General features: G+C 40.1%; 3 protein-coding genes and 1 pseudogene across 5 annotated transcripts; all 4 read right to left on the minus strand.

The window, feature by feature from the left end:
* Nucleotides 1–29,483: 29,483 nt before the first annotated feature.
* Nucleotides 29,484–46,504, minus strand: LOC144249053 (phytanoyl-CoA dioxygenase, peroxisomal-like). Of its 3 annotated transcripts, XM_077802738.1 has the most exons (10): nt 46,430–46,504; nt 43,474–43,532; nt 41,207–41,317; nt 39,548–39,716; nt 36,740–36,821; nt 35,954–35,959; nt 35,080–35,261; nt 32,341–32,490; nt 31,468–31,602; nt 29,484–29,537 (listed from the first exon to the last, which is right to left on the minus strand). In XM_077802738.1, exons 1-10 carry the CDS (start codon nt 46,502–46,504, stop codon nt 29,484–29,486), a joined length of 1,023 nt encoding a protein of 340 aa, XP_077658864.1. The 3 variants fall into 3 exon arrangements, with proteins under 3 accessions (XP_077658864.1, XP_077658863.1, XP_077658865.1); XM_077802737.1 differs by lacking the exon at nt 35,954–35,959; XM_077802739.1 differs by lacking the exons at nt 35,080–35,261; nt 35,954–35,959; nt 36,740–36,821.
* A 7,063-nt stretch (nt 46,505–53,567) lies between these two features.
* Nucleotides 53,568–66,027, minus strand: LOC144256994 (phytanoyl-CoA dioxygenase, peroxisomal-like; annotated as a pseudogene).
* An 8,608-nt stretch (nt 66,028–74,635) lies between these two features.
* LOC113197765 (phytanoyl-CoA dioxygenase, peroxisomal) lies at nt 74,636–90,863 on the minus strand. The gene is made up of 9 exons (XM_026410276.2): nt 90,725–90,863; nt 88,332–88,390; nt 86,784–86,894; nt 84,866–85,034; nt 83,000–83,081; nt 81,469–81,650; nt 78,810–78,959; nt 77,010–77,144; nt 74,636–74,952 (listed from the first exon to the last, which is right to left on the minus strand). The coding sequence occupies exons 1-9, from the start codon at nt 90,842–90,844 to the stop codon at nt 74,899–74,901; spliced, it is 1,062 nt and encodes a 353-aa protein (XP_026266061.1). The 5' UTR covers nt 90,845–90,863; the 3' UTR covers nt 74,636–74,898.
* Nucleotides 90,864–94,003: 3,140 nt separating this feature from the next.
* Nucleotides 94,004–103,759, minus strand: LOC113197754 (phytanoyl-CoA dioxygenase, peroxisomal-like; the record flags this gene model as incomplete). The annotated part of the gene is made up of 4 exons (XM_026410250.2): nt 94,004–94,166; nt 97,148–97,370; nt 101,761–101,942; nt 103,678–103,759. Coding segments are annotated over 3 exons (474 nt in total), but the record flags the coding sequence as incomplete, so codon positions are not given.
* Between the last annotated feature and the right edge of the window lie 9,814 nt (nt 103,760–113,573).

Consider the following 113,573-nt stretch of genomic DNA (forward strand, 5'->3'; position numbering starts at 1 on the left):
ACATACTTACTTTTTTTTTTTGTGTGTGTGTGTGTGTGTGTGTGTGTGTGCTGGGGATTGATCCCAGGGCCTTGTGCATGCGAGGCAAGCACTCTACCAACTGGGCTATATACCCAGCCCCCATGCTAGTATTTTCAAAACTCAGATTATATATTTTCTGGTATTTTTCCTTTTTTCTGAAGTTTAGAAAAAAATATAGAAAAATTAAAGACAAGATCTTCAAAAGCATCCACAATTCTAATTAATTAGAACAAATCCTACAAACAAAGCATTTGTATAATGAATTCAAACAGGCAATACATATTTTATATCAGATCTAAATTACCACTAGAAAAGCATTTATATACATAGTAGAGTTATCACTTAAAATGATATCTACTTACTGGAATTCCTGAGGATGGAAACTGGCAGGGGCAATAGGCCCTGAAGTATGAGTAGCTACCTAGCGTGTGAATTAAGGCAAATAAAGTAAAATTGGGGAGTCAACCTTGTCTAGAAACAACAGCCTGCTCTGGAGTGGTTCTCTCAGGAAAGGAGTTCCCTAAACAGACACCAGATGCTTGGGTTTCCCACATCACCCTGACAAGTACACACTGCTGCTTTAAGTCCTTTCATTTATATCCCACAGTATAGTCTAATTTTAAATATGTGTAAGAACTAAAAATTCTTTTTGTAAAGTCTCTTTTCCAAACTGTAACTAGAGATTATTGACACACTATCTCATTATTCAATTATTTTCTCATTGTTTCTTTAGTTAAGAGTTCCTTTCAGAGTGTCACTTCTCATGAACAGGTTATCATTTCTTAAGTGACACCTCAATCAAATGTGATGTCAGTGTCATAATCCAGGAAGAATGCGAGCCAAGAGTAGAATTATGAGCTCCTGTCTGCTCTCTCAGAGGCAAAGGGGTTAACACCCTGCCTCAGTAAATGACTCTCAGCAAATTGTCATTGCCAAGACACTCAGATCTCAGACTCTAGACCAATGGTCTTGTTGCCTCTCCTGAATTCCTGTAGCATGTTTTCTTTGTCATTTGGTTCTTGGGGAAATTTTTATAATATGGAAATGTTTATAAGCTAAGGTTAGGTGAAAACAATGCATGCACAAATATTCCTGGGTTTTAATACTATGCATAGGAAAGGAAAACACCAGCAAGTTTAAGATTTATCAATGGTGGAATAATGACTTACATGGATTTAATTTCCCATCTTTACTTGACTTCATGTTAAAAAAGAAAACTTGACATTTTACACTTCAAAAATGATTAGTCCTTATTCCAAAACTACCATTCTAAGAAACAATGAAAGCTGGAGAAAAACTGTCACGAATCTTTAAGAAGTCTAAGACTAAAGGAAATATTCACTATAAATCTTGGCCAGTGTTGTCCAAGATCAAAGCCACCAGGCACTTCTGGCTATTTAAGCTGAAATTAATTGAATGCCAAAACACAGTCCCTCACCTGCACTCATCCTAATTTGACCTATTTCAACAGCTCAATAGCCACATGTGGCTGGGGCTACTATATTATACAATCCAGGTATGAAATATTTCATCACAGAAAGCCAAACTCAAAGGTGCTGATATGGAAAAACCCATCAAAAAACTAATCTCTAAGCTCAGAAATAGCAGGGTCAGAAAATCCAATTAAAAATTATTAAGGGGGCTGGGATTTAGCTTATTGGTAGTACACTTGCTAACATGCACCACACCTTGGATTCCATCCCCAGAATGACAGAGATGAAAAACAAAGTAATGAGAGGCTGAACCAAGAAATCCCAATTATACACCTAAATATATCCAGTCCCAGTGTATCACAGCTCTCATCATTTAGTGCCAGGTTTCTGTTGTCATGACTCAGTCACATGTGAGGTTGGTCTCCCACAATTTAGTTCAGGGCGACACTTGTAGATTCTGATTCTGCAGTCTGAGCTGAATTGAGCCTTAGAATTTGCATTCCCCACCACTTCTGGAATGAAAATCAGGGCCCTGCAGTATGAGGCAAGCCCTCTACCACTGAATTAAACCCACTGAGATACACCTGCATAGCGAAGTCCTCTTCTAACAAGTTCTTCTGACAAATTCCCAGGAGACCCAGATGCCACTGGTCTATGGACCACACTATGACAAACACTGGTATAGTTAACTAGTTCAAATTTTTAATCTCTTCTATTCTCTGTTTCTCAATGTAAAATGAGCTGATATCCTTTCCTGGGGTCTCTTTACCACTTTAGAGTCCTATGGACAAAGTTTAAACTGGCATTGTTCTTCCATGTTGCTGCTTGGAAACCCACTGGGAAGAGGAACACTGAAAGTCCAAGACACAGCTATTACACTCAGCCTTAGGAGAGATGTCAGGATGTTAACAAAAAGAAGAAGAGAGGCTACTGGCCTAAAGAAAAACTCCAGGCAGTTCCTACAGAGCTTCCCAAAGCACTCTCTGAATGAGAAGGCTTAAAATGAGCAGGCAAAAGCAGTTCAAGAAACAGATTTGAATTGTGGATCCTATTCACACTCACACATTTCTGGGTTGTTCCTCCTCTACAAGCCTGGCACACACACCTTGGCTGGCATTCACTTCTGAAGACTCAAGGACAACCCAGGCACTGGATTCTAAATCCTTTTCCAGACACCAGTGCAGACGCTGCCAGGGTCCCCAGGTCCCCAGAGGCTGCCACAGAGCACAGAGCTCCACTAGCAAGGAGAGCAACCAGAAGCACAGGCTGAGAGAGGATTTCACCTCCAGATGGTGGTCCAGAGCAGCATCAGTGTGTCCAGCTCCCACCCCCTCAGAGGACTTGTGTCCTCTCTACAGGGGATTCTAGTGACCTTTCCTCTAAGCCCCATCCAGTCAGCTCTATGCCTCTGTTTAGCCGATTGTTGCTGTTTCATAGAGGAGGAAACAGGCTCAGAGCAGTTAATTGGCTAAGTGGCAGAGACAGAATGCAACATCCTTTCACTTCTCCATGGAAACATTCCCATCCAGAGCAACCACATGGAGGATCATCTGCCCTTTGGGGAGGTAAGGTGATTGTCCCAAGCTTTCTTTACAAGGCATTCCCCTTAGAGAAACAAAACATTGCCTGCTTTGTGCCATCTGTGGCACTTATGGCCATGGAAGGCAGATTTATAATGGATTGTCTCCCACTCATACACCCTGGTCAGTCCTAGGCCTATCCAAACCTCCAGGATTAAATCTAACTGTGCCCCAAACAGATTCCATCACCAAGTCATTGTGAAGTCAAGGTCACCTTTCCATTGTCTGTGGAAGTCAGGGATTAAGATGTTATTTTGGTCAAATATATCAAACCCACACCATCTCACCCAGCAAGAAGGCTAATGCTGGGCATGACACTCCCCTGTAATCCAGGCTCCCTGGGAGGCTGAGGCAGGGGCATTACAAGTTCCAGGCTAACCTGGGCAATTTAATAAGAACTTGTCCCAAAATTTAGAAGAATTGAAGGTGGGGAGGGTCTGCAAATGTCCCTCATAGTTAGAGATTTTATCTAGGAAGGGCTACAACTTTGGTTGAGGCCCCATGTGGTGGGGGATGGGTAAAAGGCTACTATAAACAAAGAAAGAGTCACCAGTGGCTGCAAAGATATGGAGACTCTGGAAGCCTGCTTCACCAATAGGTGGGAATTTGAAATGTTGCAGACACTAGATAAAACAGGATGGGGATCCTCACAAATTAAAAATAGAGATCCCCTATGAAAAGGATGCCTTGACCCATGCCTGTAATCCCAGTAGCTCATGAGATATAAGCCAGACTCAGCAACTTAGTGAGGCTCTCAGCAACTCAGTGAGACCCTCTCTCTAAATGAAATACAGAGAAAGGACCAGTGATTAAGTGTCCCTGAGTTCAATTCTGCCACCCTACTGCCCCTGGCGGGGGGAGGGAGAAGAACTTCCATTATATCCAGTAATTTGGCCTCTGAAATTAACAGCCAAAAGATACTACAAGAATGGAAAGCAGGTTCTCAAAGAGATATGTGTACATCCATGTTCACAGCAGCACTGTTCACCATCACTGAAAGGAGAAAAGCAACCCACAATGGAGAAGTCACTGAGCAGAGGGCCATATAGACATACCATGGAATATTATTCAGTTTTAAAAAGGATGGACGTTCTGACACACGCCACAGTATGAAAGAACCTAGGACATGGTGCTAAGTGAAATAACCTGTCAGAAAAAGACAAATACTTTCTATCTGAGTGTCCCTAAAGTAACCAAATTCATACAGTCAGGAGGTAGAATGTGGTGACCTGACTAGGGGAAATGGGAAAGGAGAATTAGCATTGACGGGGGATGAGTGTCAGTTTAGTAAGTTCAAAAGAGTTCTGTCAATGGATGGTGACCATGGCTGCACAGCAGTGTGAATATACTTAATGTCACTGCTCTACTCACTTAAAAATTGCCATGATGTCCAGGCATGGGAGCACATGCTTTTACACCCAGTGACTGGAGAGACAGAGGCAGAGGCAGGAGGACAGCAAGTTCGAGGTCAGCCTGGGCACTTTAGTGAGACCATGTCTCAAAACAAAGAATGCAAAAGGAGGAGGATGTTCGTAAGTGGTAAGTATTAGTTCAATCTACCATGACGAAAAACACACAAACAAAACTGTAAGATGGGTAATTTTATTGCATAGATATTTTTATCTCAATTTTATATATTATAAGGAATATAAGAGTAAAGAGGGGGAGCTCCAAGAACAATTATGTAAGCAAAGGTCTCTGGCTTTCCTCAACTCTGAGTCCCAAAATTCTTAGAAGAAACTTATTGTTTCACTTTGTGCTTTGATCATAAACTTTCAGATGACTGGTGAAATTAACCCCTTGTCAAACAGATCCCCTTCCACTGAGTAGCCAGCCTTCTCATCCTGTCCCATCTCTTCATGTTCCAGCAGAGGTTTGCTCCCACCCTTCACAAGGAGGATGCACACAGATGAAAAGCAGCCCTAGTCATCAAGCTGACATTCCCCTCCCACTACAGACTGGGTGCCTGAAAATTGCTATGTGAACTAATGGAGAGAAGGGACACAGATGAGATGAGAAATGCATGTTCCTGACAGAAGAGTTGGCTTTTACTCACACATGCACATGGAGACTCAAAATTGTGCCATTTTCCTTGGTGAAGTTTCGTTTTTCTTTCTTTTTTTAAGTTGTCTATGGATCTTTATTTTATTTATTTATATGTGGTGCTGAGACTCAGACTGAGTGCTTCACACATGCTAGGCAAGCGCTCTGCCACTGAGTCACAACCCCAACCTAAAGTGTGGTTTTTCTAATCAGGAACAGCGGGTCACAGGGGTGTACACCTTAATCACAGAAACTTGGGAGGCCCAAGCAGGGGAAGCAAATCCAGGTTGGAAGTAGTTTGAAACAGGTTCTAGATGAAAGCAGAGCTCTCTGCATGCTGTCTGCCCTGGCTTTCCTTATTTACATTTAGTTCATATCATTCTAGCACCAGTTTCCCTAGGCCCTCTTAATGATTCTCTTGCCTTTGCTCCTTTCCAGCTGGGGCTAAGATTAAATGGGTGCCCCCCCTCAATAAACTAACACCTATGGAAACACATGGGTATGCTGAGGAGAATGACAAGAAAGGAACTGGCTGATTCTTTCTTAATGAAACCACAAAATAAGGACCAGGGCTCCTTGCTGCTTTCAACTGGAATAGAAATGCAGTGGTATGTTGAAATAAATCCCAGTTCAGGCTCACTCCTCATTTAGGCTAAAGTATCTTAAAATGTTTCTGTTCCTCAAAATAGCGTAGGTTTCATTCATAAATGCTGAAGGTTTTCAGTTGCCCTGCTTAAAAAGAAATATAAGTGAAGATGTCCTTTGTACATTCCTTAGAAACAAAGAAAAAGATTGGAGAAGATATTTTGTTTTTGAAGGAGGGTAGCCAGAAGGAGGGCCCATTCTTATTTTGATCAGGGGATGTCCTTTGTAAGCCCTTCACCAAATGTGAATGCACTATGCCTGCATGGTACTAGATTGGAAATCACTAATGACAAGATATCAGGAAATAGAGGATAGCCTAGGAGAGGGATGCTCATCTCAGTGCACACTCAATTTCAAAGAATTCGTTTCTGCCAAGATAAAGAGCCAATTCAATGAAAGGAACTGACTGAACATACTGAAATCATATGCCAGGTTTATTAGTTGTAAACCCAAATCAGTTTTCCAAAAAAGAGTAATATTTCATTTTTACTGTTTTTACATCCTTTAAAATACTGCAAAATTAACTTCATATGATGAGGTGCCCAAAATTTCTGGATTTTGAAAACAATAGGAAAAATTATGTCATTCCAGTCAAAAAATTTTTTTCCTAGGATTCCTTGTTTCTTCTGATTTCCTTTAAAATAGTTATAATTAAGGGCTGTTTCAAAGATTAATTCTTTCTCTTTTCACAAGCTGAGCTTGAAAAATACAAATATCCTAAAAACAATACCAAACAGAATGAGTGTATGAAACACATATTGGCCTTTTCCCAACAAAGACAAGAGAATTCTAGCCTCTACAAATGGTTAAATGGGGGGGAAATGCTATGATAATTATATCTATTAGTAAATAAAACAAGTTTTGGAATCCAAATAATTCTCTTGCCAAGATTTGAAAAACAGAGCTAACTGCATGGAGCCAATGGATTCCCAACTATCAGCCTCTCTGATCACACTTGGGGGGTGGGTGATGCAAAGTCACAACACTTCACTGTCCTTCTCTCTGTTTATCTTTACTTGTTTGAACCACTTTGAGGGTGCAACTCTGATAAGACCATAGTAGTGAAAGTGGTGCCCTTTGAAACTGGTTTACTTGGGTTTTATCTCTTTTTTTTTTTCCTCCTGGTAGAGATGGAACCCAGAGGCACTCTCCACTAGTCTACATCCTAGCCCTTTTTATTTTGTACTTTTGGTTTCTTGCTAAGTTGCTGAGGCTGGCCTCACTTGCAATCCTCCTGCCTCAACCAAGCTATGATTACAGATATGTCAAAACACACCCTGCACCATTATTAATAAAACAATTTAGATTACCTTATGTGTTGTTTCTTTTTGAGCAAACAGCAGGGTATGGTGGAAAGAATGATTTCTGAATAGGCTTGACTGAAATCTAGCTCTGTAACTTAGACCAATCTCTGGGACTCTAATTCCTCCTTTACAGCAGGTGCTATACAGACTATTCTACTGGGGTCCAGTGAAAAAAAATGAGAAAGGGGAAATGGAATTGTTTTATACCTTAGAATTATAAAGTTTGACATTATTGTTCAATTATTCTATTGTTTATTGATTATTCTATTGTTGTTCTAAATGTGCCCATAAACTCTAACTTATAGAGTAATTAAATAAATATGGGATGTGTTTATTCAGCACAACCTCACAAACTAATGTACAGTTGAAGATCCCCCATTAGGTACCAAAATCCATGAATGCTCAAGTCTCTTTAATAAAATAATTCCTGTACCTCCTTCCAAATACTTCAAAATAACCTCTAAATTTTGTATAGTACCTGGTACATAATAAATGCTATGTAATTGTTAGGCTGTATTATTTAGGAAATAATGATAAGGAAAAAATGCCTGTCCATGTTCTGTATAGATATGATTTCTTTGAAACATTGTTTAATATTTAAATATTTTACAAAATTTCAGTTGATTGAATCCACCAACATGGAGCATTTTCAGACAGGGGACGCATTTGTAGGTTCTAACTGGAGAAGCAAGATTCTCCACCCTGGAAAGCTATTCTGAAGGTTCCCAGTGGCAATGTGACATCCCTCTGGTGTGAGGAGCCTTACAACATCCTAGATGACCCAGAGTCACCACTCTCAGTCTCTTGGGGGAAGGGGCATGCCTGCATTATCATTATCTCATACCAATAAAATAAATAGGAATAGATTCTTGATTGAGGGGCCTAAAATGTGTGCTTTATTAAAAGTAAAGATGTTTATTAAATTGTCCTGCTTGATAATTTGTCAATTACTTATCATCGTCATTGATCCACTACCAAAATAAAAATACTTTCCAAGTGATGTGTATCAATTAGAAAAGCACATGAATCACTGTGTAATGCTTCTCATCAATAAGTATTAGTGATCCTGCATCGAAGTCCCAAATCTTTATGTTTGCTCCTATGTATTCAGAATTCCCCCAGTCTTCCATTTCAAATTAAATTAAAGATTAATTAAACATGTGAAGACAAGAAACCTCAGGCATATTTACTTGGTTATTTCATGCAAGTGTACCTACTAGTATATGCTAATTTCCACGATGTAGAATTTATCAATTTGTTCTATAATTTCTTTATCAATGTTTTCTGGACTAGTGCCCTTCACATCCATGTAGTGGCAAAATGGCACAAAATTTCTTGTGCAGAGTTAACAATTGATAATGGAAAAAAGCGTCTCATTAATGCCAACAACTAAGCAAGATGTTCCCTTTTCAGAGCTTCAAGTCTTACAACCAAGATTTAACTTCTTTTTGGGGGGAATACCAGGGATTGAATTCTAGGACACTTGACCACAGACCCACATCCCCAGCTTTATTTTCTATTTCATTTAGAGACATGGTCTCACTGAGTTGCTTAGTGCCTCACCATTGCTGAGACTGGCTTTGAACTTGTGATCCTCCTGTCTCAGCCTCCTGAGCCACTGGGATTACAGGAATGCGATACTGTGCCCAACCAGGATTTGATTTATAAACTGCCAGGCCGCTACATGGCATCTCAAATCTGTGCCTTTGTAGGTCATCCTCTCCCTCCAGCCCCCCAGATAAATGTTAATTAAGAAATTACAAAAAAATATTAACTAGCTGTGATATTTATTTTTTTAAGGTATATATAGGACAGGGAACATAATCACTTAAATAACAGACCTTCACAGGTTTAAGCATTTAAGTTTTTCCAATGAGTGTATGTTTTCAAGTCCAAAAGAAATATACAATCCTGTGGTTCGTCATCTTCTTAGTCATAATGGTTGGTTACCCTGATAAATTTGGGAAAGGTTATTATGGCAATGGCAATAGATATTATTACAATGGCAATAGATATGAAAGCAGAAATTACCCTGAAAAGAAAAATAGCAGACCTGTCAATAAAGAGGGATTTTTAGAAGTCAATAAGTTGACATTATTACCCAGCTTGTTTCCTGCTGAGGATAAGGCAGAGGTGACTTAGTTCTCCCTGTTCCAGAAAAAGGTCTAAACAAATGTAAGCTGAAAAACAATAGCTAAAACCCACATTCTTTGTCACAAGTTAGTTATCTGAAGTTGATCACACCTGTTGGAAGGATTTTCTATTTGCCCCATATTTAAACTCCATTTCCTGCAGAGGCTCCAGTGCCAGGCAGAGCCATCTCAAGGTTCAAATTAAAAAAAAATGTGCACTTATGATCCATGTTGTTATGAATAATTATAAATAATCTTCCATAATATTATAGTCATTGAAAATGTGGAAAAATAGCAAAGTTAACATGCTATTTTAATATTTCAGCAACTGTTTTTTGCCTCAGAAAGCAGAAGCTCTGCACTACAAGGCGACCTATTGCTCTGAAGCAATTCCACAAATGACCAAGATTCATGATTAACAGGTTTAGGATCCTGAGGGCACCTGGCTTCTCACTGAGTAGAGCAAAAAAAAATAACAAGGAAGGCCAATATACTTTCTGGCAAGTAAACTGGAAAAAAGAGTTCAGTTTAGTGAAAAGTCATAAATCTTTACATGTTACTATACCTATGATTTTCTGTTTTGAACCCACTCATCTTTAAAAACTAGATGCATACTTTCTGGAATCCTTGACTTTGGTTCCGACCAGATCCATGGATGAGCAAAAGGTGAAAGAAAACAGTGCATCACAAGGTGCACTCAGGCATGGTGTTGGTCATAGTCCTAGATCCCATGGTACATGATGTTAACTCCACCCTGGAAAACATAAGACAGGCACAGTCGACACTGGAGGAAGCACCAAAATGAACACTTTAAGACTTGGCAGAGAAAGCAAGGATTCTCTGACTTCTTCTAAGAAAGAGACTCACTTAAATTAAAAAAAAAAATACATAAGTCTGTCATATATCTGTTTTTTTTTTAAATATCCTGTGCAATGGCTGTACTAGTGCACACCTGTGATCCCAGCTGCTTGGGAGGCAGAGGCTGGGACTTCATGAGTTCTGGAAAACCTAAGCAAACACAGACAGACCCTGTATCAAATGAAGATTTTTACAAAGTGCTAAGGATGTAGCTTAATGGTGGAGGGCTTGGCTTGCAAGTATAGGGCCCTGGGTTTGAACCCAGCATCACAAAAAAATAAAATCTCATGTACATATTAAAATCATTGATATTTTTGACCAAATGAAAAATTTTGAATTTTGCCTACACTTCATCATTGAAATATAAACAATCTAGATCAGCTTTGCCTCTTGTGCTAAATGTATGCAAACTCCTTTCTCTTAGTCATTTCCAGCCTGAATCTATAACATCCTTGCCCCAGCCTGACATTGTCCACACCTAGAATTTTGTTCATATCATTCTTATATTACTCAGGGTGTCTTAGAGAGGTTTATTATTCTCCCAAAATAGAGTGAAGAACATGCTCATTTTTTCTCTTTTCAAAGGACTATGTCATATTCGGAATGAAAGAGAATAGTAAGTTCAACAATTTTTGTTGATAACTATTTCCAAAGGTAGCCATAACTCTAAAAAATGGGTTATGTCCTTATTAAAGAAACCCAAGTGAGAAGTGACTACAGTTGATGAGCCTTTATGTATCTGGGCAGAAGTGTCCATTCCTCGTCCTAAGAGTATCTTTTGGTGGAATGATCATTGTCCTACTGCACAACCTCGTGCCTTTGACCCAGTGCCCTTCCTTCCTGGACCAGGTGCCTATGTGACCCCAGCTAAGCTAAGCAGATCTTCCACTGCCACTGCTGTGAATCTCAGCAGCTTCTCAGAGAACAATCTTCTCCCAAGCCCTAGAACTACACTCTCCCATGCATCCTGCCCCTCAATGTGAGGAGAAATCTTCCCAGATGGGAAAAGAGAAGGCCAAATTCCTCCACATAGTCCTGACAGAGCCCAAAGCCAATTCTGATGACTTCTGTAACTCCAATCATCACCTGTGAGTCCCAGGTATGCTTTTTCTGCTTCTATGTGGGGAGCCAAGAAGTCAATTTCCTCTTGGATACTAGTGCCAGCTTTCCTGTTCTCACCTCTTACCCTAGACCTCTTTGGGATATCTGAACAGCATGTTACCAAAAAGTTTACTCCCCTCTGAGTTATGAGCAGGCTTTCAAAGCCTTTAAGACATTAAAATATGGCCTTAGTTTGAGCCCCTCTCCTCAGCTTACCTATGGAGAAAGATTTAACCTGTTTGTCACAGAGAGAGGAGGAATAGCCCTAGGAATGGTCACACAAAAGAACAGACTTGCTCAACAGTCAGCAGCTTATCTCAGTAAGGAGCTTAACATAGTAGCTTTGTTCTCAAAAAAGTAATAGAAAATAAGGAATCATAATTTTCGACATCCAAACCTGTCCAATTACCAACTAGGAAAAAAATGGTTAAAAACCTTCAGCATGAGATTTCTGCTCAGAAGGGCAGTTTTCCCCCACTTCCTTCCAGATCTCAGCCAGGGCATACTCAGTAGGAGACCAGACTAAGATCCTAGGCAAAAGTGTCTTTTACCAGAACTCACACTACCCTGAACCAAAAAATAAATTGTATGGTACTTTACTAGTTACTGGCCAGTCTTTTTTTTTTTTCTAGGATTCTTGTTTTTTTTTTTTTCCCCTTAAATTCTGTATTTTTTCAGTTCATGATTTTGATCCTACACACCTAGGTTAGTGTTTTTCTGCTCTGTCCTATTTTTTATTCAACTACAGAGTTTTAAAATATCTGTAACATTGCAATGGAGATTCACCTGTGAAAGCTACAAAGCCTTTACTTTTGTGTGTGCATGCTGTGTATTGTGTTGTCTTTCTATGTGTGCATGCATCCATATATCATGTACATGATAGCAAAATTGGCATATAATGAGTGCTCACAAATATACAAAAAATGATCCAAATACATTTAATTCACATGATTTAAGAAGGCTCAATTTAAAGTAAAGATGTCTTTAAAATGACTTAACTCACAAGTCTCTCTAGGTGGTCAAAAAATACTAATAAAATATTGATGTCTACAAAAAGTCTAATATTCATAATTTCTAGACTTTTCTTCAAAAAGGGAGAGATGGCTAATATTGTTCAATACACTGATACCTTGGTTTTCACAGTAAAAATAAATAAATTAGATGTGACATGGGATTACTCATAAATGGGCTTGTTCGACATATAGTTAACTTACCAAGATAAAATTCTAACTGTTAAATACAATATCAAGTACTCAAATCCTTAAATTCCATTGGGTAACATCGTTCATGTTTTCATAAATTGGTAAATTTAAAAAAAATTTAAATCATTTTGTCTTCTGTGAAAATAAGGTTATTAAGTTTTTAAAGTCCCAACAGGTATAATTCTATATACTTAAACATTGTTTATGTTTTCATAAAATGGTAAACAGATGTGATTCCATATACAAAGGGGCCCAAAAGTTTCAACTGTGTTTTAATTAGTAACTGTGTGGTGACTATGACTTATACATATAGTTGAAGGTATTTTTATACAATACTTTAATTTTTTATTAGAATACTATAAATAACATAAAATATTTCTTCTCATTAAAATGGAGTAATTTGCCTAAATTCAGAAATTTATAAGGATTGTTTTATTATGTGAACAGAAAAAGGTGTTAACCTATGGGAAAGGGAAATTAGGAGGTTATAGTTATAAAAACTATATTCATTAGAAGAAAAAGAAATTTTTTCTGGGTTAGAAAATCTTTGTGTGATAAAATAAAGGCTGAGGCAGGAAAATCATAAGTTCCAGGCCAGCCTCAATTTTCTTAAAACAAAGAACAAAAAGGGTTGAGAGTGTAGTTCAGTGATAAAGGGCTCCAAAGTTCAATCCTTAGTATGACAAATAGATTAAATCAAAACTAATTTAAATGTAAAAGAAAATTCATACCTCCACTGATTAGAAACAAAAGGGAAAAAAGTCAATGGATTTACAAATAACAGCCTCACAATTTCTTCTCTGATGATATTCAGTCTTAGAAGGGCTCTTTCTCTTTAACACAGAATTCCTGTCTTCCTTAAAAAAAGATCATTAGCTCACCCCAAAGCAGTGTTTCTTAGTCTTGGTTCTATTGGTATCTTGGGTGAGATCATTCTTTGGAGAGAGGGCATTATAGGATTCGGACCCCATTACCACATCCTTGGCCCCTACTTACTAGAAGCCACTAACTCACCAACCCTGCTGTTGTCACTACCAAGAAAGTCTTGAGACATGGTCAATACCCACTGAGGGAAAAATCACCTCCAGCTGAGACCCACCACTCTAGCACCATGTGTAGAAAGGGGTTAAATACAGGACAAGAAGCAGATCTTGGGGAAGACCTTCAGGCTGGCTATGAAGGTGAAACCAAAACAGGAGCAGTCTCTAACCTCTGGGAGAGTGCAGTATCTGAAGAGCATCTTATTACTTGGAAATTGTGACCTTCAAGATAGTTTTCTCACTTGGAATGTATTCTGATTTTCCAATGGACACATCTCTCATGACCATTAGTCCTGCTGGTTTCAACTCCTCTCTGCCTCTGATTTTTTATTTTTATTTTCAAATTCAACCCTAGAAAATTAAATTTACAAACAATATTATTACCTTTGCTCCAAGCACCTGGATGACCTAGACCTGCAGATTCAGGGACAGTTTATCATAAGTCAGCCCTCAGGCTTAGTAGAATAATTCTGAAAGGAGGGAGGCAACAATGGCCAACTCAGAAGTCCTGGCCTCCTATCTGCAATCCACCATCAAAATGAGAATGCTGCTTGGCTTAACACACCAGTGAGGAAATATTTTTATGATTATATTGTAATAATACAGACTGAGTATCTTTTATCTGAAATACTTAGAATTATAAATGTTTCAGATTTCAGGTATCTTGGAATACTGATTTTGGAATTTTGATATAAGAAGCTGGTTATGGTGGTGCATGCCTGTAAACCCAGAGACTCAGAAGGTAAGGCTGCAGGATGTAAGTTTGAGGCCAGGTTATGCAATTTAGCAAGACCCTGTCTCATATAAATAAATATAGAAAGATCTGAGAATGGAGCTCCATGGTAAATCTCACCTAGGTTAAGTCCCCAGTACTGAAAAAAAAAGAATAATAACAAAAATAATAATGAGATATCTTGGAGATGGGAACCTAAGTTCATTACAGAATTCATTTATTTATTTTCCTGTATACCTTATATATATAGTTGAAGGTGATTTTATACAATAGTTTAAGTGTGTCTGTGATGTGACCATGATCATCACATGAGACCAGGTGTGGAATTTTCCTCTTGTGACATCATCTGTGTGCTCAATTGTTTGGATATTGAATTTTCAGTTTAGGGATGCTTGGCCAGTAATATGCAAATACTCCTGTACCTTATACCAGACATTGTCCATATATTTTACCTTATTTTGTTCCAACAACAATGCTAGGAGTTCTGTACTAGTACTATGGACATTTTACAGAGCACACATATGTATGGAAGGTGACTGTGTGGGAAACACCATGTTAAATGGTAGAGCTAAGGCCATAATGTCTGGCTCCAGAGCCCATGCTCCTAAACATATCCCAAGAAACCACATCACTCAAAAATACCTGCACATGCAGAGGCTAATCTAGCTTGTATTATCATTACATACATATAATGCATAGTTTATAAATTTTTATTTTAGCATTACAATTATACATAATACTAGGATTCATTGTGATATATTCATACCTTCACAGAACATCATTTGGTCACCTCCCCTTATTTCCTCTTCTCCCTTCCACAGAACCCACTCCTGTATTCTGTTGATCTCTCTTCCCACCCACCTCCCCTTGTTTCTCTCTAGTTCCACATAGGAGAGAAAATACACAATATTGACTCTGAGTTGGCTTATTGCACTTAACCTGATATCCTCAAGTTCCACCCATTTTCCTCCAAGTGACATAATGTCATAACACATATTTTTTATATAAAATAACCAAAAGTATTGCTGCACCTAAAGCATTGAAGATACGAGATTTTTAATAATAAGAAATCTTATATTCTTCATAACAATGTCTCTGTTCCAGTTTTAGCACATTACTATCCGAAGTATATAACAGGGGAAAAAAGTCACCAAATTAGCCCAAATTTTATATTACAACCTAACATTATGTACCAAAAACCCCAGAAATGTTTATATTCTTTGAATCAATACCTCTATATCTAAGACTTTAAGAAAAATGATCTTAAAATATTTTAAAAGTGTTAGGTCCATAACTTTAACAATAGTCAGAAAACATACATTAATGGAAGAAAAATTAACTAATGACTTATATCCATTCTATGGAATATGACTCAGTCATTAAAACTAAAGTACACAGAATGCAGACAATGCTTTTTTAAATAAAATACAAATACAAGGATAAAAAAACAAGACACTATTTGTGAAAAGGAGACTGTGGAGAAATATAGCAAAAAATTAATTTATGTATGATGTGTCAAAGTGCTTTCAACTATCATTTGTAACTAATTAAAACAAATAAAATATATATATATATTTTAAATAGTGATTGCCTTTTAATAATGGAATTATGGATGATTTTTGAAAATACCCTCTATTCTCTAATTTTTAACTATTTTTAGAGTGTATATGATTTTTCAGATGGAAAACAATTCAATAAATTTTACATTTTCAATTTAATCAATACATTCTCAGAAGTAATCAGTATAACAAAAAACAAATAAAAGTACATCATATTAGCCAATGCAAATCACCCAATCCATTTCTTATGATTGACTGTGGCTATACAAATACTTATGAAGGTCAAAGTCTTCCCCTTAAGGTGATTTAAGATAATAAACCTGGCCAGGCACAGGATTATAATCTTAGAGACTCAGGAGACCAAGGCAGGAGGGTGACAAGTTCCAGGCCAGTCTCAGTAAATTAGTGAATCTCTGTATCAACATCAAAAAAGAAAAAGAACTGGAGGTGAAGGTCAGGGGTGAACCACACCTGGACTCAATGCTCTGTGCCATTAAAAAGGAAGAGAGAGGACTGGGTTGTGGCTCAGTGGTAGAGTGCTTGCCTAGCATGTGTGAGGCACTAGGTTCTATTCTCACCACCACATATAAATAAATAAAGACCCATTGATACTAATAAAAGTATTTTTAAAATAAAAAAGAGAGAAAAATGTTTTATATATATATATATATATATATATATATATATATATATATGAAGCTAAACCCAAAGGACTAGCTAATATGTTGATTTAGACAAACAACAAGCTAATTTAAATGTGATAAATCATGATTGGTGCCGCAGTCTGCCTGGGCACAATTCAGGAGCCACTTGTCAAAAGAAATGAATTTTATTTTTAGAACCACTTAGGCCAAACAAAACAGCTCCTCAGGAAAAACCCTCAGAGCCCAACTGCCACCACTGGCTTCCCATAAGCCTCTCCCACAACCACAAGCCTCTCCACCTCCCACAATCCTCCTGCTCTTGAGGCCGATTGGCTGGGTCGTGTGGGCGGAGCCAAAAAAGTCCCCCAATGAGCAGCTCCGTGGTCTGAAAGGGCAGGGAAACAGCCCAATGAGCATCACCACAGAGGAGCCAATCAGCTAGATGTTGCTGGGGCCACTGTGAGCCAATCATCAGCCAGCAGCTGGAAGTTTGCCTAGGCCCCTTCGGCTGTGGCTCTCAACATCTCCCCCTCTCTGTTTAAACAACAAGCATGTGGCTTAGGGACCGTGCCTGCCTTAGGTTGTCCAATAGTACATATGGTCCTTACCCGTTACCGGATGAGCTGACCTCAAGTCATCAGCCTCCTGTCTTAGGTTGGTACCATTGCAATTGGATCTTACCCGTCACTGACTACCGGTCCAGTATACAGCCACACCTGTGGAGAGGTCTTTGTACCAGCCGGGGGGTGGGGGGGTGTGAGGTTCTTTGCCTCACCTCTGTTGGCCCCCAAATTTGAGCTGAATGATCATGACAAGCAGAAGGGAGGAAGATACACCAAGCCAATTGACGGCTCCTTTTGGAAAAATTGTACCACCGATGACATCATCAGCAAAAATACCCCAACACTACCACAAGTCGCTGCATCAGCAGATAGTTCACAATGCATACAGGTGATACATAGTCCAGGCAAGTTCTGCAAGCAGTTCAGTGATGGCTATTGCAGAAGCTGTAGATTGGTTTTATCTTTGTCTTCACCGGCACTGGGAAAGATAGGAATTCTGGCAATAATGGCTAAAGAAAAAATTATGTAACATTCCAGAAGGCACTAAAAGAAAACAATTTTCTTAATAATTTACATTGTCTTCACCAGCACTGGGATGAAGATAGGAATTCTGGCAATAATGGCTAAAGAAAAAATTATGTAACATTCCAGAAGGCACTAAAAGAAAACAATTTTTTTAACAATTTACATTATCTTGAAGAGAATTATTAAATATAATGAAAAGGAAAGGTGAAAGTAAACAAACAGATCTGTTAACCTCCTTTTTTGTTCACATATTAAAACAATCCTCAACAGTTGTTTACCCAATTTAAATTAAACGATTTAAATCACGTGAATAAAAAAAAAATATTTGGATCCATTTTTTCATGAGCGCTCATCATATATGATATATGGACATACGTACATTCAAACATATAACACAAAACACAAGTGTGCACACATAATATCATACATACAACACATAACATAATAATAAAGGCCTTATAACTTTTACAGGTGGAATCTCCATTGCAATGTTTAAAAACTCTATAGTCAAAAAAATAGAACTGATCAGCAAAACATTAACCTAGGTCTGTATGAGCTCAAAAAACAAAATAGAACTTCATGATATGGCAAAGGGCAATAATAAAGTAGATATTGAAAAAAGCATCCTGGTTCAGCCAGATGTAAGAATAGCCAAACTCGAGTTTGGGATATCAGTTGTTATGGATTTGAGCCAAATCATCTTCTTTTTGGTCTGTAGAAATCGCTTTAGTTAATCTTTCTGGAATCCAAATCAGCTGCTGTTCTCCCTGTGGAAACACATAAACAGACCCCCAACTCCAGACAATCACTGGGTCAGCACCTTAGTTAATCTCTCTGGAATCCAAATCGGCTGCTGTTCTCCCTGTGGAAACACACAAACAGACCCCCGACTCCAGACAATTACTGGGTCAGGACCTTTCCATTGTCCTGTTAGAATATTCTTCCAAAGTACCTTGGGCTTATGTACATTTTTTAGACACATATGCCTTTCTGCAGCACTAAGCCCTGATGAATCCAAATTTTAAAAGTTTAGAGTAAAAAGGGCTATTTTAAGTTTATCTTTGGGGAATATATAACCCTTCCCAATTCCGTCTTTTTGCTTTAATAAGTACATTTTAATAGTTTGATGAGCTCTTTCAACTATGCCTTGTCCCTGTGGATTGTATGGGATTCTTGTTATATGAGTAATGCCAAATGTTGAGCAAAATTGTTTAAAAGAGTAGAAGTATAACCAGGAGCATTATCTGTTTTTAACTGTTTTGGAATGCCCACAGTGGCAAAATTTTGTAAGCAATGAGCTATAACATCTTTAGTTTTTTCTCCAGCATAAAGGGAGCCCATCAAAAATCCAGAAGAAGTATCAACTGTAACTTGCAAATATTTTAATTTTCCAAATTCTGGCAAGTGTGTGACGTCCATCTGCCAAATATGGTTAGGTATCAATCCTCTAGGATTGACTCCAAGATTAACTTATGGTAAAAAGGTCACACAATTTTGACATTGTTTTATTATTTGTCTAGCTTGTTCCTTAGATATTTTAAAATGCTTTTGTAAAGTATTAGCATTGACATGGAACTTTTTATGAAAATTTGTAGCTTCTTCTAGTGTAGAGAAAATATGTATGTCATGTGTAGTTTTATCTGCTAAATCATTGCCCAAACTAAGGGCTCCAGGCAATCCTGTATGTGCCCTGATATGTCCTGATATGTGCCCTTTTCTGTCCCAGATTAGACTTTGTATAGTGGAAAGCAAAGAGAAAACAGTAGAGGAAGGGGAAATCCTACCAGCATCTTCAAGGGATACTATAGCATTAACTATATACTGACTATCGGAAAATAAATTAAATACAGAATCTTTAAACATCACAAAAGCTTGTAATACTGCATTAAGCTCTACCTTTTGAGCTGATTGTTTGGGTACTAAAAATGTAAAAGTTTGATCAGGTGTAACTATTGCTGCTGTACCATTATTTGACCCATCAGTGAATATATTTGGAGCATTCATAATAGGTGTTTTTCTTGTCATTTTTGGAAAAATTACAGGATGCAATGGCCAAAAAGACAATAAAGGATTAGATGGTAAGTGGTTATCAAATGAAACATTAGATTTGCACATGATTATTGCCCAAGTATTTAACTCATTAGCTAACTCATCAATTTGATTCATAGTATATGGAGTAATAATTTTATTGGGAGAAATTACAAACACTCCCTTTGCTGCTTTTATTCCTTTGAGTATTAATTGTCCTACAGCCTCAAGATACCTAGTAAGAATAGTGTTAGGAGAATAAGATAAATGTATTCATAATAATGGACCTTCTTGCCAAAATACTCCTGTAGGAATATTTTTTGTTGGTAGTACAATAAATAATAAAGGCAAACATATCAATTCTATCCAAATGCATGTTTTCCATATATGTTTCAATGATTTTTAATGCCTTTCTTGCTTCAGGCATTAACATTCGGGGTGAATTTGGATCTGATGGACCTTTTAGGATATCAAATAAAGGTCCCAACTCTCCTGTTGGTATACCTAGATAAGGCCTTATCCAATTTATGTCTCCTAATAACTTTTGAAAGTCGTTAAGTGATTTGAGTTGATCTACTCATATTTGAATTTTTGGTGGACGGACCATGGTTGAGGATAATAGAAGTCCTAAATAATTAATTGGAAAATTTAATTGTACTTTATCTATTGCTATCTCTAGATTATAATTTTTTCATAAGTTTGTAAGTGTGGCATAACATTCTAGCAATGTGCTTTTAGTTTTGTGTGCTAATAATACATCATCCATATAGTGAAATATTTGTAGTTCAGGATTTTGATTTCTAAGTGGCTGGATTACTTTGTTAACATAAATTTGACACATAGTTGGGTTGTTAGCCATCCCTTGAGGGAGTACTTTCCATTCATATCTCTGATCAGGACCTTCATGATTCAGTGCAGGGATAGTAAATGTAAAACGTGGACTATCCTCAGGATGAATTGGAATTGAAAAAAAAACAATCTTTAATATCTATAACTAAAACATACCAAGTTTTTGGCAAAGCAGACAATTGAGGAATCCCCGATTGAGCAGGTCCCATAATAACCATCTCATTATTAATGGCTCTTAAATCTTGCAATAATCTCCATTTACCAGATTTCTTTTTGATGACAAAAATGGGAGTATTATGGGGAGATACAGAAGGTTGTATATGTCCTTCCGCTAATTGTTGTTTGACCAGATCATGGGCTGCTTGTATCTTTTCTTTAGTCAGGGGCCACTGAGGAACCCATACTGGTCTTTCTGATTTCCATGTAATTTTTATTGTCTCAGTGGCCCTTTCTGAAAATCCAACCCATGTCTGTCTGTTCCTTGATCTATTTGTATTGGTGCTGCTATACCTTGTTCTTGTTTTTCTAATCTTTTTCCTTTCCTAAAACCTTGTCTAGTCATAATAGTGGGTGCATTTTGATTGATGTTATTTGTTAATGTCAAACCTAATTGATCTAGGACATCTCATCCCCATAAATTTACGGGAAGATGATCCAATACATATGGCTGTATATTTCCCTCACATCCTTCAGGATACTTCCAATCTAATACCATTGCACTTTATGTAAAATTGTGGATGTATAACCGACGTGATTCTGCAATCTGCATTTGGGGTAAAATTAGGAGTTCATAACCCACTTCAATCTAATGTATGAAATATGATATGTCATGAGCTTTGTAATGTTGTGAACAACCAATAAAAAAAATAATTAAAAAAAAATAATAATAATACCATTGCACTTCTATGGGGATTAGTCGCCACTCCTAGGCCTTGAAGTGTTTGAGTGGCTTGTTGTAATGGCCAATGTTTTGGCCATTCTTGACGAGAGATGATGCTAAGGTCTGCACCTGTATCCAGTAGCCCATTAAATTCATGTCCTTGAATATTTAGTTTTAGCATGGGGCGAGAATCTAAATTTAAAGAAAGCATAGCCCAATCTACACCTGTGGAGCCTAATATCTTGGAACCTCTTTCTACAGCATGACTGGAAAATTTATCATGTAGGCTTGGTATTATTAGTAACTGTGCTATTCTATCTCCTGGTGAAATTACTGATATACCCTTTGGAGAACTGGCTATAATTTTTATTTCACCTTCATAATCGGGATCAATTACCCCAGGACTTATCATAAGTCCTTTCAGAGTAGAAGAGCTGCGTCCCAATAATAAGCCTACTGTTCCTTTGGGAAGAGGTCCTTTTACCCCTGTGGGAATGATTTGAACTCCCATCTCTGGAGTTAGTACTGATCTGGCAGAGGCGCAGATGTCCAACCCTATGCTCCCTCTGGTTTGTCTGACGAGGGATCTGATGGACAATGTGTCCTGGGCACTACCCTGATGGGGTTGCTGTGTTCCTCCAGTGCTCCATATATTTGTGGTTTTGGGCCCAGGAGCATTGGGCCCCCATGTCCATTTTTTGGCAACGGAGCCTGATGCCTTTCTCCATGATATCGTGGATAAACACCTGGTCCTTGTTCATTTTTTGATAATGGAGTACCCTCTATGGTGGTTTGAGAACGGCATTCATTAGCCCAATGTCTCCCCCTACGGCATCATGGGCAAATACCCAGTATTCTACTCCTTTGATACCTAGTTTTGTTAAACCCTCCTCCTATGGGCCAATTCCTTTTAAAATGTCCTGTTTGTTCACAATTGTAGCATGTTCTTGGCCTGGCATCTAAAGCCTGTTTTACTGCAGCTGCCACGATTTGCCCTTGTTCATTAATGTCTCTGGCATCTAAAGCCTGTTTTACTGCAGCTGCCACGATTTGCCCTTGTTCATTAATGTCTCTGGCATCTAAAGCCTGTTTTACTGCAGCTGCCACGACTTGCTCTTGTTCATTAACGTCTCTACATAATTTAATATATGTGTTTAAATCTTCATGTTTCCACGGTCTAATGATATCTCTGCACCAACGATTCGCTTGGTCATAAGCCAGTTGTTTTATTAATGGCATTGCTTGTTCTGTATTCCCAAAAACTCTGGTAGCTGTTTGAATAAGCCTATCTACAAATTCAGCATAAGATTCATTAGCTCCTTGTATTATCTTAGATAATTTACCTTGTAAACCTCCATGTCCTTGTAAAGTCTTCCATGCCCTAACCATCTCTACAGCAATTTGTGCGTATACGCCAGGATCATATGCAATTTGTTGCTGCTGATCCTCATAAGGTCCCTTTCCTAACAACATATCTATATTTCTCTGAGGATAACCAGCTGCTGCATTTCACCTAGCTGTCTCCTTGCAAAATTCCTCATTGGCAACCTTCCATAACAGGTATTGACCTCCATTTAGCACAGCTTTACACATATTAGCCGAATCTGCTGGCGTCATGTTCAAGTTGTTAATGGATTCGACCAAGCTTACAGTGAAGGGTGCTTGAGGACCATAGGTTGTTACAGCCTCTTTTAGCCGCTTCACTATTTTGAAATTTAAAGCATGGTGAATTCGCTGCCCTCCTACCTCAAATACAGGGCATGTTAATACTTGAGATCCTGTCTCAGGATCCGAACTATCAACTGCGGGGATTGGGGGTCTCCCAGCATATGGAGGTGGCCTTGTTAGTTGGACATTTACATCCTCTGGTGATAGAAAGGTGTTAGTAACAGTCTCCTGTAGAGGTGGTGCTGTTGGTTGGACACTTACACCCTCTGGTGATAGAAAGGTGTTAGTAGCAGTCTCCTGTTGTAACTTTCCCCCTGATGGCTTTTTCTGCTTTACACTTTCTTTCTCTGTCTGACTAGCTTGAGAGGCCTTCTCTTTTACTTGAATTTTTTCCTTTGTCTGACTAGTTCGAGAGACCTTCTCTTTTAATTGAATTTTTTACTCTGTTTGACTAGTTCAAGAGACCTTCTCTTTTAATTGAATTTTTTCCTCTGTCTGACTAGCTTGAGAGGCCTTCTCTTTTACTTGAATTTTTTCCTCTGTCTGACTAGCTCGAGAGACCTTCTCTTTTACTTGAATATTTCTACTATAACTATAATACAACCCAAGAAGATAACGCCAAACAAAACTGAAACAGAGTGAAACAAAATTGGAACAACAGAAAATTATTATAGCCTTTCTATTCTCCCGAAATGTCCATCCGTCCTTTCTCTCTATCTGTTCCTCAGATGTGACCGGTTTTTCTTCCATCTTACACATCTCCAGGGACAGGCAACTTAAAACAAAAGTGAAGCAAAACAAAAGAGGAATCTTAAAATGGCTACCCATCCTCTTGCCCTGCCCTCAGGGGCGAGCAGTTTACCTTATCACTTACCCTCAGTCGCTCCCCGTGCGAGCCACCAAATGCCGCAGTCTGGCTGGGCACAATTCAGGAGCCACTTGTCAAAAGAAACAAACTTTATTTTTAGAACCACACAGGCCAAACAAAACAGCTCCTCAGGAAAAACCCTCAGAACCCAACTGCCACCACTGGCTTCCCATAAGCCTCTCCCACAACCACAAGCCTCTCCACCTCCCACAATCCTCCTGCTCTTGAGGCCGATTGGCTGGGTCGTGTGGGCGGAGCCAAAAAAGTCCCCCAATGAGCAGCTCCGTGGTCTGAAAGGGCAGGGAAACAGCCCAATGAGCATCACCACAGAGGAGCCAATCAGCTAGATGTTGCTGGGGCCGCTGTGAGCCAATCATCAGCCAGCAGCTGGAAGTTTGCTGGCAGCTGGAGGTTTGCTGGGGCCCCTGCTGCTGTGGCTCTCAACAGATTGGCTTTTCAAAACTCAGATTATTAATTTTCTGGTATTTTTTCTTCTTTCTTTATTTTATTTTTTTGGTGGGTGGTGGGGTACCGAGGATTGAACTCAGGGTACTAAAGCCTCTGAGCCATCTCTCTAGACCTATTTTGTATTTTATTTAAAGACAGGGTCTCCATGAGTTGCTTAATGCTTTGATTTTGCTAAGGTTGGCCTTGAACTTGTGATCCTCCTACCTCAGCCTCCCAAGCTGATGGGATTAAAGGCATGCACCATGGCACCAGTCCCCTTCTTACTTAAGATAAGAATAAATATAATTTCTCATTTTTCCAAGTGTACAGGTTGCAGAATCGCATTGGTTATAATGAGAAATTATACTCCATTTGATTCAAATGTATATGTCAAGATCATTGTAATGTCATGAGCAAGTAATAAAAAAAAAGAACAGAGAAGAAAAAACAATAAATATAGAAAAATAAAATTAAGGTCTTCAAAAGTTTCCACAGTTCTACTAATTAGAACAATCCCATGAAATACAGGATTTATATAATGAATTCTAACCAGGCAAAATATTATATTGTATATAATATCCAAGACACAAGTGGAAAAGCAATTGTGTACATAGTAGTTACCATTTAAATTAGATCTACTAAGAGCTGGATACAATCCTATTTTTTCCAGAGAGAACAAGAACCATTAGCCTTTTTCAACTTTGAGTTCTTTATTCCTTTCCTATGACATTCTTCATCTATGTCCCAGAGTCCAGAGTCCTAGAAGGACCCAGGGTCACAGGTGAAGCGGGGGGAGCTGAAGGTTTGGGGTACACATAGAAGAAAATCTAAAGTCAGACAGACCATATCACAAAAAGGTGGAAAGGGAGCTGGGAATGTAGCTCAATGGCCAAGCACCTGCCTAGCATGCTCCAGGCCTTGAGTGGAGTCCCCTGTACCAGAAAAATTTAAAGACTCAAAAGTGTGTAATAATCCCAATATATATATATATATATATATATATATATATATATATATATCCCTGGATCCTTATAAATAATTAAATGAATGAATTAAGTCAATAAAATAGATGAATAAAAAATGGAGGAGAGGAGACAAACCTCCTTTACAGAAGAATTCCAAATATTTCCTGTTCATATTTCATCTTTAAGGAAGGGGAACATAAACCCTCACTGCTTAGTGATTCCTGCCAAGGGATATAGTATGGAGACTGGGCAGTACATTTACAGGAAGAGACTGAAACTCTACCTAAGTCAAGTGATCAATGTCAAAATCAATAGTGGTAAGCCAAATTAAACAAATAATATTTGTGATATTACCACTTTTCCCTGTGTCTCCTTTCCAAAACTTACTACCCTGGTTTTATTTTTAAATATCTTTCTCTTTTCTTTTTCTACCCTGATTTAATCATGCAGAAAACATCAGAAGAATTCACAGACAGGAACACTGGAATCAGAAGAATTCATGGAGAACACCTGAGCAGGCCTCAAAACTGTCCACATCATCAAAAACATGAAAATTTGGAAAAACCACTAGCATGGCTAACATTATGGCCATTTCTCACGAAATCAAAACTTCAGAGGTACCTAGGAGGGTACCTCTGAAGCGGCAGCCACACCTAAAGGCTATCTACCAATAGCACTTCCAGCCACTGAGAATATGTTCTTTTTTGCTGAAAGGAACCTGGGCTATGCAAATATGCCCAACACAGCATATTGTGCTGTTGATTCCCTACAATCATCCTGGCACATAGCCCAATTGTTGCTGTTTCATAGAGGAGGAAACAGGCTCAGAGAAGTTAATTGGCTAGGAAAAGGCAGAGCCAGAATGCAGCACCCTTTCACCTATTCAAGGAAACACTCCCATCCAAAGCAGCCACATGGAGGATCATCTACCCTTTGGGGAGGCATGATGATGAGGTATGATGTCACAGACTTTGTGTACAAGGCATTCCCCTTAGAGAAACAAAACCCTGCCTGCCTTTTCCCACCTGTGGCCCTTATGGCCATGGAAGGCAGATTTATAATGGATTGTCTCCCACTCATATCACCAGGTCAGTTGTAGGCCTATCCAAACCTCGAGGCTTCAATCTAACTGTGCCCCAAACAGATTCCATCACCAAGTCATTGTGAAGTCAAGGTCACATTTCCATTGTCTGTGAGAGTCAGAGATTAGGATGTTATTTTGGTCAAATGTATCAAACCCACAGGATCTCACACTCAGCAAGAAGGCTACTGCTGGGCATGACACACCCCTGTAATCCAGGCTCCCTGGGAGGCTGAGGCAGGCCCATCCCAAGTTCAAAGCTAGCCTGGGCAATTTACCAAGCCCTGTCTCAAAGTTTAGAAGCATTAATGGTAGGGAGGGTCTGAAAAGTCTGTCATAGTTAAGAGATCTTGTCTAGCAAATGCTGCCTCCTTGGTAGAGGCCTCAATGTGGTGCCAGGTGGGTAAAATGGCTACTATAAACAAATAGAAAGTCACCAGTGGCTGCAAAGATATAGAGATTCTGGAAGCCTGCTTCACCAATACGTGGGAATATAAAATGTTGCAGACACTAGATAAAACAGTATGGCGATTCCTCACAAATTAAAAATAGAAATCCCATATGAACAGATGCAGTGACCCACGCATTCAATCCCAGTGGCTCAGGAGATATAAGGCAGCCTCAGCAACTTAGGCTCTCAATAACTCAGTGAGACCCTCTCTCTAAATGAAATAAAAAGGACTGGAGATATGGCTCAGTGATTAAGTGCCCCTTAATTCAATTCCACCACCTAACCAATCGCCAAGGAAAAAAAAAGAGAAGAATTTCCATATGATCCAGGAATTCCGATTCTGTAATTGAAAGCCAAAAGATACTACAAGAATGGAAAGGAGGTTCTCAAAGAGATATGTGTACATCCATGTTCACAGAAGCACTGTTCACCATCACTGAAAGGAGAAAAGCAACCCACAATGGAGAAGTCAATGAGCAGGGGGCCATATACACATACCATAGAATATTATTCAGTTTTTAAAAGGATGGACGTTCTGACACATGCCATAGCATGGAAGAACCTAGGAAACTGTACTAAGCAAGATAACCTGTCAGGAAAAGACAAATACTTTGTATCTGAGTGTCCCTAAATTAACCAAATTCATAGAACCAGGAGGTAGAATGTGGTGGCCCTGGCTAGGGGAAATGGGAAAGGAGAATTAGCATTGACTGGGGATGATGTGTCAGTTTAGTAAGTTGAAAAGAGTTCTGTCAATGGATGGTGACGAGGGCTGCACAGCAGTGTGAATGTACTTAATGTCACTGCTCTACCCACTTAAAAATGGCTAAGATGGCCAGGCATGGGAGCATCTGCTTTTAAACCCAGTGAATGGAGAGGCAGAGGCAGAGGCAGGAGGACAGCAAGTTCTAGGTCAGCCCCTGCAATTTAGTGAGACCATGTCTCAAAACAAAGAATGCAAAAGGTGGGGGATGTTTGTAAGTGGTAAGTATTGGTTCAATCTCCCATGACGAAAAACACACAAACAAAATGGTAAGATGGGTATTTTTATTGTACAGATACTTTTATCTCAATTTTATATGTTCAAGAGAACACAGGAGTAAAGTGGAGGAGCTCCAAGAACAATTACGAGAGCAAAGGTCTCTGGCTTTCCTCAACTCTGAGTTCCAAGATTCTTAGAAGGAATTATTGTTTTATTTTGTGCTTTGAGCATAAACTTTTAGATTACTGTCTGGTGAAATTAACCCTCTCTCAAACAGATCCCCTTCCACTGAGTAGCCAGGCTTCTCCTCCTGTCCCATCTCTTCATGTTCCAGCAGAGGTTTGCTCCCACCCTTCACAAGGAGGATGCACACAGATGAAAAGCAGCCCTAGTCATCCTGCTGTCATTCCCCTCCCACTACAGAGTGGTCACTTGCAAATTGCTATGTGAACTAATGGAGTGAAGTAACACAGATGAGATGAGAAATGCATGTTCCTGACAGAAGAGTTGGCTTTCATTCACAGATGCACATGAAGACTCAAAATTGTGCCATTTTCCTTGGTGAAGTTCGGTTTTTCTTTCTTTTTTTAAATTGCCTATGGACCTTTATTTTATTTATTTATACGTGGTGCTGAGTCTCAAACTGAGTGTTGCACACATGCTAGGCAAGCGCTCTGCCACTGAGTCACAACCCCAGCCTGAAGTTTGGTTTTTCCAATCAGGAAGAGGGGGGTCACAGGGGTGTACACCTTTAATCACAGCAACTTGGGAGGCCCAAGCAGGAAAAGCAAATCCAGGTTGAAAGTAGTTTGAAACAGGTTCTAGATCAAAGCAGTGCTCTCTGCATGCTGTCTGCCCTGGCTTTCCTTATTTACATTTAGTTCATATCATTCTAGGACCAGTTTCCCTAAGCCCTCTTAATGCTTCTCTTGCCTTTGCTCCTTTCCTGCTGGGGCTAAGATTAAATGGGTGCTCCCTCAATAAACTAACACCCATGGAAACACATGGGTGTGCTTAGCAGAATCACAATAAAGGTACTGGTTGATTCTTTCTTAATGAAGACACAAAGTAAGGACCAGGGCTCCTTGCTGCTTTCAACTGGAATAGAAATGGAGTGCTGTGTTGAAATAAATCCCAGTTCAGGCTCAATCCTCATTTAGGCTAAAGTATCTTAAAATGTCTCTGTTCCTCAAAACAGCTTAGATTTCATTCATAAATGCTGAAGGCTTTCAGTTGCCCTGCTTAGGGAGAAGCTTAAGGGAAGATGTCCTTGTCTACATCCCTTAGAAACAAAGAAAAGATTGGAGAAGATATTTTATTTTTGAAGGAGGGTAGCGGGAATGAGGACCCATTCTTATTTGGATCATGTGATATCCTTTGTATGCCCTTCACCAAATGTAAATGTACGATGCATGGTCCTAGATTGGAAATCTTTCATGAAGTGAAATTAAGAGGTGGAGTGTTTACTAGGACAGAGTTGCTCATCTCAGTGCACACTGCATTTCAAAGAATAAGTAAATAATCAAAGAATAAAATAATCTCTGTACATCCTCCCATTTACTTCAAATCACTTCTAATTAGTTATAGCACCTGTGTGTATAATTTCAAAGAGCTAATTCAGTGCAAGGAACTGATTGAATATACTTAAATCATACATCATCTTTATTAGGTTTCATCCCAAATCAGTTTTTCTAAAAACCAGTAGTATTTCACATAGCATTATTCCACTGCAAAATCAACTCTATGCAATGAAACCCCAATACCTTTCTTGATTTTGGTAACAAGTATTAGGATAGATTACACTGTTCAATATGAAAATATTCTCCTTATAATCCTTGTTTCCTTCAATTTCCTTTAAAGGAGTTATAATTAAGGACTGTTTCAAAGGTTGGTTCTTTCTCCTTTCACAAGTTGTGCTCGAGACATCATAAAATCCTGGAAATAATACCAAACATAGTGAGTGTATGGAAGACTTCCATTGGTCTATTCCCCATAAGAAATGAGATAACTAGCCTCTAGAAATGGTTAAATGGGGGGGGGGAGGGAAAAAAAGCTATGATCATTATATTGATTAGTAAATAAAGCAAGTTCTGGAACTCCAAAAAATTCTCTTGCCAACATTTAAAACAGTGCTAACTGCATGGATGGGTCCCCAACCTGTGAGCCTTGTTGATTGCAAGTGATGCATCTGGGAGATGTGATGCTAAGTCACAGCAGTTCACTACCCTTCTCTCTGCTTATCTTTGCTTTACTTGTCTGAACTACTTTGAGGGCGCATATCTGATGAAATCATAGTAGTGAAAGTGGTGCCATTGTTAACGGTTTCCTTAGGATTTCTCCTTTTTTTTTTTTCCTTGTGCTTTACTAGAGATGAGAGATGGAACCCAGGGGACACACTCCACTAAGCTACATCTAAGCCCTTTTTATTTTTTCAGGTTCTTGCCAAGTTGCTGAAGCTGGTCTCACTCCCAGTCCTCCTGCCTCAGCCAAGCTATGAAGTATCTGGGAATACAGGCATGTGCCACAAGGCACCCTACACCATTATTAATAAAGCAACAAAGATGATATTATTTCTTTTTTATTCTTGAGCAAACAGCAGGGTATGGTGGAAAGAATAATGTCAGAATTAGCTTTCCTCTGAAATCAAGCTCTGTTACTTAGACCAATCTCTGGGACTCTAATTCCTCTTTACATAGACTGTATAGTACCACTGAGTTCTGGTGAAGAAAATGAGAAAAGGGACATGAAAGTGTTTTTATAACTTAGAATTATATAATTTGGCATTGTTACTCTATTATTCTATTGTTATTCTAAATGTGCCTGACAAACTCTAACTTATAAAGTACCTAAAATAAATCAGGGTAGTGTTGATTCAGGACAACCTTCAGAAGCTTGAAATGTGATGTACAGTCCAGGACCCCCATCAGATACTAAAGTCCATGGATGCTCTATCCCTTGAATAAAATAATCTCTGTACATCCTCCCATATTCTTCAAATTACTTCTAGATTAGTTACAGCACCTGGTATAAAAAAACAATATCCAGATTATATACACTATTGTTTAGGGAATAAGGATGAGTAAAAAATATCTGTATGTGTTCAGTACAGATGCAATTTCCTTCAAATATTTTTAGATATCCTGAATATTTTCCAACATTTCAGTTGATTGAATCCCCAATCATGGAGCATTTTCAAAAAAGAGACACATTTGTAGGTTCTAAAGGGAGAAGCAAGATTCTCCATCCTAAGAAGGTGTTCTGATGGTTCCCAAAGGCACTATGTGTTGACCTACAGCATCCAGGATAACCCAGAGTTATCAACACACTCAGTCTCTCCGGGGAAGGGGCATGCCTGTGCTATTCATTATCTCATGCAAATGAAATACAATAGGAATAGCTTCTTGGTTCAGAGACTAAAATGTGTGTTTTCTATAAAGTGAAGAGGTTTATTTAATTGCCTTGATTGCTAATTTGTCTATTCCTTATCAGTTTCATTGAATATCCACTACTTAACAAATACTTTCCAAGAGTTGTATATCAATTAGGAAAGCACATGAAACACTGTCTACTGCCCCCTTAGAGGTGTTTCATCTCTGCTCCATGCACATTATGCCTCTCATTAACACCACATGCAAATTTACTGAAAGGAATATTGATCTCAGAATTGCACTCTGGAGTCTTACCAGATTTTCTAATAGAAATATTCTTTATCAAGAAAGGAGATCTGATTAAACCCAAACCTTTATGTTTGTTGGAATGTCCTAGAAGGATTCATATCCTACACTCAAATTAATTCAGGGAATAATGAAGTATCTGAGGAAAAAAATCTGAAACATTTTTACTTGGTCATTTCATGCAAGTGTACCTTCAAATCTGTGGTATTTGCATCTCCATGACATTTCCTTGCTGTTTCTACAATTTCTTTCTCAAGATTTTCTTGACTGGTGCCTTTCACGTCAATGTAGTGGCAATCAGCACTGACAAAATGGCAGGAAATTACCTGTGCAGAATGAACATTGTTAATGGAGAAAAGCATCTCATAAATGTCAACAACCTAGCAAGGAGTTTTTCTTGCAGAAAGTAATTATTACACACAGATTTGACTTCTAACCTGCAAGCCCCCGTCCCTGGCATCCAAATTGTCTACTTTGTAGGTCAGCCTCTCCCTCCTGACCCCTAGCTAAATGCTAATTAAGGAACTATAAAAAACTTTTACCTATCTATGATTATATTTTTAAAAGGTATATATGAGTCAATGGCATAATTGCCCAAATAAGCAATCTTTATATTTTTAAAATTTATTTTTTAGTTATAGGTAGGCATAATGTCTTCATTTTACTTTATGTGCTGCCTAGGATCCAACCCTCTGCCTCACACATGCTAGGCAAGTACTCCACCAAGTGAGCTAGAATCCTAACCCCAAATGTGATTATGTGAGTATTTCAGTCCTTGTTTTTGCCTCAGAAAGCAGAAGCTATGCATTACAACGTGAGCTACTGCTCTGAAACAATTCCACATATGACCAAGATTCAAGAGGAACAGGTTTAGGGTCCTGAGGACACCTGGCTTCTAACTAAGTAGAGGAAACAAAAAAAAAGGAAATATCCTTTCTGGTATGTAAACTGGAAAATACAATCCAGTTTAGTTAAAAGTCATAAACCTTTTACATGTTACTATACGTATAATTTCTGTTTTGAACCCATTCACCTTTCAAAACTGGAGCAATGTGAATGCATACTTTCCTGAATCCTTGAGTTCGGTTCCGGCCAGATCCATGGATGAGCAAAGGATGAAAAAAGACAGTGTCTCCCTTCTCCATCACAAGGTGCACTCGGGCATGGTCTTTGTCATAGTCCTGGATCCCATGGTACATGGTGTTAACTCCACCCTGGAACACATAAGACAGGCACAGTCTACACTGGAGGAAGCACCAAAATGAACACTTTGTGCATGACTCCACAGGGACAGCAAGGGTTCTTTGACTTCTACCAAGAGGAAAACTTATCTAAGTTAAATTCTGAAATTATAAAAGATGCATGAGTCTGTCTTACATCTGGTTTTTGAAAGTCACAGATCCTAGGGTATAGTGGTGCACACCTGTGATCCCAGCTACTAGGGAGGCTGAAGTCAAGCATCCCAAGGTCAGGACAGCTTAAGTAAATTTACAAAGATCCTGTGTGAAAAGATTTTTTACAAAGAGATGTGGATATAGCTCAGTGGTGCAGGGCTTGCCTAGAATGTGCAAGGCTTTGAGTTTCAACCCCAGCAATGCAAAAACTTAAGGTCACAGATTAGTAATTAATTCACTCATTTTTTGACCAAATGAAAATTTTGAATTTTACCTACACTTCCTCATTGAATTATAAGTAATTGAGATCAGCCTTGCCTCTTGTGATAAACGCAGGTGAACACTTTTCTTTTAGGCATTTCCAGCCTCAATCTTAACATCCTTGCCCCAGCCTGACATTCACCTCACCTAGAATTTTGTTCACATCATTCTTGTATTACTTAAGGTATCTTATCCTAATTATTCCCCCAAGATAGAATGGTGAAAAGGCTCAATTTTTCTGTGCTGAAAGAACTTATGTCATATTCAGTGTACAAAGAGAATAGTAATTTTAAATATTGTTTATTGATAACTATTTCCAAAAGTAGTCATAACTCAAGAAAATGTATTATATCCTTATTAAAGAAATTAAAGTGAGAAGTGACTACAGATGATGAGCCTTTAAGCATCTGGGCAGAAGTGTCCCATTTCTCATGCTAAAAGTATTCTTTTGGGAAATGACCATCATCCTACTGCAGAACATGGTAACTTTGACCCAGTATAACGGATACATTGTCAGTTTGTTTGGATTAAGACATGCCAAAAATAAAGGGGCTTCTGGTCGATGATGGTGTGTCTAGGGATGATTGATCTGTGGGATGGCGAGGAAGGTAGAGACTCTCAATTGCCAAGTAATGCTTCCTAAGCAATATTTTCTAATAGGATGGTGGATTGGATCGGATTAGAGTTGGAAGAACAGGGCTGGGGTTGTAGCTCAGTGGTAGATCCCTTTTCTCGCAGGTGCGATGCACTGGGTTCAATACTCAGCAACACATAAAAAAATAAGCAAATAAAATAAAGATATTGTGTCCATTTACAACTAAAAAAATTGAAATAAAATAAAGTTGGAGGAACAAACAAGCAGCACCAAATGGCTGTTGGGATTCTCTGAGGCCATCAGCCTGCCCTTTCACTTCAAAGCAGATTCTGCCAGTGATTCATCAGGGATTTCAGGTTCTTCTGGTCTTGCACAGAAAATCCTGAGAATCTCCTCTCTACCTCTAGGCTTCTAGACCTCAAACAGTGAGAACATGTTTTTGAAGAATGAATTGGACCTCATCATTCATGGGTGCAGAGGCACTTTAATAGCTCCCCAGCATCAACATTTGAATGCATATACAAACTATTGTTCAGTCATGCAACAGAATACTACTCAGCAATGGAAAGGAACAAAGAACAAGCTATTGAGAGACATGTCAACTTTGTTGAACTTCAAAATAACTATGTTGAGCAACAGAAGTCACACACCCCCAAAAGGTGTATGCCATAGGATTATACTTATATAACATTTTATAAAATTCAAAGTAAACAACAGGATGGGAAAGTAACTCAGTGGTTACTTGGGGAGGGTATCAATGGATTCTTTTGATTGTGGGACCAGGTGTGTATGGCAATATCATCAAATTATATACTCAAAATATGTACATTTCTTAATTGAGACTTATTGCTGAAAAACACTTTCGTTACAAAATGAAAGTTCTTCCAGCTTCCTATAAAGGAAGCACCTCATTGTCCATATATAACCTGGAGACTCACTGTTAAAATCCATTTTAATCAGATCCTAATGTACATTTTTAGGCTCTTCTCCCCTTCTAAGTCCCAAAATGTGCCACTAGCACCCAGCCTATCTGGAATGTGAGCATCTTCCATCTTTCCTCCTCCTTAGCCAGGTTCACACTTGCCCTTGACTTGATGCCTCTATAGAGAATTTCTGGGGTAGGAAATTCTACCTTGTCCTTCAAGGCTCAGCTCAATCTCCACCTCCACCCCTGAGCCTCTGCTGGTCCTCACAGGGGCAAGGAGACAATCCCTCCCTCCCTTCCTCTACTCTAAGCGTCTTCAGTCAGTGGGCACATCACAAACACCAGAGTTGAAGGGTTGATGCCTGACCACTGCCATTAGGCCTCGCCATCTCAGATCCTAGGCAGCTCCTACTCAAGTGTCCATACTGGCTGGCCTTCACACATATGATGAAAGAACAAATATAATGAATATTTGATCTGAAGTCCTTGAACTCCTCCTGATCCCAATTGCAAATTTCAGGACAATGATTTGCTGAGAAAGGAAAACAGTCTCTTTTCCAAGTTTTTGACAAGAAATTACAACAGGGAAAGAGATTCTGATGCAGACTCAGTGGTAAGACAGACCTACCTCCCACTGGGGGTAGTCATGTGGCTTCAGGGGAAGTTTGTGGGTGCCTGGGAGGACAGCCAGACAGCCATTGTTCCGGTCAATGTGCTCCATGGCGGTCCAAGCACAAACAATGAGATTGCTGGGCCGGAAGGGGAAATAGTGCAGATCCTGGTGCATGGGGTGCCGGGAAGTCTTCTTGCCTGAAATGAGCCTGCTGTCAAAAGGGGTTCAAGCCTCATACTTATTATTCTTTGCCTGAATAAACAACACATTGACCTTCTCCTGAAAAAAAAATAACCACATCAAACACTGAAAAATCTGTCTGAAGGGACAAGTTCCACACTGAAATAGCAGTCAAGATCGTGCACGGAATGTACAATTACCTTCTGAGTTTCTTGTTGCTTGGTACTTACCCTCTTTTCTAGAGAACTGTATATGTACCATCATCTCTGTTTTGCTTTATTCCTTTATCACTCTATATATTTGGCACAGAGGTAGCTTGCAGTAATTATTTTGTTAAAAATGCTGGACTAATTAAATTAAATTAAACAGAATGTTACAATTATGCTTGAAGTTTCTTTATTTTGTTTTCCTTCAGGTTTTTGTTGTTTTGTATTTTTGTGGCAGGGGTCTGAGTTTCAGTCTCATAAGAATAGTCTCAATGACTATGGGGGATTGAACCCAGGGATGCTTAACTAGTGGGCCACATCCCCAGCCATTTTTATTTTTTATTTAGAAACAGGATCTTGCTAAGTTAGTTAGAGCCCTGCTAAGTTGCTGAAGCTGGCTTTGGATCTGAGCTTCTCCTGCTTCAGCCTCCCAAGTGCTAGGATTACAAAGTGCAATACAGAGCCCAGCTGAGGTCCCCTTCTATGTGGCTGATGCCATAAACAGTTCCCTAAGAGGTCTTACTTCACAGAGCAACAGTCATCCTGTGTCCAGTCAAGGTCCAGTCAGAAACAATAACCACATGGACATTTTCCCAGCTTTGTTCTAGGCACTTGGTTTCCAGACCACCTCCCATCAAAAGGAAGGACATCATGGAGGAAGACATTTTATCACTTAAACTTCTCCCAGCTGTCAGAAGGAAGAAAAAGTACACAGGGATAAAACCTTCTCATGGCTGATTTCTGCTGTGTTGTAGAAGGATCTCTTGGTGTGGTCCAAGAGCCACCTGCAGTAGAATCTCTTGAGGTGGGTATTAAAAGGCAGACACCTTGGATCTACTTGCAGAATCAGTGTCACTGTGAGAATTTAGAATATAGGTTTTGGCAAGCATAAGGCACCAAAATGACTTGAGTGTGACTTATAGTCACAGCTTTCGTCCTGTTACTAATAATGATGTCTTCAGATCAGGAATGCAGAATCCAACAGGCTAAGAATGGCTGTTGAAGATTAGAGATGTTGAATAGAAGGAGTCTATGATATAAGAACAGTCACATTTCTTAAACTGTCATTTCAGAGAACCATTCATTGGAAGAGTTACAATAACCCTAAAAGCAACATCTGAAATCACTTTTGATATAACATGAGCTATAATAAGACTTAGCAGCACTCACATTCACTCAATCCAAAGTTTGACAGTTAAACACATGAATGCTTCTAGAACATCATGTTTACATGTATTAATTAAACTATCTTTTGTCTTTCCTCCCTTTAACAAATAAGAGCCCTTTACCTGTATCTGGAGGTTTGTTAATCACCATTGTGTGCATAGCCATAATATTGGGTCCAGTGAAGCACTCCACATACTTCAGAATCTGAGAAAAGGAGAAGGAAAAACAAACTCATTGGAAATCAGAAATGCAGACAAGAGGCATAAAATGTCCACACAAGAAACAAAATGGCAACAATTTAAACATTAATTGGTATTTTACAACACTGTTGACAAAACATGGAAATCTTGGAGTTAGAAATCATTCCAGATCTCCAATACACAGCATTCAATGGGAACTTTTTGAGCAAGCTTGAAGTGTAACCTTTCTCTTTTGCCCTACATAAAAGATAAGGGTATCTAGGAGGTATCAACTAGGAAGCCCAGGATCAGCTCTTCTGCTAACCAAAGCTACAGAGGGAGGCCCAAGCAGAAGGCAGTGTCTCCCTCCTCCTGGGAGACTCTGCATAAAAAGGGTCCATCATGGGGGCTGGGGATGTGGCTCAAGCAGTAGCGTGCTTGTCTCGCATGCGTGCGGCCCGGGTTCGATCCTCAGCACCAAATACAAACAAAGATGTTGTGTCCGTCAAATACTAAAAAATAAATATTAAAATTCTCTAAAAAAAAAAAAAAAAGAAGAAGGGTCCATCATGACTTGGGGCTGTCAGAGGACAGCTTCATCCACCATGAGTTGCCTCTGGCTTCAAGTTCTGTGAGCACTTGCAGACTTCATTCCCATCACACCACTGGAGGTTGAAGCACTGATGGTTGGGGATCATTTCCTCTGGGCCTTCTCTCCATGGTCTGAACAGGACATCACAGGTGATTTACCTGTGCAGTCTGAAAGAATGATCAAGGCTTGCCTTCAGAGAAAATGCCCGTTTATTGAGGAACAGCTCTACATATTTATAGAGCCAGGGGTAGTTTGACAGTTATGACAGTTTAATGGTTAAAGGGTTTGACAGTTGGCCCGGGGTGCTTTTTGATTGGTGGATAAGGATCATGTGAGCCAACGGGGCTCACCATTGGATGGCAGAATCATGTGCACCAGCAGGGCTCAACATTGGACAGCAGGATTTGGGGGATGGGAAGTTAGTCTTTGGAGCCCCTGTGACTCCCAACATAGTCTGTCTTCAGGAGTCAAACACTCTGAGGGCATTTGATGATGGTTTTTCTTAAGTGCTATATAGAATGTCTCTTTCTAATCATTTTAAACAAATGGTTAGGAAACCATGGTGTTCAAAGGTGGGAGTGTATAAAGAAACTTGAGGATGCAGGAGCTAATTCCTGAAGAATGTACAAAGACTTCACAGCAAATGAGGCTGGGGAGAGAGAGACTTCTTCTCATGTTGTACTCTCCTGATCTACTTGAAATACGAATTACTTAAATTCTCTTGAAATACAAATTACTCTTTTTTGTTTATGTATTTATTCTAATTAGGTACATATGACAGCAGAATGCATTTTTATTCATCATACACAAATAGAGAACAACTTTTCATTTCTCTTGTTGTACCCGATGTAGAGTTGTACTATATGTATGGTTATACATGTACCTAGGGTAATGATGTCCCTCTTATTCCACCAACTTTCCTGCCCCCATACTCCTTCCCATTTGCCCAAAGTTCCTATGTTCTTCCCATGCCTCCCCCCCTCCATTATGGATCAGCATCCACTTATCAGAGAGAGCATATGGCCCTTGATTTTGGGATTGGCTTACTTTGCTTAGCATGATATTCTCCAACTCCATCCATGAAATATGAATTATCTCAAAGAAAGATAATTTTTAAAAACTAATTTAAGCCAGCCATAGTGATGTATGCCTGTTATCCCAGCTGCTCAGGAGGCTAAGGCAAGAACATCATAAGTTCAAACTCATTCTCAACCACAGCTGGACTGATATCTCAATTACAAACAATAAAAAGACTGAGGGTGTAGTTCAGTAATAAAGTGCCATAGAGTTTAATCCTTAGCACTATATATAAACAAGATAATGTAAAACATAATTTAATTTAAAAGCAAATTCATGTTCTTTATGATATGCTGATGCTGACTCACAATAGGCGGGGGAAGGAAGAATGGAGGTTCCCTGGATTGGGACAATGAGGAATGTGGGGAAAAGAAGGAGATGGGAATGGGAAAACAATAGAATGAACTGGACAGAACTTTCCTATGTTCATATATGTATACACAACCAGTGTAACTCTACATCATATATAAACATGAGAATGGGAAATTAAACTCCATATATGTACAATATCTCAAAGTACATTCTACTGTCATATATAACTAAAAAGATTAAATAAAATAAATAAATAAAAGCAAATTCATAACTCAAATGACAAACTTAATAAAACAAATAGAAGAATGAATGAATGAATAGATTTACACTACTTTCATACCTGTTCATATTTACTTTTAATAAAGACTTGCTCTTTAATTCCTGTTTTTCTTAAAAAAAGATAATTAACACAATCCATAGTGGTGTTTCTCAGTCTTGGTGCTATTGGTATCTTGGTTGGGATCATTCTTGGGGAGAGAGTTCTTTTGTGCATCATAGGATCTTGGGCCCTATTGCCAGCATCTGTGGCCACTACCCACTAGAAGCCACTATTGCATACTCCCCCACTGTTGTAACTACCAGAAAATCCTGGAAATAAGGAAAGTCTTAAGACATTGACAGTATCCACTGGAAGACAAAATTCCCTCCAGCTAAGAACACCACTCTAGCACCATGTGTGGACAAGGGTTAAATTCAGTAAAATCACCAGGTCTGGGGAAGATATGCAGGCTGGCTATGAAGGAGAAACCAAAACAAGATCAATCTCTAACCTCTGGGAGAGTGCAGTATCTGAAGAGCTCCTTATCATCATGTAAATTCTGAATCTTCACGATTGTTTTCTCACTTGGAATGTACTCTGATTTTGCAAGGGACACATCTCTCATGACCATTAGTCCTGCTGGTTTCGACTCCTTTTTGCAGATTTTTTCAAATTCAACCCTAGAAAATTAAATTACAAACAATGTCATGACCTCTGCTCCAAGCCCCTGGTTGGCCTGGACCTGTGCAAAGATTGGCAGGTACAGGAGTAGTTTCTCTCTATTTCGTCAGCCCTCAGGCCTAGTAGAATAATTTTCATGGGAGGGAAGAGAAAATGGCCAACTCAGAACTCATGGCCTCTTAGCTCGAATCCACTACCAGGATGAAAATATTGCTTGGCTTCACACACCAGTAGGGAAATTGTTTCATAATTACATTTTAATAATATAGGCTAAGTATTCCTTATCTGAAATACTTTGAAGTATTTCAGATTTTTTTTATTTCGATTTTGTTATATTGGCTTATATATAATGAGCTGATTGTGGTGGCTCAGGCCTCTATTCATAGAGACTCAGGACAGGAGGCTGCAGGATATAAGTGTGAAGCCAGACTAATCAATTAAGCAAGCTTATCTTTCAATAAATATATATATATGAAAAGGTCTGGGATGGACTTCTGTGGTAAAGCTCCCCTGGGTTCAATCCCCAGGACTGAAAATAATGATAATGAAGATGATGATGATGATGATGAAGATAAAATAATAATGAGATACCTTAAAGATGGGACCCATGGCTCATCACAGAATTTATGTTTTCTATACACCATATACACATAGCTTGAAGGTAATTTTATACAATAGTTTTAGTATGTGTGTGTGTTGTGACAATGACCATCACATGGGGTCAAGTGCAGAATTTTCCTCTTGTGACATCATCTTGGTGCTCAATGATTTGGATATGGAATTTTCATGTTAAGGATGCTTCGCCTGTAATAGCAAATACCCCTGTAACAACTACCTGATGCAAGGCCCTCTTCATGGTACTCTCCACATATTTTACCTTTTTTGTCCTATCAATAATGCTAGGAGATCAGTACTATTATTATGGACATTTTACAGAGGAGTACACACAGGTATGGAAAATTAAGGTGACTATGTGGGACATGCCACCTGTGTGGCACACACCATATTAAGACGTAGAACTGAGATTAAGGACAGAAAGTCTGGCATGATCCTAAACACATCCCAACAAAATACATCACTCAAAAATACATGAACTTGCAGAGGCTAATCTAACTTGTATTCCCATTACATAGATGTAATGCATAGTATATCAATTTTTATTCATGCATTATAATTACACCTAATAATTATATCATTGTGGTACATTCATATCTGCACATAGTATTCTTGGGTCATCTCCCCTTTCTCTCCCCTCTTCTACCTCCCACAGAACTTGTTGATGTACTCTATTGATCTCCCTTCTATTTTCATGAGACCTCTTTTTACCCCTTTCTTCTCTCTCGTTTCCACGTGAGTGAACACAATGACCCTTGACTATGAGTCGGCTTATTGATCTTAACATGATGTTGTCCAGTTTCATCCATTTTCCTGAAAATGACATAATTGCCATAATACACATTTTGTAAAATAACCAAGAGTTTTACTTTACCTAAAGCGTTCAATGTCAGCATCAGATACTAGATTTTTAATAACAAGATATCCACTTTCTTCATAAAATTTTCTCTGTTCCAGGCTTAGCACATTATTATCCAAAGTATACCTACAGGACAAAAAGGCACTAAATAAGTCCAAACTTAATTACAACCTACCATTATGTACCAAGAATCCAAGAAATGAGATATCCTATATCCAATACTTCTAATTGTAGGTCTTTAAGAACATGATCTTAAAATGTTTGAAAAACTTCAGGTCCAAAACATTAACAGTGGTCACAAAATGTACAGTAATGGGACAAATATTAACTCATCACATTATATCCACTCAGTGCAAAATGACTCAGGCTTTAAAACTGAAGGAAATGAATGTGTGGAAAATGGCCATTATAATAAAATATGATTACAATGATATAAATATGACACTACTTCTGCAAAGGAGACTGCTGAGAAATACACCAAAAAGATTTTTAACAGTGATTGCCTTTCAATAATGCAATTATGGGTGATTTTTTTAATTCCCTCCTTTTCTCTGATTTTTAAATTTGTTCTGGGTGCATGTACATAGTTTTCAGTTGGAAAATTAATTCAAGAAATTTCATGTTTTCAATTCAATCAATACATTCTCAGAAATAATCAAAATAACAAAATCCAAATAAATATACAATATATCAGCAAATGAGGTGGAACTGTAAATAGGTGCAACTACTATGGAAAACAGTATGGAGATTCCTCAGAAAACTTGGAATGAAACCACCATTTGACCTAGTCAACCCAATCCTAGGTTTATACCCAAAGGACTTAAAATCAGCATACTACAGTGATGCAGCCACATCAATGTTTACAGCAGATGGATTCACAATAGCTAAACTATGGAACCAAACTTCCCTTCAACAGATGAATAGATAAAGAAACTGAGGTATATATATATACAACAGAATATTACTCAACCTAAAAGAAGAACGAAATTATGGCATTTTCCAGTAAAAGGATGGAACTCGGGATTATTATGCTAAGCAAAATAAGCCAATCCCAAGAACCAAAGAATAAATGTTTTCTCTGATATGTGGATGCTAATTCACAATAAGGGAGAGAGGGAAGAACCGAGGTATTTTAGACTAGACAGAGGGGGGTGCAGGGAGGGGAAGAGGCATGAGGGTAGGAATGATGGAAGAATGAATCAGACATTATTACCCTATGTGTAATATGATTACATGACCTGTGTAACTCTACAACATGTACAACCACATGAATGAGAAGTTATACTCCATTTATGTATGATCTGTCAAAATGGATTTTACTGTCATGCATAACTAATTAGAACAACAACAACAAAGAGAAATCACAATATTAAAAAGGTATCAGCAAATAAAATCACCCAACACCTCTCATAAGACTGAAATTGTGGCTGTAACAATATTTATGTAGGACAAGGTTTTCCCCTAAGGTGACATCAGAATAAAACTTGTCTGGCACAGTAGTAAACGCTAACAATCCCAGGGATGCAGGAGGCTGAGGCAGAGTTGCATGTTCCAGGTTAACCTCAGCAACTTAGTGAGGCCCTAAGGAACTTAGCCAGATCCTGTCTCAAGATAAAAATTAAAAAGTACTGGGAATGCAATGTTGAACTACCCTTTGGGTTCAATCCCCATCACTAAATATATATATATATATATATATATATATATATATTAATAAACCTACGTTTGTAATTTCAGCAACTCAAGAAGCTGAAACAGAAACATTGCTAAAGCCAAGGAGTTCAATACCAATATGGGCAACTTAGTGAAATCCCCAAAAAAGAAAAAGAGAAAAAAATATAATGAAAACAAAAAATTCTTGCTAACATATTAATTTAACCAAACGACAAGCTAATTTAGTTGTAATAAAACATACTTACTTTTTTTTTTTTTTTTTTTTTTGTGATGCTGGGGATTGAACCCAGGGCCTTGTGCATGCAAGGCAAGCACTCTACAAACTGAGCTATATCCCCAGCCCCCATGCTTGCATTTTCAAAACTTAGATTATATATTTCTGGTTTTATTCCTTCTTTCTGAAGTTTAGAAAAAATATAGAAAAATTAAAGACAAGAGCTTCAAAAGCATCCACAATTCTACTAATTAATTAGAACAAATCCTACAAACAAAGCATTTGTATAATGAATTCTAAGCAGGAAATATATATTCTATATCAGATCCAAATTACCACTAGAAAAGCATTTATATACATAGTAGAGTTACCACTTAAAGTGACATCTACTTACTGGAATTGCTTAGGATGGAAACTGGCATGGGCAATAGGCCCTGAAGTATGAGTAGCTACCTAGCGTGTGAATTAAGGCAAACAAAGTAAAATTTGGGAGTCAACCTTGTCTAGAAACAACTGCCTGCTCTGGAGTGGTTCTCTCAGGAAAGGAGTTCCCTAAACAGACACCAGATGCTCAGGTTTCCCACATCACCCTGACAAGTACACACTGCTGCTTTAAGTCCTTTCATTTATATCCCACAGTCTAGTCTAATTTTAAATATGTGTAAGAACTAAAAATTCTTTTTCTAAAAATCTCTTTTCTAAACTGTAACTAGAGATTATTGACACACTATCTCATTATTTCTATTATTTTCTCATTTTTTCTTTAGTTAAAAGAGTTCCGTTCAGAGTGTCACTTCTCATGAATAGGTTATCATTTCTTATGTGACATCTCTATCAAATGTGATGACAGTGTCATAATCCAGGAAGAATGCAAGTCAAGAGTCAGAATTATAAGCCCCTGTCTGCTCTCTCAGAGGGGTTAATACCCTGCCTGGGTCAAAGTCATTCAGCAAATTGTCATTGCCAAGACACTCAGATCTTAGACTCTAGACCAATGTTCTTGTTGCCTCTCCTCTATTCCTGTAGCATGTTTTCTTTCTTATTGTTGTTCTTGGGGAAATTTTAATGATATGGAAATGTTTATAAGCTAAGGTTAGGTGAAAGCAATGCATACACAAAACTCATACAGTATATTCCTGGGTTTTAATACTATGCATAGGAAAGGAAAACACCAGCAAGTTTAAGATTTGTCAATGGTGGAATAATGACTTACATGGATTTAATTTCCCCTCTCTTCATGTTAAAAAAAAAAAAAACTTGACATTTTACACTTCAAAAATGATTAGTCCTTATTCCAAAATCTACCATTCTAAGAAACAATGAAAGCTGGAGAAAAACTGTCACGAATCTTTAAGAAGTCTAAGACTAAAGGAAATATTCACTAAAAATCTTGGCCAGTGTTGTCCAAGATCAAAGCCACCAGGCACTTCTGGCTATTTAAGCTGAAATTAAGTGAATGCCAAAGTCCCTCACCTGCACTCATCCTAATTTGACCTATTTCAACAGCTCAATAGCCACATGTGGCTGGGGCTTCTATATTATACAATTCAGGCATGAAATATTTCATCACAGAAAGCCAAACTCAACAGTGCTGATATGGAAAAACCCATCAAAAAACTAATCTCTAAGTTCAGAAATAGCAGGGTCAGAAAATCCAATTAAAAAATATTAAGAGGGATGGGATTTAGCTTAGTGGTAGAACACTTGCCTAACATGCACCACACCTTGGATTCCATCCCCAGAATGACAGTGATGAAAAACAAAGCAATGAGAGACTGAACCAAGAAATCCCAATTATACACCTAAATATATCCAGTCCCAGTGTATCACAGCTCTCATCATTTAGTGCCAGGTTTCTGTTCTCATGACTCAGTCACATGTGAGGTTGGTCTCCCACAATTCAGCCTGCATCAGAAACAGAACAGAAAAGAGACTTAAGAGCCGCCTCTAGATTCTGATTCTGCAGTATGAATTGAATTGAGCCTTAGAATTTGCATTCCCCACCACTCCTGGGATGAAACCCAGGGCCCTGCAGTACTAGGTAAGTCCTCTATCACCAAATTAAATCCACTGAGCTAACCTGCACAGCAAGATTCCTTTTATAACAAATTCTTCTGACAAATTCCCAGGGAACACAGATGCCACTGGTCAATGGACCACACTATGACAAACACTGGTGTAGTTAAATAATTCAAATTTTTAATCTCTTCTCACTGTAAAATGAGCTGACATCCTCTCCTGGAGTCTCTTTACCACTTTACCATCCTATGGACAAAGTTTAAACTGGCAATGTTCTTCCATGTTGCTGCTTGGAAACCCACTGGGAAGAGCAACACTGAAAGTCCAAGACACAGCTATTAAACTCAACCTTAGGAGAGATGTCAGGATGTTAACAAAAAGCTGAAAGAAAAAAAAAAAAGAGAGGCTACTGGCCTAAGGAAAAACTCCAGGCAGTTCCTACAGAGCTTCCCAAAGCACTCTCTGAATGAGAAGGCTTAAACTGAGCAGGCAAAAGCAGTTCAAGAAACCAATTTGATTTGTGGTCCTATTCACACTCACATATTTCTGGATCTGCTCCTCCCCTATAAGCCTGGCACACACACCCTGCTGGAATTCACTTCTGAAGACTTAAGGACAACCCAGGCACTGGATTCTAAGTCCTTTTCCAAACATCAGTGCAGACTCTCCTAAGGTCCCCAGGTCACCAAAGGCTGCCAAAGAGCACAGAGCTCCACTAGCAAGGGGAACAACCAGAAGCACAGGCTGAGAGAGGGTTTCACCTCCAGATGGTGGTCCAGAGCAGCATCAGTGTGTCCAGCTCCCACACCCTCAGAGGACTTGTGTCCTCTCTACAGGGGATTCTAGTGGCCTGTTCTCTAAGCCCCTTCCAGTCAGCTCTATGCTTCTGTTTACAGTGTGATTGTCCTGGGGCATTTCTTGGTCTCCAGCTATTCCCTCACAGAGGTCCTGCACAACCCAATACAGAAAATGACAAGGCAGCTGCCTATGGCAAGGCCTCTTTTGGGATCCACCTCTGGCCCTAAGAAAGACCAGAAAGGTGGAGCAACCCCATGGCTGCCATGGAAACCAGGACAGTCCTGTATCCAATGGCCAGGAAAGAAGCCTTTGACGGGGTGGGGGTCACCAGAACTTGGAGATCCAGCCTCCACCTCGCTCCCAGGCGCCTGTTTGAGATATAACCTTTGCAGGGATAGCAGCTCAGAGGACCAAAAAGGGCAAGCGAAGTGTCCCTCCTGCGCCCTGGAGGCCACCACCTAGGCCCGGGCCACCCCCAAGGACTAGGCTGCTGTGCTCCACCTGGAGGGAGCCCAGCTCAGCCCAAAGGATACCACAACCCCAGCCGAAGAGCTGCCGCGGTGCCCAGGAACCATCCGCAGGCAAGTGGCGGCCCGCTGCTGCTCCATGGCGGCGGCGAGGACACCCACCTGCCGGGCCGCGCTCCACTTAATTTCTGGGCCGCCCCGCCTCCTGGCGAGAGAGGGAAGGCGCAGCGGCCCGCGCGACTCCGGGGCTCCGCCTCCCGGTTCCCGGGGGAGAGACTCCCAGGGCCCCCGGGTCAGCTGGGTCCCTTGGCACCTGGGCTCCTTCTTCTCCTGCGCGCTGTTTCTAATCCACAGGGACCCTCCCTGGATGACCAGAGCAACGCTCTTAACTTCATAGCTTCAGTCCATCAACAACCAAGCCTCCTTGGGACTCTTCTCTCCACTGTTAAACCAGTAAAATTCAAAGGTTTATCCCTAAAAATCGATCATACTGTTCCAAAGAGATTTAATGTAGTGTGTATCCAGCCCACAAGATTAGTTTGGCTGGTTCCCCCTCCCTCCCTTTTTAAATGTATTAAATAAATGACTCCCAGGAAATTGTGATATGGTCTAGCAAAATTTGATTGATTGATTGATTGATTGATTGATTTTTACAGAACTAAAAGTTCTTTTGTAAGATACCTTTGTAACATCTTGTTGTAAGACCTGCAGATGATTGGCATTGCATCTACTCTCTCCTTCCCCTCATTTTCTCATTGGTTCTTTAGCATGGAGTTACTTCCAGAATGTTGTTCCTTGTAAACTTGCTATCATGTTTTCAATGGAGTCTTTATACAATTTGGTGACAGTGCCATAGTATATCGTGACCATCAGCCCATAAGATATTATCTGTTTGTTTAGAGGGAACATCAGCCACTGGAAAATGGCCTACCCTTTGGCCTTCACTTTTGGGTTCTTTATACCTTTCCCAAGAAAGGAGAGTGATGAGCTGAAGCTCCAAACTTCAGGTCTGGGATACACATAGAAGAGAATCTAAAGTCAGACAAAAAAAATGTTCCCATAAAAAAAGGGAGGGAGCTGGGAATGTAGCTCAATGGGTAGGCACCTGCCTAGCATGCTCCTGGCACTGAGTGGAATCCCTTGCACTGGAAAATATAAAAAAATTTAAAAGTGTATTATAATCCCAAGTGTAAAATATATATCCCTGAGTCCTTACAAATATAAAAACAGGATAAAATGAATGAATTAAGTCAATAAATTATGTAAATAGATGAATAAATACATGGAGGAAAGGAGAAAATCTCCTTTGCAGAAAAATTCTTAATATTTCCTGTAGATATTTCATACTTAAGAAAAGGGAAAGCAAGCCGGGTGCAGTGGCGCTCATCGGTAATCCCAGCGGCTCAGAAGGTTGAGACAAGAGAATCCTGAGTTCACAGCCAGCCTCAGCAATGGCGATGCACTAAGCAACTCAGTGAGACCCTGTCTGTAAATAAAATACAAAATAGAGCTGGAGATGTGGCTTAGTGGCCGAGGGCAGCTGAGTTCAGTCCCCAGCACCAAAAAAAAAAAAAAGAAAGATGGTAATAACTTGTAGATGAAGCCCACCTAAATAGGATGGCCACCATGATAGTTCTGGAGAGGACTAACTAAGGTCAAAACTTCTACTGCCACCTGTGAAGCAAGAGTTGAACACCTGATTGACAAAGAGTACAGAAGGTCCCCAGTTCTCCTGGTAAACATCAAATAGGAGTAAATATGGAGACAGCATTGCCTTCTTTGACATTCTCTGTTCTTGAGAGTGCACTCTGCATAAGCCTCTCTTTCTTCTACTTTACTCTCACCTCACTTTCACATAGTAAAGTTCCCTTGTTTCACTTTTGCTGCCTGAATTTTAAGGTTTTTCTTGTTGTTGTTGTTGTTGTTGCTGGTGGTGGAACACAAGGACTGAGGTTTGGAGATTCAGCTCCTGCTTTCCTGTGTAAAGGTCATCAAATACAATGAAATTTGGAGAAATTATGACACTCATAGCCAGGAGGGCAGCTTGGAAGCCAAGGCCACACCTGAAGGCTATCTACCAAGAGCATCTCCAGCCACTGAGAATATGTTCTTTTTTCCTGAAAGGAACATGGACCATGCAAATATTCTTCTGTAAATGAGGTTTTCTCCTCTACTCCATTTATTTATTCATCTATTTAGCATATTGTGCTGTTGATTTCCTTCAATCATCCTAGCATGTAGCCCAAATATTGCTGTTTCCTAGAGGAGGAAACAGGCTCATAGAAGTTAATTGGCTAGGAAGTGGCAGAGCCAGAATGCAAAAAAAAAAAAGCCTTTCACCTTTCCATGGAAACACTCCCAGCCAAAGCAACCACATGCAGGATCATCTGCCCTTTGGGGAGGTGAGATGATTGTCCCAGACGTTGTACAAGAAAACATCCTTGGTTGAGGCCCCAATGTGGTGGGGGATGGGTAAAATGGTTACTATAAACAAATAGAAAGTCACCAGTGGCTGGAAAGATATGGAGACTCTGGAAGCCTGCTTCACCCATAGGTGGGAATATGAAATGTTGCAGACAATAGATAAAACAGGATGGCAATTCCTCACAAAATAAAAATAGAAATCCCATATGAAAATAGTGACCCACGAATGTAATCCCAGTAGCTCATGAGATATAAGCCAGCCTCAGTAACTTAGTGAGGCTCTTAGCAACTCAGTGAGACCCTGTCTCTAAATGAAATACGGAGAAAGGACTGGGGATATGGCCCAGTGATTAAGTGCCCCTAAATTCAATTGCGCTACCCTACAGCCCCTGGGCGGGGGGGGGGGAGAACTTCCATATGATCCAGTAATTCAGCTTCTGGAATTAAGAGGCAAAAGATACTACAAGGATAAAAAGCAAGTTCTCTAAGAGATATGTGTACATCCATGTTCACAGCAGCACTGTTCACCATCACTGAAAGGAGCAAAGCAACCCACAATGGAGAAGTCAATGAGCAGAGGGCCATATTAACCAATTAACCAACTTCATAGAACCAGGAGGTAGCATGTGGTGGCCCTGGTTAGGGGAATGGGAAAGGAGAATTGGCATTGACTGGGGCTGAGTGTCAGTTTAGTAAGCTGAAAAGAGTTCTGTCAATGGATGACGATGGCTGCACAGCAGTGTGAATGTAGTTAATGTCACTGGTCTACTCATTTAAAAATGGCCAAGATGGCCAGGCATGGGAGCACATGATTTAAAACCCACTGACTGGAGAGGCAGAAGCAGAGGCAGGAGGATTGCAAGGTCCAGGTCAGCCTGGGCAATTTATTGAGACCATATTTCAAAATAAAGAATGCAAAATGTGGGGGATGTTTGTAAGTATTGGTTCAACCTCTCGAGATGAAAAAAACACAAACAAAACTGTAAGATAGGTAATTTTATTGCATAGATATTTTTATCTCAATTTTATATATTCAAGAGAACACAGGAATAAATTGGGGGAGCTCCAAGAACATTTATGTGAGCAAAGGTCTCAGGCTTTCCTCAACTCTAAGTCCCAAAATTCTTAGAAGGAATTATTGTTTTATTTTGTGCTTTGAGCATAAACTTTTAGATGACTGTCAGGTGAAATTAACCCCCTTTCAAACAGATCCCCTTCCACTGAGTAGCCAGCCTTCTCCTCCTGTCCCACCTCTTCATGTTCCAGCAGAAGTTTGCTCCCACCCTTCACAAGGAGGGTGCACATGGGTGAAAAGCAGTCCTAGTTTTCCTGCCCTAGGCATTCCCCTTCTCACTACAGACTGGGTGCCTGCAAATTGCTATGTGAACTAATGGAGAGAAGGGACACAGATGAGATGAGAAATGCATGTTCCTGACAGAAGAGTTAGCTTTCACTCACACATTCACATGGAGACTCACAATTGTGCTGTTTTCCTTGGTAAAGTTTGGGTTTTTTTTCTTTCTTTTTTTAAATTGTCTATGGACCTTTATTTTATATATTTATATGTGGTGCTGAGACTCAAACTGAGTGCTTTACACATGCTAGGCAAGCGCTCTGCCACTGAGTCACAACCCCAACCTGAAGTTTGGTTTTTCTAATCAGGAACAGCGGTTCACAGGGGTGTACATCTTTAATCACAGCAACTTTCGAGGCCCAAGCAGGGGAAGCAAATCCAGGTTGGAAGTAGTTTGAAATGTGTTCTAGATGAAAGCAGTGCTCTCTGCATGCTGTCTGCCCTGGCTTTCCTTATTTACATTTAGTTCATATCATTCTAGGACCAGTTTTCCTAAGCCCTCTTAATGCTTCTCTTGCCTTTGCTCCTTTCCATCTGGGGCTAAGTATAAATGGGTGCCCCCCTCAATAAACTAACACCCATGGAAACACATGGGTATGCTGAGCAGAATGACATGAAAGGAACTGGCTGTTTCTTTTTTTTTTTTTTCAGAGAGAGAGAGAGAGAGAGAGAGAATTTAATATTTATTTTTTAGTTTTCAGCGGACACAACATCTTTGTATGTGGTGCTGAGGATCGAACCTGGGCGGCATGCATGCAAGGTGAGCGTGCTACCACTTGAGCCACATCCCAAACACCTGGCTGATTCTTTTTTAATGAAGCCACAAAATAAGGACCAGGGCTCCTTGGGGCCCTCAACTGGAATAGAAATGCAGTGCTATGTTGAAATAAATCCCAGTTCAGGCTCACTCCCCTTTTAGGCTAAAGCATCTTAAAATGTCCCTGTTGATCAAAACAGCTTAGGTTTCATTCATAAATGCTAAAGGCTTTCAGTTGCCCTGCTTAGAAAGAAATGTAAGGGAAGATGTCCTTGTCTACATTCCATAGAAACAAAGGAAAAGATTGGAGAAGATATTTTGTTTTTGAAGGAGGGTAGCTGGAATGAGGACCCATTCTTATTTGATCATGTGATGTCCTTTGTAAGCCCTTCACCAAATGAGAATGCACTATGCATGGTCCTAGATTGGAAATCTCTCATGACAGGATATCAGGAATAGAGGATAGACTAAAAGAGGCATGCTCATCTCAGTGCACACTGAATTTCAAAGAATTCATTTCTGCCAAGATAAAGAGCCAATTCAATGAAAGGAACTGACTGAACATACCTAAATCATATGCCATGTTTATTAGTTGTAAACCCAAATCAGTTTTCCAAAAAAGAGTAATATTTCATTTTTACTGATTTTACAGTAAAAATACTGTAAAATAAACTCCTACAAAATTAACTTCATACAATGAACTGCCCAATGTTTCTTGGTTTTGAAAACAATAGGAAAAATTATGTCATTCCAGTCAGAAAACTTTTTTTCCTAGGATTCCTTGTTTCTTCTGATTTCCTTTAAAATAGTTATAATTAAGGGCTATTTCAAAGATTAATTCTTTCTCCTTTCACAAGTTGAGCTTGAATACAAATATCCTAGAACCAATACCAAACAGAATGAGTGTATGGAACACATATTGGCCCTTTCCAGACAAAGACAAGAGAATTCTAGCCTCTACAAATGGTTAAATGGGGGAAAATGCTATGATAATTACATTGATTAGTAAATAAAACAAGTTTAGGAATCTGAATAATTCTCTTGCCAACATTTGAAAAACAGAGCTAACTACATGGAGCCAATGGATTCCCAATATCAGCCTCTCTGATCACACTTGGGGGGGGGGGGTGATGCAAAGTCACAACAGTTCACTGTCCCTCTTCTGTTTATTTTTACTTGTTTGAACCACTTTGAGGGTACAACTCTGATAAGATCATAGTAGTGAAAGTGGTGCCCTTTGGTACTGGTTTACATGGGTTTTATCTTTTTTTTTTTCCCTTCTGGTAGAGATGGAACCCAGGGGCACTCTCCACTAGTCTACATCCTAGCCCTTTTTATTTTGTACTTTTGGTTTCTTGCTAAGTTGCTGAGGCTGGCCTCACTAGCAATCCTCCTACCTCAGCCAAGCGATGATTACAGATGTGCCAATACAAACCCTGCATCATTATTAATAAAATGATTACCTTATGTGTTGTTTCTTTTTGAGCAAACAGCAGGGTATGGTGGAAAGAATGATTTCTGAATAGGCTTGACTGAAATCTAGCTCTGTAACTTAGACCAATCTCTGGGACACTAATTCCTCCTCTACAGCAGGTGCTATACAGACTATTATACTGGGGTCTAGTGAATAAAAAATGAGAAAGGGGAAATGGAATTGTTTTATACCTTAGAATTATATAGTTTGTCATTTTTATCTGATTATTCTATTGTTTATTTATTATTCTATTGTTATTCTAAATGTGCCCATAAACTCTAACTTATAGAGTAATTAAATAAATATGGGATGTGTTTATTCAGCACAACCTCACAAACTAATGTAAAGTTGAAGATCCCCCATTAGATACCAAAATCCATGAATGCTCAAGTCTCTTTAATAAATAACTCCTGTACCTCCTCCCAAATACTTCAAAATCACCTCTAAATTATGTATCGTACCTGGTACAATATAAATGCTATGTAATAGTTAGGCTATGTTATTTAAGAAATAATGATAAAGAAAAAAGCCTGTACATGTTCTGTATAGATATGATTACTTTGAAACATTGTTTAATATTTAAATATTTTCCAATATTTCAGTTGGTCGAATCCACCAACATGGAACATTTTCAGACAGGGGACACATTTGTTGGTTCTAACTGGAGAAGCAAGATTCTCCACCCTGGAAAGCTATTCTGAAGGTTCCCAGTGGCAATGTGGCATCCCTCTGGTGTGAGGAGCCTTACAACATCCTAGTGATGACTCTGGGTCATCACTCTCAGTCTCTTGGGGGAAAGGGCATGCCTGCCTTATCATTATCTCATAGCAATAAAATAAATAGGAAGAGCTTCTCGATTCGGGGCCTAAAATATGTTTTCTTAAAATAAAGATGTTTATTAAATTGTCCTGATTGATAATCTGTCTATTACTCATCAGAGTCATTGATGCACTACCATAAAACAAATACTTTCCAAGTGATGTGTATCAATTAGGAAAGCACATGAAATACTGTGTAATGCCCCTCATCCATAAGTATTAGTGATCCTTCATTGAAATCCCAAATCTTTATGTTTGCTCCTATGTATTCAGAATTCCCCAGTCTTTCATTTCAAATTAAAGTAAAGATTAATTAAACATGTGAAGACAAGAAACCTCAGTCATCTTTACTTGGTTATTTCATGCAACTGTACCTACTAGTATATGCTAATTTCCACGATGTAGAATTGATAAATTTCTTCTATAATTTCTTCCTTAATATTTTCTTGACTAGTGCCCTTCACATGGATGTAGTGCCAATCAGCACTGGCAAAATGGCAGGAAATTGCCTGTGCAGAGTGAACAATTGATAATGGAGAAAAGCATCCATTAATGCCAACAACAAAGCAAAGTGTTCTCCTTTCAAAGTGTCAAGTTTCACAATCAAGATTTGACTTCCTTTTGGAGGGATACCAGGGATTGAACTTAGGGAAACTGGAACACAGAGCCACATCTTCAGCTCTATTTTGAATTTTATTTAGGGACATTGTATCATTGAGTTGCTTAGTGCCTCACCATTGCTGAGGCTGGCTTTGAAATTGTGATCCTTCTGCCTCAGCCTCCTGAGCCACTGGGATTACAGGCATGCAATCCTGTGCCCAACCAGGATTTGATTTATAAAGTGCCAGGCCCCTCCATGACATTCCAAATCTGTCCCTTTGTAGGTCATCCTCTCCCTCCAGCCCCCCAGATAAATGTTAATTAAGAAATTACAAAAAAAATTAACTAGCTGTGATATTTACTTTTTTAAGGAATGTATTGGACAGGGAGCATAATCACTTAAGTAACAGACTTTCACAATTTTAAGCATTTAAGTTTTTCCAATGAGTGTATATTTTCAAACGTAAAAGAAATGTACAATCCTTTGGTTCATCATCTTCTTACTCATAAAGGTTGATTACCCTGATAAATTTGGGAAAGGTTATTATTGATATGGCAATAGATATTATTACAAAGGCAATAAATATGAAAAATGAAATTACCTTCAAAAGAAAAACAGCACATCTGTCAATAAAGAGGGATATTTAGAGGTCAATATGTTGACATTATTACCCACCTTGTTTCCTGCTGAGGATAAGGCTGAGGATAAGACTTAGTACTCCCTGTTCCAGAAAAAGGTCTAAACAAATGTAAGCTGAAAAACAATAGCTAAAATCCACCTTCTTGTCACAAGTTAATTATCTTAAGGTGATCATACCTGTCAGAAGGATTTTCTATTTGCCCCAAATTTAAACTCAATTTCCTGCACAGGCTCCAATGCCAGGTAGAGCTATATCAAAGTTCAAATTTTAAAAAAGGGCAGTTATGATCCATGTTGTTATGAAATAATTGTAAATAATCTTCCATAAAATTATAGTCATTGAAAATGTGCAAAAGTAGCAAAGTTAACATGCTATTTGAATATCTCAGCAACTGTTTTTGCTTCAGAAAGCAGCAGTTATGCACTGCAAAGTGACTTACTGCTCTGAAGCAATTCCACATGACCAAGACTCATGATTAACAGGTTTAGGATCCTGAGGGCACCTGGCTTCTCACTGAGTAGAGCAAAAAAAGTACAAGGAAGGCAAATATACTTTCTGGAAAGTAAACTGGAAAAAACAATCCAGTTACTGAAAAGTCATAAATCTTTACATGTTACTATACCTATGATTTTCTGTTTTGAACCCACTCATCTTTAAAAACTAGATACATACTTTCCGGAATCCTTGACTTTGGTTCTGACCTGATCCATGGATGAGCAAAAGGTGAAAGAAAACAGTGTCTCCCTTCTCCATCACAAGGTGCTCTCGGGCATCATCTTGTTCATAGTCCTAGATCCCATGGTACATGACGTTAACTCCACCCTGGAAAACATAAGACAGGCACAGTCTACACTGGAGGAAGCACCAAAATGAACACTTTAAGACTCGGCAGAGAAAGCAAGGGTTGTCTGGCTTCTTCTAAGAAAGAGACTCACCTAAATTAAAAAAGAAAAATAAGTCTGTCATATATCTGTTCTTTAAAATATCCTATGCAATGGCTGCACTAGTGCACACCTGTGATCCCAGCTGCTTGGGAGGCTGAGACTGGTACTTCATGAGTTCTGGAAAACCTAAGCAAATACAGCCAGACCCTGTCTCAAAGGAAGATTTTACAAAGCACTAAGGATGTAGCTTAGTGGTGGAGGGCTTGCCTTGCAAGCATAGTGCCCTGGGTTTGAACACAGCATCACAAAAAAATAAAATCTCATGTTCATATTAAAATCATTAATATTTTTGACCAAATGAAAAATTTTGAATTTTGCCTACCCTTCATCATTGATTTTTAAAAAATCTAGATCAGCTTTGACTCTTGTGCTAAATGTATGCAAACTCCTTTCTCTTAGTCATTTCCAGCCTGAATCTATAACATCCTTGCCCCAGCCTGACATTGTCCACACCTAGAATTTTGTTCATATCATTCTTATATTACTCAGGGTGTCCTAGAGAGGTTTATTACTCTCCCAAAATAGAGTGAAGAACATGCTCATTTTTTTCTGAGTTCAAAGGACCATGTCATATTCAGAATAAAAGAGAATAGTAAGTTCAACATTTGTTTGTTGATAACTATTTCCAAAGGTAGTCATAACTCTAAAAAATGGGTTATGTCCTTATTAAAGAAACCCAAGTGAGAAGTGACTACAGTCGATGAGCCTTTATGTATCTGGACAGAAGTGTCCCATTCTTCATCCTAAGAGTATCTTTAGAAGGAATGATCATTGTCCTACTGCACAACGTTGTGCCTTTGACCCAGTGCCCTTCCTTCCTGGACCAGATGCCTATGTGACCCCAGCTAAGCTAAGCAGATCTTCCACTGCCACTGCTGTGAATCTCAGCAGCATCTCAGAGAACAATCTACTCCCAAATCCTGGAACTACACTCTCCCATGCATCCTGCCCCTCACTGTGAGGAGTAAACTTCCCAGATGGGAAAAGAAAAGGCCAAATTCCTCACACAGGAATTTGTGTTCTGTCAGAACACAGTCCTGACAGAGCCCTAAGCCAATTCTGATGACTTCTGTAACTCCAATCACCACCTGTGAGTCCCAGGTATGCTTTTCCTGCTTCTATGTGGGGAGCCAAGAAGTCAATTTCCTCTTGGATACTAGTGCCAGCTTTTCTGTTCTCACCTCTTACCCAAGACCTCTTTGGGATATCTGAACAGCATGTTACCAAAACTTTTACTCCCCTCTGGGTTATGAGCAGGCTTTCAAAGCCTTTAAGACATTAAAACATGGTCTTATTTTGAGCCCCTCTCCTCAGCTTACCTATAGAGAAAGATTTAACTTGTTTGTCAGAGAGAGAGGAGGAATAGCCCTAGGAATGGTCACAAAAGGACAGACTTGCTCAACAGTCAGCAGCTTATCTCAGTAAGGAGCTTAACATAGTAGCTTTGTTCTCAAAAAAGTAATAGAAAATAAGGTTTCATAATTATCAACATCCAAACCTGTCCAACTACCAACTAGGAAAAAAAATAGTTAAAACCCTTTGGAATGAGATTTCTGCTCAGAAGGCCATTTTTTCCCTAGTTCCTTTTAGATCTCAGCCAGGGCAGACTCAGTAGGAGACCAGACTAATATCCTAGGAAAAAGTGTCTTTTACCAGAACTTACACTACCCTGAACCAAAAAATAAATTGTATGATACTTTACTAGTTACTGGCCAGTCATTTTTTTTGAATTCTTGTTTTTTTCCCTTAAATTCCATATTTTTTCAGTTCATGATTTTGATCCTACACATCTAGGATAGTGTTTTTCTGATCAATCCTATTTTTTATTCAACTATGGATTTTTAAAACATGTATAACATTGCAATTGAGATTCACCTGTGAAAAGCTACAAAGCCTTTACTTTTATGTGTGCACGCTGTGAATTGTGTTGTCTGTCTAGGTGTGCATGCATCCATATATCATGTACATTATAGCAAAATTGGTATATAACTAGTGCTCATAAATTTAAAAAAAATAGATCCAAATATCTTTAAATCACATGATTTAATAAGGCTCAATTTAAATTAAGGTTGTCTTTAAAATTACTTAACTCACAAGTCTCTCTAGGTGGTCAAAAATCACTAATAATATATTGATGTCTACAAAAAGTCTAACATTCATAATTTCTAGACTTTTCTTCAACAAGGGAGAGATGGCTAATATTGTTCAATACACTGTCTGATACCTTGGTTTTCACAGTAAAAATAAATAAATTGGATTTGACATGGGATTACTCATAAATGTGCCTGTTAGACATATGGTTAACTTACCAAGTTAAATTCTAACCGTTAAATACAATATCAAGTAGTCTCAACTCCTTGAATTCCATTGTGTATCATTGTTGGTGTTTTCATAAATTGGTAAATTAAAAAAAAAAGATTTTAAAATTGGTTTGTCATCAGCAAAAATAGGTTACTAAGATATCAAAGTCCCAACAGGTATAATTCTATATACTTAAATATTGTTTATGTTTTCATAAAATGATAAACAGATGTGATTCTGTATACAAAGGGACCCAAAAGTTTCAACTGTGTTTTGATTAGTGACTGTGTTGTGACCATGACTTATACATATAGTTGAAGGTAATTTTATACAATAGTTTAATTTTTGCTTAGGGTACTATAAATAACATAAAGTATTTCTTCTCATTAAAATGGAGTAATTTGCCTAAATTCAGAAATTTACAAGGGTTGTTTCAGAATGTGAACATAAAAAGGGTTTAACAGAAGGGAAAGGGAAATTAGAATGTTGTAGATATAAAAACTATATTTAGTCGAAGAAAAAGAAATGTTTCTGGGTAAGAAAATCTTCCTGTGATAAAATAAAGGCTGAGTCAGGAAATCATAAGTTCAAGGCCAGCCTCAATTTTCTTAAAACAAAGAACAAAAAAGATTGAGAGTGTAGTTCAATGATAAAGGGCTCCAAAGTTCAACCCTTAGTATGACAAATAGATTGAATCAAAACTAATTTAAATGTAAAAGAAAATTCATACCTCCACTGATGAGAAACAAAGGGAAAAAAAAGTCAATGGATTTACAAATAACAGCCTCACAATTTCTCCTCTGATGATATTCAGTCTTAGAAGGGCTCTTTCTCTTTAACACAGAATTCCTGTCTTCCTTATAAAAAGTTAATTAGCACACTCAGTAGCAGTGTTTCTTAGTCTTGGTGCTATTGGTATCTTGGGTGAGATCATTCTTTGGAGAGAGGGCATTATAGGATTCGGACCCCATTACCACATCCTTGGCCCCTAATTACTAGAAGCCTCTAGCACACCAACCTTGCTGTTGCCACCACCAAGAAAGTCTTGAGACATTGCCAATATCCACTGAGGGGAACAATCACCTGCAGCTGAGACCCACCACTCTAGCACCATGTGTAGAAAGGGGTTAAATCCAGGACATTCACCAGGTCTTGGGGAAGACCTGCAGGCTGGCTATGAAGGACAAACCAAAACAAGAGCAGTCTCTAGCCTCTGGGAGAGTGCAGTATCTGAAGAGCTCCTTATCTTCATGGAAATTCTGGACCTTCAAGATTGTTTTCTCACTTGGAGTGTATCCTGATTTTGCAAGGGACATATCTCTCATGACCACTAGTCCTGCTGGTTTTGACTCCTTTTTGCAGATTTTTTCAAATTCAACCCTAGAAAATTAAATTACAAACAATGTCATGACCTCTGCTCCAAGCCCCTGGTTGGCCTGGACTTGAGCAAAGACTGGCAGGTACAGGAGTATTTTCTCTCTACTTTCTCAGCTCTCAGGCCTAGTAGAATAATTTTGATGGGAGGGAAGAGAAAATGGCCAACTCAGTAATCGTGGCCTCCTAGCTGGAGTCTATGACCTGAATGAAAATATTGCTTGGCTTCACACACCAGTGGAGAAATAGTTTCATAATTATATTGTAGTAATACAGGCTGAGTATTCCTTTTTTGGATTTTGTTATATTGGCTTATATATAATGAGCTGATTTTAGTGGCTCAGGCCTCTATTCATAGAGACTCAGGACAGGAGGCTGCATGAAACCAACCTAATCAATTTACCAAGTCTCTGTTTCAAAAAAATATATATAGAAAGGTCTGGGATGGACTTCTGTGGTAAAGCTCCCCTGGGTTCAATCCCCAGGACTGAAAACAATGATAATGAAGATGATGATGATGATGATGAAGATAAAATAATAATGAGATACCTTAAAGATGGGACCCATGGCTCATCACAGAATTTATGTTTTCTATATGTCACATACACATAGCTTGAAGGTAATTTTATACAATAGTTTTAGTGTGTATGTGTTGTGACCATGACCATCACATGGGGTCAAGTGCAGAATTTTCCTCTTGTGACATCATCTTGGTGCTCAATGATTTGGATATGGAATTTTCATGTTAAGGATGCTTGGCCTCTAGTAGCAAATACTCCTGTAACAACTACCTGATGCCAGGCCCTCTTCATGGTACTCTCCACATATTTTACCTTTTTTGTCCTATCAACAATGCTAGGAGATCAGTACTATTATTATGAACATTTTACAGAGTACACACAGGTATGGAAAATTAAGGTGACTATGTGGGACATGCCACCTGTGTGGGACACACCATGTTAAGAGGTAGAACTGAGATTAAGACCAGAAAGTCTGGCTCCAGAGCCTATGCTCATAACACATCCCAACAAACCACATCACTCAAAAATACATGAACTTGCAGAGGCTAATCTAACTTGTATTCCCATTACATACATGTAATACATAGTATATCAATTTTTATTCATGCATTATAATTACACCTAATAATTATATCATTGTGGCATATTCATATCTGCACATAGTATTCTTGGGTCATCTCCCCTTTCTCTTGCCTCTTCCCCCTCCCACAGAACCTGTTGCTGTACTTTATTGATCTCCCTTCTATTTTCATGAGACCTCTTTTTACCCCTTTCTTCTCTCTACTTTCCACGTGAGAGAACACAATGACCCTTGACTATGAGTCGGCTTATTGATCTTAACATGATGTTGTCCAGTTTCATCCATTTTCCTGAAAATGACATAATTGCCATAATACACATTTTGTAAAATAACCAAGAGTTTTACTTTACCTAAAGCGTTCAATATCAGCATCAGATACTAGATTTTTAATAACAAGAAATCCATTTTCTTCATAAAATTTTCTCTGTTCCAGGCTTAGCACATTATTTTCCAAAGTATACCTACAGAAGAAATAGGCACCAAATAAGTCCAAACTTAATTATAACCTACCATTATGTTCCAAGAATCCAAGAAATGTTCATATTCTTTAATCCAATACTTCTAATTGTAGGTCTTTAAGAAAATGATCTTAAAATGTTTGAAGTTTCAGGTCCAAAACATTGGCAGGTACAGGAGTAGTTTCTCTATACTTTGGTTCTTTGGGATTGGCTTATTTTGGTTAGCATAATATTCCCCAGTCCATCAATTTAAAAATATACAGTAATGGAAGAAAAATTAACTCATCACATTATATCCACTCAGTGAAACATGATTCAGGCATTAAAACTGAAGGAAATGAGCGTGTGAAAAATGGCCATTATAATAAAATATGATTACAGTGATATAAATATGACACTATTTGTGCAAAGGAGACTGCTGAGAAATGCACCAAAAATATTTTTAACAGTGATTGTCTTTCAATAATTCAATTATGGTTGATTTTTTTGAATTCCCTCTTTTTCTCTGATTTTTAAATTTTTTCTGGATTGCATGTACATGGTTTTCAGTTTGGAAATTAATTCAATAAATTTTATGTTTTCAATTCAGAAATAATCAAAATAACAAAATCCAAATAAATATACAACATATCAGCAAATGAGGTGAAACTGCAAATAGGTTCAACCAATATGGAAATCAGTACGGAGATTCTTCAGAAAACTTGGAATGGAACTACCATTTGACCCAGTCATTTCTAGGTTTATACCCAAAGGACTTAAAATCAGCATACTACAGTGATGCAGCCACATCAATGTTTACAGCAGATGGATTCACAATAGCTAAACTATGGAACCAACCTTCCCTTCAACAGATGAATAGATAAAGAAACTGTGGTATATATACACAACAGAATATTACTCAACCTAAAAGAAGAATGAAATTATGGCATTTTTCCAGTAAAAGGATGGAACTCGGGATTATTATGCTAAGCAAAATAAGCCAATCCCAAAGAACCAAAGAATAAATGTTTTCTCTGATATGTGGATGCTAATTCACAATAAGGGAGAGGGGGAAGAATAGAGGTATTTTAGACTAGATAGAGAGGTGTGCAGGGAGGGGCAGAGGCATGAGGGTAGGAATGATGGAAAAATGAATCAGACATTATTACCCTATGTGTAATATGATTACATGACCTGTGTAACTCTACAACATGTACAACCACATGAATGAGAAGTTATACTCCATTTATGTATGATCTGTCAAAATGCATTTAACTGTCATGTATAACTAATTAGAACAACAACAACAAAGAGAAATCACAATACTAAAAAAGATATCAGCAAATAAAATCACCCAACACCTCTCATAAGACTGAAATTGTGACTGTAACAATATTTATGTAGGTCAAGTTTTCCCCTAAGGTGACATAAGAATAAAACTTGTAAACATTTATAAACCCATGACGCAGGAGGCTGAGGCAGAGTTGCATGTTCCAGGTTAGCCTCAGCAACTTAGTGAGGCCTTAAGGAACTTAGCCAGATCCTGTCTCAAGATAAAAATTTAAAAAGAGAAAAAAAATATAATGAAAACAAAAAATTCTAGCTAATATATCAATTCAACCAAACTACAAGCTAATTTAGTTGTGATAGTTTCTTTTCTTTTTTGTGGTGGTGCTGGGGATATTTTCTTTTCTTTTTTCTTTTCTTTTCTTTTTTTTCTTTTTTTTTTTTTTTTTTTTTTTTTTGTGTGTGTGTGTGTGTGGTGGGGCTGGGAATTGATCCCGGTGCCTTGTGCATGTGAGGCAAGCACTCTACCAACTGAGCTATATCCCCAGCTCCATGCTTATATTTTCAAAACTCAGATTATATATTTTCTGATAGTTTTCCTTCTTTCTGAAGTTTCGAAAAAAATATAGAAAAATTAAAGTCAAGATCTTCAAAAGCACCCACAATTCTACTAATTAATTAGAACAAATCCTACAAACAAAGCATATTTATAATGAATTCTAAGCAGGCAATACATATTTTATATCAGATCTAAATTACCACTAGAAAAGCATTTATATACATAGTAGAGTTACCACTTAAAGTGACATCTACTTATTGGAATTACTGAGGATGGAAACTGGCATGGGCAATAGGCCCTGAAGTATGAGTAGCTACCTAGCATGTGAATTAAGGCAAACAAAGTAAAATTGGGGAGTCAACCTTGTCTAGAAACAACTGCCTGCTCTGGAGTGGTTCTCTCAGGAAAGGAGTTCCCTAAACAGACACCAGATGCTCAGGTTTCCCACATCACCCTGACAAGTACACACTGCTGCTTTAAGTCCTTTCATTTATATCACTTTGTTTCATGTTCAAAATAATCTGGGGAGGTAGCAGGAAGATAAAGGGCTTTACAGTCATTCCTGCTGTTGCACTAGGAAACCTGGGCTTGGAGAGCTCAGTAACTGTCCAAGGTCACCCAGAGGGGAATGGCTGAGTCAGGACAGAACTCACACTCAGCTTCAGGGCTTCGGTCTGTCTTAATCCATGAGACTTCCTCCTAGGAAACCACTGAATGAGAACAAATCCAAAATTCAACTCTAGAAGTAAGGAAAGATCAGGGACTGTTCACCAAAAGCATATAATTAATTAAGTTAGACTTCATTCCAAAATACAAGAAAGTTTGGTTGGTCATGGGACGGAGGAAGGGTAGAGTCCATAAAATAAAGTCATGACTACAAGAATAGTATGAGTCCCACAGTCTAGTCTAATTTTAAATATGTGTAAGAACTAAAAATTCTCTTTCTAAAATCTCTTTTCCAAACTTAACTAGAGATTATTGACACAGCATCTCATTGTTTCTATTATTTTCTCATTGTTTCTTTAGTTAAAAGAGTTCCTTTCAGAGTGTCACTTCTCATGAACAGGTTATCACTTCTTAAGTGACATCTCTATCAAATATGATGACAGTGTCATAATCCTGGAAGAATGCAAGTCAAGACTCAGAATTATGAGCTCCTGTCTGCTCTGTCACAGGCAGAGGGGTTAACACCCTGCCTGGGTCAATGACTCTCAGCAAATTGTCATTGCCAAGACACTCAGATCGCAGACTCTAGACCAATGGTCTTGTTGCCTCTCCTCCATTCCTGTAGCAAGGTTTCTTTGTCACTATTGTTTTGGGGGAAATTTTAATGACATGGAAATGTTTATGATCTAAGGTTAGGTGAAAACATGTGTGCACAAAACTCATACAGTATATTCCTGGGTTTTAATACTTGCATAGGAAAGGAAAACACCAACAAGTTTACGATTTGTCAGTGGTGGAATAATGACTTACATGTATTTAATTTCCCCTCTCTACTTGTCTTCATGTTAAAAAAAGCTTTACATTTTATACTTAAAAAATGATTAGCCCTTTTTCAAAATCTCCCTTCTAAGAAACAATTAAAACTGGAGAAAAACTATCACAAAACTTCCAAAATCTTACACTAGGGAAATATTCACTACAAATTGTGGATAATAAAGTCCAATGTCATAGCCAGCAGCCATCTCTGGCTATTTTAGCTGAAAGTCATTCAATGTCAACATTCAGTCCTTCAACTGCACCTGGTCTTATTTCAACAGCTCAACAACCATATGTGGCTGGGGCTACTGCATTGGACAGTCCAGGTATGGAATATCCCATCATTGCAGAAAGCCATGTTCAACAGTGGTGCTATAGAACATATCCATGAAAAGACTAATCTCTAAACTCAGCACTACTTTAAAAAAATAAGCAGGGTAAGAACATCCAATTTAAAAAAATATTGAGAGAGCCAGGGATTTAGCTCAGTGTGAGAGACTTGCCTAGCATGCACCACACCTTAGGTTCTGTCCCCAGAATGGCAGGGAAGAAAAGCAAAGCATTGAGAGACTGGACCAAGAAACCTCAATTCCACTCCCAGTGCAGCTCTCAAAATTTAGCCTGGTCAAAAGCACAAAGCTAAAAGAGACCTGAGATTTCCACCCTTAAATTCTGATTCTTCAGTCTGAGTTGAGTTGAATCATAGAATTCTCATTCCCCACCACTCTTGTGATTAAATCCAGGGCCTGCAAGCCCTCTACCACTGAGCTAAACCCACTGAGCTACACCTGCACAGCTGAAGTCCTCAACAACTTCTTCTGACAAGTCCCAGGAGATGCAGATGACACTGGTCCATAGAACATACTGTGACAAACACTGGTTTAATTAAATGACCGTGGTCCAGGTTTTTAATCTCTCCTAGTCTCTGTTTCTCACCTGTAAAATGAGCTGACATCCTCACCTGGGGTCTCTTTATTATCTTATGAGCAAAGCTTAAATTTTCAGTGTTCTCCCACATTGCTGCTTGGAAACCCACTGGGAAGAGGAACATTGAAAGTTCAAGAAACAGCTATTAGAACCAATTAGTTAGGAGAGATGTTGGGAGGTTTACATAAAGCAGAAGAGAGGCTATTGGTCTAAGGAAAAACCGCAGGCAGTTCCTACATAGCTTCCCAAAACACTCTCTGAATGAGAAGGCTTAAACTGAGCAGGCAAAAGCAGTTCAAGAAATCGATTTGTATTGTGGGTCCTATTCACACTCACACATTTCTGGATCTGCTCCTCCCCTACAAGCCTGGCACACACATCCTGCTGGCATTCACTTCTGAAGACTTAAGGACAACCCAGGCGCTGGATTCTAAATCCTTTTCCAGACACTAGTGCAGACTCTGCCAGGGTCCCCAGGCCATCAGAGGTTGCTGCCACAGAGCACAGAGCCCTCCTGGGAAGGGGAGCAGCCGCAAGCGCAGGTTGAGAGAGCGTTCTATCTCCAGGGGACTGCCCTGGGCAGAGCCAGTGTGTCCAGCTCACATCCCTTCAGAGGATTGGCATCCCCTCCTGGGAAGGTTCTAGTGACCTGCCCCCTAGGTTCCTTCCAGGAAGCTCTGGCTCATGTTTACAGTGGGACTGTCCTGGGGCATTTCTTGGTCTCCAGATATTCGCAGAGGTCGTGCACACCTCGTGCAGAAAATGACAAGGCAGCTGACCATGAAAAGGCCTCCTTTGGGACCCCCAATCCTCCCCTCACTCTTCATGAAGCAAGAAATCGCCGGCTCTAAGAAGGACCAGAAAGGTGGAGCCACAGAAACCAGGACAGTCACAACTGATGGCTGAAAAAGAGGCCTCTGAGGTCGTGGGGGCCGCCAGCGCCTGGGAAGGCAGCCTCCACCCCGCCCCCGGGCGCCTGGGAGTGATGTGCCTTGGTGGCGGGAGTGGCAGGGAGCGCCCTGGAAGCAATCACTCGGGCCTGGGACCACCTCCAAGACCAAGGCTGTGATGCCCCATCTGTTCTGAGCCCAGCTCAGCACAAAGGATACCACGCCCCTGGGCAAGGAGCTGCCGAAGTGCTCCAGAACCATCCTCAGGCAAGCGGCTGTGCCCTGCTGCTCCATGGTGGAGGTGAGGACACCAACCCCCAGGACTGGCCTCCGCCCCTCTTTATTCTGGTGTCGCCCCGCCTCCTGGCGAGGAAGGGGCTACCTGGTCCAAGGGAACACGTGGCGGCTCCCCTCCCCCGCGGATCCAGGATCTCCCCCTCTGGGGATCAGCCTATGGAGGATGCAGGACACTCCCTGGGCCACCTGGTCAGTGCAGGGGCCACTGTCACCTGAGTCTTCTTCTCATGAGGCTTGTTCCTAATCTACAAGGACCTTCCCTGCATGACCCCAGCAACACACTTAAACTTCAGAGCTTCAATCCATCAGCAGCCATTCTGGAGACTGTTCTTTACACTACTAAACCAGTAAAATTCATGTGTTTCCACCAAAAAAAAAAAAAAATCGTTTGTGGGGTTTAAAAGAGATTCAATTTAGTGCAAGTTCAACCCAAATTTGAGAGTTTGGCTGTTTTTTTTTTAAGTGTATGAAATAAATGACTCCCAGAAAAGTCTGATACTGTCTAGCATAATTTAAATGTTCTCACAGAACTTAAAATTCTTTTTGTAAGATCTCCTTGTAACATCCTGTTGTAAGATCTACAGATGATTGACATTTCACCTGCTCTCTTTTCTCCCCCCAGTTTTTCATTGTTTCTTTATCATGGAGTTACTTGCAGAATGTTGCTCCTCGTCAACTTGTTATTATTTATTAAATGGTGTCTTTATACAATTTGGTGACAGTGCCGAAAGGCCAGCAGTTCAAAAGCCATTTCCTATTTTCACAGAGAGAACATCAATCAGCCATTAGATCATGCTCTTCCTTTTGGCCTTCACCTTTGGGTTCTTTATGCCTTTCCTATGGCATTCTTCATTTGTTGTTCCAAGGTTCAAAGTCTTGCTCACAGAAGGACCCAGTGTCACAGGAGACTGGGGAGCTCAAGCTCCAAACCTCAGGTCTGGTGTCCTCATGGAGGATAATCTAAAGTCAGACAGGAAAAGCCAAGCAAGAGAATTTTCTTGTAGGAGTGAGATCACAGTAGGGCTCTGCAGAAAGCTGAGAGAGAGAGTGGGTGGACTCCAGCAGAGAAGGGCAAAGGAACCAGTGCTGCTCCCAACTTGAATGCTCTTTGCTGTTTACCAGGAGAAGTGGATTCCCCCTCCTGCAGTCTTTACCAATCAGATGCTGGTCTGCCCCTTCCCACCTGCTGGAGGAGTTTTTGACCCTAGTGGGTCCTCTCTGGAACTGTCATGGTGACCATCCTATTCAGGGGGGCTGCATCCACAAGTCAATCCTATCTTCATGCAGGTGCTGGAGTCAGTGAGGGCAGACTTCATCTTAGTGCATCTGTGCTATTAATGAAATTTCCCTTAGAAATACATTGAGAATCCTGTGGCCACAAATACTAACTTTACAATGACCTCAGTAGACTCTGCCAGGAGTTAGCCCAGTTGATCTTTCTTTCTTGATAGTATTTTCAATAAACTTTGTTTTCATCTGTCTATTCTCAGAGTTAGTGCACCTGTTCTTCTACAAGTTACCTGATTGTTATTTTAAAAAAAAAATGAAAGAAACCCCATGACCCTGCTGTGTTATTGGCTCAAATTTCACTACTCATAACTAACTACTATCTGACACCTACTGGTTCCTCTACAATGTTCAATTTCATACTGCTGATCTGATCATGCCCAGGGTGGAAACCTGACCCTGAACTAGTCCGCTGAGGTTTCTGAGAGTTCTCAGAAGACAGCTTATATGCCTCAGCATTTAAACTAAAGACACTGTCCTCTGGGGGACTCAGCATCCTGCATCTTTTTGCTTCAGCACTTACCCCACTGGGTCCAGATAAACAAGTGTTCCCTTACTGCCCTCGCCTGATAGAAAGTGAGAACTGCTGAGAGAAGAAAATAAAAATTAAAAATGTGAACTCAGTTCCTCTTTCTCTGAATTAAAGAACAAAACCTTTACTCTGAAAGAGATTCCTTTCCAGATCAGTGAAGAAATATGAATGGGGTAATGTCACTGGTTCAGATGTGGCTCCCTGTTAGGGCTCATGCATGAGACCCTGTGCACATTTTCCATCACTAAGCTCTAGATATCTTGGGGTTTTTTTGTTGTTTTTTCTTGACTGATTGGGGATGAAACAGAGGTTCTCAAGCATACTAGGAAATTGCTCTCCCCCTGACTATAACCCCATCCCTTTTGAAATATCAGACTAATTTGCCCTGCTGGCCTCAACCTGGCGACTTTCCTGCCTCAGACTTCCAAGTCACTAGGATTACAGGTATTGCCACTTCTCATGGCCCAGTCACTGCAGCATACAGAGTTGACTGAGGCACCAAAAGGTAATGTGAGTTAGTTCCAGTCATCATGTTAGTGGTTTGATCTAACTGCACCTGGCCACTTAGACACATGAAATCCCATGATCAGAGATGAATTCCATGAGCAGGGTGTGGTGGCACACATCTGTCATCCCAGAGATCCAGAGGCCCAGGTGGGAGGATTGCAAGTTTGACCTGAGCCCGGGCAACTTAGTGAGACCCTGTCTCCAAATAAAAACTAAAAAGGACTGGTGATGCAGCTCAGTGGTAAAGGACCCCTCAGTTTAATTCTCAGTTCAAAAAAAAAAAAAAACCAGGAAAGAAAAAATAAATAGATAATTAAACAAACTTCACAAAGGACTTATCCAATTTAAAGTTGATGTCATATTGATTAATACCTTCAAGTCTAGTCAACATTTTTGAGCACCTGTCATACCAGGATATAGACTGAATGCTGGAATTACAAAGGTAAGTAAGAAAGATGCTGTCCTTCACTTAAGATGCCTGTCATCCAGGTGAGGAGAGAGCCCTCAAAGCAAGTTTCAGGGGCTGGGAGTGTTGCTCAGTGCAGAGTGCTTTCCAGTGTGCATAAAGCCCTGACTTTAATTCCCAGCACCAAGAAAAAAAAACAACAGGTTTCACTGAGCTTTTGGCTGTGAAATTAAACTCTATGAGAGCCCTGGTCCTCTGGGGAACATGACTTATTGGGAGGACAGTATCTAGAACTCTACCTTCAAGGACTTCTGGAACATTCTTCAACTAGAAAAATCAACAAAGACTTGCAGGTCATGTCTGCTGGAGGAAGAACAGTCCCCTTAGAAACTGCACAATCTCCTGGGGGATGAGGCGCTTCTGTTGTCCCCACAACTCTGATGTGCAAGAGCAGGTGGGGGAGGCGAGGGAAGCAGAGGAACCAAGGGAGGCCATGGCCACCCCACATTCAGGAAATGACAAGTACTCCTATGCACAATGGTAACATCAGAAACCACCTCAAATCCCTCTTGGAACCAAGGAGCCTACATTCATTAGTAAATTCTATAAATATGAGTTATTTATGTTGAATTTCTATTATTTAACTCAGGTTAAAAAATCAACATATTTGTGACTTGATCTTAGTGAGAATCCCTGAGGTAAGTCTTCTGTTTCTTCCCAGATGCCTACATTTTTACCTATACAGTTGAAGGAAAGCTTCCTCTGGTAGAAGGGGTTGATCAATACACAGGACAGGAAAGATGCAGCTGAGCCTGGAGCATCCCCTGGTGGCTGAAAGTAGGCAGTGCTAATAATTAAGAACAAAGCAAAAACCTACACAGATGAGGGTCTCTATGTCCAAGGGACACAGGAGGCAAGAGCAACAGCTTCTAATGGCCAAAGCTGGAACAATTTGAACAAACTAGAGTTGTAGACTGTGTTAGGTGTGGCATACACCTGAAATCCCTGCTACTCAAGAAGCTGAGGTAGGAGGATTGAAAATTTGAGGCCATCCTGAGCAACTTAGTGAGACCTTCTCACAAAAAATGGGGGAGGGAGCTCGTTATGTAACTAATGGCAGAACAGCTGCCTAGCTCCAGGCCCTGAGTGGGATCCCCCACACTGGCAAATAAAAAATAAAAATACAGGGCTGGGGTGGTGGCTCAGCAGTAGAGCGTTTGCCTAGTGCGTTCGAGGCCCGGCGGGGTTCAATCCTCAGCACCACATAAAAATAAATAAATAAAACAAAGGTGTTGTGTCCAACTACAACTAAAAAATAAAAATTAACATTATATATATATATATGTTACAGTGTGATATAATCAAAGTAGAATCATTGTCCCAGGTTTTCTTCACAAGGCATATCTCCTTAGAGAAACAGAGTCCTGCCTTCATAAACATGGAAGGCAGCTTTGTAATATATTGTCCCAGTTCATATCATCAGATCTTCAATCTAAATGTGCCCCAAACAGGTTCCATAATTGAATCATGTTTAGCTTTCCATTGTCTGTAGAAGTGTGGGCTAAAGATGTTATTTGGGTCAAATGTTTCAGATGCAACACCATCTCATACTCAGGAAGATGGCTACTGCTGGGCATGCCCTTGAAGGCCTCTGATCCAGGCCCCCTGGAAGGTTGAGGAAGGAGCATGACGAGTTCAAGGATAATCTGGGCAACTTAGACCCTGACTCAAAAAAACAAAATTTAAAGTGGGGAGGATCGGGAAATGTGGTTCAGGGCTAGATATCAGGGTTCGGTAAGAAGGCTACTATAAACAAATAAAAGTCACTAGTGGCTGCAAAGATAGGGAGACGTTGGAAGGCTCCTTCACTACTGATGGGGACGTAAAACGTTGCAGACACTGGACAAAAAAGTATAGTGACTCCTAACAAATTAACAATAGAACTCCCAGAGGATCCAGCAATTCCACTTCTGGAATTAAAAGTCAAAAGATACCAAAAGAATGGAAAGCAGGGTCTCAAAGAGACATGTGTACACTCATGTTCACAGTCGCACTGTTCAGAATCACTGAAAATGGAAAGCAATCTGCAATAGACACGAGAATGAGCAGAACACGGTATAGACATACAATGGAGCATTATTTGTAATTTTTTTGTAGTAATAGATGGACAGAATGCCTTTTTTAAAAAATTATTTTTTAGGTGTAGTTAGACACAATGCCTTTATTTTATTTATTTATTTTTATGTGGTGCTGAGGATCGAACCAGGGTCCTGCACGTGCTAGGCAAGCGCTCTACCACTGAGCTATAACCCCAGCCCCAGAATGCCTATATTTTATTTGTGTATTTTTATGTGGTCTGAGGATCGAACCCAGTGCCTCATGCACTGTAGGCAAGCCCTCTGCTGCTGAGCTACTACTGCCCCAACTTCTCATTGGAGTATTTTTCCATCTTAAAAAGAAGGACATTCTGATATATGCCACAGCATGGAATAACCTTGAGCACATTGTGCAAAACAAAATAATCCTGAAAGGAAAAGAAAATCACTCAGGTGATTCCACTCCCCTGAGTGTCCCTAAATTAAGCAAATTCACAGAGACAGAATGCAGAGTGTGGTGGGCCAGGTTTGAAGCATTTACTGAGGATGATGTGTCAGTTTGGTACAATGGAAAGTGTTCTGTGGATGGATGGTGATGATGGCTGCAAAGCAATGTGAATGTACTCAATGCCACTGATCTACACTCTTAAAAATGGCTAAGATGGCCAGGCATGGGAGCATATGCTTGTAATCCCAGTGACTGGGGAGGCAGAGGCAGAATTGCAAGATCCAGGCCATACTGGAAATTTAGCAAGAACTTATGGTTCAGATATTGGGGTGTCACCCAAAAGCTCAATGTGAGACAATGCCAGAAAGTTTAGAGGTGACATGATTAGGAATTAAGAATTTTAACCTAATCAGTGCCTTAATGCCCTGATAGAATAAACTGGGTAGAACCTATAGGTAGGTAGGATGTGGCTGAAAGAGGAGGGTCATTAGGGAGGTGTGCCTTTTGGGGTATACATGTTGTCCATGTTCAGCAAAAGTCTCTCTCTGCTTCCTGATATCAAGTCCTGAGCTGCTTTAATCTAGCACAGCCTTCCACCATGAGGTCCTGACTCACCTTGGACCCAGAACAATGGAGTCTGTCATCTAGGGACTAAGATCTCTGAAACCTTGAGCCACAAATAAACCTCTCCACCTCTAATTGTTCTTGTCATGTCTTTTGGTCACAGCCGTGAAAAATCTGACTAAAACACTATGTCTCAAACTTAAAAAAAAAAAAAAAAAAGGCTGGGGATGTAGCTCAGTAGCAAAAAAATCCCTGGGTTCAATCCCCAGTAAGAAAAAAGAAAACAAAAAATGCAGGCTAACATGAATAATTGTATGAGATATATATATCATACAATTATATATATATATATATATATATGGCAGAGGTACCGGGGATTAAACACAGGGGTCAGGGGCACTCCACCACTCCAGCCCTGTTTTGTATTTTATTTAGAGACAGGGTTTCTCTGATTTGCTTACCACCTTGCTTTTGCTGAGGCTGGCTTTGAACTCACAGTCTTCCTGCCTCAGCCTCCTGAGCCGCTGGGATTACAAGCATGTACCACTGTACCCAGCTGTAATATATATTTTATTCCAATTTTATATATTAAAAAGAACACAGGAAACAAAGGGGAGTCCAAGCACATACAAGAGAGCAAAGGCCTCTGGCTTTTCACAACTCTTAAGTCCCAAATTCCTTAGAAGGAGGTTCTGTTTTTATTTTGAACATTGAGTATCAACTTTCGGATTACCATCTGGTGAAAATAACAGTCTGGGACACATCCCCTCCCACTGAGCAGCCAAGGTGTCCTGTCCCATGTCTTCATTTTCCAGCAGAGGTTTGCTCCCGTCCTTCACAAGGAGGGTGCACATGAAAAGCAGCCCTACTCATCCTGCTGTCATTCCCCTCCCACTGCAGAGTGGGCACCTGCAGATTGATATGTGAACTAAGGGACAGAAGGGACACAGATGAGATGAGAAGTGCATGTTTCCTGATTGAAGAGTTGGCTTTCACTCACAGAGGCATTGGGGACTAACAAATTGTGCTATTTTCTAATTGGGGTAGAGCAGGGCTCAGGGGAGCACACCTGTAATCACAGCTTCTTGGGAGGCCCAGGCAGGGAAACAAATTCAGGTTGAAACTAGTTGGAGGTTCATTCTAGATACAAGCCCTGCTTCCTGCATGCTGTTTGCACTGGCATTCCTTATTTACCTTTTAGTTCCCATCCTTCTAGGAATCCTTTCCTTAGGCCTTTCCTGATTCTCTTGCGTTCTCTCCTTTCCAGCTGGGGCTAAGAAACTAACAAACATGGTAACACAAGTATGCTCAGCAGAGGTTTTCCTAAGAAAACCTTAGGAATGGAACACATCCATTGGCCTATTACCCACAAAAGATTTTCCTAAGAAAACCTCTGCTGAGCAGAATCACAAGGAAGGAACTGGCTGTTTTATTCTTAATCAAGCCATAAATATAATTTTTAAAAATAAGAACCATGTTTTTGTATTTAAGAGAATCTTTTAATATTTATTTTTTAGTTTTAGGTGAACTCAATATCTTTATTTTACATTTAGGTGGTACTAGGATCGAACCCAGTGCCTCATGCATGCTAGGCGAGCACTCTACCACTGAGCCACAATCCCAGCCCCTAAGAGAATTTTTTAATGATCTTTTTAGTATTAAATGACAGTAGAATCTATTTTGATATATTTATACAAACATGGAATACATCTTATTCTAATCAGGATCCCAGTCTTGTGGATGTACACAATGTTGAGATTCACTCTGGTGTGTTCATGCATGTACATAAAAAAGTTATGTCAGAAGAATTCCACTGACTTTCCTATTCCTATCTCCCACCCTTCATTCACCTGTGTTTAAAACCACTGAATTTCTGTTCCCTCACAACTTGTTGTAGATTAGCATCCATGTATCAGAGAATATCAATCTTTGGCTTTTGGGGGATTTGACTTAATTCACTTAGCATGATAGTCTCCAGATCCACCCATTTACAAGTGAATGTCTTCTGTATGGCTAAGTAATATTCCATTGTACATATCTACCACAATTTCTTTATCCATTCATCTGTTGAAGGGCACAACACATAGGTTTGTTCCATAGCCTAGATATTGTGAATTGTGTTGTTATAAATATTGATGTGGCTACATTATTGTAGTATGCTGATTTTAAAACTTTTGGATATATACCAAGGAGTGGGATAACTGGGTCCAATGCTTCCTAGTTTTCTTGAGGACTCTCCACACTTCTTTCCAGAGTGGTTGCACTCCTCAACTGGTATAGAAATACAGTGTTATATTGAAATAAATCCCCAGTCCAGGCTCACTCCCAATTCAGCCTACAGTATGTTTCTGGTCCTCAAAAAAGCTTAGGTTTCATTCATAAATTCTAAAGCCTTTAAGTTGCCCTGCTTAACTGGAAATATCTGGGAAGGTGCCCTTGTCTACATTCCTTAGAAACAAAGGATATTTTTTGAAAAAATATTCTGGTTTTGAAGGAGAGTAGCTGGATTGAAGAAGTCTTGGAAGGAAGCCTGGGTCAGAGAATGAGGACCCACCTTATTTTGATCCCACGATGGCCTTGGTACGCCCTTCACCAAATGTGAATGTACTACACATGGTTCTAGTTTGAAATCTCTCATGACATTAAATGGGGAAGTGTTGGCTTTACTAGGAGAGGCACGCTCATCTCAGTGCACACTGAGTTTCAGAGAATTCATTTCTGCCAGGAAAAACAGCTAATCAATGAGAGGAACTGATTGAACATACTTAAATCATATGCCACATTTATTGATTGTAATCCCAAACCAGTTTTTCTGAAAATAGTTATATTTCATTTTACTGTTCTTACTTCCACTAAAGTAACATCACTGCACTGCAAAATTAACTCTGCAAAATGAAGTTCCCAAGGCGTGTTTCTTGATTTTGGTACCAAGTGATAGAAAACATTACATCATCCCATATGAAAACATTTTCCTCAGACTCCTTGTTTCTTTCATCTCCTTTCGAAAGAGTTATAATCAAGAACTGTTTCAAAGAGTGATTCTTTCTCCTTTCACAAGTCGGGCTCGAAACATCCAAATATCCTGGAAATAATACCAAACAGAATGAGTGTGTGGAACACATCCATTGGCCTATTACCCACAAAAGATCTCTAGGCTCTACAAATGGTTAAATAGGAAAACAATGCTATGATTATTATATTGAGTAATAAATAAACAAGCTTTGAAACTGCAATTAATTCTCTTAATTAAAACAATGCTAACTGCATGGAGTCGGTGGATCCCCAAGCTGTCGGCCTCGCTGATCACAGTAATGCACCAGGGAGGGTGGGCTGTGATGCTGAATCACAGCAGCTCAGGATCCATCTCTCAGATTAGCTTTTTGTTACTTGCCTGAACCACTTTGAGGTGGCAACTCTGATGAGATCATAGTAGTGAAAATTGTACCATGGATACTGGCTTACTTGGTGTGGGGAGGGGGTACTGGAGATGGAACCCAGGGCCACTCTCCACTGATCTATATCCCCAGGCTTTTTATTTTCCATTTTGAGACAGGGGCTCACTAAGTTGCTGAGGCTGGCCTCACTCCCAATCCTCCTGCCTCAGCCAAACTGTGAAGTAGCTGGGATTACAGGCATGTGCCACAACGCACCCTACTGCATTTATTAATAAAGCAATTGAGACCTTCTAATTTCTTGTTTCTTTTTTATTGCTGAGCATACAGCAAAGTATGGTGAAAAGAATGATTTCAGAATTAGGCCTGACTTTGAAATCTAGCTCTGTTTCTTAAGCCAGTCTCTGGGACTCCAATTTCTCCTTTACATCAAGTGTTCACTGCATTCTGGTAAAGAAAATCAGAAATGGGACATGGATGTGTTTTTGTTTTTTCAAATTCTTTGATTTGTAATTGGACACAATACCTTTATTTTATTTATTTATTTTTATGTGATGCTGAGGATTGAACCCAGTGCTTGCACATGCTGGGTGAGTACTCTACCGCTGAGTCTCAACTCCAGCCCCATGGAAGTGTTTTTATAAGTTAGAATTATGAGTTTGTATTGTTATTCTATTATTCTATTGTTACTCTAAATATATCTGATAAGCTCTAATTTATGAGATACTAAAATAGTGGTGTTCATTCAGGACAACCTTCACAAACTTCAAATGTAATGTACATTCCAGGACCCCTCAGCTACCCAAATTTCATGGGTGCTCACGTCCCTGCAATAAAATAACCTCTGTACATCCTCCCGTATATTTTAAACCACCCCTAGGTTACTTACAGCACCTGGTGCAATAGAAACATGAGGTAGTTTTTAGGTAGGAAATAATGATTAGGAAAAAATGTCTGTACATGTTCAGTACAGATGCAATTTTTTTCAAATATTGTTTAATATTCTGAATATTTTTTCCAATATTTCACTTGGTTGAATCCCCAATCATGGAGCATTTTTAGACAAGGGACATATTGGTAGGTTCTAAAAGGAGAAGCAAGATTCTCCACCCTGGAAAGCTGTGCCAAAGGTTCCCAATGGCACTGTGGCATCCCTCTGATGTGCTGAGCCTTACAACATCCTGGATGGCCCAGAGTCATCATCACTCTCAGTCTCTTGGGGGAAGGGGCATGTCTGCATTATCATTATCTCATACCAATAAAAAAAAATAGGAAGCTTCTTGATTCAGGGCCTAAAATGTGTGTTTTATATAAAGTGAAGATGTTTATTTAATTCCCTGGATTGATAATTTGCCTTCTGCTCATCAGCATCATGGAATATCCACCACTTAAAAACAGACACTTTCCAAGTGATGTGTATCAATTAGGAAAGCACATGAAACACTGTCTAATGACCCCTTAGATGTGTTCATCTCTGCTCCATGCACATTATGCCTCTCATAAAACTCCAGATGCACATTTACCAAAAGGAACACTGACTCCAGAACTGCTCTGTGGAGTCTGACTGGATTTCCTAATAAAAATATACTTTGCCAACAGAGGAGGCCCTATTGAAGTCCCAAACCTTTAAGTTTGCTCCTATGCATACAGAATTCCCCTTATTCTTCATTTCAAATTAAATTAGGAATGAATTAAGCACATGAAAACAAGAAACTTCAGACATCTTGGTTTTTTCATGCAAGTGTACCTTCAAGTTTAAGCCACTTTCAGTTCCACACAATCTGTCTGCTATTCCCACAACTTCTTTCTCAATGTTTTCTTGAACGGTGCCCTTCACGTCGATGTAGTGGCAATCAGCGCTGGCGAAATGGCAGGAAATTGCCTGTGCAGAGTGAACAATCGATAATGGAGAAAAGAACCCCATGAATGCAACATCCAAGCTAGGAGTTCTCCTTGCAGAAAGTCAATTCTTCCACCCAGAATTTGACATCTAAACTGGCAGAACACTCCATGGTATCCCAAATCTGCCTCTTTGTAGGTCAGCCTCTCCATCCTATCCCCAACTGAGGGCTAATTAAGAAATTACAAAAGATTTTTTTTTTACCTAGCTATACTATTTATTTTTTAAAGGTATATGTAGGACAGGGGGCATAACTACGTAAGTAACCAATCTTCACATTCTTAAGCATTTAAGTTTTCCCAATGAGTATATACCTCCATGTCCTGAAAAAAGAATGTACCCCTCTGTGGTTCATCATCTTCTTAGTCATAAACCTTAGATACCCAGTAAAATTTGGGACAGGTTATTAGCGAAATGGCAATTTTTATAAAAACTTTCTGCTGTGCCTAAAATTTTGAACTTCTAAAGTGCAGATCCAACCTCAAATTTCTGTGCAAGTCCAGTGCCAAGCAGAGCCACATCAAGACCCAAGACAAAAAGAATTATTGTATATTCCTACATCTAAGTTGTTAGGAAATAATTGTAAATATTCTTCCAGAACATTAAAATAACTGAAAAACATGGAAATATTGCAATATTAATATTCTACAACTGACATCACTATTTGCATCTTTGTGCCTGCACCCCCATAGTTACATGACTTGAGAGTTATTCTAGTACAGGTACTTCCTGTCTTTTACTTAAATTTTTGGCATTGAGGACAGCATGGATGTTTTGCATTAATATTGATTTAGTAAAACACCACTTATTTTGATGGCTGAGATTTTGGTAGCCCCTTCAATTTCATCCTCAGGCAATATTCCAACTTGTATCAACCTGTGCCAGGCCCTGGTGAACCTGGTGCAAATATAAATAAATGAAGTCTGCAATCCTATACTCAGGGTTAGAACAGGGATCAGTGGGAACCAGGGAACAAATTTGGAAACCCCACTGAATCTTAAAGAAGCCTCAATAGTATGGACAACCATGTTACCTTGGGGGAAAGTGAACCGACAATACTATGAGATCTGCTGAATTTGAGAGAAGTGAGAAATCAGAAAAATTGTGAGGAATTCTGTCCATTTTTAAATGTGACCAAATTATTTAATTTAAAACATGAGATTGGAAGGGGATAAATATGGCTGCGTGCTAAATCTCATTTTGAGCAGCCAATTCAGAACCTTTGCTTCAGATCAATAATATTTTCCCAATAAAAATATGATAAATTTTCTTCTTATTCTAGTTACCCTGAGCAATTTAAATTCCAAATGTGATTATTTGAGTATTTCAGCCATTGTTTCTGCCTCAGAAAGCAGAAGCTGTGCACTGCAAGGTGAGCTACTGCTCTGAAGCAATTTCACAAATGACCAAGATTCAAGAGCAACAGGTTTAGGACACCTGGCTTTTAGATTAGGGCATCTGGCTTCTCACAGAGTAGAGCAAAAACAAAACCAAACAAACAAACAAAAGCACTAAAAAGGCAAATATACTTTCTGGCACGTAAACTGGAAAAAACAGTCCAGTTTAGTGAAAAGTCATAAATCTTTACATGTTACTATACCTATGACTTTCTGTTTTGAACTCATCTTTTAAAAACTGGATGCATACCTTCCGGAATCCTTGAGTTTGGTTCCGACCAGATCCATGGATGAGCAAAGGGTGAAAGAAAACGGTGTCTCCCTTCTCCATCACAAGGTGCACTCGGGCATGGTCTTTGTCATAGTCCTGGATCCCATGGAACATGGCGTTAACTCCACCCTGGAACACATAAGACAGGCACAGTTTACAGTGGAGGAAGAAACCAATGCTTTGTGTATGACTTGGCAGGGACAGCAAGGGTTCTCTGACTTCTTCCAAGAGAAAGACTTACCTAAATTAAAATCTTAAATTAAAAAAAAATGCAAAAGTCTATGATATGTCTGGGTTTTTAAACATCATCTGCTGCAGGTACAGTGGTACACACCTGTGATCCCAGCTACTTGGGAGGCTGAGGCCAGGCATCACAAGTTCAGGGCAGACTAGCAAACTTAAATTAAGATTTGTACAAAGAGCGGAGGACATAGCTCAGTGATGGAGGGCTTGCCTAGCATGTGCAAGGCTCTGAGTTTGAACCCCAGCAATGCTACAAATTAAAATCACAGGTTATTAATAAGTTCAAGGGGTTTTTGACCAAATGAAAAAATGTTGAACTTTACCTACCCTTCCTCATTGAATTATCAATAATCTAGATCAGTTCTGCCTCTTGTGGTGAATGCAGGTGAACATCTTTCTCTTAGGCATTTACAGCCTCAATCTTAACATCCTTGCTGAAGCCTGACATTCTCCTCACCTAGAATTTTGTTCACATCATTCTTGTATTAATCAGGGTATTTTAGAGAGGCTAATTATTCTCCCCAAACCAAGTGGAGAATATGCTCAATTTTTCGAAGCTCAAAGGACTTATGTCATATTCAGAATAAAAAGAGAAAAGTAAGTTTAAATACTGTGTTTGTTGATAACTATTTCCAAAAGTAGTCAGAACTCTAGGAAATGTGTATGTCCTTATTATAGAAACTAAAATGAGAAGTGACTACATTGATGAGCCTTTATGCATCTGGGCAGAAGTGTCCCATTCCTCAGCTAAGAGTATCCTTTTCGGCAATTACCATTGTCATTGTGCTTCACATTGTGACTTTGACCCCATGCCCTTCTTTCCTGGCCAAGGTGCATACTGACCCCTGCTAAGCTAAGCAGACCTTCCACTGCCACTGCTGTGAATCTCAGCAGCATCTCAGACACCAGTCTGCTCCCATAGCCTTGGACGCCATTCCCTTCTGCTCAATAAGCCTCCTTAGGATTGCACCAACCCTTGCCTGTCCCTGAACTTAACTGATGAATTTCACCATTTCCACTTTTATATCAGGATTCAGTCTCAAATATTTCCACAGAACACAATCAGTAGTGCAAGAATTCAGAGAGAAAAGCCCTTGAAGCCATAGCCTTCACATTCTACAGAAGCAAGACTCAGTCTCCTTGCTCACCACAGCTGCCCTTTCCATTCTGACCATTTTTGGGAATTTCAGGATCTTCTGATCTAGCATCAAAAAGGCTGAGAATCTTCTCTGGATTTGCTGCCTCTGAGCTCCTACACCTCCTGGGAATCATGAATCATGCCTCAGACTCATCATTCATGGGTGCAGAAGCACATAATAGCTTTTCAGCATCAACATTTGAATGGATAAACCAACCATTGTTCAGCCATGCCTCAGAATACTACTCAGGAATGGAAAGGAACAAGCTACTGAGACATGAGTCAGGTTTCCTGAGCCTCTAAATACCTATGCTGTGCAACAGCAATTACTCAAAAAAAAAAAAAAAATGCCACATGATTAGACTTACACGACATTTTATAAAGTGCAAATTAATCAATAGAAACAGAAAGCAGGTGAGTTCTTGCCTCAGGCAGGAGATAGAAAATATCCTCTTGATTGTGATGCCAGGTATGTGTGTGTGTGTGTGTGTGTGTGTGTGTGTGTGTGTGTGTCAAAATGATTAAATTATACACTGAAAATATGTGCCATCTATTATATGACAAAACCCCATATTATTAGAAATTAAAAGCTCTTGCTGCTTCCTAAAAAGGGAACAACCCCATTTTCTTCATGTAACCTCCAAGTGTTAAAGTACTTTTTAATCCTGACCTAACATAGCTTTCCAGGCTCTCCTCCCTCTCCTACTTCCTAACATGTGCCTCCACGCCCAGCCCATCAGAACTGTGATAACCTTCAATCTTTCCTACTCCACAGTGAGATCTGAGCTTGTCAATAACTCTGATGCCTCCAAGGAGCCTTTTTGCGATAGAAAATCTACTTTGTCCTTCAAGGCTCAGCTCAATCACCCCCTCCCACCCTGCTGGTCTTCACAGGGACAAGGAGACAATCCCTCCCTCCCTTCCTCTACTCTGAAAGCCTCAGTCAGCGGGCACTTCACACACACCAGAGTTGAAGGGTTGATGTCTGACCTCTGCCATCAGGCCTCACCATCTCAGATCCTAGGCCTCTCCGACACAGGTCCCCAATCTAGCTGGCTTTCACACCCATGATGAAAGAAAAATACAATGAATATTTGATCTGATGTCCTGGAACTCCTCCTGATACTAATTGCAAATTTCAGGACAATGCTTTGCTGAGAAAGGAAAGCAGTCTCATTTCTAAGCTTTTTGCACCTGATGTAAAATTACAACAGCTAAAGAGATTCTGATCCAGACTCAGTGGTAAGACAGACCTACCTCCCACTGGGGGTAGTCATGTGGCTTCAGGCAACCTTTGTGGGTGCCTGGGAGGACAACCAGACAGCCGTTGTTCCGGTCAATGTGCTCCATGGCGGTCCAAGCACAAACAATGCGATTGCTGGGCCTGAAGGGGAAATAGTGCAGATCCTGGTGCAAGGGGTGCCGGGAAGTCTTCTTGCCTGAAATGAGCCTGCTGTCAAAAGGAGCTTGAGCCTCACAATTCTTATTTTTATTGTGTGTATGTGTATGTGTATGTCTATGTGTGTGTGTTGTGCTGGGGATTGAACCAAGGCCTTATGCATGCAAGGTGGGAATTCTACTAACTGGGTTATATCCCCAGCCCCAGAATTCTTATTCTTTGACTGAATAAATAACACATTGACCTTCCCTTGCAAAAAACAACCACATCAAACATGGTGTTTCCATTATGGAAAATCAGTCCCAAGAGAACAGAACCAAACAAATATAGCAGTCAACATGGGGCTTGGAATCTACACTTTCTTCTGAGTTTCTGGTTGCTGGGTGCTTCTCTCTTTTCTAGGGAGCTGCATATACTTCATCATTTCTGTTGTGCTTTATTCCTCTGTCACTCTGAATTTGGCACAGAGCTAGTAGGCAGTAGGAATTAAAAACAAAAACAAAAAAAAAAGATGGATGAACTAAATTGAAGATAATGTTACAGAGTCAAATTTGAGGTCCGCTTCAAAGTGGCTGATGCCAAAAACAGTTCCCTTAGAGGTCTTAATTCACAGGCATCCTGTGTACAGTCAGTATCCATTCAGATTCATTGACCACAAGTACATTTTCCCCAGTCTGAGCTTAGAACTTGGTTCCCCAACCACTTCATCTCCCCAGGCAGGACATCCATGGAGGAAGACATTTAGTAACCCTGAGCTTCAATCTTATCATATAAAAATCGCCCAGCTCTCAGAAGGAACTAAAAGTAGAAAAGAATAAAGCCATTCATGGTTGATTTCTGTTACTGTTACAGAAAAATCTCTCCATGTGGTCTCAGAGCCACCTGCAGTAGAATCTCTGGGGATGGTATTAAAAGGCAGATACCTGGGATCTACTTCAGAATTGGTGTCTCATTGAGGACTTAGATATAGGTTTGACAAGCACAAGGCACCACAAGGTGAATGTGACTTGTAGTAATAGCTTTCATCATGTTACTAATAATGATATCTTCAGATTAGGAATGCAGAATCCGTGTGATCCTGGCTAAGAATGGTGAGTAAAGATCAGAGATGTTGAACAGAAGGAGTCTATGATACAAGAACAGTCACATTTCTTAAACTGCCACTTCAGACAGCCAATCATTTGAAAATTTAGCAATAACATATCTGAAATATCATCACATATGCCAAAGTTGGTATAACATGAACTCTTTTAAGACTTAAACAAAAGCACTCAAATTCACTCAACCAAAGGAATTTGGTTACACACCTTACTGGAACAACAACTTTACATATTTTAATTACACAATCTTTTTTTTCTTTCCTCTCTTTAACAAATAAGAGCCTTTTACCAGTATCTGGAGGTTTGTTTATCAGCATTGTGTGCATCGCCATGATATTGGGTCCAGTGAAGCACTCCACATACTTCAGAACCTGAGAAAAGGAAGAAGAAGAAAAACAACCTCATGGGAAATCAGAAATATAGGCAAGGGGCATAAAGTGTCCACACAAGAATCAAAATGACAACAGTATAAACATCATCTGGTATTTTGCAATCTTGCCAAGCATGTATACCTCAGAGTTGGAAACCATTCTAAATTTCCAACACTACAAATTAAATATGACTTTTTGAGCATGCCTGTAGAATAATCCAATGAGTGTGGTGATTCTCTCAACAACTCTTCCCTCAGGTTCATGAACCAAGCAGAGTAATGGCCAGAGGAGAACCAAGAGTGAACAAGAAAAGAAGGCCCCTGTCTCCATGGAGTTTTAGTCCCTTGAGAAGAAAGGAAAGTAGGGAATCTGAACGTCATGGATGATAGTGCTTCATCCACCATGAGATAGTTCTGGCTTCAAGTGCTATCTATGATCCACCTGCAGACTTCTATTCCCACCACAGCATGGGGGGTGGGAACTATCCCATCACAGCATGGGATGGTTGGGGGCCATTTTCCCTGGCCTTCTCTCCAGGGTGCTGGGCAGGACATCACAGGTGATTTACCTGTGCTATCTGTCCTCAGGAGTAAAACAGTCTAATAACATCTGGTTATGATTTTCCATGAGTGCTATATGGAAAGTCTCTTTCAAACCTATTTTAAACAAGTGGTTAGGAAAACATGGTGCTAAAAGGTGGGAGTGTACAAATACACTTGAGGATGCAGGAACTAATTTCAGAAGAATGCACAAAGCACTCACAGCAAACAGAGCTTCAGTAGAAAGAATCTGCTTCTCATGTTGTGCCTTCTGCACTGCTTAGGAAAAAAAAAAAATATATATATATATATATATATAATATGAGAAATATATATAGATGAGAAATACCCTTAAAGAAGAATAATTTCAAAAACAAAAACAAACCCTAATTTAAGCCAAGCCTTGTGACATATGCCTGTTATCCCAGCTCCTTGGGAGGCTAAGGTAGGAAAATCAAGGCCAGCCTCAACCACAGCATGACTCTTTCTCAAAACAAAGAATAAAGAAAGTTGGAAGTATAGTTCAGTGATAAAGTGCCCCAGAGTTTAATCCATAGTACCATAAATAAATAAAATTAAATAAAAACTAATTTAAGAGTTGGGGTTGTAGCTTAGTGGTAGAGTGCTTGCCCAGCACATGTGAGGCCCTGGGTTCTATCCTCAGTACCACAGAAAGATAGATAAATAAAATAAAGGTATTGTATCCATTTACAACTACAAATTTTTAAAAAAAAACTAATTTGAATTTAAAAGCAAAATCATTCCATCAACCCAATTTATGAAACAAATAGAAAAGTCAATACATTTACAAATACAGCCTCACAATTTTACCCCTGTTGATATTGAGTCTTGGAACAGCTGTTCCTCTTTAACAGAAAATTCCTATCTTTCTTAACAAAAGATAATTAGCACACTCCACAGCAGCGTTTCACTGTCTTGATGCTACTGGTATCTTGGTTGGGATAATTCTTGGGGGAGAGGGCGTCATAGGATGTCAGACCCCATTACCAACATCTTTGGTCCCTACCCAGTAGAAGCCACTAGTGTATCCACTATGAGGTTATCATCACCAGGAAGTCTTCACACATTGCCAGTATCCACTGGGAGGCAAAATCACCTCGATCTGAAAGCCACCATGGTAGCACCATGAGTAGAAGGGGATTAAATCCAGGACAACCAGTGGATCTTGGAGAAGACCTCCAAGCTGGCTATGAAGGAGAAACCAAAACAAGAGTAGTCTCTAACCTCTGGGAGAGTGCAGAATCTAAAGAGCTCCTTATCTTCCTGAAAATCTTGGATCTTCGAGATTGTTTTCTCACTTGGACTATATTCTGATTTTGCAATGGACACATCTCTCATTACCATCAGTCCTACTGGTTTTGACTCCTCTCTGCAGATCTTTTCAAATTCAACCCTAGAAAATTAAATATACAAACAATGTCATGACCTCTGCTCTAAGCCCCTGGTTGACCCTGACCTGTGCAAATAGCTGCAGATTCAGGAGCAGTTTCTACCTAGTCAGCCCTCAGGCCTAGTGAGGCAGGGAGGATGAAATGGCCAACTCAGAAATCGTGGTCTCCTAGCTGAAATCCACTGCCAGAATGATAATATTGCTTTGTTTAACACCCCAGTAGGAAGACATTTTCATGATTACATTGTAATAATACAAGGTGAATATCCCTTATCTGAAATACTTAGAACTAGAATATTTCATATTTCAGGTATTTTTTGGTTTGGGGAATATTGACATGTACATAATGAGCTGATTATGATAGAGCATGCCTGTTATCCCAGAGAAGTGGCTGCAGGATAGTAAATTTGAGACCAGTCTATTCAATTTCAAGACTGTCTGAAAATTAAATATACAAAGGACTGGGAATAGAACTTCATGGTAAAGTTTTCTTGGGTTCAGTCCCAAGCACTAAAAACAATAATAATCTTTTTTTTTTTTTTTTTGGGTACCAGAGATTGAACTGAGGGGCACTCGCCCACTGAGCCACATTCCCAGCCCTTTTTTGTATTTTATTTAGAGACAAGTCTCACTAAGTTGCTTAGTGCATCGCCATTGCTAAGGCTGCCTTTGAACTCAGGATCCTCCTGCTTCAGCCTCCCGAGCCGCTGGGATTACAGGTGTGTGCCACTTCACCTGGCTGAAAGTAATAATAATCTTAATAACAAAAATAATAATGAGATGTCCTGGAGATGACACTAAGTCTCATCCCCAAATTACTTTATGCTTCCTGTATACCTTATACACATAGCTTAAAGGCAATTTTATACAAAGTTTTTAGTGTATCTGTATTGTGGCCAAGACCATCACATGGGTCAGGCATGGAATTTTCCCCTTATGACATCATCTTGGTGCTCAATGATTCGTATATCAAATTTTCTGATAAGTGATGCTTGGCTTGTAATAGCAAATACTCTTATAGCACCTACCTTATACCAGGCATTGTTCACAGTGCTCTCCATATATTTTACCTTATCTTGTCCCAATAATAATGCCAGATCAGTGCTATTACTATGCCCATTTTACAGAGGAATACACACAGGTATGGAAAACTTAGTTCATACTCTTTGGTCCAATACTTTGTAGTTGTAGGTCTTTAAGAAAATGACCTTAAAATGTCTGTGGGACACACCATGTTAAGTGGTAAAGCTGAGATTAAGGCCAGAAATTCTGGCTCCAGAGCCCATGCTTCTAAACACATCCCAACAAACCACATCACTCAAAATACCTGAACATGCAGAGGCTAATCTAACATGTACTCCCATCACATACATGACATACATATTTTATGAATTTTTATTCTTCTATTACAATTATACCTAATAGTAGAATCCATTGTGATATATTCACACTTACACAGAGTATCAGTTGGTCAATTTCATTCCCCAGCACCTCTCCTTTTCCTCCCCTCTTCCATCCATGGACCCCTTTCCTATACTCTACTGATCTTCCTTCTGTTTTCATAAGACCTCTTTTTACCCCCTTGTTTCTCTCTGGTTTCCACATATGAAAGGAAACAATGACCCTTGACTTTCTGAATCTTACTTACTGCACTTAACATGATATCCTCAAGTTCCACCCTTTTCCCTGCAAATGACATAACTGCCATAAAGCATTTTTTTGTGTGTAAAATAAGCAAGAGTATTTCTGCACCTAAAGCGTTGAATATCAGCATCGGATACTAGATTTTTAATAACAAGAAATCCATTTTCTTCATAAAATTTTCTCTGTTCCAGGCTTAGCACATCATTATCCAAAGTATACCTATAGGAGAAAAAGGTACCAAATTAGTACAAATTTTATATTACAACCTAACATTATGTACCAAGAACCCAAGAAATCTTTGATCCAATACCTCTAGTGTAGGTCTTTAAGAAAATGATCTTAAAATGTTTGAAAAACTTCAGGTCCAAAATATTAACAATGGTCACAAAATGTACAGTAATAAAGAAAAATTAATGACCGACATACCTACTTGATGGAGCATTAAAACTGAAGGACACAAGAGTGTGGAAAATTCAAATGATAATAAAATGATTACAATGATATAAACATGACACTATTTGTGAAAAGATGACTGCTGAGACACATACCAAAAAAAAGTGAAAAACATTTTGCCAAATAGTGATTGTCTTTGAATAATAGAATTTGGGGTGATTTTTTAAAACAATTCCCTCTATTTCTCTGATTTTGAACTTTTTGTAGAGTGCACGTATATGGTTTTCAGTTGGGGAACTAATCCAATAAATTTTATATTTTCAACTTAATACATTCTCAGAAGTAATCAAAGTAAACAAAAGCTAAATGAGAGTTCAACAAACAAGCGAATACAAATCATCTGTCTCTTAAGATAGAACTTTGACTATAACAATATTGATGAGGGTCAAGGCCTTCCCTTTAAAGGTGATTGAAGATAATAAACCTGGGTGAACACAGTGATGTGGGCTTGTAATCCCAGAGATTCAGGAGACTGAAGGAGGAGAATGACAAGTTCTAAGCCAGCTGCAGCAATTAAGGGAGGCCCTAAGCATCTTAGACAGTCACTGTCTCAAAATAAAAAATCAAAAGGACTGGGGATACAGTTCAGTAGTAAACCACTACGGGTTTAATCAACATACACACTCAGAAAAAGATAGTAAACCTGCCAGGTGTGGTATACACACTTCTATAATTCCAGCTACTCAGGAAGCTGAGGCAGGAAGATTGCCTGAGTCCTGGAGTGCAAAACAACCTGGGCAACATACAAGACCCACAACTCAAAAATATTAAAAAGAGGAGGAAGGGGAGGGGGAGGGGGAGGGGGAGGGGGAGGAGGAGAAAGAAAGAAAAAGAAAAAGAAGGATATGAAGAAAAAGTAGAAAAAAATGTATATTGTAAACCAAAAAATTAGCTGATATTTCAGTTTAACTTAATTACAAACTAATTTAACTGTGATAACTCGTAGTTCCATTTTCAAAACTCAGATTATACATTTTCTGGTACTTTTCCTTCTTTCTGAATTTAAGAATAAATATAGAAAATTAAAGTCAAAGTCTTCAAAAACAATCATAATTCTACTAATTAGAACAATCCTGGAAAGAGAGAATGTGTATAATAAATTTTAATCAGGCAACATGGTATATTGTATATTATATCCAAGCTAATACTGGAAAAGCATTTATATACATAGTAAGGAAACCAATTAAAATTGCATCTACTTACTGGAATTGCTGAGGATGGAAACTGGCAGAGGCAATAGGCCCTGAAGTGGGGGAAGCTACCTAACCAGTGAATTAAGGTGAACAAAGTAAAATTTGGGAGTCAAACTTGTCTAGAAACAACCACCTTCTCTGGGGTGGTTCTCACAGGAACCAGGTGCTCAGGTTTCCCACATCACCCTGACAGGTGCACACTGCTGCTTTAAGTTCTTTCATTTATATCACTTTGTCTCATTGTCACAATAATCTGAGGAGGTGGTGAGAATATCAGGGGCTTTATAGTGATATGCAAATGAATGGAAAACACTAAAAAGTTTACAAATGATTTAACTAGTAGAATAATGAGTTACATGTTTTTAATTTCCCATTTCAACTTATCTTCTTTAAACACACACACACACACACACACACACACACACACACAAGACATGTTATACTTCAAGAATGATTAGTCCTTATTCCAAAATATACCATTCTAAGAAACAATGAAGGCTGGAAAAAAATTGTCACAAGTCTTTAAGAAGTCTAAGACTAAAGGAAACATTCACTATAAATCTTGGTCAGTGTTGTCCAAGATCAAAGCCACCAGGCACCTCTGGCTATTTAAGCTGAAATTAATTGAATGTTAAAATGCAGTCCCTCACCTGCACTCATCCTATTTTGACCTATTTCAATGGCTCAATAACCACATGTGGCTGGGGCTACTATATTGCACAATCCAGGCATGAAATATTTCATCATCACAGAAAGCCAAACTCAACAGTGCTGATATGGGAAAAAAAAAAAAAAAAAAAAACATCAAAAAACTATTCTCTAAGCTCAGCAATAGCAGGGTCAGAAAATCCACTTTAAAAAAAAATATATCAAGAGGGTTGGGATTTAGCTTAGTGGTAGAACACTTGTACCACACCTTGGGTTCCATTCCCAGAATGACAGAGATGAAAAACAAAGCAATGAGATGCTGAACCAAGAAATACCAATTATACTCCTAAATATATCCAGTCCCAGTGTATCACAACTCTCAGTATTTAGCCTGCATCAGAAACAGAATATATAGGAGACCTCAGGGCAACACCTCTAGATTCTGATTCTGCAGTCTGAGTTGAATTGAGCCTTAGAATTTGCATTCCCCACCACTCCTGGGATGAGACCCAGGGCCCTGCAGTACTAGGTAAGTCTTCTATCACCAAATTAAACCCACTGAGCTAACATGCACAGCAAAATTCCTTTTCTAACAAATTCTTCTGACAAATTCCCAGGGAACACAGATGCCACTGGTCTATGGACCACACTATGACAAACACTGGTATAGTTAAATAATTCAAATTTTTAATCTCTTCTATTCTCTGTTTCTCACTGTTCTACCACTGTAAAATGAACTGACATCCTCTCCTGGAGTCTCTTTACCACTTTACAGTCCTATGGACAAAGTTTAAACTGGCAATGTTCTTCCATGTTGCTGCTTGGAAACCCACTGGGAAGAGCAACACTGAAAGTCCAAGACACAGCTATTAGACTCAACCTTAGGAGAGATGTCAGGATGTTAACAAAAAGCAGAAGAAAAAAAAAGAAAGAAAGGCTACTGGCCTAAGGAAAAACTCCAGGCAGTTCCTACAGAGCTTCCCAAAAGCACTCTCTGAATGAGAAGGCTTAAAGTGAGCAGGCAAAAGCAATTCAAGAAACCGATTTGATTAGTGGGTCCTATTCACACTCACACATTTCTGGATCTGCTTCTCCCCTACAAGCCTGGCACACACACCCTGCTGGCATTCACTTCTGAAGACTCAAGGACAACCCAGGCACTGGATTCTAAGTCCTTTTCCAAACACCAAAGCAGACACTGCCAGGGTCCCTAGATCACCAGAGGCTGCCACAGAGCACAGAGCTCCACTAGCAAGGGGAGCAACCAGAAGCTCAGGCTGAGAGAGGGTTCCACCATTCTAGTGGCCTGTCCTCTAAGTCCCTTCCAGTCAGCTCTACACTTCTGTATGATTGTCCTGGAGCATTTCTTGGTCTCCAGATATTCATTCGCAGAGGTCGTGCACACTCAGTTCAGAAAATGACAAGGCAGCTGACTATGGCAAGGCCTCCTTTGGGACCCACCGCCGGCTCTAAGAAGGACCAGAAAGGTGACGCGATAGCTGCCACTGAAACCAGGAGGGTCCTGTATCAATCGCCAGGAAAGAAGCCCTTGAGGGGGTGGGGGCCAGCCTCCACCCCGCTCCCGGGCGCCTGTTTGAGATGTCACCTTTGCAGGGATAGCAGAACGGAGGGTCAAAAAGGGCATGCGAAATGTCTCTCCTGCGCCCTGGAGGCCACCACCTAGGCCCAGGCCACCCCCAAGAACTAGGCTGCTGTGCTCCATCTGGAGGGAGCCCAGCCCAGCCGAAAGGATACCACGGCACCGGCCGAAGGACAGCCGAGGTGCCCCAGAACAATCCGCAGGCGAGTGGCGGCGCGCTGCTGCGCCATGGCGGCGGCGAGGACACCCACCCGCGGGCGCGGGCTCCACTTCATTTCCGGGCCGCCCCGCCTCCTGAGGGAAGGCGCAGCAGCCCTGCGCGACTCCCGGGGCTCCGCCTCCCGGGCCCGGGGGAGAGACTCCCAGGGCCCCCGGGTCAGCTGGGTCCCCTGGCACCTGGGCTCCTTCTTCTCCTATGCGCTGTTTCTAATCCACAGGGACCCTCCCTGGATGATCATAGCTTCAGTCCATCAACAACCAACCATCCTCGCGACTCTTCTCTCCACTGCTAAACCAGTATAATCCAAAGGTTCATCCCTAAAAATCTGTCCTGCTGTTCCAAAGAGATTTAATTTAGTGCGAATCCAGCCCAAAATATTAGTTTGGCTGCCCCTCCCCCTTAAATGTATTAAATAAATGACTTCCAGAAAATTGTGATAAAGTCTAGCAAAATTTGAATTTTTTTTTTTACAGAACTAAAAGTTCTTTTGTAAGATCTCTTTGTAACATCTTGTTGTAAGACCTGCAGATGATTGGCATTACATCTGCTCTCTCATTGGTTCTTTAGCATGGAGTTACTTCCAGAATTTTGTTCCTTGTAAACTTGCTATCATGTCTTTAATGGAGTCTTTATATAATTTGGTGACAGTGCCATAGTACATCCTGACCATCAGCCCATAAGATATTAATTATGTGTTTGTTCAGAGGGAACAACAGCCACTGGAAAATGGCCATCCTTTGGCCTTCACCTTTGGGTTCTTTATGCCTTTCCCATGACATTCTTCACCTGTGTCCTAGAGTCTAGGGTCCTGCTCACAGAAGGAAATAAAATAAATTTTGAAATTTCAATGAAATACAGAGAAAGGACTGGGGATGTGGCTCAGTGATTAAGTGCCCCTGAATTCAACACACCACCACCCCTCCCCCCCGGGGAAAAAAAAAGAACTTCCTTATTATCCAGCAATTTCATTTCTGGAATTGAAAGCCAAAAGATACTACAAGAATGGAAAGCAGGTTCTCATTCATGTTCACAGCTGCACTGTTCACAATCACTGAAAGGAGGAAAGCAACCCACAATGGAGAAGTCAATGAGCAGAGGTCCATATAGACATACCATGGAATATTATTCAGTTTTTAAAAGGATGGACGTTCTGACACATGCCACAGCATGGAAGAACCTAGGACACTGTGCTAAGTGAAATAACCTGTCAGGAAAAGACAAATACTTTGTATCTGAGTGTCCCTAAATTAACCAAATTCATACAGTCAGGAGGTAGAATGTGGTGACCCTGGCTAGGGGAAATGGGAAAGGAGAATTAGCATTGACTGGGGATGATGTGTCAGTTCAGTAAATTGAAAAGAGTTCTGTCAATGGATGGTGACAATGGCTGCATAGCAGTGTGAATATACTTAATGTCACTGATCTACTCACTTAAAAATGGCTAAGATGGCCAGGTGTGGGAGCACATGCTTTTAAACTCAGTGACTGGAGAGGCAGAAGCAGGAGGATTGCAAATTCCAGGTCAGCCTGGGCAATTTAGTGAGACCATGTCTCAAAATAAAAAATACAAATGGCCTAGGATGTTGCTAAATTGTAGAGTCCTGGTTCAACCTCCAGTGATAAAAAAACACACAAACAAAACGATAAGATGGCTAATTTTAGGTTATAGATATTTTAACTCAATTTTATGTATAAAAAAGAACACAGGAGTAAAGGGAAGAAGCTCCAAGCACATTTATGTGAGCAAAGGCCTCTGGCTTTCCTCAAGTCTGAGTCCCAAGTTTCCTAGAAGAAAGTTATGGTTTTATTTTGTGCTTTGAGCATAAGCTTTTGGATTACTGTCTGGTGAAATGAACAGGCCAGGACACATCCCCTCCCACTGAGCAGCCAGGCTTCTCCTCATTCTGCCAAGGCATCCTGTCCCATCTCTTCATGTTCCAGTAGAGGTTTGCTCCCACACTTCACAAGGAGGGTGCATATGGGTGAAAAACAGCCCTAGTCATCCTGCTGTCATTCCCCTTCCCACTACAGAGTGGGTGCCTACAAATTGCTATGTGAACTAATGGATAGAAAGGACACAGATGAGATGAGAAGTGCATGTTCCTGACAGAGAGTTGGCTTTCACTCACAGATGCACACGGGGACTGATAAAGTGTGCTCTTTTCCCTGGTGAAGTTTGGTTTGTCAATAGCAGTTGAATAGGATGTTTGCACATGTGGTTGTAATCATAACAACTGAGGAGGCCCAGGCAGGAGGAACAAATTATGCTGAAACTATTCTAGATCAAAGCAGTGCCCTCTGCATGCTGTTTGCACTGGCATTCCTTATTTATATTTTAGTTCCTACCATTCTAGAACCAGTTTTCTTAGGCCGTCTTAATGATTCTCTTGCCTTCACTCCTTTCCATATGTGGCTAATAAAATAACAAATGTGGAAACACAAGACGTAGGAAAACCTGTGCTGAGCAGAATGACAGGAAAGGCACTAGGCTGTTTCTTTCTTAATGAAGTCTTCACTAGAATTTTTAAAATAAGGACTATATCTCCTTGCTGCCCTCAAGTGGTATAAAAATACAGTGCTATATTGGAATTAATCCCCAGTCCAAGCTCACTCCCAATTCAGGCTAAAGAATCTTAAAATGTCCCTGTTCCTCGAAACAGCTTAGGTTTCATTCATAAATACTAAAGGCTTTCAATTACCCTGCTTAATAGGAAATACAGGGGAAGTTACTCTTGTTTACATTCCTTAGAAACAAAGGAAAAGATATTGTGTTTTTGAAGGAGAGTTGCTAGGTTGAAGAAGTCTTGGAAGGAATCCTGAGTCAGAGAATGAGGACCCATCCTAATTTTGGTCCCATGATGTCCTTTTTACACCTTTCACCAAATGTGAATGTACTACACAATGTACTACACATTGGAAATCTCTCATGGCATGAAAGTAGGAGATGGTAGATTTACTGGGAAAGGGTGGTGGGTTTACTGGGAGAGGGGTGTTTATCTCAGTGCATACTGGGTTTCAAAAAAATACATTTTTTTTTGGCCTGGAAAAAGAGCTGATTCAATGAAAGGAGCTTATTGAATATGCTTAAATCAAATACCATCTTTATTAGTTGTAATCCCAAAGCATTTTTTCTGAAAACAGCAATATTTCATTAAGTTCATTGCACTGCAAAATTAACTCTACACAATAAAGTGCCCAATACATGCTTCTTGATTTTGTTAACAAGTGATAGAAAAGATTACATCATCCCAATATGAAAACATTTTCCTTAGACTCCTAGTTTCTTCTGATTTCCTTTAAAAGAGTTAAAATTAAGGACTGTTTCAAATGTTGGTTCTTTCTCCTTTCACAAGTCGTGCTTGAAACATAAAAATATCCTAGAAATAAACCAAACAATGAGTTTATAGAACACTTCCTTTAACCTGTTCCCCACAAGACAAGATTTCTAGCCTCTACAAATGATAAGATAGCAAAACTATTTTTAAAAAGTTACTTAAAAACTATTATAATAATATTGGTCAGTAAATAAAACAAGTTTTGAAACTCCAATTAATTCTCTTGCCAACATTAATGCACTGCCAATGTCAGTGCTAGGCACACAGAGTCAGTGGATCCCCAAGCTGTCGGCCTTGCTGATCACAGGTAATGCACCAGGGAAGGTGGCTGTGATGCTCAGTCACCGCCGTTCACAACCCTTCTCTCAGCTTAGCTTTTTGTTACTTGCCTGAACCACTTTGAGGTTGCAACTCTGATGAGATCAGAGTAGTGAAAATTGTACCATGGATACTGGCTTACTTGGTGTGGGGAGGGGGTACTGGAGATGGAACCCAGGGCCACTCTCCACTGATCTATATCCCCAGGCTTTTTATTTTCCATTTTGAGACAGGGGCTCACTAAGTTGCTGAGGCTGGCCTCACTCCCAATCCTCCTGCCTCAGCCAAACTGTGAAGTAGCTGGGATTACAGGCATGTGCCACAACGCACCCTACTGCATTTATTAATAATGCAATTAGGAAATTCTTATTTCTTTTTTCTTTTTGTAGTTGTAGATGGACAGAATGCCTTTATTTTATGTGTTTATTTTTATGTGGTGCTAAGGATCAAACCCAGTGCCTTATACATATTAGGTAAGCACTCTGCAACTGAGCTACAACCCCAGCCCCTCTTGTTTATTTCTGAGCAACAGCAGGGTATGGTGGAAAGAGTTATTTCAAAATTAGGCCTGACTGTGAAATATAGCTCTGTTAGTTAGACCATTGTCTGAAATGCTAATTCTTCCTTTATAGTAAGTACTATACAGACTGTTCATTGGGTTCTGGTGAAGAAAATGAGAAAAGGGACATGGAAGTGTTTATATACATTAGAATTATAAACCATATCAAAAAGTTGATATGGTAATTCTATTATTATTCTAAGAACACCTGATTAATTCTAACTTATAAAGTAAATTATGTAAATATGGGAGGTGTTCCTTTAGCACAACCTTCATAAACTTCAAATTTAATGAATTGTTCCAGGACCACTTAGATACCAAAGTACATGGATGCTCAAGTCCCTACAATAAAATAACCTCTGTACATCCTCCCTTATATTTCAAATCACTCTAGATTTCTTTTAGCACTTGGTACAATAGAAACACTATTCAAATACACTGTAATAGTAGGGATTTTTAAAATGTCTGTACATGTTCAGTACAGAAGCAATTATTTTTAAATAGTTTAAGTATTGTCTAACAATTCGGTTGGTTGAATCTCCAATTGTGGGGTATTTTCAGACAAGGGGCACATCTGTAAGTTCTAAAGGGAGAAGCAAGATTCTCCACCATGGAAAGCTGTTCTGATGGTTTCCAGTGGCCCATCCACTGGTGGGCAGTGACCTAAAGCATCCTGGGTGGCCCAGAGTTTTCATCATTCTCAGTCCCTTAGAGGAAGGGACATACCTATACTCTCATTATCTCATACAATTAAAATAAATAGGAATAGCTTCTTGGTTCAGAGCCTAAAATGTGTGTTTTATATAAAGTAAAGTTGTTCATTTAATTGTACTGATTGATAATTTATCTATTGCTCATCAGCATCATTGAATATCTGCTACTTAAAAACAGATACTTTCCAAGTGATGTGTACCAATTAAGAAAGCACACGAAACACTGTTTCCTGCCCCTCATCCCTAAGCATTCCTGATCCTTCATCTCCGCTCCACACACATTATGCCTCTCATAAAACTCCAGATGCACATTTACTAAAAGCAACACTGACCCCAGAATTTCTCTTTGAAGTCTGACTGGATTGCCTAATAGAATTATTAATCATAGGCATGCAATACTGCACCCAACCAGGATTTGACTTACAAACTGCCAGACCCCTCCATGGCATCCTAAATCTGTCTTTTTGTAAGTCATCCTCTCCTTCCAGCCCCCCAGCTAAATCCTAATTAATAAATTACAAAAAAGGAAATTTAACTAGCTGTGGTATATACTTTTTTAAGGTATATATAGGACAGGGGGCATAAGTTCCTAAGTAACAGATCTTGACATTTTTAAGCTTAAGTTTTCTCAATGAGTGTATATCTCCAAATCCTAAAAAGAAATGTATCACCCTGTGGTTCATCATCATCTTAGTCATAAAAGTTAGTTACCCAGTCAAATTTGGAATAAGTTGTCACTGCAGTGGCAAGTTATATGAAAGCTGAAATTATCTTGAGAAAGAACATAGCACACTTCTCAATAAGAAGTGACATTTAGGGGTCAACACGTTGATATTATTACCCAGCTTGTTTCCTGCTGAAGATAAGGCTGAGGTTACTTAGCTCTCCTTTTTCCAGAAAAAAAAAAAAAAAAGTATAAACAGTTCTAAGTGGAAAAACAATAGCTAGAACTCACCTTCTTTGTCATGAGTTAGTTATCTTAAGGCGATCACACCTGTCAAAAGGACCTTCTACTTCATACCAAAATTCAAATTTCTGGAGTACAGATTCCATTTCTTGTGCAGGCTCCAGTGTCATGCACAACCATAGCAGGCAAAGCAAAAGGAAAAGTGTGCACTTTTACATCCATGTAAAAATGGTAAGTATTTTTCCAGAACATATAGTCATTGAAAATATAGAAAAATTGCTAAGTTAACATGCTATTTTAGTATTTCAGCCACAAGGCTGTGCACTATATGGTGAGACACTCTGAAGCAATTTCACAAATGACCAAGATTTAAAAGTAACAGGTTTAGAATCCTAGGGGCACCTGACTTCTGACTGAGTAGAGCAAAAAAAAAAAAAAGCACAAGGAAGGCAAATATACTTCCTGGTAAGTAAATTGGAAAAAACAGTCTAGTTTAGTGAAAAGTCATAAATCTTTTACATGTTACCTTTTACATGTACCTATGATTTTCTCTTTTGAACCCATTCATCTTTCAAAACTGGAACAACATGGATGCATACTTTCTGGAATCCTTGAGTTTGGTTCCGATCAGATCCATGGATGAGCAATGGGTGAAAGAAAACGGTGTCTCCCTTCTCCATCACAAGGTGCACTCGGGCATGGTCTTGGTCATAGTTCTGGATCCCATGGGACACGGGGTTAACTCCACCCTGGAACACATAAGACAGGCACAGTCTACACTGGAGGAAGAAACCAATGCTTTGTGTATGACTTGGCAGGGACAGCAAGGGTTCTCCGACTTCTACCAAGATAAAGACATATCAAATTAGTTTCTTAAATTAAAACTAATGAAAAAATCTGTCATATGTCTGGGTTTTGAACATCACATGCTGCGGGTACAGTGGTACACACCTGTGATCCCAGCTACTTGGGAGGCTGAGACCCGGCATCACAAGTTCAGGGCAGCCTAAGCAAACTTACCAACATCCCATCTGAAATTAAGATTTTTACAAAAGAATGGAGATGTAGCCCAGTGGTGGAGGATTTGCCTAGGATGTGTGTTGGAATAACTTTCAGTCTCAGCTAGCAGCTAGGAGCAACTCAGAAGTGCCTAAAATATCCACCTTCCTTCAGGCCTGACAGGAGCGCCTGCAGGATGGGGTGAAACCACATCCTCAGCACTTGTGGTTAGCCTTGCCAAACTACCAGGCCAGGAAACCAAGAGTCAGGGGCTTCAGGGCATGAAACCCCAGACTCAGTAAGGGCCAAAGACCCTTCCAGATTGCTTTCTACCATGACAGGAATATTTAGAGTTTCCTAATAATGTGGTTACATTAGGCAGAAGATGATTGGCTTATGGATATTGTCTTGCTTATATATGATTGACAGGCACTCCCCACAAGAACCCTATAAAAGTTGTGTGCATTCCAAAAATAAACTGAGCTACTGGACAACGACCTGAGGTGGGGTCTCCAGCCGGTTCTCTCACCAGCTCCGGGAGTCTGTGTGTTGATTCCGCATCTCTACCCCCAGCAACAAGGTAGCCGACCCACGAAGGGACTAGGAACACATTCAGATGTGCAGGGCCTTGGGTTTGAATCCCAGCACACAAAAAAGGAAATACCTCTTCATATTAAAATCATCGATTTTTTTAACCAATTGAAAAATGTTGAACTTTACCTTGAATTACAAATAATCAGATCAGTTCTGACTCTTGTGGTGAATGCAGGTGAACACCTTTCTCTTATTTCCAGCCTCAATCTTAGCATCCTTGCCCCATTCTCCTCAGCTAGAATTTTGTTCACATCATTCTTGTATTACTCAGGGTGTCTTGAAGAGGCTAATTCTCCCCAAACTAAGTGCAGAACATGATCAATTTTTCTAAGTTCAAAGGACTCATATCATATTCAGAATAAAAAGTGAACAGCAAGCTTAAATACTGTGTTTGTTGATAACTATTTCCAAAAGTAGCCTTAACTCCAGGAAATATGTATGTCCTTATTATAGAAACTGAAGTGAGAAGTGACTACAGTCGATGAGACTTTATGCATCTGGGCAGAAGGTTCCCATTCCTCATGCTAAGAGTATCCTTTTGGGGAATAATCATTGTCCTACTGCACAACATTGTGACTTTGACCCAGTGCCCTTCTTTCCTGGCCAACTATAGTCTCCTAGCTATAGTCTCCAGCTAAGCTAAGCAGACCTTCCACTGCCACTGCTGCGAATCACAACAGCATCTCAGAGACCTGTCTGCTCCCAAAGCCCTGGACACCATTCCCTTCTGCTCAATAAGCCTCCTTAGGATTGCACCAACCCTTACCTGTTGTAGGGCATGATGTAATGTGGGACATGTTGCATCAGAAAAGAGGAAACCTAACTTGCTGGCTGCTACCCGCATCCCAGTCCTGGGGCCACATGTGGCTAAGAGAGCACCTAGCGATTAGCCAGAAGGCATTGCCGTGGGTTGTGATGAAGAATCTGACTACCTCTAGGATGCCCTCACGGACAGCTCAGACAGCTCATGTCTCCCATTACTGCCTGTAGGATGAGTGTACACGTGAACTCTCCCCACCCTGCTGACCTTTACCTTGATTGGCTCCTGTACATTATATTAGCTGTGTGTGTTTTCTCAATAAACGAGATCCTGCTTTGACTGTTTTCTCCTGCGGGACTGATTGTCTTCAGGCGAGGGAGGGCTGGGTGTGGGTGGCCAGTCGACCTTTAGTCGACCTTTGCCTTTCTTGGCTTGTTCTGGTTAGGGCATGCTCCCCCAATCTTTCCCGCAGGTCAGGAGGGAAGGGGGGAGGGCTAACAACCCCCAACAGCCTGTCCCTGAACTTAACTGATGAATTTCACAATTTCCACTTTTATATCAGGATTCAGACTCAAATATTTCCACAGAACACAATCAGTAGTGCAAGAATTCAGAGAGAGAAGCCCTTGAGGCCACAGCCTTCACATCCAACAGAAGCAAGACTCAGTCTCCTTGCTCACCACAGCTGCCCTTTCCAATCTGACCATCTTTGGGGGTTTCAGGATTTTCTGGTCTAGCATCAAAAAGGCTGAGATCTGCTCTCTGGTTTTGCTGCCTCTGAGTGAAAAACCAGCCTCTACCTCAGAGCAAACCTGTCCAAGGAAGGGACATGACCTTTGTCCTTGGAAAGACCCACAGAGCACTCCTAGGCACATTCCCACTCTGCTAAGTTGTTTATCTACAAATAACAGGAGAGATCTGAGGAGCCAGGTGTCCCTGACTCAGTCAGGCTAGGTGGGGATCCATAGCAACCCCCTAGCAGCCACAATCAGCATGAGACAGGGAAATACCTGGGATGCCAGATGACCCTCCCAGTAGTTTATGGTGTTGGGAAACCATGCAGTTCAGCAGGAACACCCCTCTTGGCTTAAACCAATCAATTCAAATGAATCCTCCTCTTATAGTAACCAATCATCCCTACCCAACTTGTTCCAGCCAGTGAATATGCTAATCATGTTTTAGAGTTGTTATTTGATTTTCCCGCGGTGTGTGATGATTTGCTAAGAGCTGCTATGATGTATGTGGGGGTCCCTGCCTTCTCCAAAGAATGTATAAAACTGCTGCAAACCCTGGGCTTGGGGTCTCTCAGCGTCACCAGTTGCTGTGTGTGCGTGCGGAGGACCAAGCTAGTTCGCAATAAACACCTCTTTGCTGCTCACATCAATCTTGGTCTCTGGTGGTCTTTTGAGGGTCCTGAATTCGAGCATAACATGAGCTCCTACACCTCCTGGGAATCAATTGTGCCCCAGACCTGAGATCATATTCTTCAAGAATGGATAGGACCTCACCATTCTTGGGTGCAGAAGCACAGAGTAGCTTCCCAGCATCAACATTTGAATGGATAAACAAATCATTGTTCAGCCATGCCACGGAATACTACTTAGGAATGGAAAGGAAATGGAAAGGAAAGAGCTATTGAGATGTGTCAGCTTTGGTGAAACTCAAAATAACATGCTAACCAACAAAGCCATACACACACACACACACACACACATGATAATACTTATATGACATTTTATAAAATATAAACTAATCTACAGGAACCGAAAGCAGATGAGTGGTTGGAGGTAGAATGGATTCTCTTGATTATTACCAGATTGTGTGTGTGTGTGTGTGTGTGTGTGAAAAATAATCAAATTATATACATTTCAAAATTTTATCATCATGACACAGCTCAAGAAACTTTTTTTTTTAGAAAAGTAAATCTCTTTAGCTTCCTAAAAAACAGAAGGACCCCAATATCCCCATATAACCTGGAAACTTAGAATCCTATTACAGTCTCTTTAATCTGGTCCTAACATACATTTTCAGACTCTCCTCTTCCTCTACTACTCAAAATGTGCTGCCAGTCCCCAGCCCATCTGGATTGTGAGCTCCTTTTTGCCTTTCCTACTCCTTAGCCTAGATCCCCATGCCTACATGGAGATGGTCTTTGTATTTTTTTCATACCAGGGATTAAACCCAGGGGCGCTTACCACTGAGCCACATCCCTAGCCCTTTTTATACAGATAGGGTCTAAATTGCTTAGAGCCTTGCTAATTTGCTGAGGCTAGCTAGCACTGAACTCACAATAATCCTGCCTCAGCCTCCTATACCTCTGGGATTACAGGCTTTGCAACATCACACAGAGCAAGGGAGATCCTTTTGTGACAGGAAATTCTAACTTGTCCATCCACCTCCCACCCCTGAGCCTCTGTAGGTTTTCTCAAGTGCAAGGAGATAATCCCTCCCTCCCTCTCCTCTACTCAGAGTCTTCAGTCAGTGGCACTTCTGCTGGGGTTGAAGGGTTGATGCCTGACCTCTGCCATTAGGCCTCGCCATCTCAGATCCTAGGCAACTCCTACCAAAGTCTCCACACTGGCTGGCTTTCAAGCCCATGTTGAAAAAACAAATGAAATGAATACTTTAGTGATGTCCTTGAACTCCCCCTGATCCTAATTGCAAATTTCAGGTCAATGCTTTGCTGAGAAAGGAAAGCAGTCTCATTTCTAAGCTTTTTGCACCTGATGTGAAATTACAACAGTGAAAGAGATTCTGATCCAGACTCAGTGGTCCCACAGACCTACCTCCCACTGGGGGTAGTCATGTGGCTTCAGGGGAAGTTTGTGAGTGCCTGGGAGGACAGCCAGACAGCCATTGTTCAGGTCAATGTGTTCCATGGCAGTGCAAGCACAAACAATGCGATTGCTGGGCCTGAAGGGGAAAAAGTGCAGATCCTGGTGCAAGGGGTGCCGGGAAGTCTTTCTGCCTGAAATGAGACTGCTTTCAAAAGGGGCTTAAACCTCACAATTTTCATCCTATTCCCAAATAAAAAAGCACTGACCTGCACCTGTAAAATACAACCACATCAAACACCATGGAAAATCATTCCCAAGAGAACAGCACCAAACAAAAATAGCAGTCAACAGGGGCTTATACTTTCTTCTGAGTTTCTAGTGCTGGGAGCTTACACTCTTTCCTAGTAAACTGCATATACCCTATCATCCCTGTTGTGCCTTTTTCCTTTGTCACTGAAGCCAGATTTAAAGTTAGGTAGTCAGTGTAGTTAGGTAAATCGGGTCTAATACCGAGTGAAATCTAAAATGGAGGCCATGCTGGGAATGACTCAGGGAAAACAGGACAACTCATGGAATGTTAATGAAGTCCTGAAAAGGCCCTAGGCCAAAGTCCACCTGGAAGAAGTATTAATGAATAGCCCCCAGCAGATTTGGAGATAGCCCATCACCAAGAAGTGATAATGAAGTCCTTCCTGCTCAGACTACTTTTTTGGCCCACCTGTGTCTACCCCTCGGGCCTTCCAACCTACATTCCATCACTGAAAGAACTATAAAAAGGGGAGACAACTGCACTTCCACGGATTCCACCTTCTGGGTCCCCTTCTTCCTCCGGGAGAAGTCTTTTCTTCTGTCCTTTAATAAATTTCTAATTTCTACTCTGACCTTGCCTCGGCTTGCTTCTTTGGTGTTATTCTTCAACATCGGGGAGCAAGAACTCGTCACCGGTCAACAGCGGTAACATCACTCTGGATTTGGAACAGAGCTAGCTAGTATGCAGTAAGAATTAAAAACAAACAAACAAAAAATTCAGGATGAATTAAGTTGAAGAGAATGTTATAGAGTCAAAATTGAGGTCCCCTTCAAAGTGGTTGATGCCAAAAACAGCTTCCTTATAGGTCTTACTTTACAGAGCAGTAGGTGTTCTGTGTATCATCAGTGACCAGTCAGAACCACTGACCATACAGTCATTTTCCCCAGCTTTGCTCTTGGAACTTGATTCCCAGACTACCTCATGTCACCCATGGAGGAAGACATTTAGTGACACTGGGCTTCAGTCCTATCCCATAAACCTTTCCCAGCTATTAGAAGAAATAAAGAGTAGAAAAGAATAAAGTCCTTTCATGGCTGATTTCTGCTGCTGATATATTATTTAAAAAAAAAAAATCTCTTAGTGAGGTCAGAGAGCCACCTGTAGTAAAATCTCTGGGGATGAGTACCAAAATGCATGCACCCGGGATCTGCTTCAGACTCAGTGTGTCTGTGAGGATTTAGAATCTAGTTTTTGGCAAGCACAAAGCAATATGAGGACTTGAGTGTGACTTGTAGTAACTGCTTTCATTCTGTTAGTAATAATGATGTCTTCAGATCAGGAACACAGAATTTTTGATATCCTAAGAATGGCTGATGAAGATCAGAGATGTTCAATAGAAGGAATCTAAGATATAAGAACAGTCACATTTCTTAAACTGCTTTTTTGGGGAGCAGGTGATCTGAAAATTTAGCAATAACCCTAAAATCAACATCTAAAGTCATTATTTCATTTAGATTTGATATAACATCAGCTATTAAGACTTACACAAAAGCATGCACATTCAGTCCCCACAATTTGAAAGTTACACATGACCAGGGTAGAATATTAACTTTACCTATCTTAATTAAACAATCTTTTTTTTTCTTGCTTCTCTTTAACAAATAAAAGCCTCTTACCAGTACCTGGAGGTTTGTTTATTAGCATTGTGTGCATGGCCATAATATTGGGTCCAGTGAAGCACTTCACATAGTTCAGAATACAAGAAAATTGAGAAGAAAGTTGGGGATTTCATTAGAAATCAGAAGTAAAGGCAAGTGGTAAAAGTGCCACCATCCACACAAGAATCAAAATCGTAATGGTGTGAACACTGATTGGTATTTCACAACACTGCCAACAAAGCATGGAAATCATTCTAAATCTTGTGTTTGGAAATCATTCTAAATCTCCAACACTCCGAACTCAATGGGATGTTTTTGAGCATGATTGAAGTGTAACTGAAGTGGCACCCCCTCTCTCCACAGAAAAAGTCTTAACTGGGCTTCTCCAGGAGTTCTCACCATGGCTGATTTTGGGACTGTCAGCCAAAGAGTCTCTGAGAAAAAGTTCAATATGGATAAATTTCCTATTTTCCTGTTGCCCTGTTTAGCTTGGCCAGGAAGATACCAGCACTCCAGGTGCTGGGCACCCCCTTAATAATTTTTCACAAATGTATCCAGGATAGTAGTTTGTAGAAATGTGCTAAAGAGGCTTCTGGCCTTGAGCTGGGCTTCACAGAGATGTATACATTTTTTAAGATAAGAAGAAGATACCAATTGGGCTCCATGGTAACAGCTGGCAGGGGAAGAAAGAAAGGGGAGAAGAAGCTCTTCCTTTCTCAGGTGTTGTCCTTGAAGTATTAACTTGCCTAAAACAGTGAAGGAAAAAGCTGCTTTTGTGTGAACTTCTGCAGACTATGAACTTCTGAGCCCCTCCCCTTACATGCTGGGTATAAAACTCTGAAACTCCCTGAACTCGAGGTTCAGGGGATTGATTGATTACAGCAAAGGCTGTACCCTCTGAACCTGGCTGCAGCCAAATAAAACTGTTTCCTGCTATCTTTGGTGCCTTGCCTCGTTTGTCCCTACAACACCATAACTGGATAGCCAGGACAGAATTCAAACCCTTCTTCACAGTTTCAATCTGTCTTAATCCATGTGACCACCTTCTAATTAAATTACAAAAAAAAAAAAAAAAAAAAAACCGCAAAGGTCCAGCTCTAGAAATAAGGAGAGAACATGGTCTACTCACAAAAAGTATTCAATTGAGTGGGATGTCAGTCCAAAATACTAGAAACAGTTTAGCTGGTCCTTGGATGAAGCTAACTGGTGATGACTCCCATAGTGTGAGCCCCAGAGTCTAGTCTCATATTAACTAACTGTAAAGACTAGAAAAATCTTTTTGTAAAGTGTCTTTCCTATCTTGTAACTCCAAATTATTTATTGTTGACACAGTATCTCATTGTTTCTATTTTATTTTCTCATTGTTTCTTTAACTAAAAGAGTTCCTCAGAAAGTCACTTCTCACAAATATATTGTTGTTGTTGTTTTTGTTAATTATTGTTATTACTATTATTGGTACTGGACATTGAACCTAGAGCAATTAACCACTGGGCCACATCCTCAGCATTAATATATATATATTTTTTATTTTGAAACAGGCTGTCACTAAATTGTTTAGGGCCTCACTAAGTTGTTGAGGCTGTTCTTGAATTTGCAATCCTCCTGCCTCAGCCTCCTGGGTTGAACATGTTCATTTCTTAAATGATGTCTCTAAGGAATATGGTGACATTTTTATAGTCCAGGAGGGATGCAAGCCAAGTCAGAATTATGAGGTCCTGTACGCTCTCTCAGAGGCAGAGGGTTTAACACCCTGGGTCAACGACTCTCAGCATATTGTCATTGCAAAGACACTCAGATGGCACTGCTTCATGGACCACACTATGACTAACATTGGCTTAGTTAAATGATCTTGGTCCAGATTTTTAATCTCTCCTAGTCTCTGTTACTCACTTGGAAAATGAGCTGACATCCTCACCTGGGGTCTCTTTATCATTCTATGGACAAATTTTAAACTTTCAATCTTCTCCCACATGGCTGTTTGGAAACCCAGTGGGAAGAGCAACACTGAAAGTCCAAGAAACAGCTATTAGAACCAACATTAAGAGAGATGTCAGGATGTTAACAAAAAGCAGAAGAGAGGCTATTGGCCTAAGGAAAACCTCCAGGCAGTTTTCTACAGTTTCCACAAGTACTCCCTTATCAAGGCTTAAACTGAGCAGGCAAAAGCAGTTCAAGAAACGGATTAGATTCCGGAGGGTCCTATTCACAGTAACATACTTCTGGGTCTGCTCCTCCCTTATAAGCCTGGCACACACATTCCTTCTAGGATTCACTTCTGAAGACTCAAGGAAGACACAGGCTCAAGATTCTAAGTTCTTTTCCAGAAACCAGTGCAGGATTCTGCCAGGGTCCCCAGGCCACCAGAGGGTTCCACAGAGCACAGAGCGCCCCTGAGTTCCCCCTGCAGCCAGTGGACTTGGGCAGGGCCGATATGTCCAGCTCCCACCCTCTCAGAAAAATGGCGTCCCCAATTGAGAGGATTCCCGTGGCCTGTCCCCTAGATCCCTTCCTGGCAGCTCTGTGCTCCTGTTTACACTGCACTTCTTGGTCTCCAGGCATTCGCAGAGGTCGTGCACACTGCCTGCAGAACATAACAAGGCAGCTGTCTAAGGCAAGACCTCAAGTGCGACACCATAGCAGCCACCAGACCAGCCACTATGCACCCGGATTGCCGGAGTGAGGGCCAACAGAACTGGAGATTCAGTCTCCCCACCCCCCGAGATGTGACTATCAGAAGACAATGGCGCAGAGGACCCAGTACAGCAAGCGCAGTGGCTGTCCTGCACACTAGAGGCCACCACTTAGACCTGAGGCCACCTCCAAAGTGGAGGCTTGGTGCTCGTTCTGGCAGGAGCCCAGCTCAGCGCAAAGAATACCACATCCCGGGCTGTGCTGCCCCAGCACCATCTGCACGAGAGCACCTGTGCGCTGCCGCACCATTGCCCCGCGAGGATGCCAATCCGCAGCGCCGGCCCCACTTTATTCCTGGGCCATGCGCCTCCCGGCGGGGGAGGGGCGACTCGACCCAGGGACTAAGTAGCTGCCTGCGCGACACCCTCAGTTCTGCCTCCTGAGCTCGGCCTCTGGATGGGATTGTGGGTATGCAGGAGAAGCCCTGAGTCATTGGGTCAGGGCGGGGGGGGCACTGTCACCGGTGCGCCTTGTTCTCCCTCTATCTGTTTCTAACCCCAATGACCCTCCTTGCCTCACCCAGGATCCTGGGTTCAGAGACTTGGCAGGGACACTCCATGACCAAAGACTGAGCCTGGACCTGACCCACACTTTTTAACTTCATAGCTTCAATCTATTAATAGTCACCCAGTGACTGTTCTTTCCACTGCTAAACCAGTAAAATTCAAATGTTTATTCCTAAACTGCTTTTTTTTTTTTTTTTTAGTGTGTGGAATAAATCACTCCCTGAAAAGCCTAATGAAGTCTAGGATAATTTAAAATTTCTTACAGAACTACAAGTTCTTTTTGTAAGATGGTTTTGTAACACCTTTTGTAAACTCTGCAGGTGATTGGCATTTCATCTGCTTTCTTTTCCCCCTCATTTTTCATTGTTTCTTTAGCAAGGAGTTACTTCCAGAATGTTGCTCCATGTTGTCAGTTCTTAAATACTGTCTTTGTTTTATTGTTTCATAATAGTTATACATACATTCAACTTCATTTTGACATAATTATAAATGTATGAAATAATTTACTCCAATCAAGTCCTCAGTATTTACCTGTACCCTTCCCCTCTTCCCTCCCACTGTTCCCTTTCCACTCCTCTACTGATCCTCCTGATTATTTACTTTGTTTTTTTTTTTTTTTTTGGTAATAGTTAAGGTTTTGCAGTTATATAGAAAAGTGAGATTCATTGTAGTATGTTCATGTATGTACTTTGGAAACTGGTCAGATTCATTTCACTCTTTTCCCCTGTCTCATTCTCTCAATCCCCTTCTTCTGCTCCCTGATTTTACTTTAATTTTGATGGAATTCCCCCACCCCTTTTTTTTTCCTGTGTCTCCATCTGTCTGTCTATCTTTCTGTCTCTCTCTCTCTCTCTTTCTCTGCCTCTGTATCTGTCTCTGTCTATCTCTCTCCCCCACTCTTTCATTTTAGACCACCTTTTAGGTATTTGGAAAACATTCCACCTTTGACTTTCTGAGTCACTTAACATTATATAGTGTCCAGTACCAACTCAAATAGAGTCTTTGTGTAATTTGGAGAGAGTGCCATAGTGCAGGAGACAGGCCATCAGACCAACAGCTACTTCCTGTTTTCCCAGAGGGAACATCAGTCACTAGATCATGGTCTGCCCTTTGGCCTTCACCTTTGGGTTCTTTATGCCTTTCCTATGGCATTCTTCATTTGTTGTTCCAAGGTTCAAAGTCTTGCTCACAGAAGGACCCAGTGTCACAGGAGACTGGGGAGCTCAAGCTCCAAACCTCAGGTCTGGTGTCCTCATGGAGGATAATCTAAAGTCAGACAGGAAAAGCCAAGCAAGAGAATTTTTCTTGTAGGAGTGAGAGCACAGTAGGGCTCTGCAGAGAGCTGAGAGAGAGAGTGGGTGGACTCCAGCAGAGAAGGGCAAAGGAACCAGTGCTGCTCCCAACTTGAATGCTCTTTGCTGTTTACCAGGAGAAGAGGGTTCCCCTCCTGCAGTCTTCACCAATCAGATGCTGGTCTGCCCCTTCCCACCTGCTGGAAGAGTTTTTGACCCTAGTGGGTCCTCTCTGGAACTGTCATGGTGACCATCCTATTCAGGGGGGCTGCATCCACAAGTCAATCCTATCTTCATGCAGGTGCTGGGGTCAGTGAGGGCAGACTTCATCTTAGTGCATCTGTGCTATTAATGAAATTTCCCTTAGAAATACATCGAGAATCCTATGGCCACAAATACTAACTTTACAATGATCTCAGTAGATGCTGCCAGGAATTAGCCTGGTTGATCTCTTTCTTGACAGTATTCCTTAATAGACTCAATTCTTTTCCATCTGATTATTCTCAGGGTTAGTGCACCTGTTGTTCTGAAAATTACCTGATTGTTGTGAAAAAAAATGATAATAATCAAAAAAATCCCAGGACCCTGCTGTGTTATTGGCTCAAATTTTACTGCTCATTACTAACTACTACCTGACACTTGGACCTCCTGGTTTCTCTACTAGGTTCAACTTCATATGGCTTAGTCAATCATCCTGAGGGTATCTGACCCTGAACTAGTCCATTAGGGTTGCTGAAAGTTCTCAGGAGACATGCTTATGTCTGTCAGCATTTAACCTAAAGACACTGTCCTCTAGGGGACTTAGGATCCTGCATGGTTTTGTTTAGCCCTTATCCCACTGGGTACAGACAAATAAGTGTTCCCTTACTGCCCATATCTGGTATAAGAGAAGAAAAATTAAAAATAAAAATAAGAATTCATTTCCCTTCTCTCCAAATAAGAAATCAAAACCTTTACTATGAAGGTGACCAGCTTTCCTGATCAGTGGAAATAGGATTATGCCACCAGCTCCAGATGTAGCTCCATGTTGGGGTGCATGCTTAAGACCCTGGGCCCAGTCCCCATCACTAAGCTCTATATAAATGTTTGGGTTTTCTTGTTGCTTTTGCTTGACTGACTGGGATGAAACAGAGGTTCTCAAGCATACTAGGAAACTGCTCTCCCCCTGAGCTATAACCCCATCCCTTTTGAGATATCAGACTAATTTGCCCTGCTGGCCTCAACTTGGCAACTTTCCTGCCTCAGACTCCCAAGTCACTAGAATTATAGGCATTGCCACTTCTCATGGCCCAATCACTGCAGCTTACAGCATTGACTGAGACACCAAAAGGTAATGTGAGTTAGTTCCAATCCTCAAGTTAGTGGTTTGATCCAACTGCACCTGGCCACTTAGACACTTGAAATCTCATGATCAGAGAAGTACTCCATGAGCAGGGTGTGGTGGCACACATCTGTCATCCCAGAGATCCAGAGGCCCAGGCAGGAGGATTTAAAGTTTGATCTGAGCCTGGGCAACTTAGTGAGACACTGTCTCCAAATAAAAATTAAAAAGGACTGGTGATGCAGCTCAGTGGTAAAGGACCCCTCAGTTTAATCCTCAGTTCAAAAAAAAAAAAAAAAAACAAAAAAACAGGAATTAAAAAGGTAAGTAAGAAAGATGCTGTCCCTCCAATTGAGATGCCTGTCATCCAGGTGAGGAGAGAGCCCTCAAAGCAGGTTTCAGGGGCTGGGAGTGTTGCTCAGTGGTAGAGTGCTTTCCAGAGTGCCTAAAGCACTGACTTTAATCCCTAGCCCCCCCCTCCCAAAAAAAAAAAAAACCCAACAAGTTTCACTGAGCTTTGGGCTGTGAAATTAAACTCTATGAGAGCCGTGGTCCTCTGGAGAACATGACTTATTGGGAGGACAGTATCTAGAACTCTACCTTCAAGGACTTCTGGCACATTCTTCAACTAGAAAAATCAACAAAGACTTGCTAGTCATGTCTGCTGGAGGAAGAACAGGCCCCTCAGAAACCTCACAATCTCCTGGGGGATGAGGTACTCTTGTAGTCCCCACAACTCTGATGTGCAAGAGCAGGTGGGGGAGGTGAGGGAAGCAGAGGAACCAAGGGAGGCCATGGCCACCCCACATTCAGGAAATGACAAGTTCTCCTATGCACAATGGTAACATCAGAAACCACCTCAAATCCCTCTTGGAACCAAGGAGCCTACATTCATTAGTAAATTCTATAAATATGAGTTATTTATGTTGAATTTCTATTATTTAACTCAGGTTAAAAAATCAACATATTTGTGACTTGATCTTAGTGAGAATACCTGAGGTAAGTCCTCTGTTTCTTCCTAGATGCCTACATGTTTACCTGTACAGTTGAAGGAAAGCTTCCTCTGGTAGAAGGGGTTGATCAATACACAGGACAGGAAAGATGCAGCTGAGCCTGGAGCATCCCCTGGTGGCTGAAAGCAGGCAGTGCTAATAATTAAGAACAAAGCAAAAACCTACACAGGTGAGGGTCTCTATGTCAAAGGGACACAGGAGGCAAGAGCAACAGCTTCTAATGGCCAAAGCTGGACAAGTTGAACAAACTAGAGTTGTAGATTGTGTTAGGTGTGGCATACACCTGAAATCCCCGCTACTCAGGAAGCTGAGGTAGGAGGATTGAAAATTTGAGGCCATCCTGAGCAACTTAGTGAGACTTTCTCACAAAAAATGGGGGAGGGAGCTGGGAATGTAACTCAGTGGCAGAATAGCTGCCTAGCTCCAGGCCCTGAGTGGGATCCCCCACACTGGCAAATAAAGAATAAAAATACAGGGCTGGGGTGGTGGCTCAGCGGTAGAGCACTCACTTGGCACATGAATGGCACTGGGTTTGATCCTCAGCACCACATAAAATTAAATAAACAAAATAAAGGTATACTGTCCAACTACAACTAAGAATAAATTTTTCTTTAAAAGTCATAGTGTGATATATTCACAGTAGAATCTTTGTTCCAGGTTTTGTTTACAAGGCATTCCCCTTGAGAGAAACAAAACCCTGCCTGCTTTGTCCCACCTGTTGCCCTCATAAACATGGAAGCAGTTTTATATTATATTATCTCCCAGTTCATATCACCAGGTCAGCTGTAGGCCTGTCCAACCTTCCAGGCTTCAATCTAAACGTGCCCCAAACAGTTCCATAACTGAGTCATGTTTAGCTCTCCATTGTCCATAGAAGTGTGGGCTAAAGATTTTATTTTGGTCAAATGTATCAGAAGGAACACCATCTCATACCCAGGAAGATGGCTACTGCTGGGCATGCTCTTGAAGGCCTCTGATCCAGGCTCCCTGGGAGGTTGAGGAAGGAGCATGACAAGTTCAAGGATGATCTGGGGAACTTAGACTCTGACTCAAAAAAAAAAAATTTTTTTTTTAAAGGAGAGGGTCTGGACAAGTAGTTCAGGGGTAGACATCAGGGTTGGGTAAGATGGCTACTATAAACAAATAAATAAAAAGTCACCAGTGGCTGAAAAGACATGGAGACATTGGAAGGCTCCTCCACTACTGATGGGAACATAAAATGTTGCAGACACTGGACAAAACAGTATGGTGACTCCTCACAAATTAACAATAGAACTCCCAGAGGATCTAGCAATTCCACGTCTGGAATTGAAAGTCAAAAGATACCAAAAGAATGGAAAGCAGGTTCTCAAAGAGACATGTGTACACTCATGTTCACAGTCGCACTGTTCAGAGTCACTGAAATTGGAAAGCAACCTGCAATAGACAGGAGAATGAGCAGAACACGGTATAGACATACAATGGAGCAATATTTTTAAAAAATGTTTTAGTTGTAGATGAACATAATGCCTTTATTTTGTTTATTTTCATGTGGTGCTGAGGATCGAACCCAGTGCCTCATGCATACTAGGCAAGCCCTCTGCTGCTGAGCTCCTAACCCAGCCCCTCAATGGAGTATTATTCCATCTTAAAAAGGAAGGACATTCTGACACATGCCACAGCATGGAAGAACCTTGAGGACATGGTGCTAAACAAAATAAGCCTGTAAGGAAAAGAATATCACACCGGTGATTCCACTCACCTGAGTGTCCGTAAGGTAACCAAATTCACAGAGACAGAATGCAGAGTGTGGTGGGCCAGGTATGAAGGAAGGGGAAAGATGGGTTAGTGTTTACTGAGGATGATGTGTCAATTTGGTACGATGGAAAGTGTTCTGTGGATGGATGGTGATGATGGCTGCAAAACAATGTGAATGTACTCAGTGCAACTGATCTACACTCTGAAAAATGGCTAAGATGGCCAGGCATGGGAGCACATGCTGTAATCCCAGTGACTGGAAAGGCAGAGGCAGAATTGCAAGTTCCAGGGCATCCTGGGAAATTTAGCAAGAACTTATGGTTCAGATATTGGGGTGTCACCCAAAAGCTCAATGTGAGACAATGCCAGAAAGTTTAGAGGTGAAATGATTAGGGATTAAGAATTTTAACCTAATCAGTGCATGAATGCCCTGATAGAATAAACTGGTTGGAAGGAACCTGTAGGTAGGTAGGATGTGGCTGAAAGAGGAGGGTCTTTGGGGGATGTGCTTTTGGGGTATACATGTTGTCCATGTTCAGCAAAAGTCTCTCTCTGCTTCCTGATATCATGTCCTGAGCTCCTTTAATCTAGCACAGCCTTCCACCATGAGGTTCTGACTCACCTTGGACCCAGAACAATGGAGTCTGCCATCTAGGGACTGAGATCTCTGAAACCTTGAGCCCCAGATAAACTTCTCCACCTCTAATTGTTCTTGTCGTGTCTTTTGGTCACAGCAGTGAAAAATCTAACTAAAACCCTGTCTCAAACTGAAAAAAAAAGGGGGGGGATGAGGATGTAGCTTAGTAGAAGAATACCCCTGAGTTCAATCCCCAGTAAGAAAAAAGAAAACAACAAATAAAGGCTAACATGACTAATTGTATTATATATATATATATATATATATATATATATATACACACACACACACACCTCAGAGGTACCAGGGATTAAACTCAGGGGTCAGGGGTACTCCACCACTGAGCCACATTCCCAGCCCTGTTTTGTATTTTATTTAAGGACAGAGTCTCACTGATTTGCTTAGCACCTCGCTTTTGCTGAGGCTGGCTTTGAACTCGCAGTCCTCCTGCTTCAGCCTCCTTAGCCGCTGGGATACAGGCATGTGCCATCGCACTTGGCTGTTTTATATATATATATATATATATTATCCAAATTATTTTTATCCCAACTATATATTAAAAAGGACACAGGAAAAAAAGGGGGGAGTCCAAATACATACAAGTGAGCAAAGGCCTCTGGCTTTTCACAACTCTCAGTCCCAAATTCCTTAGAAGAAGGTTCTAGTTTTATTTTGCTCATTGAGTATCAACTTTTGGATTACTGTCTGGTGAATGAA

The sequence above is a fragment of the Urocitellus parryii genome, chromosome 9, assembly GCF_045843805.1.
Source record: "Urocitellus parryii isolate mUroPar1 chromosome 9, mUroPar1.hap1, whole genome shotgun sequence".
Taxonomy (NCBI): Eukaryota; Metazoa; Chordata; class Mammalia; order Rodentia; family Sciuridae; genus Urocitellus; species Urocitellus parryii.

Excerpts from the sequence above, each read along its gene's own strand:
- LOC144249053 (XM_077802738.1), bottom strand. The coding sequence starts at position 46,504 with ATGGAGCAGCAGCGGGCCGCCACTTGCCTGCGGATGGTTCCTGGGCAC. Across the intron at positions 41,318-43,473 it reads TTCCATCCTAAGCAATTCCA|GTATACTTTGGATAATAATG; the intron begins GTAAGTAGATGT and ends TTTGTCCTGTAG. Across the intron at positions 31,603-32,340 it reads GAACTCAAGGATTCAGGAAA|GTAATTTCCTGCCATTTTGT; the intron begins GTATGCATTCAC and ends CATTCTGCACAG.
- LOC113197765 (XM_026410276.2), bottom strand. The coding sequence starts at position 90,844 with ATGAAGTGGAGCCCGCGCCCGCGGGTGGGTGTCCTCGCCGCCGCCATG. Across the intron at positions 86,895-88,331 it reads TTCCATCCTCAGCAATTCCA|GTATACTTTGGATAATGATG; the intron begins GTAAGTAGATGC and ends TTTCTCCTATAG. Across the intron at positions 78,960-81,468 it reads ATGACTACCCCCAGTGGGAG|GGTGGAGTTAACGCCATGTT; the intron begins GTAGGTCTGTCT and ends TATGTGTTCCAG.